Raw genomic sequence first — 123,343 nt, forward strand, 5'->3', positions numbered from 1 at the left:
TTTCCCAGGCCGAATGGCAGCAGGGCTGTGACAAACACACAAAGGGTGGCCATCCGTACCTCGTTGGATACGGTGGACTGTGGCGGGGGCTGGCTTCTGCTCCCGGAGACCTGGAAGGCGGGGCCCGAGCCAGGCGGGAGCCCCTGGGCCTGGAGTGCTCCGACGGGACCTCTGGGCGTGCAGGCCGCGTTTCCTGTGGCTGCCGCGGGCGGGCGGGGAGGAAGGCGCAGCCTGGGCAGCTAATCTGGAGAAGTGATTTTCCTCCTCGGCCAGCCCTTCCCTGGGCAGGGCTCCGCGGCAGGCGTGAAGGTGGCCCACCAGGGCTCCGCAGGGAGGGGCCAGCTTATCAGGCAGGAAACACTGGGCTCCGGCCACATCCTCCTGCTCCTGGTCACAGCAGCTCCCATGGGCAGGAAAAGGCTCAGCAGCAGACGGCTCCTGGCCCTCCCGGCCCCTCCTGCGCTGGCCCTGCATTCCACCCTCCCCCGCTGTAGGGGCATGGGGCAGGGCCTGTGACCGGCTCTGCCCTGCGCTGGGGACCCTGGCTTCTGGGTGCCTTTCCAATCCTGCTTCCTGGTTACAGCAAGGCGGGGGGGGTGGGGCAGATGGATGGCAAAAATACAACCAAGGGTCACTGGTGCCAGGGCGTCAAGGTTGGGAGACACCACTGCTCCAAGGTGGGCCTGAGGTACCCAATGGGACTCGGCTGCTTGGAGTGCTGCTCCCGACCTTGGTCTCCTGAGCCACCCACACAAACTGGACTTCAAGAGGCTCAAGAAGACACTTGTTGGGAAGCACCTAAGACACTCGGGTCCCGTCTCCCTCCACCTGCACCTCCAGCCTCCTTCTTCCCACTCCCCCTCCCTGTGCCTGAGCCCAACACTGCCCACAGCCATCAGGCGAGACCCCTGAGGCAGCTGAGCTTGCAAAGAGGGCATCCATGGGCACCTCTCTCCACAGCGCTGACCCCAGCCTCAGCCCTGAGGGGACCTGCCCCACACCCACCAAGATCTCCACCCACAACCCTACACAGTGATGGGCGGCTCGCTCGGGGCAGCTAAATCCTTTTGCCACTCTGAACTTCCATTTCCTTTTTCAACAAATCTGAAGGTTGGCAGGGTGATAACAATGATTCCTTCCACCTCAGCCAGTCAGGGGCTCTTTCTTTTCATAGTTACAGAGCTGGAAGGAGAATCACCTGGTTCCAAGCCACACATTCTATTCAATAAAAATGTGACCAGCACACACCGTAATCCCAGCAGCCCAGGAGGCTGGGACAGGAGGATGGCAAGTTCAAAGCCAGCCTCAGCAAGTGAGGCACTAAGCAGCTCAGTGAGACCCTGTCTCTCAATAAAATACAAAATAGGGCTGGAGATGTGGCTCAGTGGTTGAGTGCCCCTGAGTTCAATCCCTGGTACCAAGGAGAGAGAGAGAGAGAGAGAGAGAGAGAGAGAGAGAGAGAGAGAGAGAGTTAGGCCCAGGCCCGGAGTCTGCAATGAACATGCATGGGCTTTGGTCTTGTCATTATCCTCCAGTGACACAGTTTAACAGCTATTGACATAGCATTTGTGTTGCATTAGGTATTTTAAGTCATCTAGACACAATTTAAAACATATGGAGGATGTACATAGGTTCTATGCAGATCCTGGGCCATTTTATAAAAGGGACTTCAGCATCCAGGGATCTGGGGCCACAGGGGTTCTGGAAGCAACCATCCCAGGATGTCACGAGGGGACGCGCTCTGTCTACATTAGGACGCCTCTGGCTGGACTGAGGAGGTGGCGGGCGAGCACCTCCCTCTTTCTCTCCCCTGAGTGTCTTGAGATGGGCACACATTCCCCAACCTGCAGGCTTGGAGGTGTGGGGTTGGTAGGGAAAGGAAGAAAGGAAAAGAAAGTCCTCCGACTCCCTGGGGTTGGGACGAGGAACCTCAAGATGCTCTGGGTTTCTCCAGGGTGAAGAGACGCAGTCGGGAACCCTCAGACGCCTTGGCCACTTGCCCTCGGCACAGCCTTGAGCCTTGGATGTCCCAGTCTTATCACAGTCTCATCATGGGCGCCTCGAAGACCCGTGGCCAGGCTCCCTGAGGCCCTGGAGGCTGCAAAGACCATTCATGCTCAGGAAGCAGCTCCTTCCAGGAGGAATCTCTCCAGGTGTTAAGGTCCTCCATTTATCTCAGCCCCGTTGCCCCAATGCCCTTGGGACGGGTGGAGATGAGTGACCTATGGAAGGACAGTTAGCAGGGCTGAGGAAAGCTTAAATCTGACCCAATATTGTGGACCTCTGAGAAACGAATACACCCAGTGCCACTCTGGAATGGAAGAGCCCACCCTGGGGAAGCCCTGCCTTGTCCCCCGTGAAACCTTTCCCTCCCTCCTGCTCCCCGTATCCACACAGCGTCCTGAGTCTGGAGGAGACCCCTTCCAGCCCCCAACATGGTCCCCAAAGGGGGAGGAGGGGACCACCAGCTAAGACGGGGGCACTTGGCTCTAAGTAGACTGAAAAGGGAAAGATTTAGATGAGGCAGAAGAAAGGAGTCTCTGATGATGGAAACTGTTAGAGCAGCTTGCAGATAGAAAGATCCCTCCTCCTGGGGAATTCAGAAATTGAACAAAAACCCATCTGCCAAGAATGAAGAGGCTGTCCTTCACAGAGGAAGAGAATGGCCTAGAAAGGGACCCCAATGGTCTCTTCCAATCCCAGCTCAATCCTCTCGAAGAGGGAGAGTAGCACAGACCCTCCACAAGGTCCTCTCCCCTACAGTCAGCCCCATCCTGAACCACTGAACTGCCTCCAGGGTCTCTGCACTAGTGCAGCCGCCAGGCCTAGCAGAACTTGAAGTTGCCTGAAGAAATCCAGAATAGACAAGAGCTCTTCTGCACGTGTGCATGAAGCTTTGCAGTTTTTGAAAGACCCATGAATCACTAACTACCTCCTCAGGGGTAGAAATCAGGTGCAGGGATTTATCCAAGCCCCCACCAAACTCCAGCAATAGGTAAGGCCTGTCCCCTGATGTTGTCCCTTCCAGATGCTGTCCCCAAGACAGAGAGAGAGCTCCTCGGGGCCTGCAGTGGCTGGAGAACCCACTGGCTGTCCTGCTGATTGACAGGGTGATCCCTCCCACACGGGGAGTTGATACTAGGATTCCAGGTCAGAGTCACTTTCACAGGTGTCCTGCTGCAAGTGGCCCTCACAGGCCAGGCACCAAGGCAGGTGCATCCTCCTCGGTGGGATTTGGGAAAAGGTCACCCTTGATGGCCCAGTGAAAGGCACACAGAGCAGGTGAGTCCTCGAGCAGAAAAGGGCACTGAGAAGGGGAGGCTTTCAGCCCTGGTCCAGCTTAGTCAGAAGCAAATGGCCTTCAGCAACTCAAGTCCTTCCCAGCAAGAGCGAGGTAGTTCACCCTGGGGACGGGATAGTCCTTTTGTGCCCTGGCCACCAGTTGAGACCCCCTGGGAAAGCTGAGTGCACTGGGAAAAGGCTCATGCTGATGTGCTTGGGCCCAGGGTTGCCCCATCTGGAACCCAGCCAGGGACACAAACCAGGAAAAGACCACTGCACGGTGACTTATAATTGCAAGGAAAAAAACAAAAACAAAACATTCAGTTACCCAATAGCCAGAGAGTGGTCAAGTTGAATAAGCTACGTCAATTCACCAAAGTACCCTGTGGTCACCAGAAAGGGAGAATATAAAAAGAGACATCGTCATGGTAAACTTTCATCCTAGGACATGGAGTGGATCAAGTGTGGCATCAATGTCCACACTCCAGCTGCAGCGCTGTGTTGTGAGCGTGTGGATGTGGGACACGAGCCCAGTGTTATAAAAACGAGTGGGTAATTTTTCTTTTTCAAAAGAAATTCACATTGTTTTTTCAAGTAGAAAGAAAATAATTTTTGCAGAAAAATAAAATTTAATGACATAAATAAAATGTTAATTTACTATTAATGAATAAAATATCTATCATAAAAGACACTTGCAAATGTATAGATAGTCCAAAAAATTAGATCAACAGACTAGGGGTGCAGCTCAGTGGTAGAGCATGTGCTGAGCATGCACACCGCCTGGTTCTGATCCCTAGCATCAAAAACAAACAAAAAGTCAAGTCAGGATGGGCACGGTGCCATATGCCTATAATCTGAGCGGCTCAGGAGGCTGAGGCAGGAGGATGGCGAGTTCAAAGCCAGCCCCAGCAAAAGCAAGGACCTAAGCAACTCAGTGAGACCCTGTCTCTAAATAAAATATGGCTCAGTGTTTGAGTGCCCCTGAGTTCAATCCCCAGTACCAAAAAGAAAAAAAAAGAACAGCAGTGTGTCCAAAAATTACCAATAATATCTCTTAAGTTGTGGACAATAGATTACTTATTCTTTGTTTTATGTTATTTTCCCTAAACTTTCTCCAAAGAGTATGTCTATATTGAGAATTAAAATACAGATACATAGATACAGAGATGGGGGATGGATGGATGGATGGTTGGATGAATGGATGGATGGATGTGGGGTACATGAGTGGATGGATGGATGGACAGATGAAGAAAGAAAAAGAGAGAAAGGGAGGGAGGAGGGAAAAAAAAGGAAGGAAAGAAGATGGTTGGACGGATGGATGGAAGGATGGTTGATAGATATGTCTCCTTCCCTCCCTCCCTCCCTCCCTCCCGTCCTTCCTTCCATCCCTCCCTTCTTCATGGGGATGAAACCAGGAGCACAGCTTCAGCCACCCCAGACCCTGCCTCAGAGCCTGTGAAGGACGCAGACAAAGGCTCTGGGGTCTTGGTCTCCAGAGAGATGGGAGGTGAATTGGGGGCCCAGAAAGGTTCAGGTCTTCACTAGCAAGCGGAACCAGAACACCCATGGGACTCTAGGGGCTCAGTCATTGGTTCCTTCACTGACTTGTGGCTCCTTGGCTGGGAGGGTGCACACGCTGGATGATCCCAACGCTGGACAATCACTGCAGTCACCAAGGAGCACCCAAGTCCTGTGGGAGCTCAGGGAAGAGAGTGGCCAGGCCACCGCCAGGCAGGGTGGGAGATGTCTGAGGCCCACTTGGGCAGTAGGCAGGGTGTAACCAGACAGAATGGGAATAAGGGTCACCCGGTCAGGAAGCAGCATTGGTGCAGATGCTAAAGTAAGGAAAAGAGGGGCATCTCCAGAGGCCAGAAGGCTTCCTTGTGGTGAGATGCACTAGGGGGATCTATGCCAAACTTCTGGAAAGAAGAGGGTCAGCCATGGGAGCCAGTCATATGGGGACCAAACCAGGTATTATCATCCTGAAGCTTGTATAGGACTTAAAAGAAAAAACAAAAAAGTATCTTTCTTTTTGCAAAGTTTATAAAAACAAGTTGCACAGGTGAGTCCCCAGAGGGGAGCCTCTTCACCTTGAGGAGAGTCCACCTCTGCACCGTGTGCTGTGGGGAACATGTAATTGCTGAGGGGTCTTAAGGTAAGGAGTGAAACAGTGCCATCTGCGTTTTAGAAAAATAGCGTCACTGTGCATTGCCATCAGATCTCATCAGCCAAAGCAAAACAGTGCTCTGGTCACCAGAGGCACACCCTCCTGGGGTATGCAGCAGGGGCAGCTGAAAGTCTCAGAGACCCTGGCTTCTGGGTACAGCTGTTTCACTGACAGCCGAGCACCCACTGTCTGCCCGCTTCCTGTCCTTTCAGGAGGCAGGGATGACGCCCACCCAATGGTGTGTCCTGGAATGCAATGTGTCATTTGGCAGTGCCAAGCCAGCACTCCAGGCAGCCAATCAACCTACAGACTGCCACCGTCAGCCAGCTGCAGTGACAGGCCTTCAGTTTCATCTTAGCCCCCAATTTCCTCTTGGTTCTTTCTCTGGGCTGGGATAGGTAGAGACTGGATAGCATATCATCCCACGCCCTGGTGAAGTGCTAAAATAAAGGCACCAAGCCTTCAGCTTGAAGGCTCTTTGGTTAAAATGCTGCCAACTAACATATGCGACAGATGCTGAAAACCTGGAGAGCACAGGGAGCCTCACATCAGCTCCCACCCTGGGCCTCGGTGTCCCTGGCCGTGCCACGGGGTGGGTGGATGACAAGCCCCACCTGGGGCTGTGGATGAGAAGTAGCCTATAAAACTTTCTGTAAAGCTCTGTACACCTATAAAGTGCTATTAAAGTAATGACTATAGCTTATGAGGACGAACAGGGGCCCATTGGGCCCTCCCAAGACCCACTCCTTGGCCCAGGGGGCCTGGGAAAGCACAAGGCTACCCTTGACTCAAACAAGTCTCAACTGCTTTGCCATGGAGAGAGGCCAGGCAGAGGTGACCTGCACGGGCTGAGTAATCACCAGTGTTCCCAGGTACTTTTTGGCTGCAAGCGTAGCCCTAACCTCACCAAGTGCCACACATGTGCTGAGCTCCCGGCCTCTCCACAGAGTGCCATGAGTCTCCAAGAGCCCAGGGCGAGTTCTAGGCAGCACCCACAAACACAGAGGCCAGGACAAGTGAGGTGTTTTCAAGATTATTTCATAAAGAAGAAAATAGTGTGGGAGACTCAAGTAAGCACATAATTGGAGAAAACTCACTTTGTATCTTCAGGTGGCCCATAAAGTGCGGAAAGTCCTCTCAAGGAGAAAATTCTCCTTCCTGTGGGCTGTGAATCGATATTTGCTGTCAGTGTCGCTGACAGAGCCACTGTTACCAGTGTGTGAATTAGGATTTCTCCCTTTGGTATGATTTATAAAATAAAATAAACCACTCTGACAAGATATCAACTTTTAAAAATAAAACGTTGACGCAGAAAACTTTTTGAGACCCAGGCCTCACTCAAAACCTTGATCTTTTTGCAAACCTGTATTTCAAATGACAGAATGATCATGGTACAAAAACGTTTATTTAAATTAAATATTTTCAACAAATCAATATTCCAACTGTTGCAAGCATGCGTAGTTCTTATAAAAAGTGGAACACTTGAGCTTAATGTCTGTGGTGCTATTTTACAAGATTATCAATACACATTCTCGACTGGACTCCAGTCAATCATATCACCAATGATTTACTATTTATTACCAAATGGCATATACAGTAACAATGTAAAGATTAACCTTATTTTATAGGTGATTTTACAAGAAGACGTCTCAGGAGAAACATAGGTCAACAATACAAAATATAAGGTGAAATAATAGAAGAATATATAAAACACACTTCATACAGGCAATATGCTGCTGTCAGAAGACAGCACGTGTCTGTCAGCTGACTGTTGGGTTTGTTCCTTCAAAGGAGGTTTAGGGAGGGTGGGGATATTGGGGTGGCCAGGGCTCAGAAACACTTTCAGTCACAGTGAGTTTCTGGTTTGGGACGTGAACCTCGGGAAGGTGCATCAAGGAAGCTGCTCCAGAAATCAGCTGAGGAGGGGCCTGACCGGCGTGTGAGGCAAACCAGTCCCTCATGGCCAGAGGAATCACACCTGGGCTTTTAAGTCAGGGCTCTTTGAGTTAGGAACCAATTCAGGGTGCAGGAAGAGAGAAAGAAAAGCCAGGAAAGAGAGAGAGGGAGCCGAGAGAGTGGGAAGTCATGTCCAGAGGGGAAAGTGTGCTGAAATCCTGCTCAAGAAATCAACACATCAGATGCGCTGCTTTGTTGCAACACTCTTTTAGGTCCCTGGCTCTCTGGGTCACTCAGAGCCAACAGTGGGCGGAAGTTGCCATTGCTGAGAATGTTGGATTGAGGCTGCACGTGTGTGTCTAGGAGCATGCATGGGCGAGCCTCTCAGACTGTACCCGCTCTTGAAGTGTGTATAATAAAAAAGAAGAATTTATCTAAAACATATATTTTTTAAAAAGTTTGAATTCAGTCTCATTTCCAGTGATGCAGTCAACCATACTGGTTAATTTCCCAAGTCAGGATGAGTGTCTTTGTCAAACTGGAAGACCCTTTGGGAATTCTAGGGCGAGGGAGGAAGGGAGCACAGAAAGCAGAAGGCCTGTGTCCTTAGGCTGGGCGCACGAAGCGCTCCCCAGGCTGCCGTTAATGGGCTCATCAATGAGAAGCTCCCTGCTTTCCTTTTGTAAGCCTGGAGAAAGCCCTGACTCAGAGGGACTCAGCTACTGCGTCCATCCTTCACTCTGCAGGGGCAGAGCAGAGGGAAGAGAAGGGGGGCAGGCTTGGGTTTCACTTTGCGGCAGAACCAAGACAGGACCTTAGGGCTAGGGTCCAGACCCAGGGCTCTTCTCACCCTCATTTGGAGCATCCAGAGATCAGGCTGTGTAGAAAAACAGAAGAGGGTCCGGTGCCGCCTGAATTCCCATCACTGGTTGTAAAGACGGGGACAGGAAGAGAGGGCAGGGGAAATCCTACTGGGAGACAGTCTTGGCAACTGGAGGCCATGCTCCTGGGATGTAGCCAAGGACGCTCATCTGAAGGAACAGAAGAGGCACTGGGCCAACAGAGCCTGCCTCCTGCCAGCCGAGGGTCCAGAGGAAAGCCAGCGGCACTGTGTGGTCTCTGCTCCACTCAGCGCACAGGAAGGACAGGGTGGCCAGGGCTGGCCCAGACTCCTTGCCTCTGACTCTAGGACACACTGTAGCTGTTGTAGTAAGTGGCAGTCGCATCAGCCAGGACGGAGATGAGGCTGGTCTCTGTGGGGCCCGATGGGGTCACCTGGGAGAGTGGGCCATGGCCACTGAGGGCGCCAGCCCCAGCAGCAGAGTCTGGGTGACCAGGAGTGTTCAAATACTGGTCGAACTCATTGCGATCCATGTCCCCTAGAAGTTCCACCTGGCTCAGTTGATCCAGAGCATCGAAGCCAGGGGGCTCGGGAGGTGGGGAGAGCTGGCCCAGGTGGGCCTGGAGGTTGGAGTGGAGAGGGTGGTAGGTGGCAGGAGAGTAATAGGCAGGAGATGGCGGGCAGCCAGGTACAGTGGACATCATAGAGACCCCCGGGGTCTGGCCAAGGGTCAGAGATCCCAGGGTGTGGCTGCAGTGGAGGGGGCTGGGGGCCAACTCCGGGGAGTAAGGGGGCCCTGGCAGGTGGGGCAGGTGGTGGGGGTGGGCGTGCTCCTCCTGGCAGGGGGAGGAGAAGAAGGTCTGCTCCGGCTCCAGCACGTCCAGGGGAGACATCTCCGGGGGCGTGGGCAGCCCATACGGATACGTGTCCACGCTGCCCGCGGCGCCGCCACCAGCTGGGCCCTCGTGGTAGCAGCCCCGGAGGCCGGGCAGGGCAGCGCCCGGGGAGTACTCACCCCTGCCCTCCTTCTCCCCCAGCGCCCCGCGGCCGCCGCTCTTCTCCGGCAGCGCGTTCTGGTCTCGCGAGAGCGAGCTCAGGAGGAAGCCGGGGTCCACGCGCTTGCAGAGGCGCTTGGCCTGCTTCTTCCTGCGAGGCCGGTACTTGTAGTTGGGGTAGTCCTGCATGTGCTGCAGCCGCAGCCGCTCCGCCTCGTCCACGTAGGGCCTCTTCTGCGACAGCGTCAGTGCCTTCCACGACTTTCCTGCTCGCACAAGCCAGAGAGGGCCACGCTCAGCAACTGCGCTACTGGCCTGCGGGTGCACCTGCTCCGCTCGCGCCTCCTCGCCCCGCACACGCACCGCACCTCACTCACGCCCTCCTCCCGCACGCCACCGCCTTCTCTCGGCCTCACATCCTCTTCCTAGCCCAGATCCCGCATAGAGAAGCCCAACGAAACCCTCCTGCCTGAACCCTGCACAGCCACGTCATGCGAACGCGCACAAAGACCATGCCTCTCCTCCAAGACCAAACAGATGACCTGACAACTAGAAACTGGGATCAGATGTCCGCGACAGGGGGAAAAAAAAGATCTAACAACCACTATGACATTTATTGGGGGATATTTTTCCTCCTTAAGAGTCGATTCTAATATTTTTTGCATTTTGATGAAAATTCCCGGTCTCTTAGGAAATGAGACCATAATATTTACTTATGACATAAATGTCACAGCCCATATGTGAGGGAACCCAGGCTCAGTCAATAGTTTCACAGATGCCGATAAAGTCCAGGGTCTCACTTAGGTGAACACATGGCACTTCTTTACCTCTGAAGGTCCAACAGGACTCTGCTGTATGAAGACCTGAGTGTGGCCAAAATGCTAGCATCTGTAGGCAACCCCAGAACACACAAGAGAGCCTCCCAGTCACCCTTAACTCCCCTAGGGCTCTCACTACAGTAAAAATACTATGTGTACCCAACTTAAAACTGTGGTACCCAAACACTCTGAACTGCCCAACACAGAGCTCTCTCTTTAAGAAACATCCCCCTCACATAACCCACTTATGCTAAAATGCTGCCTGAACTTGTTCCATTTGTTGTTCCTTGTCTGTTGTTTTGCAAGTCACTTTGTGTCTCTTCTCCATTTCTCAATGTACATTGTACACCCCTCTGGCTCCAACCTTTTCTGAGGGTCTCTTCTAGACCCCTTGGATCCATTCCTCCAAGGGTTGGTTCAGAATTCTACAACTTTAACATGTTCCCCCGCAACTCTAATGTATTCTGAAGTTTGAGACCCATTAGCTGAGAGGTCAAGGCCTCTGGCTAAGCCCTGTAAGGAAAGGGACCTCATCTTTCACCAGGCACAGTCAGCACAGGGTCAACTGCAGAGTCATGTGAATGGTAATCACCAGTGCCCAGATTGGCTGGCTCCATGGGCCAGGCCCTCAAAGATTTTAGGCTGGGGGCTAAGGGTTCAAGGAGGGCAATTATTAAAGGGATTCTCCCCCTTGGGTGAAAGTTTATAACTGTTACAGGGAATTGTTAATTGCTACAATTAGCTATCACTTTAAAAAGTGACTTGAAGAGTGTTATGAATTCAAGATTCAGATCTACACATTGGTTTCCAGCCTGCAGCTAAGACCACAAAGCTCTTGCAAGAGGCCCATTGGTCCGGACACAATGTACACTGTATGATCCGAATATAAAATGTGACTCTAGTATCTAAATGTACTTGGATGATGTGATATTAACAAAATACAGATTTGTTTTTAAATGCTACCAAGTATCTAATTGTCTTGATGTACTTTCTCATTCATAATACACTGAAAATACTAGTGTAACCAGGTGATATTTTGAAGTTTGGAAAGCCTATATTGGAAAAAGTTGAAACTCACATTCAGGTCAGAAAAGGAAGGGCTGAGAAAGACCATAGGGTGGAAATACTCATCCTGCTGCCCCTGGTTAACAGGTGCACAAAGTCCCTATTTTAGAAAGCAACACTGTGTGGGTTTCCCTCACCCAGTTACACAGGCTGTGACGCTAAACAGGAAGGAATTAGTGTCTTTCCTGCAAAATGAACTGTAACCTCTTGGAGTCTAGGTGCCAATCTAGACAGAGATCAGCTCACAGGAGGACTTCACCTCTTGAGTCCCTTTGCTTGACCCTTCCAGGGAGCAGGCTGTCTCAATCTGTAGGGCAGGTCTCCCTAGCCTTTCCTCTCCTCCCATCTCTGCCTGCACCTGCAACAGAAACCTGGGTACAACTAGAGGCTTCCTGTTGTGCTTGGTCAATGGGACCCACAGGAGAAAAAAAAAATGCTTTCATTTATTTAAAAAATATTTTAAAATCTGAAGAAAATATAAACTTTTAGGTGGAAGAAAAATATTATTGTATATATTAGCATATTTTTATTTATGCTAACAGTACAAAATATACATTTTGCTATCTTGTACAGAGGAAAGTGCACAGGAAGGCACCAACCCACCAACACAATGTGGGCACATCTATACCACAAGACCAGCGGGGTGGGCAAGGGGCTCCTGGAACCCAGCATTCCCCCAGCTGCTTCTCTGGGTCTCTAACTTGCGGAGTGCTGAGTTTTGCTGGCCTGCAGCTTTAGCCAGCATAAATCGGGGAGTCAGTTTTCACTCCATGGTTCTGCCAAAGGAAGGAGCCCTGTGCTCATATACGGAAAAAGGAAGGGCTACATTCCCCGTGGGTGGGGTCGGGTGACCACTCATGTCCCTTCTCACAGGGCCTGGCGCACACTGTGAGCACAATGTACTTTGAAACACTTTCATTGGTTAAAATGAATAAAAACCAAGTCAAAGGGCAAAGAGATCTGAGTAAGGCAGAGTTGGAAATTGTTCAGCTTTAGGCATAGGAGAGAACATGAACCCCAGCGCCAGCCCGGGTTTGTTCTGAAATGCTCACTCCCTCTTGATACCCTCACGTCCTGATATCCCCACTCTCTGCCTCAGGCTTGGCCGGTCCCAGGCCCCAGCCTCTGCGGTGGCAGCATCGCAGCAAGAAAATGTAGGGCTCCAGAACAGACCCTGACTAGATGCCCTAACCATCTGCATCAAGTGACCTACACTCCTAAGCCAGAAAGAGTAATGAATCAAGTCTATTTAGGTAGACTATTTTCCCTGCTGTTTAATAATTAAGTTAACGCAAAGATTCGACCCGCAAGGCCTTCCTTTGCGTATATTCGTTTTAGCTTTATCTGTGACGATCTCCCTCTGATTGTCCCAGTCGTACAGCGCAGGGAATGATGGATCTTCCCGCTTCAGTCTTCCCAGCAAAGGCCGGTTCCACCCAGCCTCGACGTTTCCGTTCTGGCTCTCTATGTGCGCGGGTCCCGGTCGTCAGACTGCCCGGGCTTGGCCACTGCTGTGTCGCTCCCGCCCAATGGGGCCCCTCTCTAGGCTCCAGTCCCGAGGAGGGGCTTCCCCGGAAACCTGGGCTGGTCGCACGGTTTCGCTTTGGACCTCGCCGGCCAAGATGTCCAGGCTCTGATTCCCGGCACTGCACGCACCCACGCTCGCACAGATGCCCAACCTCGCCCTCACAGCTAGCGCTGAGTCCCCACCCGTCGGGTGGTACCCACCCTCCACGAGCCCGCACCGGCTAGACTCAGGTCCGCCGCGCCCCTGGCCCGCTGACCTCCGGGTGCGCCCAGCCCGCCGCGGGGCCGCACGATCACTCACCCAGCATCTTGCTGAGCTCGGCGTTGTGCAGGTCCGGGTTCTGCACCGCCAGCCGTTTCCTTTCGTCCTTGGCCCACACCATGAAGGCGTTCATGGGCCGCCGGATACGGCTTTCCGAGCCCTTGTCCCCCGGGGGGCGGGGGGCTGCTGGCGGCGACAGACCATCAGACAGCTCAGCTTCCAGGGCGGGACACTCGAGCCCCTCGGGCCACGGGTAGGCTCCCAGCAGAGAGGCCATGGCTGCACGGGGGTTGCTTGACTTCGCCTTGCCGGGCCTGCGCTGACCTGGCCCTCGATCGGGTCGGGGCGTCCAACTTGGCCCGCAGCCTCGGCCCGGCCCCTTATTTATCAGCTTCGGACGGCCGGGTCCTCCAATGACTCTCGAAGGCGGCGCGGCCCCTCCCTCGGTCGCAGCGTAGCCCCCTCCCTGCGTCCCCGGCGGCTGCCGCGTCCCGGCTCCGACCTGCCGGGAGGGGTGTGGAGGAGGGAGGACCTCTCCCGCGCCCGCCCCCGGCCCGCCCCTCGGCCTCCCAGGCCCGCCTGGGGATCCTCGCCCCTCCCGCTCCAGGCCGCAGGTGCCGCAGAGCGGCCAGGCGGGCGCAGCAGGCGGTCACCGCGGCTGGGCTCCGGAGAGGTCTGGTCCAGCCCCCAATCCCAACGGACCGCGGCCTCAGAGGGCCGAACTCCACCAACTCCGCCCGCAACGGAAAACCGAACCCAAACAGCTTCACTAGGATCGTCCGGGCGCGGGAGACGCTGACCATGAAGCCCCCCGACCCCCAGATCAGCCAGTGAGCCGTTCTTAAGCTTTTCTAAAATGACCGGGCTTTCAGCCACCTCTCCCCAGTGAGCTTGGGCCGCCACAGACGCTGGCCTGGGCTGGTGGGTGCACCGGGTCTCGCCCTTTGTGCAGTGACCTCGGAAGCCTCCCCACGCTGCCCATGCCCACTAGCTCTCGGGCGGGCATATCTGTAGCCTCGGTTCTCTGCCATCTGATTTTTCCTCTTCTTGTGCCCCACCTCAACCCCAACCTGGTCTCGGGGTGCGAGTCTCCAGCTCCCTCGCCTCTTCCTTCGCGGAATTCCGTTCTTGTATTTTTTCCGACTGAGTGGAGTTGGTCCCGCATGATGCGTCCCCTACCCTTCGGTGTAACCCGTGAGCTCCCCCTGTTCCCCACATCCCTTCCTCCCAGGGTAGAAGGGTTGCGCGTTGGAGCCCATGGCGGTCTCTCTCTGGCAAGGGCCACTAATCTCATGTCACCCTGTTGGATTTGATAGGGCCATTCCCACACTCTTACACCAGCGCTGGCACACAGTAGGCATTCAAGAACTGCTGGATAAGCGAATGAGTAAATGAGCGAGCAAATATGGCTTACACACACCTTACTGCATAAAAAACCAGGGCAGGCTGAACTAGATCCTGGAATTCAATCCACAAATGTTTACGGAGCACCACCCCTGTGCTGAATCTGCCGAGGTGACCCTGGAAGGAGGCAGCATTATGGTGGGAGGGTCGTGGAGTCCGGAGTCAGAACCTGCCTTGGTGTGTGGGTTACTGAAGCCTGAGGCATCTCCGAGGCCTCCTTTCCTAATATTGAAATGGGGATGATAAGACTGACCTCATGGGACTAGTGGTGAGGATTCGCTGAGATAAATACAGTGAAAGCTCACACTCCCTGCATGAGAAGTGACGTCAACACAAGTCTGGACTGAAGTCCTTAAGTCCCAGCGTACAGTGACCGAGTTCACAGACGCCTTGAATGCAACATGACCGCTCAAGGAGGTGGGGCGTTTTTCGTTTTTTCCGTCCTGATTTTAACCTCTAGAGCACCAGATAATTCTGATCCTGGCACGCATTTAATAACATAAAATAAAAAAGATTCCTGGGGCTGCCCCTAACCTGAGCCAGGATCCAGTGGCAGCGCCATAGGCTCTCATGCCCCACCCTCTGCTCTCCAAGGCCTGGGCAGCCTAGACAAGGACTTGGGGCCAGGCGCGGCACCGTGTCGCATTGGCCTGGAAAGGGCTGTCCCCAACAGGGAGAGCATCTTAAAACCTGAATCCCCGCAGCGGGTCAGCCCGGCGCCAAGCGGGAAGGCTGTTTGCAGGGGTATCTGCCATGTAAGCCGACTTCTCTATCCCAGGAAGCCTAGGCCTTATCAGCGATGGACCCCCAGGCTGCAAATTCTTCCAAGAAAACAACTTTAGGCCAGAATGCTTCTTGGCCAGGGTCATGGGCTGCGCCCTGCCAAGCAAGTTAGTACTTTGAGAAGCGGGACTACGTGTCCCACAGGAGAACCGGAGCACCTCTCCCTGACTCTACTGCCACGCTAGGATGCTGTCCCGCAGAGTCAGAGAACTCGAGGGAACAGCGCTGCCTTTCCAGCCGCCGGCATCCTCACTCAGGCCCTGGTCCCTGCCGCCCTCCCGGAGCAGCCCCGGAGCCGAGCGCGCACGCCCAGGGGTGCGCCCAGACGCCAGGTTAGGAAGACGCGCGCCCAGGGAGCGCAGAACATTCAAGCTGGACTCCAGAGACTAATGGCAAAGATACAGAAAACAACCGGCGAGGAAAAATCCCCACGTGTTGTGAATGTAGTTTCCGGTTGTTTAAGGTTTTGCATTGAAGTCTGGAGAGCGTTCCTGAGCCCGGGCTGTCCAGGAGCTGAGCTTTTGCCGCTCCCTCCCTCGTGCGGGCCGGCTACCTGCACACCCGAACCCCGTTGGTTCGCTCGCTCCATTCCTTCATCTTTTGCATCAATGCATTTATTCATCTGAGCAACTGTGTCCAAGCGCGCCTTGCTGCGGGCGGCGCCGAGGGACTCAAGGTCGCTGTAACCCCGCCGCCTCTCCAATCAGCCTTTACAGAGCCTCGCAAAGCCAGGGCTCGGAGGGCAGAGTTAGAGCACCTGAGCTCCTCGCGCCTGCCAAGTCATCCCGATGCCTGTTCTCGTCGGCGCTGGCCCAGGACGTCAGACTCTCCAGTCTGTTCTCGCCCGCGGTTCCCCAGTCGAGGTTGTGCTGGAATCTTCAAGAGCGGATCAGGGGGAACCAAACGCAGAAAAGTCAAGGCGCAGGGACTGCAGCGCCAGGTCCTGCGGGGATCGGATAGCGGCGAGATGGGATGAGACCCACTGGGCCCAGTGTCCCACCGCGCAGCGGTGTCTCATAAATGGCTTTCTTTTCTTTCCCTTCCCTTCATCCTTGTTCCTCTCTCCCTTCCTTATTCACTCTCCCCTCACTCCCTCTTCTTTTTCTTCCTCTTGTCTCCCTCCCTCCTCCCTCCACCCTTCTTTGTTTCTTTTTAGCTCTATAGTTCTCTGAACTCTGGTTTACAGGAATGCAGGACCTGAAATCAGAAACTCCTAGGTCCAAGTTGGTTGTAACTTGCAGTGTAAGAATTCAGCCTCTCTTGGTTCACTCTAAAATGAGCATAACACGGGTCACTGATAAGCCATCTGTGAAAACTCCTCACAAATGTTAATATTCGGTGGAATATAAAAAGTGTGAGTGGGTGAATTTTAAAAGTTAAAAGGGTCAGGCCTTCAAAGCTTGCCCCTCCAGGAGCTTCCCTTATTCTGTTCCAAACAGTCTTTTAGTGAAGCGGGGCAAGAAGAAAGGGAGAGGGAGGGGGAATCTGTGGTACATTCCTTGCACTGCCCGATAACCCTGGCGTCCACTCCAGATGGCTACAGACTTGGCACTTTCAGCTTGCATACAGTGTGGCCCTGGTGTGGCTGTGGCACCACTGGCCAGGCCAAGGGTAGGGCCACAGTGTCTGCTTTGGAGGACTGCCACAGCCCCCACGATGGGCTGGAGCAAGTTGTTTCTTGCCCCTCGACCCAGGCTGGCGGTAGAAATCATGCTCATCACCATCTTTGTTCACACTGATTTGTCTGGACTGGATTGACAGTCTTCACAAAGCAAGTTCCTGCCTCCACACAACCATCTGTGAAGTGGGTGAAGCAGAGACCTCAACTCATATCTCTGACCCTCCAGCCTTTGGAACTGGTTCCTGTGTGCCCAAGGGAAGGGAAGGGACACTCACCAGTCACTGCATTCCTTTGCTCTTTGCCCTGTCCAGTCTGACCTCTGGAAATTCTAGCAGACCTTTTCTCATCCTCATAACTCAAGTTAGAGGCATGTTCTGGACAAAGTAAGTGAAAAGCAAGTATTAACCCAGTTGGCCACAGGTGCAGTGTAGCTGGAGAACTGGAGACCTGGCCTCTCTCTTGTCTCCTCCGTGGCTATTCTAGAATCAGCAGCCCTAATTTCCTTAAGTCACTGCACTTGGAGTTCCTTATTTTAACCTACAGACATCTCTTAAGTCATTTAGGAGAATCCATCAAAGCTCCTAATTTAGAATGACTTCTGGGGTGAAAATACAGAGCAGGGATTTGATGTGCGCCTGAGGCTTAGCTGAACCTACAGAAGCAGGCAGAACCCGGACAGAGTTTCTCAGGCTCTTGGGGTCAATATCTCTTCCATATGGACCTAGCGGGGAAAGGGGAAAGGAAGAGAGCTTCCATACTAGATTGCTTCTGCACATGGGTAGTGTAGACTCCTTATAACATCAAAATCTTTTGTAAGAGTTGATTAATAGTAGCAAAATACTAAGTACAGAAACCCATGTTTTCTTGGGGTTCCCCAAATCAAGACATCTGTGTTCCTATAGCACCCCCACCCCACAGACCTGTCAGTTCTCCTGCCAGACAAATCACGCCTCCCAGGGAGTGTCTGGAGACTCCTTGGTGGGAAGAACCCTGATTGGGAGCCAGAATCCATGACTGCAGGTTGACCTGCCACTACTGGTGCAAACGCTAGTAAGTCACTTACCTGGTTAATTCCCAGGACCGGAGCCTCACCGAGGCCCTATGAGGTGAAGGACGTGGCCAATTCTGTGCACTCTCCAGGGCAGACAAGCCGATAATGCTTGTTGTGTTGCTAGTGTCTGCTTCTCCCTAGCACTGAGGGGCAGGAGAGTTCCAAGTGAGGAACAAATTTTTTCTACCCTAATTGTCTTCCTTTGCACCTAGAATGATGATCAGGTTTCCTCGAAGGGGGCATGTGCCCAGATTACTGCACACCTATGATCTTTATTTAATTGACCTGAAGCTAAACTTTCAAATTCAGTGGCAACATCAACAAATGACAAGAAGACACCATGGCTGGTTCAAAGGAAATTTTTCTTTCTCTTGACCCTACTGTTTCCTTCCCAGTGCCCAGAGGAAGAAGAGCAAGCGAGCAGGAAACACCTATAATAATCCGAGTGGAAAAGAAGGCTTTGCCTCGGCAGTCTGCAGCCATCCAACCTGTGGGTGAGGAGTGTCAGGTGGGTGACAGGCCAGGAGACACCCTGCTGGAGTTTCATCTCCAGAATCCTGTCTCCACTCAACAATTCTCCTGTGAAAGGCGAGGGCACTTCCTGTTTGTATAGCTCATGAGATTGCTTTGATGTGAAGTACTAGAACACTGGCGTCATGGTAAGGCCTACAGATCGGAAGCCAATGGCCACTGAAAAGACAGCTGGTCCCTCGCTGGGAAGGAGGCATGCTATTTCAAGGGGTCAGGAGGAGGCACTGGGGTCAGGCAGGAGGTCACGGGAGAAGGCCAGTGGTGGGCAGGGGCCTTTGCAGTGAAGGAATGGTCAGGTTCTGTACAATGACTTTAGCAGGCCCTGGGGCACAGAGGATATCCTTGGTGATCTGGCACCTGGCCCTGAGATGGTCAGGACAGGGGCACAGTGACCTGGAGTGGGAGAGCCCAATATAGAAGGTGGCTGAGGTTGGACTTGGGATCAGCTGGTTTGCATAAAAAAGGCATGCTCATAGGTGAGTTCTTTCTTATCTTTAGAAGTTGGCCAACTCTGGAGGGACAGTCTGCCAGGGTCTGCAAGTTCCCAGGGGTCAAAGCACCAGGATGTGGAAAATAGCAAAATACGCCTTCATCTTTTACCTAAGATAGTGACTTCACATCAAGGGCACTCTGAGAAAGGGGAAAGAAGGAAGCTACGTGGGTGGCCAGTTGGGCAACAGGAGGGTGGCCTTGGATAGCCTCACCTCCCACATGTGCTGTGGTGAGGTGCCTAGTGCCAATTAAGGAGTCAGAGAAATGGCTTTTTTTTTGCTTTTGCAGTGCTGCGGGTCAAACCTAGGGCCTCCTGCATGCTAGGTAAGTGCTCTACGATGGAGTTGCTATGACCTCAGCCCAGATAAATGGCCTATTGCAGCCCCACCTGCTAGTGTGAAGAGATTGCCCACAGCTCCAGGATTAGGGAAGTTAGGAAGTCTCTGCTGTCTTTGATGGATGGAGTTTCACCCAGACTCCACACTGAGAAACATGCCCCTCATGCCCACATCCACCTAGACCACCTACCTAACTTGGTCCTTGAGCTGTGTGCTTCAAAGTCCTCTGCACCTGACAGTGCTTTGGGAACAGGAATGTCCCAGTTACCTACTGCTGGGCACCCCAGTGCTGCAATCAGCTATTATGTCCACTGGCTCCATGGGTCAGGAATTTGCATAGTGCACATTGAGGGTGCCTCGTGGCTGCTTCCTGACATCAGAGTCTCAGCTGGAAAGACATGAATGACTAGAATCATCTGGAGGCGTCTTCACCTACACATCTTGCACCAGGGCTTGGTGACTCCAAGGTTGAGCTGAGCTGAACTGAACTGCAGGCTGCAGTGTCCATGGCCTACACAGTAACCTTCCCCATGGGGTTTGGCTTTTCTTTTAGCATTATGGCTTCAGAGTACATGGACTTCTTACATGTCACCTTGGGGCTCCAAGAATGTCCCCAAAGACAAGGCAAAAGTTGCATGGCCTTTCATGAGGGCTCAGAAGGTGCATAACAGCACCTAGGGCCAGCATTTCATGGGCCAAAGCAGCCCCAGATGGCTGGATTTAGGGGAGAGAACACAGACCCCAAATCTAAGACAGGGAGTGTCCAGGAGCTGTAGACATGTTTTAAACCCCCCTGTGGGGTGTGTGTGTGTGTGTGTGTGTGTGTGTGTGTGATGGTGGAAGTGAGAAAACCAGGGGTATTTGCTGCAAAGCATCTCAGGAACCCAAAGTGCTCTTTCCCACCCAAGACCAGTTCAAGACAAAGACGAATGTCGCCCTTCTTTGTCCTCCTTCCACGCACACTTAAAAGAAATGTCCTTTAAAAGGGTTCTCAAAGTTCTTCTAAAACAAAAACCAAAAACACTAATTAAGTGAGTTCATTTTAAGATGGAGGATGTAAGGCACAAGATGTCTTCAGAGCCAAAAAGCAACTTAAAGAACAGGCTGGGTCTGAACACTGTGCTGGGAGAAACACTGAATGAGTTAAGAGTCTATGCTGAGTGCTAGAATTTATGAGCTTTTTGGAGGGGGGTGTCAAGGGCATTTTACAGACAATTTAAGTGCAGGTAGAGGAACTGTTCCTAAGCCTTCCTCAGCTGTCTTCCCAACAGGAGTCACCCCTGTGGTCTGGCTCTGGATCCAGCAACACGCTGCTCGCTGCTCGGGGAGGGCTAGTCAGCCTTGTTGACCTGTGCAGATACGATTTTAAGGTGCTCCTAACCATCCCGCCTTTCCTTGTCTAAAGTGAGCAGGAAGGTGGACTCTGACTGCCCTACTCATGTAGATGAGAACGGGGGCATGGAGATTAGAGGACAGCTGGCACAGCACCTCAGCCAGGCCCCTCTCCTGGGCATCGTTCATGGTTCACTCCTTGCAGGACGTAGGCCTGAATGAATAAGGCCTGAATGAATGTTCCAACAGAACACTATCACACGTAAGGAAGTAGTACTTAAATTAGGATGTGTTCCTTATGCCCGTGACCAGCAAAGTATTTACCATCCTGCCTTAAATAACTACGAAACTGGACAGGATACATGAACCAGGAGTTTTCAGATGCTGGACACCAGCCAGTGCCAACAGGGCAGGACAGTGAATCTGGAAGAGAAATGAACGAGTGCCTCTGCAGCGGTTTCCGGACCTCCAGCACAGAGACCAGGGGCTGAGCTACAGAGTTCTGAGTCCAGGGCGGACAGAGCAAGAAGACAAGATGCCCAGGGGGACAGCGTAGGGGATCTGGAGCGGGTACCCTGGAAATTTTGGCTGAGCTCTGATCTACACACACCGTAGAGAGAACCACTGGACAAGGGCAGGTGGGACAGCTCCCGGGCTCACGCAGGGCAGGGTTTCTGTCCCCACCAGCCAGGGTGGAAAGGCCTCCTAATGCATGGGACATCAGGTAGGATCCTTGGAAGGCCACTGCCTGATGGAAAAAGCAGTAATACAACCCAGAACCAGGAAAAATCCATCACTAGAAACAACCCAAAATGAAAGGGGTGATGGGACCAGCAGATACATTAACAGAATTATTTCAAATACACTCCACATGTTCCGGAAGGTATAGAAGAGCAAGAATATGATAAAAGAGGAGGATCTAAAAAAGACCCAAGTAAAACTCTAAAAGACAGAACATACCATGCTGGGAATACAAACGCGGGAGACAGATTAACAGTGGGTTAGAAGTTGAGGAGAAAGTATCAGTGAGCCTGAGACGTGCCAGCGTGACCTCTCCTGAGTGGCCCAGCGTTAAAGCAGTTAGTCTCAGGAAAAGCAAGGAGAAGGCCCACTTGAAGGAGATGGATGGTGATTTTCCAAACTTAATGAGAACCATGAGCTCATAGACTACCTACCGCTGGGCACCCCCCACCTATCCCAGTGCCCAACCGGCTTCATCCAGAAGGACCCAGGGAGCCACACTAGGCACACCATCACCAAATGTGCCTGAAAAGAAACCAGGAGAAGGAAACATCGAACACAAAGAAACAGAGATGAGAGTCATAGTAGAGCTTGCGCTCGAAACAATGTAATTCAGACGCCAGTGGAATAAGATTTTTTAAGTCCTGAAAAGGAAAACAAAAAACCTCTTAACATAGAATTACACCTGCAGTATCTCTGTCTCCTGGATACAGGCATTTCTTCACAGAAGAAATATACACTGACATTTCATCTCACTCCAGTCAGAATGGCGAGGATGTGGGGGGAAAGGCACTCATACATTGCTGGTGGGACTGCAAATTGGTACAACCACTATGGAAAGCAATGTGGAGATTCCTAGAAAACCTGGAATGGAAGCACCATTTGACCCACTTATCCCACTCCTTAGTATATACCCAAAGGACTTAATCAGCAGACTAGAGTGACGTATCCACATCAATGTTCATAGCAGCTCAATTCACAATAGCTAAGCAATGAAACCAACCTAGGTGCCCTTCAACAGAGGAATGGATAAAGAAAATCTGGTACATATACCCAACAGAATATTACCATATATACCAACGGAATATAGCCATAAAGAAGAAAGAAATTATGGCATTTGCTGGTAAATGGATGGAACTGAAGACTAGCACACTAAGTGAAATAGGCTAATCCCAAAGAACCAGTCGGACTGTTCCCACTGATACATGGATGCTAACTCACAATAAGGGGCATAGGGAAGAACAGAAGTACTTTAGACAAAAGGGAATGAAGGGAAGGGAACAGGAATGGGAACAGGAAAGACGGTAGAATGAATTGGATATCACTTTCCTGTGTTCATTGTGAATACACAACCAATGTAATTCCACATCATGTACAAGCAGAAGAACGGGAAGCTGTGCTCCATGTATGCATAATATGTCAACATACACTCTACTGTCATGTCTAACTAAAAAAAGAAAAAAGAAAAGAGGTCTATTTTGGCTCATAGTTTTGAAGGCTGATGAGTCCGAGTTCCGGTAGCTACCTCTGGGAGGACCCCATGCTGTGTCCTAACATGGCAGGTAGCATCATTACACAGTAGGGGTGTGTGTGAGAGTCATGAGCAGCAGGTACAGAAGAGGCCAAATGCCTGGCACCTAAATCTACACCAGTTAATTCTTGCATGCACTGACCCATTCCCACCGAGGAGCGTGGGTGCCACGATCTGATCACCTCCTGAAGGTCCCACCCCCTCTCAATACCTTCACACTGGGGACTGAGCTGCCCGCACATGAACCTTTGGGGACAAACCCTATCTGAACCATAGTACCAGCAAAATGACCCTTTAAAATGGAGCTCAGAGACACGAGAGGGACAGAGGAGGGAGAGGCAGACAGACTTTGAAACCTTGAAGCTGAGTGCATGGGCATATCAGCATTATGTGAAATGCTGAAGGGAGTCCTTCAGAGAAGGCACTGTGATCTGTGGAAGTGGACTTGAAGTAGTTGTGAAACGTATATCACGATCTCTAGGGAAAGCACTCGGTAAAAAAGAAGGAATCCATATGCTAAGAAAGGAGGAAAAAACAAATAAAAGTGTTCAACCAAACCCACACGAGGTAGAAAAAGTGTGGAAGATAAAAACAAAAAAGAAAAAGGCAACAATTAGGAAGTGATGAACATGGTGGAGATGAACCCACCGTGACGATACCCACCTGCCCCCACACACGGGGCTGCCCCCGGGCACTGTGAACAGCGCTGCTGTAGACACGGTCTGCGGAACCTGTTCAGGTCGCTGCACTCACGGTTCTTCTCCCCCTTTATACTTAGGAGTGGAACTGGTAGGTCATATGGTAATTTCATGTAATTTATTAGGGAATTTTCTTACAGTTTCACAGTCGCTCTGCCACGTTACTGTCCCACCAAAATACACCAGGGAAACAATTTTTTAAAAAAGCAATAGCCAACCTACTGAGTATGAGATGGTACCTCTTGGCGTGGATTGCATTTCTCCAGTAAGTACTGATTTGAACATATTTCATGTGCTTACTGGCCATCTGTTTAGACTCTTTGGAGAAATGTCTCTTAAGCATTTGTCTATTTTTCAGTTTTCAGTGGTTGTTGTTTAAAAGTTCTTTATATTCTAGATATCATTCCTTTATCAGTAGATGATTTATACATACTTTCTCCTACTCCATGGTTATTTTTTCAATTTAGTGATCACGCTCTTTGATCACAAAGGTGCTTTAATTTTGATGAGTCCAACTTATTTTTTCCTTTGTTATCTGTGCTTTTGGTGTCCTATCCAAGAAATCAGTCCCAAATCCAATGTCAAGAATCTTCCTGTTTTTATCTAAGAACCATATAGTTTCAGAGGTTACATTTAGATATTTCAACCATTTTAATTTTTAATATGGTTTAAGGCCAAAGTCAAACTTTTCTTCCCATATGGATATCCAGTTTCCCCAGCACTATTTGTCCCGAAGACTGTCCTTTTCTCGTAGTGTGGTATTGGCACCCTTGTTGAACTTCATTTAACCACAGGTGTGAGGGTTTTTATTTGTGGACCCTGTCTGATTCCACTGGTATCTCTTTAAGCGGGTAGCACATTATTTTGATTACCATAGCTTTGCAGTAAGTTTTGAAAAGAGGTATTGTGAGACCTCAAACCTTGTTCTTCTTTTAAGATTATTTTGGCTATTCAAGGACCGTTGAAATTCCATACAAATTTTAGGGTGGATTTTTCTATTTCTGAAAAAAAAAAAATATTGTCATTGGGATTTTTTTGGAGGAGGTACTGCTGGATTGAACTCAGGGGCACTCAACACTGAGCACATCCCCAGCCCTTTGTTTTGTTTTGTATTTTATTTAGAGACAGGGTCTTGCTGAGTTGCTTAGGGCCTCGCTAAGTTACTGAGGCTGGCTTTGAATTCGCAATCCTCCTGCCTCAGCCTCTCCAGTTGCTGGGATCACAGATGTGCACCACTGCACTTGGCTGTCACTGGGATTTTAATAGGGCTTACACAGCATCTATAGATCACTTTGGATAGTATGGCCATACTAAAAATATTTTCTTCCAATTCATGAACATGTCTATTTATTTGCCTTTAATTTTTTTTAGGAATGCTTTGTAGTTTTCAGGATATAATTCCTTCATCTTCATGGTTAAATCTATCCCTATGTATCTTATTCTTTTGATGCTACTATAAGTGGAATTATTTTCTTAATTTCCTTCTAGGATTGTTCATTGTTAGTGAACAGAAACATAACTGATTTTTGTGTGACTTTGTATCCTGAAACTTTGCTAATTGTGGTTTTCCTATTGTATGTATAAAATTTTTATAGTCTTACATACATAAGATTATTCACCTGTGACAGAGATAGCTTTTCTTCTTCCTTTCCTATGTGGATGCCTTTTCTTTTTCTGACTTAATTGCTTTGGCTGCAAACTTGCAGTAGTAGTATAGTGAAGTGGATAGCCTTGTCTTATTTCTCATCTTAGAGGGAAACCTTTCATTCTTTTGCCATTTAATATGATGCTGGCTGTGAGGTTTTCATATATGGCCTATAGTAGTATGCCTATAGAAGGCAGTTTCCTTCTGTTACTATTTACCAAGTGCTTTATCATAAAAGGATATTAAATTTTATCAAATGCTTTTCTTTTTTTATTTAGTTTCTAGTTGTAGTTGGACACAATACCTTCATTTATTTTTTTTTTACGTGGTGCTGAGGATCGAACGTGCTAGGTGAGTGCTCTACCACTGAGCCACAACACCAGTTTAAATGCTTTTCTGTATAAATTGAGATGATGTTTTCCTCCCTTCATTGTGTTTATGTATTACATTGATTTTTACATGCTGGTCTTTCCTTGTATTTCAGGAATAAATTCCATGTGGTCTTGGCATTTAATCCTTTTAACAGTCAATTAAATTCAGTTTTAAATTCAGTAGTTGAGGATTCTGGCATCAGTATTCATGAGAGATACTAGTCTGTAGTTTCCTTTGTCTGCTTTGGTATTGGGGTAGTGTCAAACTCACAGGATGAGTTGGAAATTTCTCTTCCATTTTTTTTGATTAATTTTTTTTTTTTTTTAGTTATAGATGGACACAATATCTTTTACTGATTTATTGATTGATTGATTATTTTTTTGGTGCTGGGGATCGAACCCAGGGCCTGTGCATACAAAACAAGCACTCTACCAACTGAGCTATATCCCAGCCCATATTTATTTATTTTTAGGTGGTGCTGAGGATCGAACCCAGCGCCTCACTTGTACTAGGCAAGTGCTCTACCACTGAGCCACAACTCCAGCCTTCTCTTTTCAATTTTTAGAAGAGTTTGAGGAGGGGTGGTGTTAATTCTTTAAATGTTTGGTAATTCAATTTTCTTACCAGTAATGGCTTCATTCAGATTTTCTATTTCTTCATGATTAAGTCCTGGTAGGGTGTGTTTCTAGGAATTTCTTCAGTTCATCTAGGTTATCCAATTTTTTGGTATACAATTATTCACAGTACTGTCTTATATTCTTCTATTTCTGTAAAGTTGGCAGTGATATCCCCTCTTTCATTTCTAATCATCTGAGCTTTTTTTCCTAGTCAATCTAGCTAAAAGGCATATTAATGTTGTTGATCTTTTCTAAGAACCAATAATTAGTTTTTATTTTTCTACTGTTTTCCCTTATTTGTGTTTTGAGGCTTTTATTTCCTTCCCTCTGCTTTCTTTGGGTTCAGTTTGTTCTTTTTTTAAGTTCCTAAGATATAGAATTAGATTACTGATTTGAGATTTTTCTTTTTTTAATGTAACTGTTCACAGCTATTAATTTTCATTTTAAAGCTGTTTTTACTACACTAGATAAGCTTCAGCATGTTTTCATTTTCATTTGTCTCAGGATCTTATAATTTCCCTTGTGATTTCTTCTTTCATCTACCAATTGTTTAAGAAAGTGCTAATTTTCATATATATCTGAATTTTCTAGTCTTCCTTTTGTTGTTGATTCATTCTATTACAATAAAAAGCTTGGCATTTTTAATAAATCATTTATTTATTCAAATTTGTTATAAATGATGGCAGAATGCAATTCATTTCATATTATACATATAGAATTTTTTTCCAAGTCTCTGGTTGTACACAAAGTATTTTCACACTATTTGTGTCTTCATACATGTACTTAGGGTAATGATGTCTAACTCATTCCACCATCTTTCCTACCTGCAAGCCCCCTCCCTTCCACTCCCTCCCTCTGCCCTATCTAAAGTTCCTCCATACCTCCCATGGTCCCCCCTCCCCCAGCATTGCCGTTATGAGTCAGCATCCTCATATTAAAGAAAACATTTGGCCTTTGGGTTTTTGGAATTGGCTTAGTTAGCTTAGCATTATATTCTCCAACTCCATCCATTTACCTACAAATGCCATGAGTTTATTCTCTTTTAATGCTGAGTAATATTTTATTGAGTATATTTACCAAAGTTGCCCTATCCATTCATCTACTGAAGGGCATCTGGGTTGGTTCCACAATTTAGCTATTGTGAATTGTGCTGCTATAAACAGTGATGTGGCTGTGTCCCTGTAGTATGCTGTTTTTAAGTCCTTTGGGTATAAACCAAGAAGTAGGATAGCTGGGTCAGATGGTGGTTTCATTCCAAGTTTTCCAAGGAATCTCCATACTGCTTTCCAGATTGGCTGCACCAATTTGCAGTCCCACCAGCAATGTATGAGTGTGCCTTTTCCCCCACTTCCTTGCCAACACTTCGTATTCTTTTTTTTTTTTTTTTTTTTTTAATATATTTTAGTTGTAGATGGACACAATACCTTTATTTCATTTGTTTGTTTTTATGTGGTGCCAGGGATCGAACCCAGTGCCTCATGCATGCTAGGCAAGCACTCTACCACTGAGCCACAACCCTGGCCCAACACTTTGTATTCTTGACAGCTGCAATTCTGACTGGAATGTGATGAAATCTTAGAGTATTTTGATTTGCATTTCTCTAACTGCTCAAGATGTTGAACATTTTTTCATATATTTTTTGATTGATTGTATATCCTCTTCTGAAAAGTGTCTGTTCAGTTTCTTGGCCCATTTATTGACTGGATTATTTGGTTTTTTTGATGTTAAGGTTTTTGAGTGCTTTATATATCCTAGAGATTAGTCCTCTGTCTGGTGCTTATGGGGGAAAGGAGAACTGGGGGGGCTTGGCTGAGATGTTTATGAGGTAGGATGTGAGAATATGGAGACATTACATTATATGACTAGTGAGAGGGTGATCATAAGAAGCTGGCTGTTAGTAGGAGAAATAAGAGAGAGGCCACCCCATGCAAGACTCCCTGTCACCTCAGCAACAGCATAACTGTTAGCATCCCTAGTAGAGATACCTCTGGTGCAGCCAGGCCCACAGGGACCTTGGTGACATACTACCAGGTCCTTATTATTGTCCCTTGATAGAAGCAGCAATATCCCAGTTTCATGGCGGCAGCCTGCATGTACCCTGATGTTGGTCTGTGGAGCCAGGCTTTGGTGAATAAGGAACCCCTACGTGGGCTGCCTCTCCATGTGGGCAGGGGCTGAGCCTCTCTCCAGATCACCAGGCCACTGGTGTGGGCCTCTCTCTGGGTCGCGGGGAGCTCTTGCCATGATTTTAATCATTTAAGATTTATTAATAATTATCATGTGACCTGAAACGTGGTCTTTCTTGGAGAATGTTCTATGTGAATCTGAGAACAATGCTCACTCTGCTATTGTTGGTTGAATGATCTGTACATGTCTGTTAGGAGCACTTTGTCTAGAGTGTTGTTCAAGTTGTTTCCTTATCAACCTTCTGATCTAGTTGTTTCATCCATTATTAAAACTGGGGCACAGAAATCTACTGTCTACAGAGCTGTCCACTTCTTCCTAATACTCCGTGTTTGGGGGCTCTGACATTTGGTACATATATTATTGTTGTGTCTTCTTGGTGAACCGACCTTTTGTTATTCTATACCGTCCTTCTCTGTCTCTTGTAAGTTTTTCACATAGGTCTATTCCATTGGATATTATTATCACCCCCTACTCTTTTTCTACTATCTGCATCATGGGATATCTTTTTCTAGCCCTTGACTTTCAATTTGTGTGCCCAGATCTAAACCCTGTCTCTTGCAGATAGCATAGAACTGGATTTTTTCTTTTAAAATCCATTTTGCCATTTTGTCTTTGAATTTACTCCATTTATAAGCATTACTGATAAAGAACACTTACTTCTGCCATTTTGTCATTTGTTTTCTGTATGCCCCTCGTTTTTTCATTACTGGTTTCTTTTGTGTGTAGTTGACTTTTTGTAGGGACATGTACTGATTATCTTCCCACTTCCTTTTGTGTATCCTACGGATATTTTCTTTGTAGTTATCCAAGGGAGATTAAATATAACATCCTAAAGCCAAGAAAATCAATCTTAAATTGTCACCTACTGGACTTTAATCATACAAAACAATTCCTTCAGCCCACATTGTTTTTGGTGTCATAACTCACATCTGTATGAAACGACATATCCATAAACATAGATTTATATATATTTTAATGAATTTCTCTTTTAAATTCTGCTGAAAATTAAAAGCGGAGTTACAAACCAAAATTAAAACAACACTCCTTTACACTGTCCATGAACTTACCTTTAAAAGAGAACTTTATGGGCTGGGGATGTGGCTCAAGCGGTAGCGCCCTCGCTTGGCATGCGTGCGGCCTGGGTTTGATCCTCAGCACCACATACAAACAAAGATGTTGTGTCTGCCAAAAACTAAAAAATAAATATTAAAAAATTCTCTCTCTCTCTAAAAAAAAACAAAACAAAACAAAAAAAGAGAGAACTTTACATTACCGGGTTGAAGTGATTGCACCTCAAGGTGGATTTGAGGGATCTGGGCTCTTCCAGCTCTCTCCTGGCTCTATTGACTTCATTTGTTCAGCTCAGAGGGGCAGTGCTTTGCCTCAGCACAGCAGGGTTTTGCAATCTCTCCAGGCTAAATTGCAACAACTTGCTTGACTTGGGGCTGCCCAGGAGTCCCAGGCAAGGGCAGGATCTGAAGCCTGTCACCTGAGAAGTCTGAGTCAAAGTAAGCAAGCCCCAGCCCTGCCCCAGGGCCTGCTCACAGGTTACCACCTCTTGTGGCCAGCCCTAAACCTTCCTGGGACTCTGCTGCCTTCAGGATGACCTGGCCACACCTTCCTGTGGCTCATCCTGAGCTTGTCAGTCCTGAGAGTCATTGGCACATGGAAGGAGGCTTCGGAGCCCTGGCAATGGCTCTGCAGCACCCAGGATGGCACTCCAGGCCATCCTTACCCGAGAGGATGATGGAGGCCTCCTGTGTTTGGTTTCTCAGCTTCATGTCAGGAGCACTTTTTTTTTTGCTTTCTTATAAAGACTTCTCTTAGAGAAGTTTTAGCTTTACAGCAAAAACCAGGAAGGCACAGAAATTCCCCGCATACTGCCTGCACCCACAATACCTGTCTGGATGAAGGTAGAAGGTGCTCACAAAAGCGCCCCGCTGTAGAGCATCCGGATAGCTCACAACTCACTTCTCCAAGATCTGGTGGCTGGAGTGGGCCTTTTAACAAACGTTTTAATACCTGTTTTTGTCCCACCTAGATTCAAGGGGGAATCCCTGGCAGGGGGTGGAGTAAGGCCACTTCCCCACTCCTTCCACGCCCCACCCCTTGTCAGATGCTAGGTGGGAGGCCTGGGAGGAACACTCTCTCAGACTGATCCCCACTCAGGCATAAGCCATTCCTCTTGCAGTATGTGTGGTGGAATGCACACGGCACATTCTGCCCATTCGTACCAGTCAGGGATGCTGCTGATATGGGGGATTTTAGTGGAAAGTGCTTCTCAGGTTGAAGTCAAATCAAGAGTTAGCAAAGAATTTCTCCCAGCTCACAGCACAGATTGATGCCAAGGGAGAGGAGCGAGGTCCTGGGTAAGTCATGCTGAGGCTATTTCGGGTGGTTCATTCTAAATGACGTGAATTATAGGACTTGGATATGGTTAAATTCTGCAAAGGGTGAATCACTCTACCTTGGATTAGCCTATAACCCAAAGTTGACGCTCAATGAATTTTTTTTTTTTTTTAGAAGAAACAACCAGTTTCAGTATGCGTGTAGCTTTCTCAAAGGAAACTAAATAGAGGAAATACAGAAAACTTCAGATTTAATTACAAGATCCTTCCCTCAGCTAAAGAATTCAGTTCAGTCTTCCTGAAAGTTCATTACTAATGCTTACACAAAAATTCAACTGAGGGAGGAAACAGCTGCCAGCCCTCTGCACTGGCCGACAACACTGCAGTAGCCTAGAATCTTTGTCCCCACCCACCCACCTACAAATGCTGTACCTCTCTCTCTGGCTTTCCCCACTCTCACTGGTTCCATGAGGCGTTGTGTGCGTTCTTTGAGTTTACTAGGTATTTCCTAAACAGAATGTGTATGTTTATGCAAGGGGTTTAGTCACCCTCTTTATTACGACTTTGTACTAATTTGCTCATTAATAATTGAGCACCATAAAATCACACACCAGAGCACCCGATCTGACCTCCGCTCCACACGCCAGCACAACAGGCTCCAAATTGCAGTGGCTGCAGAAGCCATGAGATAACAGGGTGGCGGGTAGTGAGGAGGTTCTTACTCAAATCTAAATACAGCCGCTGCATGCTGATCCAAGAGCTGAGCTCACTCAGAGACTGTGCTGTAACTCTTCTGTGATGCTGTTTCTTTAGAAAAAACAGGTCTCAGCCTGCTTCTGCCACTCAGGGAGCAGAGGAGGAGGGGAGAAATAGGGGAATGGCCTGTGCTAGGAAACAAACGCTCACTTGGGTCTTATCTTCCCAGGGCATCAATACTTCCTACAAACCAGAAGAGGTTCTTTCTTTCACAGACTAGCAAACAGGTTTTAAGAAGCTGACTTGCCTGATTTCCCACTAACCACCTGACCACCTTAGGAAGGAGAATCCACTGAGAATTTCTAATGTATACAGCATCCAAAAACATTTTCCACCACATATGAATAATACCTGTAACACACATGAAGGACACAGCAACAGGAAAACTTGCCCAGGTGGGAGCAACTGACATGGCAAGAGCAAGGCCAAGAGCACAGAGGTGGGGGCTATGATTGCAAGCAGAGGGGACAGGGTCAGGGTCTAAGGATCAGCCCAAATCTAGTTACAGAAATTGCAAGAGGTGCTTCTGTAAAGGGGATGAAAATAATGGTTGCCCACGGGGTTGTCTGGATTAAATGAGTTGACTTACTCAAGTGTCTGGAGTAGGGCCAGGCACGGACAACCTCATCTAATAATTATAATCTATTAAAACAAATAGCAAAGAAAAGAAGTTTGCTGCAAGACAACATGGAAGAACCTTTTTTCCTGGGAACCTACCTACTTTTCCTCTTAAGAGTGAAGGATGCCAAGGAAAGCATTGAAGAATATAAAAATAGGTGAAATTTTTACCTAGAGAGATGTTTCAAGGTAAAAATATATGTACTGACAATTTTTAAAAAGTACTGGGGCTAAGAAATGCAATTCTCAGGGTGTTTATTTCATTGGTCTAATTCCCACTTAGATCCAGAAAACTAAGTGGCTTGAAAGACACATGGAAAAAACAAAGCTGGGGATTTCTAGGGAACACAGTCTCTGTCTCTGCACATCAAATGATCACACTGTCCACTCCTTGCTAAGCATGGGCTCATCCTCAGGACACCATCGATTTTTAAGTCATCCAGGAGTACTTTCTGCACCTGTTAAGGTAATAACAACCTGTTTACATCCCCTCTGCAGAGCCACATTCGAGGAAGTAACCTTGACTGTATGGACTTCCTAACCCCAAAAAACAGGGCCTTTGCTCCAGCTCCTCCCAGCCCCTGCTGACAGGTAGACCAAGTGCCCCTCACCTGCCTCCTACACACTCCCACACACAATTCCCAGGTTGTATTCTCATTTGTATTGATGAAATTAACACAAGGCAAAATAAATCATTCCTGTGTATTTGTCAGAACAGTGCCTTTGGGTCCCCAATACCTCCACTCCCTCCTGGATCTACAGTTTCATGTACAAGACGGGACAAAGGACAAGCAATCTGTAACTTGTGAAGGAAAGCGGGACTTGGCTGGCCTGGGAGACTCGATCAAACACATGAGTCCTCATGCTGAGTCCTTAGGAATCTGCTCCATGTGGCGGGGCGGGGGTGTCTTTTTAATGGTAGGCGCTGTATGGTGTTCTTAGAGACCACACCCGAACACTCTCCATGCATTTTGTCTATTTCAGGGACATGCTTCCTATATAACATTTGACCTTGAGAGTTAAAGTCAAGGGCAAAAGGTCAGAAGAGCATGAGTGTTGGTTCTGCCACCAGCAGTGATCTATAGATCAAGTGGAGAAGAAAGTGAGCCCAGGCCTCCCTGCCACACCCCATCAGAAGCAGGGCCAGTGGCACAAGACTGCCCCAGCAGGACAGGAAGCAGGGCATGGGAAGGGACCAGGATAACCTAGAACCAAAAACAAGAAAGCAAGAAACAAGAGCTCACGAGGATGAGGAGGAAGAGATGAGTGAGACTAGCAGGGGAGGACCCGGCTGGGGGGACAGGGCTACACTACACAGCCCACACCTGCGTTTGTTTTTCGAGCCTGCATAGGCAGGGATGGGCCAGGCACAGGAGTGCAGGCCAGCCCGTGGCAGGAAGAAGTGCAGACATCACGGGGCATCACCACCTGGTTTGAGCAGGGCTGACAGTGTCTGATTACGTACATAATGTTTACACTTTGAAGAACTTCCATTTGGCGGTCCCAGCCTGGAGATGCTGCAGGGACATCAATTTCATGGTCCTCGCTTCTCAGTTCTCTGAATCTTATGAGGACCTCCTGATCACTACACACGGAGCAGAGCCCACCATGGGTGATTTGTGCTCAAGGACACTGAGACAGACTCACATCTGACTCTGCACTCGGTGTAGGAACTGCCAGAGGCCTCTAATGAAAGCTGAAAATCAACTGTCTCCAGAGTCAGTCTGTGGGTGAAAGACCGCAGCACACACGGCTGCCACTGCTCACAAGAGAGGAACCAAAGCACAACACAACAAAAGCCCTCTCGCTCGGGAATGCAGTCATGTAATTCCTCCTTGGCAGAAATGTATGGCTGGCTACAGAACAGAAGGAGCTATCTGACTCTAAACCTCTGCTCTTAATCCCTTAATTAGACCAGGTCCTTCAGAAGGAGCACGGTCGTGGTTGCTGGAGGAAATCAGAGCAAATGCAGACAGGACATCGATGTGCACACACATGCACTCATACACAACTGTGTGTGCATATGAATACACACAAACACTCATGTGAAGGGCTCAGAGTTTAAAAAGACATTTATTTGTTTATATAAAGAGCCATGATCTGGAATGCTAAAACTGCTCCCCCGGGACAATGACTTGGGGAAATGTGGCGAGAGGGCGAGACTCGGCAATCCACGGGCACGTTGAAGGATATGCCCGAGCTGCGTGGGGCTGACAGCTCTGACTCCAGGCCAAAGAGTTTGCCCGGCAGCACAACAGCGGAGTGGTCGGAAGGCCCGGGCTGGCGGGAGTTCATGTGGAAGCTGCCGCTTCCTCCTCCTCCTTTTTCTTCTTCTTCTTCTTTTTCCTTTTTTTCACCGTGGGACCTTCGTTGTCCAGTGTGGCATCTGCAGCCACCTCTGCTGGCCTCTGTGGCTTGTCCTTTGCTCTCCTCTTTTTGGGCTTTAGGGTACAATCCTGGCCACCAGGAGGTTGCACACAGCCCTCAGCAGGGACCTCTGAGTGCTCATCCCCACGGGGCCCTCTGGGCTGCCACTCGGCTGGCCCTCTCTTCTTGGCCACACAGCCCTGGCTCTCGTCCTTTTTAGACCGCTTGGCCTTGGGCTGGGAGTAATTTTCGTCATGGTTGTCTGCCGCCTCTTTGTTTTTCTTCTTTCTGCTTTTCCGTTCCACCTGGGTCTCCGAGAGGCCAGGCTGGGGAGCTGGGAGCCGGGGCCTGCTCTGGAGCTGGGCCATCCGGAGGGCAAAGTACTCCTGGATGGTGAAGGCGCTGGTGGTCGTCGTGGAGGTCTCGCTCCCGTCTGCAGTGGAGGGGCTGGGACCGTCCTGCTGGGGAAGAGTTAAGAGGTGGTTAAGCTCAGCTGTTCATTCTGCGCAGCAGCCAGAACCCCGCATGGAGCCAGCACGCCTGCACCTGGGGGTGAGGCTCAGCAGGCTGCCGTCCCCATGCTGCCCGGCTGGACAGTGGAGCACAGTGCACGGTGGCCACACTAAGGGCAGGAGCTAGAACAGACACCCGCACATAGGAAGCCAGCTGCACGCTGCTTGGGAGAACCTGTGAGCACACACTTCCCCAGCAACCATGCCATAAATGGTGACTCAGTCCCCAGTCTCATAAATAAACCAGGGAAACTGCAATGCTGGAGCTCTGGGTCTTTGTTTGGTGTGGATTTTGGCTCCATCCTGGAATACACAGATCCATGCATGCTGATGCAGCGATCTAGCTGTGCCATGTGCAGATTAACCCCCCTGTGAGGACAGGAGCCAATCTCAACCTGGACCTGGCTTGTTGGGAACACCTTTTTTCTCCAGCCAAATGGAGAGCATGGCCATGTGGCAGCTGCTCCCGGGGAGACGGCACAGTTTGAAGCTCTTGTGTCATCCTCCTCCCTGAACGAGCAGGTCAGCCTGGGGGTCCCCTTCCCTTGGTGGGGATGGGGAGAAGGGAGACGCCCCGTCCCTCTCTGCCACCCATGGCTGTGGTCGCCTTGCTTTTAAACTCGAGGAACTACTCACTCGTAAGCAGCAGCTGAGATGAGGTGAGGTTTGCCTTTTAATTTTAAATAAATCCATGTAGCAGGAAAGCTTGAGAAAGGAGACAAAATGCCTAGCACAAGAATTTGGGATAAACAATGAACTCCACACCATGTGGCTTGTGGCTGGCTGGCTGCTGGTGGTGGACATGAATGTGTGAAAAAGGTCACTTTCTTCAAGTTGAAGACTTCAAGGAATATGCTTTAAGAAAAGCCAACGTCTAGAAAAATTCTGCCCACAGACACAATTACAATAATCAAGTCACTAAACTATAACCTTAAAGTCAGGCTCTCCCACTGACCTGGTCCCTTCCTTCGTACTCATTTAGTCTTAGCAAAAGAGGCTGCTGAGCTACCCTTGTGTGCTGGGGCCTGGGGAGGAGTTTCTGAATAAAGGAAGTAATTTCTAAGTCAGGACTCTACTGACTATTCTGACTGGCTGGCAATGCTCTGCTTGTGCAGCTGACTTAATTCTAAACCAACGACACAAACAGACCCTGTATTTTCTTGTCATAGTGGCTCTCAAAAACCAGCTCAGTGGAATCAAAAGTAATTGTCCTGTTTGACACTCCAGCAGAATCAATATTACGTCAAGGGAAACTGGGGCTCAAGTGGCCACTGCCCCAAAATGTCCTTACCAAGGGGTACCTTTATTCTCATGACTACTTATCAAATCAACAGTAACCTCATTTTGTATTGCCTCTGAGCTAAAAAAATAAAATCATGTATTCAGTTTTAAAATTTCAAAAACAAAATGTAGAACAGTGGGATAAATACCAAAATTTTGGGAAGAAGTGTCAATGATCTATCAGCATTCAATTTTTCCTAGAAACACACTAAGTAATTTTGAGAATAAAAAAATAGCTGCTCCAGGAGACAAAATGAGGTCACCTGGCCTTTCCATCCCTGCAGTGCTGACTAGGTGCTGAAGTTCTGCATGGCGGCATGGGGCACCTTCTCCAGGCTCTTGGTGCTGCCCCATCATGCTGATGGACAAGAAGGACCTCGCTGCCCATGTAAGTGCACCCTTCATGACCATCCGGAGCATGGGTGCTGGGAGTGCGGTCCACCCAGGCAGCAGAGGTCTCAGGATGGTTGCTCTGCCACATCAGACCCTCCTCTCCTCATCCTGACTAGCCATCACTGCCTCCTTAATCCCTGCTTTTAATAGTTTAGTTGGGGGAGCTGACTGTTGGTAGCAATCACACCAAGAACATTTTTGAGTCAATTGCTGAATTCAGAGGCTCTTTGTAATCCCAGAAGATAGGTTTGTTCCTAAGCAGCTCTTTTGGTGACAGAACTCAGGAGCCCCAGGCCACTCACATCAAGCTCAGCAGGTCACAAGACAAGCTACCGTAGTGCCAGCACACAAGTCTTACTTGTCCCTATGTGTAGACAAACAACCTGCCGGGGAGTGCTGGTCAGTGATGGGCCGCACCTGCTCCTCCACAGGAGCAGGTGTGGCCTTTAAAAACCCATGGACACAAGTGAGGAGAATGCAGAGCTCCGGTCCTGCAGGAGCGGTACCCAGGACTCACACTACTCACCTGAAGCGGGAAACCCAATTTCACTAGACTTTATACACTACAGTGAATGGGGACTGAGAAAAGCATCAGTTACTTTTTGAGTATTCTGAAACAGACAACTGGCAGCTTCACAAATGTCCAGTAAACACAAAACACATCCTCAAAAAACAGTCTACTATTTTAACATGACTTTCACAATTTTGTCAAAGAATGTTCCAGTTTGCTAACGGTGTTCTAAAAACTAGTAAAATACACTTACAAAACGTGAAAACCTCTGGTTCCATATAAAATACCACCAAGGGAGATGCATCTCACCAATCACCTTGCCAAACACTGACTTCAGCTGAGGGATCCAGGAAAAATCTTTTTAAAAATCCCAATTCCTGCTGTCAATTAATGAAAGTCCTTAGACAAATCCCATAACCTCTTTGGGCCTCAAATACTTCAAGTAAGGTTCAAAATAAGGTTAAATTAGTGACTTCTGAGGTCCCTTGGGCGATCTTGTGGAGCACAGCAGGGAAGGCCTGGAGAGGCAGCACAGGCAGGCAGCAGAGACAGCTCAGTCACAGAGACCCCACCTGGGCCTCAGGCCACGAAGAGGAGCAGGAACAACTGATGGCTGCACTGACACCTGAACAAATGTGTTCACCACCAGAAAGGGAGTGCTGGTCCACACACCACACCCAGTACTAGTGTTCCCAAGAGCTCAGAGAGCCAGATGCTGCTCAGTACCAAATCCCATGTAAGAATGCATTTGAAAGAACTGACGCAAAGTAGAGCTTCATTTAAAATATGAATTTATTTTAAACCTAAGTCCCAAGTCACAGACCCCTGACCATTTAAAGCCAGAAGACCCTCATGGGACTTCAAGCTGAGTCATGTGAGGAAACTGCACTGAAGTGACCATCCCCAGGAGCACTGAAGAAGGCGGCCAGGCACTTAGTCATGTGGCTCTTGAACAGCTCACAGCCACCCGGGAGAGGCACTCTCTCCACCTTACAGGGGAGGAAGCAGGATTCAAGGCACATCATTTGCAGGTCTCACGGCCAGGGAGTGACAGGAGGGGGACTAGCCACCAGGCTGCCATGTGCAGTGTGCCTGCTCCTTCCCCACCCTACCCTGACTTTTAGCCCACATTGTCACCTTTCCTTCCTTCAGAAGCCATCCCAACACTGAAACACATGACCCAGGGACCAGAGTCCATGCCCAGATGAGAGGGACAGAGGCTAAGAAAAAAGTCAACAGAGACACCACTTTTGAAGGAGACCAAAAAAAAAAAAAAAAAACAAAACAAAAAAACCTTCTCTGTTTGTAATTCATAAAAATAAAAAATATCCTCAAGTCAAGGTTAAGAGTGTCATAATTTGCTGGGCACGGTGGCGCACGCCTGTAGTTATAGCAGCTCGGGAGTCTAAAGCAGGAGGACAGAGAGTTCAAAGCCAGCTTCAGCCAAAGCAAGTCCCTAAGCAACTCAGCGAGACCGTGTCTCTAAATGAAATAAAAAATAGGGCTGGGGGTGTGGCTCAGTGGTCAAGTGTCCCTCAGTTCAATCCCTGGTACCAAAAAAAAAAAAAAAAAGAGAGAGTCATAATTTGTCAAATTAGCATGTAAATTTATCTGACAAAGTCTGTTTTAAATCAGGAAGTAAAACCCAAGTCCCGCCTTCTACCTGCAGCAAGAATTTCTCTTGAGCAACTGCCATTTGGGAACTCCCAATGCAGGGGCTGGCTATTGTGGTCCATTCCAATACTAGCTCTCTCTGACTCAGTATCCTCATTGCAAATAGGCAGATTCAAGTGGTTCATGGGTATATAGTGTGAGCCATGTTGAGAGCAGAAGAATCAGAATGCCTGAGTCCGTCTCTGGCAACCTGGGATTGACAACGACAAAATGAAAGCAAGCGGATGGAAGCAAGGGAAAGATGCCCTGCAGAGTGGGACCACTGAGAGTGAACGTCACACCCTCTGAGGTCCATGGAGGATATCGGAACCATGGATGCCAACTTTTCTCCAACATCTACAGAATTATGAGTTTCTTCTTTGCTTCTTTTAAGTGCTCTATATGGAGGCATGGAAGCTAGAAGCGTTGTCCATAAAGGCTCCTCTGGGCGTTGGAGAACTCTGCTCTTGTGACATTCAGACAGGTATGCTGAGATGGATCACCAATAAATGGCCAAATGGAGGGGATTCTTCTTATTCTCAGAAAAATGCTGTCAGTCTCTTCTGGGGCAAGGAAAGGAACCAATTTGCAGTGAGGTGTTTGGAGCAGACGCACCACATGTGTAAAGTCAGACTGTTCACGACAGACACACCTGTCCAGGGACAGGATTTCAGAGGCAAAGCCTTTCAACGCACAGGTCTTCCTCGGATGTTACTACTGATCTGAAGTGGCACGATGATTCAAGCTTTCTGATTTGCACATTGAGACCCAGAGGTCACTGCACAGTCATCCTTTCAATGAACTTTTCTCATTGAAAGAAAAGAGTAGACACCCAGAACTCAAGGGTACTGGGTTTAGCAACTGGGTCATTAGCTCTGCTGGCTACTGCCTGTGATGAGCACACGCCTGCTTCCACTGCAGCCTGTCATCACCATGTGCTGGATTAGTCTGTGAAAAGTTAAGAAAGCTCGGCAAGGGAGTAATCTGAAAAAATGTTCCGTACATCTCCCAGCAGAACAGTTCTGACAAATTACATCTGGAAGGCAGAAATGGCACCCATCCATTTCAGGCAGATAAATCCAAATCCAGGCATGAGGTGACCTTGTGGCTCACCAGGATGAAGGTAATGCTGAGACCACTGAGCACCCAGTGTGTGCTCCACACCCTCTCTAACTGATTGGGCAGCTGTACTGACTTAACCACTCACTGTGCTGGCCTAAATGTTCTTTTAGGTTCCTCGTTTGAACTTCTTGAAGCTAAGTGTAAGACCATTTCTTTCAACAAGTCAGACCCCTTGTGGAACCATCTCTCATTACTTCCTATGACTGGCAGTTAGTTGCTTCCATCTTCTGTTTTCACATAATTTGCTTTGCAAGCATCTTCTAAAGGAAATAAGTTTCATTGAGCCGGGACCATTTATATTTCATTTGTATTCTATTTCACTCTCTAATGGTGAGATTTAAGGAAAGCACCAAACATCAAACCTGACTGGATCAGGGTTGGAAGAGCTCCTGCCACCACCCACTGAACCATATGCTTTGTATTTGTCATCAGGGATCTGTCTTCACGTTAGGCAGGGCCAATGTCAGGAAGGGGTGGGGAGGGTAGGAAGCAAAGAGAAATCAGCAATTTGTAGTACCGTCTTCCGAATCAGAGAAAACCATTTACTTCTAATTGGATGCAAAATGCTTCTCTCACTCTGCAAGGAATGCACGCGTTCCAGTTGGTGTGTCTGCGGCTTACTCCCTGTGGCCCTTAGCCACACACAGGAACTGGGCCAAATATCCCTGTCTCCCTCTGGTCAATTATTCTACAAGTTACCATGGTCACCCTCCTGGGAACAAGCTAACCGGGAAACTGTAAGGTGGTACGGGAACTGTCACCCTCCTGTGGGGCGGGCTGAGTACAGCCATTCTTGCCAGACTGGAGAGCAAGAGAGCTCTCGAGCAGATGGCGCAGAAGGTGGCAGCGCACCTGAAGATGGCCAGCAGTGGGGAGGAAGCTCCACGGAAGCCCAGACAGCAATCTGCGAAGGGCACCTACTTTGTGTCTTGGTCTGACAACATGAGCTCCAGCTGTGGGGAGTCATCACAGAAGGTCGGCCGCCGAAAGGCAGGCGGGCAACAGGTCAAAGCTGTTGGTGGGAAGCAGGGATTGTGCCCTGCACGACCACTTCTTTTCCTGCTCTCCGTGTCACCTTCCTGGTTTCATGTATTTCCTTCCTGGTTTCTAAATCAGTGAAAACAGTGTTTTACTGAAAGAGAGCTCCTTTCGTACTCCAGGTGTGAAAGCATGTACTCTTATCAAGACACCCATCACTCACATTTGGAATTAGGTTAAAAATACCAAGTCTTGGTAATAACTACCTCAGGGAATCTGCCTGGGAGACATAATCACTTTTAGCATTAGCAAGTGCACAGAGCCTAAACAAATAAATAAACCCCCAACACTGAAGAGCAGTTTTGATTTAAAGCCATATTAAAGTCAAACTCTAACAACAGAATGAGAACTATGCCCCAACTGAACTGGGAAATGCAGGGAGGACTGCTTGTGCCCCCACGTGTGCACAGGTACAGGAGCACAGCACAGGCAGTCAGGAAGGCTCTCCCTAGAACACGGACTAACAAACTATGGCTATGGGCTTTTCTCTGTATACCCCAAGAGCTAAGAATCAGAGTTATTTTTACATTTCTAAATAGTTCGGGGAGGGATCAAAAGAATATTTCATGACATGTGAAAATAATATAAATTTCAAGTTACCAGGGTCCACAAAATTCTGAATTTCATCAGTAAAAAAATTTGTGAAAATATGTTTTCTAATGCAAGTACACATAACAGGTACTAAGTAAATATTTGCTAAATAAATACATGTATTATAAAATTAAACAAATTTGTTCTACAACCAGTTGGCTAAATAGCCACTACACTGAAAAAAAAATTCCAAATCATTTTAAAACAGTCATTTATACACACCCAAAAGGATGTGTATAAAAGAACTGGCTCCCTAATATACTGAATCCATTTTTTTCATAATCAGGTTAATGATATTTCTGTGACTACTTGTATATAATGGGAAATAGGCAAGTTTATTATAAAATATGATCTGCTTTTGTGAGAACTGTTCAGCTGGCTTTGAATAGTGATGCTGGCAATTCAGATATGTCAAAAAGAAGCTGTAAAGTGCTTCTTTTAAGTGAAAAGGTAAAGGTTCTTAACTTAATAAGGAAAACAAATTAGATGCTGAGGTTACAAAGATCTATAGTAAAAATAAATCTTGTATTGATGAATTGTGCAGAAGGAAAAAGAAATTCATGCTAGTTTAACTACAGCACCTGAAATCGCACAGACACAGTATGCGATAAGTACTTAGGTTAGGAAAGGGTTCAGGCATCCCCTGGGGGTCCTGAGACATTCTTGCCCCTGATGAGGGGGCTACAGAGCCACAGGGAACAGAAGGGCTTCAGGCCTGGACCAAGTCCTCCACCTGCGCCTCCGGCAGTGATAGAACGCCTCCTTGCTGAATTACGCCTCTCAACAGCAGAGAGGCTGCTGACTGTGCTGGTTTTCAAGAAGCAAGGGACAGGAGTCAAGGAAAGTGTCACACATGAAGTGAAGTGACCCCAATCGATGATCTCCTTTTAATAACTGGAATCAGAACTCTGCTAGGAATTCAGACTCCAAGAAAGAAACTGGACATATCTCAGGGAAGAGAATGGGGAACTAGGAAGCACAGAGTATCTTGCTTCTCGCTGGCCTTTGGGAGAGAAATCAACAATGCCAATTCCTCACAAGAACGCCAATGTTAACAAAGCTGATCATTTATTTCTTCTTTTTCTTTCCCTATTTGCTAGTCAGCTGCTCCGATGACCACTCATTAAGAAAAGCCAACACAGACGTGTTTTACAGGGACGGTTCTGCATGGCAACCCCCTCTCAAGGCACTGGCCTCAGAACACTGCCTCCCCGAGATCCCAGGCCTGGAAAGCTGCCGCCACTCACTGGATGACATCTCACAAGGCCCTGGCCATCAGAAGACAAATGAGGTCCTCCAGAGCTAGAGAAGATCAATGTCACACAGGCACAACCTCGCGGATGGAGTCTAAAAATACTCCAAATCGACTGTATTTTGTGATTCTAGGTCAGCTGGTTCTCTCCACCAGCTCTCCAGAGGCGGACAAACAGCTGCAGGAGGGCCCTCCTCCATCTCACCACAGAAGGCTCAGCAGCTTAAAAGATCCTGGATTCTTTAGAGAGCAAGATCATTTAGATCACAGGAAAAAGAATGTATGTTTATGGAATAATCTGTCAAAATTATTTTTAAGAAAAAGGCAAATTAATTTAGACTAATATAGTTGACAAGAAAAACAGGTCCCCCCTCTCATTTTTAAAAATTTTCCTTTTTTTCCCCCTCTCTCAATTCTTACATATTACATGAGGCTATTATTTCTACAGACTCTGTAACTTACAAGAAATCAATGTAACAAGTAAAAATATTTAAAAAAGGGCTGGGGATGTGGCTCAAGCGGTAGCGCGCTCGCCTGGCATGCGTGCGGCCCGGGTTCGATCCTCAGCACCACATACAAACAAAGATGTTATGTCTGCCGAAAACTAAAAAATAAATATTAAAAAAAAATTCTCTCTCTCTCTTTAAAAAAATCTGTTAAAAAATATTTAAAAAATAGTTTTAGAAGTAAATTTGGTAGAGGAGTTTATTCTTAAAAGGCATTAAAGTTAGTAAGAGTAAATTAATTCTGAATTCAATGAGTTGAGTTCAATGAGTCATGTTTAAATAGTACAAAAATAATATACCATTTCATGTTAAATATCCTCATCACAACCAAAAATACACTGGAACAATTCATTTTAGAATAAACAAACAACAACAAAACCAACTATAAAACACTTCTATTAAAGAAAAACCCTAATCCATTAAATCAAGATTACAGTTCAAAGGAGATCAAGAAAAACAAAGTTACTACTATTAAATATACAATCCCGGAATTACTGCTTCTCTTGATTTTACACAGCTATGATTTTTAAAATTTTATAAGCAGGAAAGACATTAAAACTTGAAAAAGAACAGGAAATACTATCCCCCCACCTGCTCAGAATCCAAAAAGATTCCTTAAAGCCGTGAGTGGTCTTTTGAATGTGACAAAGTGTGTCTGCCTTCCCTAAACGGCCAGCCCTGTGGAATACAGTGTCCTAATCAGAGTCTCAAACCATGAGGGGTGCAGGGCTAATAGTTTTTTTTTTTTAAATCTGCCTTTTTACATCTCCAATCCACCATAGGCCAAGACTTTTGTAAAATACAAGGGGAAAAAAATCAGAAAGATTGGGAAAATAAACCTTTCCAAATACAAAACACAAATTCCAATTTATAAAAATGACTATCAGACACCTCCAAAAGCTCTTAAATGCTTACTCTTAACTTCTGCCCTCACCCTGTCCTGGACTGGTCTACACACCTGCTCTGAGCGGGTGCTGCTCCTCACTAGGAAGGCAAGCAGGTGTGCATGTCCACCTGGCCATCAAAAGACCCAACCATGGCTAACAGAACGTGTGACCGTGGACAGGTCCCTGGTCTCCCTGGGCCTCAGAAAGAACCACTAGCCAGCCGTGGACGCACAGCTACTCTTACTGTGTCAAAGGCAGATTGAGTGCCATGTGCCCTTCTTCAGAAGAAATCTTACACAGAAGTCCACGTGCACAACGCACTGGGAGCTCTGATGTGGCCAGGCTGGTGGGATCCAGAGCTCATGTCCTAGCACGCAGACTTCCCCTGAGTCCCCTCATGAAGGCTCCTGAGGACCTGGAACTGGATGGAACACAATACAGCTGTACTTTTTTTTTCTTTTGATTTTGGTGGGGCTGGGGATTGAACATAGGGGCAACTCGACACTGAGCTACATCTCAAGTGAAATCTTTTATTTTGAGACAGGATCTTGCTACAACACTAAGGCTGGCCTTGAACTTGTGGTCCTCCTACCTCAGCCTCCCAATTGCTGGGATTCCAGGAGCCCACCACCTGGCACAACAGCTATACTTTTTAAGGTCTGCTGCAATTCTGCCCTTCGTGACAGTTTGGGTGATTTCACAGCACTCAGTGGCAAGAGACTAAGAACCTTTTGAGTAAACTGGGCCTTTAATATTATAAAACACATGTGATTCTTAAACTTGTCATTAACTTTTGGACTTTGGACAATTTTCTGTCAGAATTCTCCAGCCAATGAATTTCTTCAAACTGACAACAAACATCAGCCCTGGGCTCCCCGATACTGTAAGTCTGAAGTTGCAAACCAGGACCTCCTGAGATGCCCAGTGACCGACAAGGGAGAATCCCAATGCTGGCCCATGGTGGGGGACAGCGGTGCCCAGATGCTTCACCTGAGCCCCCCTCCATGCTCCTTCCGATGCAGGCAAAAAGCAAGGCTCCTTCACCAGCCCTGCCCACTCTCCACACTCTCCAAGGAAGGTTCCTTTCACCCTATTTTCATGACATCATGGGCTGAAAATCTGGGAGAGAATGTTATTTCCACTTTCCTGGCAGAAGGGAAGGACAGAAGGAAATGAGCTAGTATTTCACTCTTCTGCATGAGGCCATCTGGGTGTCCATTCCTTATTATCACAAAAGCTCTTAAAACCAGTTGCCTGATCTGTCAACAAACAAAAAGCCAAATCTAATCCTTTCAGGCCAAACCTGTGTCTTGGCAAAACTCTAAGCAAACACAGCAGCCTGCCCTGCCCAGCCCTGGATGGCCGCAGCCCTCCCTCGGCCCCGACCCTCGCCGCCTGTCCTCTCCTCTCCTCTTCCTCACCAGGGCCTCCTTGCGAAGCTCATCTAGAGGACGACGTGCACTTTCAGTGGTGCTACCCAACTTTCCAAACACCAACGACCCACTTTCTCCTGTTCTGGCTCCTCTGGAAAGTGAGGCGGGCCCAGCCCTGTCTCAAGTCCCTGTTGCCAGGAGGTGGCTCGTTTATGTCTCTGGTCCTGGACAGGAAAAGGATGCACTCTCGGCACTGTGTGCTGGGGAGAGATAAGACCTGAGATTTCTGTCCTCAGCCCCTTATCAGCTCTTCCTGCAACCTTCCAGAGCAGACAGCGCCATGACTGCAATAAACTCAGCCAGCTGGGGGGGGGGGGGGGGGCGCTGGGCTGGGAGTGGCTGGGGGCCGAGAGGTAGGGAGGGTATAGGATGGGAAGAGAGAAGGGTTTTTGCAAATCTTAAAATGGCATGGCCCAGCGAGAACTGCTATTTTCTTTTTCTAAGCACAGAGTGTTCATCTGTTGTTAAAGCTGCTGCAAAAGGGATGGACATTCTGTGTCTTCTGTCCTGGCGGGAATGAGCTACCACATTGCTTGCTCTGAACCCTGCCCCAAAGCCCTGTGCTACCCGCTCCTGGGCACACAGCGCAGGTGGTCTGCAGCTCGGTCCTCCAGCAGGTGTCTAATAAAGCCCAGCAGCGCAGGGCAAACCTTCTACCGGGATAGGCCCTCCATTCAGACAACCTGTGTTTTCTGGGGCCAGGACACGCTTGCTTGCCGGGACAACTCCAGCCCCATACAGCCCAGGAACAAGTGAGGCTAAGTGCCACTCCTGCAAATGCCGACCTGATGCAGGGCACAGCAGGTCACTCCCTTGGCGCCAAGCATCATCCTCTAGAAACCCCGCCTCTCTGGGGGGAGGGAGGAGAGGCCGACACAGCTGCTGTAGAAGGATCTAGACTAAGCAGGAAATCTGGGTAAACTGAGTAGTTCTCGGGGCCAAACTGAGACACTAAACCTTAGATTTATTCTGGTTTAAGAGGGTAGGGCTTTTGCACATCGATGTATCATACATTTTATATAAAAATGGCAGAAGTGGAGTGGGGAAGGACTGGGTGAGCAGCCCACTACCAACAACAGCTGCTGGGGACTCGGGAGAGGCCACACTTCCCGGGTGTCTCATTATTAAAATGGGAATATCTGTTCCCAGGCTGATATCATTCTATTCAGGAATGGAAGGTGGCAGAGAAACAGCACGCCAAGTCTGAAGGCCCCCCACAACCTAAGCGATCTTTAGGACCAGTGCAAGCAGCAGGGCTGCTCTGTCTCAGCAGGAGGATGACTACTGTGAAGATGAAAAATCTGGGAGTTGGGTTCCACTTGAAGTTGGCCTCAAGTTCAAGCTAAAGAGCAGCAAATAAATAACAAATATAATCAAGAGAATTAAAATGGAGAACACAATCAGGAGTCAACAGGTATATGATAAAATCAAATTAAAAAAAAGCAATTCCTAAAAATAAAATGAAAATGAAAATAACTTGTTTCTATAACCAATTGGTTGAAGAGCCACACACAAAGGAATCACAGTTTTAAAAGTTATTTCTACATACCCAAAAGGATATGCCTTAAAAACAAAAAGAGCTGTACCCCAATCTTCTCAACCCATTTTCTTTCTTTTGCGTATAATCAATTTATTGGCATTATTTCTGAGACTAGTGTATATACAATGGGAAATACACAAATGAATAATGTGATACAATATCTCAAAATTTGTTATTTTTAGATATACATAGTAGTGGAGTGTATTTTGACATGTTATACATACATAGGGTATGACTTGTTCTAATTAGGATCCCACTCCTGTGGTTGTGCATGATGTGGAGTTTCATTCGCAGTGTATTCATATATGAACATAGGAAAGTTATGTCCAAACATTCTGTTATTCCTATTCCCATCTCCCTCACTTCCCTTCATTCCCCTTTCTCTAATCCACTTAACTTCTATTCTTCACTCCATCCTATTGTGTTAGCATCCCCATATCAGGGAGAACATTTGGACTTTGTTTTTTTGGGATTAGTTTATTTCACTTAGCATGATAGTCTCCAGATCCATCCATCTACTTGCAAGTCAGAAAGTCATTGTTTTTTATGGCTGAGTAATACTCAATTGTGTATATATACCACATTTTCTTTATCCATTCATCTGTTGAAGGGCACCTAGGTTAATTTTATAGCTTGGATATTGGGAATTGAGCTGCTATAAACAATGATGTGGCTGCATCACTACAGTATGCCGATTTTAAGTGCTTTGGATATATACCAAGGAGTGAGATAAGTGGGTCAAAATGGTGGTTCCATTTCAAGTTTTCTGAGGAATCTCCACACTGCTTTCCATAGTGATTTTACCAATTTGCAGTCCCACCAGCAATATAAGTGTACCTTTCCCCCCACATCCTTGACAACATTGTTACCTTGTATTCTTGATAACTGCTATTCTGACTGGAGTGAGACGAAATCTCAGTGTAGTTTTAATTTGCATTTCTCTGTTAGAGATGTTGAACATTTTTCATATATTTGTTGACCATTTGTATTTCTTCTGTGAAGTACTTATTCAGTTCCTTTGCCCATTAATTGGGTTATCTATCTATCTATCTATCTATCTATTTTTGAGTTCTTTATATAACCTGGAGGTTAATGCTCTGAGGTGCAGGTGGCAAAGATTTTCTCCCATCCTGTAGGCTCTCCATGTTCTTGGTTTCCTTTGCTGTGAAGAAGCTTTTTAGTTTGATATCATCCCATTTATTGATTCTTGATTTTACTTCCTATGCTTTAGGAGTCTTGCTGAGGATGTCGGTTTATAGGCTGACATGATGAAGATCTGGGTCTACATTTTCTTCTATTAGGCACAGGGTCTCTGGTCTAATGCCCCAGTCACTGACCCACTGTGAGTCTGAGTTTTGTGCAGGGTGGTATCTCATTCTTAGTGTGGGTAAAGATAAAAGATAATGCTGTGTGGTTCTGAATTTGAACTGGCATTGTAAGTATAACCCCCACCCCATTTCATCTATATAACGAGGTGTAGGAACAAGAATAACTAGAAACAAATGAACAATCCTAATGCCTATATTGTGGTCTCCAAATATAATTCATCACAAAAGAGGAATCAGGGAGAAATGGGTAACTCTAGTTCTGGAAAGCGAATATATGGAGCAGGCCTGGAAACAGACCAGACTGAAAGGAAGTGACCAAATACCACTTGGGGTCATGCCAACAGGATCCGGGTTGTTATTTTCATATAGAAACACCACCAGATTTTGTATATTGATTTTGTAGCCTGGAATGTTATTGAATTTACTTATAAATCTAACCATTTTTTTTTTTGGTAAAATCTTTGTAGTTTTCTACATATAGGACTATGTCATCTTCTAAAAGAAATAATTTTACTTCTCCTTTCCAATTTGGAGGCCTTCTCTTTCTTTACTGGTTTGAAGGCTCTTGGTAGAACTTCCAGTACTATGTGGAACAGAAGTGGCAAAGAGGGCATCCTGGCCTTGAACCAGGTCTCAGAGGAAAGCCTTCCAGCCTCTCCCACCAGCTGTTTGGTTAGCTGTGGGGTTTTCTACAAATGTTTTTGTTTCAAACACCTTTTATTCTGTGTACTTACTGTGTGCAATGTGAGAGACAGTGAGGTGATTAACCACAGTGAAACAGATGAGCATTTCTGTTGCCTCCCGTGGCAACACATTCTCCCCATGGCAGGAGCAGCTGTATTGTCATTTAGCAAAAACCCTGAATATGATGCGCTACCCCCAGGTTGCACATTAGATCTTTAAACTTGTTCACCACACTTTGTGTCTTTTGACCTACCTCTCCCAACCTTGCCCTGGGTAACTAGTACTTTACTAGTATTTACTAGTATCACTCCTTTTTATGTTGAGGAACTTGGCTTGATACCTACACCCTATCGAGAGGATGTTAAACTGCTGAATGCCTCTTGTGCACCGACTGAGACAGTCGTGTGGCTTAGTTTCCACTAGGTCCATGTGACACATGTATCATCTGGTTGATGTATATATGCTCAATCAAAGGAGCTGGTAAACTGGATTTCTGCATGCAAAATAATAAAACTAAACCCTTATTTTACTCCATATACAAAAACTAACTCATAATGGAAGACCTGAAACCATAAAACTCTTAGAAGAAAACACAGGGAGAAAGCTCCTTGATTTTGGCTTTGGCAATGACTTCTTGGATATCACACCAAAAGCTAAGACTACAAAAGCAGAAGTAAATAAATGCAATTATATCAAACTGAAGGCTTCTGCACAGAAAAGGACACAATGAAGAAAATAAAACAGCAACATGTGGATTGGGAGATAATACCTGCAAACCATACATCTTATAAATTAATATTAAAAACGCATAAAGAATGCGTACAATAAGAAGAAAACATAACCTGATTAAAAATGGGCAAAGGATGTGAACAGAGATCTCTTAAAAGAAGACACAAGTAGTCAACACGTGCATAAAGATGGTTAACATCACTAATCATGAGGGAAATGCAAATCAAAGATCACTTTTTTGTAATAGCTATCAGAGATCACCCCTCATCAGTTAGGATAGCTAGTACAAAAAGATAACAACGGCTAGCAAAGGCGTAGAAAAATCTGTATCCCCAATCATGAGAGCACAGACTGGCACAGCCAGTATGGAAAACAATATGAAGGTTTCCAACAAAATTTAAAATAATTACCATGTGAACCAGCAACCCTCCTTGGGGTACAGAGCCAAAGGAGACGAAATCACCACCACATAAAGATATCTTCTTGCTCTTTCTTCACGCAGCAGTGTTTACGACAGCCAGGATACAGAAGCAGCTTGAGTGTCCGCTGACAGATAAATGGAGAAAGAAACACACACACACACACACACACACACACACACACACACACAGTATTATTCACCCAAGAGAAGAACCCGTTATTTGGCACATGGATGAACTTGGAAGAAATTATGCTAAATGAAATAAGACACAGAAAGAAAACTATTGTATCATCTCACTTATTTGTGAAATTTTTTAAAAAAGCCAATAGACAGTAAAATACTAGCTACCCAGGGCAAGGTGGGGAGAGGATGTGGGGAGAGGTAGGTCAAAAGACACAAAGTGGGGGCTGGGGATGTGGCTCAAGCGGTATCACATTCGCTTGGCATGCGTGTGGCCTGGATTCGATCCTCAGCACCACATACAAATAAAGATGTTGTGTCCGCCGAAAACTAAAAAATAAATATTAAAAATTCTCTCTCTAAAAAATAAAAAGACACAAAGTGTGGTGAACAACCTGGGGGTAGTAGTGCATCATATTCAGGGTTTTTGCTAAATAAGAATACAGCTCTCCTGCCATGGGGAGAATGTGTTGCCAAGGGAGGTGACAGAGATGCTCATCTGTTTCATTGTGGTTAATCACCTCACTGTCTCTACCTTATAACATCACACTGCACCCAGTAAGCACACAGAATAAAACGTGTTTGAAACAAAAGAAAGTACTCAGGAAATGACTGAAGAGGCTTGCATTGGCCAAAGATGGAAAATTGATCATCAATACTGATAATGACTGCAATGCACTGAAACAATTCAGATGTATTTCAAACCATGAGTGAAACAAAAAAGAAGTCCTGGGCCACCTTTGGAGAATACTAGAGAACTTCCACATCATTTTGAAAATTGTTAAGAAAATGAATAAAATATTCATTCTGTCTTTCCTATATGAACAGTACCTCTAAATTATTTAATAGTAGATGTGGAAAATTTCTAGTCCAAATTTCATTCTAAAAAATGAAAAAGATATGAAGGGGGAACTCAAAAATTGAAAACACACTAATTAGACAAATTTATTAAAATACACTGATTAGACAACAAGCTGTTCTGGCTCACTTGAAATTTCAGCTCACAGCCAGCTGATTTTCTTCATTAATTTTAAGAAAGTGTCCCCAAGGTATCAGCCTGACAGTCATGGATCCTTTTAAGAATTGCTAAAATGGAGTCTAGAATAAAGGGTGGCCAATGATGACAACGTGTCCTGCATCATGAAAATCCAATTCTAAGTTACCAAGATCCACTAAAAAACAAACCGACAGGAAGACTCACTCTGACCAGTCAATTACTCAACAGGGAGGGTGGGGTGGGACCAGAGTGAGGGTGCTCATCTGAAACTAAATGACTGACTTTTACTTTATAAAGCACATGTAATTTTTTAAAAAAGATCACAAAGTAAGCAGGCACACACGTTCCAATGTGAAACTTTTAATAATTCTGGAGTAAGAATCTGATTGCTGTTTTACAGCTCATACTCTGACTACAAGTTTCAGTGATGCACAGAAATAACACTAATTGATTTCCATAGTCTATACAATTTCCTGTGAAAGTCGCCTTTTCAGAAGGGCGCTAACGATTTAAATAGGCAAGGTGGCCACCCCAGGGCAGCTCTTCTGCCCATGGAAAAAGAGACCCACAACAACTCCACTGAATACAGGATCCCAGTTCAGGCTCACAAAATGCTTCAAAGCTGGTCCAGGAGAGCCCAGAACCTCCAGGATGCTGAGAGTCTGAATGAGAATGACAAAAAGAGCCCGGGTGCACATCAGGAAGAGGCACCAGCAGGCTGGATGCCACCACCGCTGCTGCTTTGCTTGGAACGACTCTGCTGGAGCAGGAAAGATGAAAATGCCAAGACCAGATGACCAATCAAAGAAGCCCAGACCTTTTCAGCCTGGGGCTCCGTGGCAGAGACCGGCCCTGCTCCAAGAAAGAAGGACTCTGAGTGAACTTCCTGGAGGCGCAGGCTGCCTCGATAAGCAGGAGGGGGGCCGCCACAAACGGAGAACCCACCAGCACTCTGCCCTAGTAAACAGAGAGGGCTGAGAATTCAAAACAGGAGGGGGGAAACAAACCTCAAAACTCCTCCAAAGTCCTAGGCTAAAGACTGAATTTTAAACAGAAATTCAAGGTTCTTATTTAAATAAGTTTCAATGGAAGCACATAATTATAAAGACTGCTGAGAATCAAAAAATATTAATTTACACTTAAACCTATTAGTAAGAGCCTCCTAATTTATTGTTCAATTTAAGCTGCTTCTTGCATTATATTTTGCAGAAGTTCATTAACAAGACAGAATCCTCTTTATTTTAATACTTTGAGAACCAAAGTGTGTAACAGACAGGATTCTTAGATGCCATCCAATAGTGTCTGGTGATAAATTATCCAGATGACTTAATTACAGTTTGAATCACAAAGAACTCCTAAGACAGAGGTTTATTTGAATTACTTAAAAGCCATGTTTTCAGGTAGTGTCAAGCAATCTAGTGGCTCACTTATGTACAAACATTTGCTGTACTAATTACAATCAGTTCTTATAATAGCAATCCCTTTGGGACAGGTTAAACAATGAGCTGGGGTTGAAGCTGTTTTTTCCTCTAGAACAAAGGTTTTTAAACCCCAAACCCAAACAAGAAAGAAAACCTTGAATACAAATACTTTTCCTAACAGTGAACTAACTAGTGTTGCAAGATCAATTTCAAGTCCTCAGTGTGTGAATGTGGTTGCTTGTGTCTGTGTAGGTGTGTGCACAACACCCTCCCCTGTGTGAGGAAGGAGTCAAACATCAGTGACCCCCTGAGAATAGTTCTTTCCTCCTTAGGCAGGTGACGGTTTAGGCCTGTTGACATCAAAATAAAATTAGAGATTAATTATTTCAGGACTGAAAAAGTTCTGGGCTGGGTGTGTTGTCCCCAGACTGAGAGGTTTCCCAAGGCGACAGGGCAGACCCAGGGCATGTATATGAGCAGCGAGAAGAGGCGTCCATCACTGCTGAAGGTACCAGGCTACATTGGCACCACTGGTGCCTGTGGCTCACAGTCCTGTCAGTTTTTCACATTTTTATTGATCCAAATGTCTTTAACCCTGCAGAACTATCCTAAATCATTTGCCTGTTTCTTTGTCAATATATTTAAAGAGCTGTTGAGTTTTCTGATGGCCAGAGAAATTTACTTATTGTATTAGCTTCCATTTTGGTTTTTCTTTTTGTAGCAACTAATCATTTAAGTCTGTCACAGTCAGGTGGGAGAGGACGAATAAATTAGACACAATTTATCACTTGCCACCAGAAGAGGAGCTTTAACCTTGAGGTAAACTTTTGGACAATTAAGCCTCATAACTGAGTTTCAAGGCCAAACCCACAAACAGCATGAACGTGGTCTGAAGCCAATGGAGATGGGAGAGGACTTGCCGCTGCTCCTGACTCTCCTGCCGTAGGGAAGTTCTTTGACATTCTTTCTAAAATACCACGCAGCTCAGACTTCTTGGTACACAGGGAATGGTGCCGATAAGAGGTGGGGAGCTGTGCAGTTCCCACGTGATCTTCCCTAGCAAGTGGGCCTGGGCCAGTAGGAGCAGAATGATAACCCTCAGAAGGCGTGGCTGCTGGCCAGGCAGCCTCCACCAACCTGTCCAGAGAAACTTAAGACTAAGCCCTGCTGGCCTGCTCCCCAGGTGGAATCTCTCAGATGGCACATCTTTTTGGGAGCAGCTACCTGACCTAAGGTCAGTCCCCATTCCTGGGGGCACTAAGGGCATGGACCAAGTGACTCGTCATTGCAGGGGCACAAAGGCCCAGCCCTTCCAAAGACCTGGACAGTTCTGAAGAGCTCCCTGGAGACGATAAGGACCCTCTACTGCAAGTCTCCTCTCCCTGCCCCAGCAGTGCCAACATCACCTCCTGCAAGCTTCCTACACACTAGTTGCAGGGAACCAGCTGCAACAGCACTTGGACCCAAGGCCCCCACAAGGTGCTCTCATTAGTCATGGGTGGCACCTCGGTGCCCCCTGCAGTGGCAAACCCTGATGTGTGGCTCTATGCCCCACATCTCTGCTACTATCTCAGCAACTACAGCTCAGTGTCCCCTTTCTACTGTCTTTGATCATTTTTAAGACCCTCTAAGTCATCTCCCTCATCTGAGTGAATTATCTCAGGAGGGAGCACTTACATGATAAAGCCACATAGATTTTAAACAGACTAACTCTTCGCCAATTTTTCCCACAAGCTCTGTTATTTTTAATATGGAACTTTGAAGAAACAACATTTTAATGAATATATAAATTCTGTTGTAACAGAAACATCTATATTTGACATATTACATTTGTCTTCTATATGCCATATTACTTCAGAAGAAATTATGATATTAACTATTACCTTTAGATTACGTTCTAAATTATAAGACAGCAGAAACCATCTACCTGGTAAAGAGACACATGAGGGAAGTCAGTGATAAAAGCAGATCCAATAGAGATGGTAACTGAAGGATCTGGTGTCGGGCTGGGTACACAGTCAGAGGAGAGAGCTGCCTAGCAGGTGTAAGGCCCTGGCTCTGAGCTCCAGCACAGCCATGGCGAGGAGGAGGAAGAGCAAGAGGAAGAGAGAAGGAAGAGAAGGAGGAAGAGCAAGGGGAAGGAGAGGGAAAGGGGGACGAGCAAGAGGAGAGGAGGAAGAGGAGGAAGAGGAAGAAGATTCATTGTAGGGTTTCTTTAAAGGATACTATGAAGAGAAAAATCTGTAAAATTCAGAATATGGGAAACTCTGTAGGACAACAAACCCAAAGAATCTTTATCAATTCACTCCAAAGAAAAGAGAGAAGAAATGCAAACACACAGGCTCAGTTCACTACAGTGTACAGACCGTGTTAGGATCCTGGTTCTCTACATGCACAAACTGAAAAATTATGAGGCCGCTGGGCCAACCTGACTACTTGAACAAACTGGAACATTATTTGATGACACTGAGGAATTTACTGCTCTAGGCTCTGTGGTTGTGCTTAAGAGTCCTTACCTTTTAGAGATATATAATAAATACAGGTCAAAGGATGTGATGTCTAGGAACTGCTTCCATAATGAGAGAGACAAGGAGCTGGAAGAAGACCAGCCGCTAGCTGCCACTGTGAAGCTGGGGAGGCACATGACTCATTATTCCTCCACCTCTACACCCACTGAACTTCCCATAATAAGAAGTGGTACAAAGTGAACGTCCATCTGCTGGACAGCACAAGGGCAGTTTCTCCTGGAGTGCAGTAGGTAGCCCAAGTGAAAGTGGTCACTCACTGAGTGGCCTACACGAAGCCTGGAAGGCTCCTTTATCATGGAGAAATCAAGAACCCTGAGCTCACAGAAGAAACCAGGCTGGGGGAAGCCAGCCCAGCAGAAAGGTGACCCATCTGTGCGCTGACTCAGACAGGAACAGAGAGGCAGCAGAGTGCGCTTCCCTTATGAGGTCACACTGGCCACCACGCCACTCTAATGTTAGAACAGGGTTTTTCCCTGAAAGAGTCACAATTCCTCTCCCAGGCAAAACAGGAACTGATTCTAACAGGAATATTATGTAATACCAGGGAACTGAGGAGACTGGGAAAAGCAGGATGGGGGAGAGAAGTGCCGCAGGATGGAGGCGGAGGTGGGGATGGAAAAGCAGAGCCACTCGGGAGCACTGGGGGCCAGCCCAGCACCCACTTCCTCTCAGCCCCCTCCAACCTGCTCCACCTCGCCCTCTCCACAGACCAGAGCAACTGGGGAAGCCCTGGGCATGAGAGGTCAGAAACGGGCCAACGAGGGGGCTGGCCTGCTGCGTGACCTCCCTTCCTTTCTCCCCAACCTGTTTTGATGAGGAATGTGACAGATAAAACATGCACATTTAAGGTGACAAGAATCTTTTGATACATGTATACATTGTGAAGCAAGTCAGTACACTCACCACCTTATGGAGGGAGGTGGGCGTGGTGACACGTAACATCTACTCTCAGCAAATTTTGAGATAATGCATTTTACTAATGACAGGGACAGGCTATACAGTAGGCCTCCAGCAATTACTTGCCTGGTTGCTACAAGTCTGTATGCTCTGACCACAGGGAAGCTCCTTTCACTGCAGAGGGTGCACTGGGCAAATGAGGAGCGTTTAGGGGTATTCCAAAAGCATGTGACACAAGCAGCACCCGTCACAGGCTCAGTGGCAGAGCTTTGAACAGAATGCGTGCAACACAGCCTGTCCGCTATGACCCTGCTCTTGGACAGACAGGAAGACACCACTGCCCCTCACCCACACCCCTCCACAGGCCAGGCTTCTCCTTGGAAGCACCTCCAGCTGTGCCCAGGATGGGTTTGTTCCTTTTTCCTAATGCATACATACACATAGCTCATAATTTTTCTAGAGAGAATGTTTATGTTTTCATAATAACAAAATTAACTGAATTAAAATAGACAAAAAAATCCCCTACAAGCTCGGGGTAGAGCATTCTTTCTCCTAGAGCAGCCATTTAGGAGGTCAGCCTGTTGCCTTGCCCAACTGGCGGGTGCTGGCTGTCCCTGGTCTAGCCACAGGTGGCAGCTCCTTCTGTCACACCACGCTCTCCCCTCAACTCTTTCAGTTCCAGAAGGTCTCAAGGCCTCCCCTGATATTCCTCCTGGGTTGAGACAGTCTTTGTCTGCAGGAGCCTGGCAAAGTTGAGCCAAAGAGCCTTCCCAGCAAGGACAGCCAAGCACAGGGCAGAGCAGCCCAGTGAGAGAGGAGGCTCCTCAGGAAGATGGGGGACAGGCTTCTGTCGTTGTGGGTGGGTATGCAAGAAAACATAAGGAAGAACCTCAGCATCAGCTGAACTGTGGGAAAAACGAGGTAACAGGAGATGCGATGAAGAGCAGCACAGGCACAGGGAGGCAGTGAGGCCAGGGGTGGCTGTAGGTGGGCCTCTCACAGCCACACCCCTGCCTGGCTTTGCAGGCTCTCCCAGGCCCAGGGCCACCTACCAGGTGGTGGGGCCTCCACCCAGCATACACCACAGCACCAACATGGCCGTCTGCTCTCCTCTCTACTCTGCACCAAACCCGGGCTCAGACTCCCCTGCCCTGGAACCGTCCTCTGCTTCCTCACTGGACCGCCCACCTTAGTCTTACCTTCTCATTCTCTTTCTTACTTTCCTATCTCCTGCAGTCAAAATGATCTCCCTAAAATGTACAATCTCCCTTCCTGTGCTTCAACCCCTCTGTAGCTCTCAACTACATGCAAAGAACAAGGTCGAACTCCTGGTGTGTGTTTAACGGGGTTCTCTGGGAGAAACCCCCCTTTTGGAGCCTAAGCTCATTTTGTACCACTCACCCCAAAAGTCAAAACTAATTTGTCAAGACTTTCTTTTCCTTGATCACCAAAATGCCCTTGAAGAGCAGATGCTGGCAGTGGCCGCCTGCCCTCCTCAGTGAAAGCACACAAAGCAGATACTATGTGCAGCCTCCAAGGGTAGCTACAGGCAGCTGGTCCCTGTTGGGGTGGGAGGTGACCAGCCAAGGGCACCAGAGGCTCTCAGGCCCAGCCAGTCATCCCAAGGGCTGGGCGAGTCAATTTCCAGCACACTTACAACCCTCTCATGATGCACGAGCTGGTAAACTCGGCCCAGGAAATGCAGGAGACTGGAGAAACGTGCTTGCAAAGCTACAGTTAGAATTTAGGCTTCAGTGAAAGTAGGAAGCCTAACTATGCTCTCTGAAAAGGCCCGGCAGGTGACTGTTGTCTGGGGAGCCCTAGTCTCTACCTCTGCAGCTGCCACTGAAATGCCCACAGGTCTGCTGGCCCCATGTGACTTCATGTGCATCAGTGTCAGCCCTGCAAGAAAGGTAAGGGTGGGAGGGCGGCGGTCCCTCTCCAGTACTGCCCAGGCAAAGAATGCACACTTGGCCTGAGGTGCTGCGACTTCTGTGGGAATCCCATCCTCCCTCTGGGCTGACCTGAAGAACACAGCATTTGGAAGCCCTGTGGCTTTCAGGACCACCACTCCCTCCTCCACTTTGCCACAGAAAGCCCTTTACACCCTGCTGTGGCAAGAAACTCTGAACTCCCTGCTCTGGCCATGACCGCCTCTTCCTTCCACTGGCACTAGAAGAGCAAGGGGCAGTGGGGACTTGTTTATATCTACTCTTGCTGCAACAGTCCAAGCCTCTGCCAAAGGTCTGCTTACTTAAAAGGCCTAGAAATCAGGCGCAATCTGATGAGATGTGCTGGGCACTGCAGGCCACTGGGTCCCCCCACTCCTGATGCCCTCTCCCGGCGCTCTGCACCCTACAGCTGCCTACAGGTTCCTCTCAGGATCTTTCCACTCCCTGTGTGCACAGTTTTTACTTCATTCACTTGAACACCTTCCCGGTGCTTCTCTCCTGACCAACTGTCCTTTCCAGATCACCTAGGATGATGTTCCTGTGAGGGCAAGTGGCCCCAAGGCCACCGCACAGCTCCAGTACAGCAGCTACCAAACTGCATCCAGATGACCCATCTCTTTCCCCTCCATGGCACTAAGACCCTGGCAGTGAACCCTACCTGTCCTCACAGTCAGAGCTCAAGAGTTCTTGGCACTCCTTGCTCAGGAGTGGGTTCCAGGATAAGTGGATGAGGGAAGTAGATTCACCATAAGGAGAAATACCCTGAGTGATAATTCCTGAGACTTCAAATGGCATGCCACACAGACCCCACAGGGACTCCAGTAAGGTTTATTAGTGATATTTTTAGGATCTTGAGACTATCCGTTTATCTACCAGTCAAGAAAGGATACCCATGTCCACTGGAATGAAACATTTGTTTTCATTTTAATTAGGAAAGGTCATCAATTTCAGAGCCCAATAAAAACTCAATTTTTAAAAATAAAAAGTATAATGAGTGTACAAGTCATTTAGTCTCAGGATCGCTGTCAAAGCAGCACCATGAACACAGTTAATGTTGTTATAATAAATCATGGCAGGAGTCACTCAGGAGTGTTTTGGTATATTTCTTATTACCTGTACAGATTTGACTTAAGATAAACCTAAAACAAATATTATTGCAATGAATATCTATTAACAGATCCAGACAAGAGGCAAATGAATTCAGCTGCGGATGTAGAGAATAGCTACATCCAAAGATTTAAGAATGGGTTTAAACCTGAACAAACATAAAAGTTTAAAAACAAACTTGCTTTGCTTAGCAGTTGTCTATCATTGGTGTAGTAACTCTTCCCTGATTTTTACCTTCAAAAATGAGAAGGTAGCTGGGCATGGTGGCATATACCTGTAATCCCAAGCAGCTCGGGAGGCCCTAAGTAACTTGGTGAGACCTTGTCTCTAAATAAAACACAAACAGGGCTGGGGATGTGGCTCAGCAGTCAAGTGGTCCTGAGTTCAATTCCGGGTACCCCCACCTCCTACCCAACCCCCCCCAAAGAGAGAAGGTTATAGAATGGCGATGAGAGACATTTTTAGGAATGGGCTGCTAACAACCAAAGTGTAAATGCTCAATTCTTGATAATTTATCATAATTAAAAACTTTAATCACAACTTTATTTTAAAATATATAGATCCTATAAATATTCCCACAAACATCTCCTTTAACATAGACAAAAAAAAAATTTCTATTTACAAAAAGTAGCTTTGTAGGCTGGGGTGGCAGCTCAGTGGTAGAGCACTTGCCTAGAATATGTGAGGAACTGGGTTTGACCTCCAGCATCACATAAAAATAAATAAATAAAACACAGGCATTGTGTTTATCTACAACTAAAAGAACATTTTTAAAAAGCAGCTTTGTTAGGTGCTGCCTTATGGCTACCACCGTATTTATTTCACGGTAGAAAGGGAACAGGTCCTTTGCTTGTCATTAGTTCTAAATGGGAAGATGCCTTCAGAGTGGACTTTTAAGATTTAAAACCAATGACAATATATGAACATTTATAAGATGACATTTTGCTTAAGTGCTCTGAAGTCCTCCCAAGAACAGAAAGACCATTCATCTACTGTATTTATTCAGCACAAGTTTCCTGTTCATGTCACATTGGAAACTTGAGCATCACTGAAGAAGAGAGATGGTGATAAAGGAAGGAGAGGCTAGGAATGAGCACATTCTGTGTTTCCAAATACTTAAGAGGGTATATATTATGGCCACCTAGAAAGTGAATAATAGAGAACCAAAATAAATTCAAAAGCTTTTTGACTTTATAAATGCAAAATTCTAAGATTCATACACTAAATATAAAAGTTTCTTGGGCAGGTGAAAATGCTAACATTGAAATGAGAAAATTCATCAAGTCTGTAGGGCTAAAGGCTATCAGACCTTCACCTCAGCTCATAAGTTCACAGAAATTTCTCTGGCCTGGCTACAAACAGAACTTGGCTCAGCCCTGGACTGTCTTTCTTTTCTTTGATTTTTTTGGTGCTGGGGATTAAAATCAGGGCGCTCAACCACTAAGCCACATCCCAAGCCCTTTTATTTTGTATTTTATTTAGAGACAGGTTCTTACTGAGTTGCTTAGGGCCTCACTAAGTTGCTGAGGCTAGCTTTGGACTTGTGATCCTCCTGCCTCAGCCTCCTAAGCCGTTGGGATCACAGGCGTGTGCCACCACGCCTGGCACACCAGGCTGTCTTTCTTAGCTCCCACAATCAATGAAGCAGAAAGGGTCCAGCAAAAATCAAAGGAACCGGGGCTGGGGTTGTGGCTCAGTGGTACAGCACTTGTCAGCATATGTGAGGCATTGGGTTCAATTTTCAGCACCATATAAAAATAAATAAATGAAATAAAAGTATTGTGTTCATCTACAACTAAAAAAGTATTTTTTTAAAAATCTAAGAAACCAGCAAAAATCCCCAACTCTACCTCATGTCTTTCACTTGTAACTTCATGACTTACTTTTTATACCCAATTGCTTATTAAAAAAAAAAAATCTTTTAAGAGTACACTGTCTTGCCTAAATAGGTAGAATTAATAAAATAATCTCACTTTTTAAGTTGAAATCTACTCTATGTTAGAGAATGCCATAGGACAACCACCAAAACAACAAAAAGCAAAAGTCCTTATTCACAAATATCACTTGAATTTTTTTCATTATGCCTAAGTTTCTGTCCCATTTACCTAAACAAAGGATTTGTATAGATGAACAAAACAAAAGCACCTATTTTAACTGCAGACAGTTTAAGAGGAACTATTACAGTCACAGAGGAGATTACAGGTGTCCATAAGGAGACTGGCTTGTGACTCTGATGCCAAGGGGTAGCAGTGTAGAGATTTGGAGAACCAGCAGGTTCAAATAAGAAATGATAGAAGATTTCCAAGGGGCAGATACTGAGGTCAGAGCAGCTCACTCCCTGGCTGCAGGATGCATGGAGGTAGCGCAGGGAGAAGAACCTCAAGGTGGAGTCAAAGACCTTAGACACACCTTTAAGAGGCATAGATCCCTTTGGGCCAAATGATGTGTAAAGAAATTTTCATTTGGTCAATTTTAACCAGAGCGGAGATAAGCTGCAAAAATCTTCTGAGAGTTCTGTATTTTCTATCACGTATTCCAGGCTTTATCATAATATACACTTGGCCCTCAGTCCACCTTCCAGAGAACAGAATGAGAAAAGGAATGATAGTAATTCTTTGTTGTATAATGACCTAAATAGGTAGGCATGCCTTCCAGGAGCTGTTCTGAGCTGTTCTAAAACACATTTTCCTTAAAACATCTACAATAGTCCCCTTTTCTGTGGCTTCAGTTTCCATGGTTTCTGGGGTCAACCATGGTCCAAAAATAGCAGATGGAAAATTCCAGAGCTAAACAATTCATGTTTTAAACGGCACACGGTTCTGGGTAGTATGATGAGATTTTGCACCATCCTGCCTGAAACATGAATCATCCCTTTGTCCAGAGTATCCACATTGTATATGCCACCTACCTGCAATCACTTAGTAGCTATCTCGTTTACTACATCAACTGTTTACCAGATCAACTGGAGTGCTTACTTTCAAGTAGCCCTCATTTTACTTAATAATGGCCCTAAAGCACACAAGCAGTGATGCAAAGGAGGAACCAGGGCACAAAACATGGACAGACAGATTAACTCTAGAATACTAACAACACTGGAGGGCACTTAGGAAACAACAGTATATTCTATATAGGTCTTGGTACTACCCCTGGTTTTAGGCATCCACTGGAGGTCCTCAGATCTGGGAGGCTACTGAAACGGTAGGACACACAAGTCCTAGAAAACCAACTAGTTCACTCTAGACAGGTTAGGAAATCCCATTATTCAGCCTACCTTTTTAAAACGGGTAGTACATGGAAGTCCTAGGAAACGAACTAGTTCACTCTATAGGCAGGTTTAGGAAAACCCATTATTCTGCCAACATTTTTAATCAATGATTTAGTCCCTTAATAACCCAGAACATCTTTCCCCAATTTATATCTAGGAACCATAAAATGAGGGTTCCACAGTCAAACAAGTAACAGAAGTTTGAAAAGGTGACATGCTCAATACCATAAAAAAGGCTCTAAGAAGGAGACAAAGAAACCTTATTAAATAATTACATTTTTAATATGGAGTTTCCCAGATAAATTTAAGCATGTGACATGACAACTGTCAGTCCCCCAGACCATCTATTAGCAACATCCAATGTTCCAGAGAACACACTTTGGGAAACCCTGACATAGCAACGCTTACAGTAAGAATCAACCAAAAGAAAAGAACCACAGTTGCACTGAAGCTCCTCTGGTCCAGGTCTCCTCTACCCAAAGCAGAACAGTCTGAAGACTAGTGAAGCAGTGGCAGGACACTGCTGCTGACTGGAGTGAGTTCGAGCGCGGCTCTGGGCACTTGCTGGTCCGAGTCTTTAATCAAGTTACTTTAACCCACGTTGGCTTCCTCCTATTTAATCCCACCTTTTAGGGTTGCAGTATCTAATGGACCTGGGAGGAGACAATGTTGGAACTGTATTCTCCAAACTAAAAGCTCCATGAGTTACAAGATTTCTCATTACCACTAAGCCAATCACTAATGAGGGTAGGTAGCCCACTCTCCACTTGTGCTGGGCAGAGCCTGAGTCAGTCGATGCTCTTCTCAACTGATCAAACTGAACAAATTCAGTGTTAAACCAACCAACTAGCCAACACAACAACTTTCTAAAGACAGTCTATGTCATGTAGATTACTGCAATTTGAGGAGCATTAGTACACTATTATTTTATTCAAAATAAAAAGAGAAAGCCCAAATTACAGACTTAGAAGAAACCTAAACATAGATCACTAGGAGCACTGGCAATCTACTTTCATTTCCAGGGCTTAATAATTATGACCAAAGCTCCCCACACCATCTTTGCACATTTTCAAATAACTTGAAGACAATGAAAGCTAACAACATATTTTCAGTCACAGAAATATAATTATTATTTCTTTCAACATCTATTAATTGGGAATGATATAAAAGGAACCAATATCCTCTCTGCATCTGATGCAGAGACACATGTACTGACGTCAAGGTCAGAAAATCTAGGCCACCCTAAGGCAGCCAAGTGCTAAATTATAAATGGTGAGTGTAACAACTACTACTTTAATAGAAACTAAAAGCAAATACTCTTAATATAAGGTATTTCTGGGCATGTTGGCACACACCTATAATCCTAGTGGCTCAAGAGGCTGAGATGGGAGGATTGCAAGTTCAAAGCCAGACTTAGCAACTTAGCAAGACCCTGTCTCAAAATAAAAAAAACAAAAACAGGCTGGTGATGTAGCTCAGTGATTAAGTGTCCTGAGTTCAATCCCTGGTACAAAAAGAAAATATAAGGTATGGAACTGATTTTTTTAGGACTAAGAGCTACTCTAGAAGCGAGGAGAAGAAGGCGAGGCAGAGCCATCCCACCTGTGCCCTATCAACACATGTGTTTCTGGGCGTGTATGACAGAAGTAGGCTTTCTTTGGGTAAACTGGTCAAAATTTGGGAAAACATAACTAATTTCTCCTGGAGCACATTTGACCTGGATAAAGTTTGTTAAATGCCAAGTGAAGAGAGAGAGAGACCGTGCATGTGCACAGTACTAGACTTCCACCCCAGCTAAATCCATTTTCCCCAAGCATAACTGGAAACAAATCAGAATGAGGCACTGTGAGCGCAAGTCACGTTTATCAGTTTTAAACCAGCATCACATTAAAAAAGAAAAAGTCAATATGAAGGCATATTTTCACTCACTACATATACAATGTTATAATGGAAATTATTAAAAAGAAAAAATAGAATTCGGCTAGGACTCCTGAGTAAAGAGAGTTACAAGGCAACTCAAAAGCGCACTGGTAGGTATCTGGGAGCAGTCCCTTAGCAGTGACCTGGGTGAACCTAAATCCTTCCACTTCCCCATCATCAACCGCTCTTGAAACTTTCTAAAAGGGGAAGTCACCTTTTCTAAATCCAGGAGAGGTGAATTCTTTTGAGTCTAATGGTCTAATCCATGATTTTGAAATCAGCATCACAATTACTTGGGAGTTAATTAAAGAAGCCAACTTCTGGAGTCTACAGCCAGAGCCCATAGAAGCAGAAGGAGAAAGGCCACCAGCTGATTCTTCAGCAACTGGGAACTGCAGGCAGAGGCTCCACCCTTGCTCAGGAGCACCTCCTGGTGCCAGCTATTCAGAAGCATTTTCCCCCAAATAGTATTCAGAAGAAACAATCTGATGGTCTACGATCATCACCCAAATCATCCGTGAAAATGGTCAGAGGAAAGGCCATCCGCTGTCCTCTGGAGGAAAATCCTTTCCCATTTTATTGCCTATATGGTCACGGATCACTCACGAGCTGAAGTCACCCATTTTGCCAACACACTCTTCTGCTATCTGTAAGGAAAGTTGCCTCTCATCACATGAATTCTAAGAAAGTCTGTGCTAAAATACACTTCTACAGAAAAGAAATTAGAAATGAGGATTCTCTGCTTTCTTAAAAACTGATTATTAAAATCTTATTTCAATAAAACACTTAGAGAAAGATTTCCTACTTTTTTTTAGTTTGGAATCTATTCTGCTATCTTTAGACAGAAGAAATAACTGCAAAAATGGTAGGTAGACTCAGTTAAATGTTTTCTCACGGCCCCCTTTTGTTTTATGCTATTCACTCTACAGAATGTGACATCGTGTGAGTCCTTGAAGACTGATAAGACTTCACGGGTGTTTGTACCTGAAGACTTCTGGTGCTGCCACTTTCATGGTACAAGTACAAGGTCCCCTGGAGGCCCAGAGGCCTGGCAATTGCAGGGGAGGTGAAGACATATCTGCTCCCATGTCCACCTTTTCTCTGCCTGGTTGTGCTCTGCACCTTACTCTGCATTCTGTACCTGCCATAAATGACTACAGTTCAACCTTTCCCCCAATACCTGGTTGGCTCTGACAGGTCTGACAGGAGAAAGCATTCAGACCAACCCAAGTAAATGACAATCCACATCTGGCAGATCCCACCACAGTCTCTCTCAACTGGGATCCAGCAGATAAGACTGTGACCCCCACGTGTGGCATCTAAGGATGTACATCCAGATCTATTAGACAAGAGTTAGCTGGCAGGAAGTCACGGGAGGGGAGTGTGTATATCTTAGGTATGTCATTGGGCAAAGGAGGTTTCCCAGTCAGGACAACTTCCCATAAGCTGAGCTGGGTTCAATGCTTGTTCTGGATCAGCCACTGCCGGGCTGTCACTATCTGATGATTGAGACTCGAAGAATTAAGGTCATACAATTGGACGGGCAGAACCAAACACAACCAGGTCTGGATCATGAGCCTCTGCTTTCCCACTACATGGCACCATTTCTGTATGTGTCACTTTGATCTATAGAGTCCTCTTCCCTTCGCAGATTTGATTTAAATCGCATTGTTCTACCTCCACTGTCACTTCCACAGTACCTAGCAAGGACTGATGTACAGAGTCTAGGGCTCTTCCTAGGTGTTAGTGAATGCAAACACTGCAACAAATGAGTAAGCCGGTCCGACTTAAGAGCCACCCTGCTGCTACACCACACTGATGAGATCAGAAGTCACCACAGGGTTGATACAATGTCAGTGATAATGATTCTGTGAGTTAACATGGTTAACTAAAACATCAGAAAGGAATTAAGGGGCTGGGGTTGTGGCTCAAGAGGTAGAGTGCTTGCCTAGCATGCATGAGGCCCTGGGTTCAATCCTCAGCACCACATAAAAATAAAATAAAGATGTTGTGTCCATCTATAACTAAAAAATGAATATTAAAAAAAAAAAAAAGAAAGGAATTAATCTACATGATCTGAGACTAAAGCACAAGTTCTTCATGCCATGCCAGCCTCAAGAGAAAGAGCACCACACTCTTCTCCTTCCTTTCCTGAAGCCTCAAGACATGGCACTGGAGCAAGGCGCTCAGCTCTGCAAGGCCCTCAGAATCAAGTGTGGGGGAAACCGGCCCAAGCTGAGGTCAGCGTAAGATGGCTGCTCCCGGTGGAGTCCCCGGCATGGTCTCTCCCACTCCAGGTTTTACCATCACAAGCTCAGCAAGACTGAGATGAACATATTCTATGCATACACTGCAGCTAGACGACGGCATCCTAGAACACACACTTTGGCCACTTCTTCCTAGTATCGTGGATGAGTCAAGCCTTGCCCTGCAGAAGGCAGTCAGGTGGGAATAAGCCAAGGAACAGGATGGTCTCCAGGGAGGGCTTCATCAGTCAGACCTCAAACTCCATTCCTCATCTTCTAAAGGAGAAGGCTGTGAACATGACCCATGTATGTGCTTACACTGGCTTCCTCAAAGGTAAAGTGACTCTTTACTTTGACATTATGCCTTCAAGTATCACAAAGTCCTTTCATACATTTCAGCAATTATGACGTCAGCTTGGGTCTTCATCCTTCTTTTCCCAAGTGAAAAAGAAGTTCAGAGAAGGTAAGTGGCCTTGTAAGTACCCTCACCAGAAGCTAGCCTGGGATTTTCTGAGCCCAGGGGCACTTTACCATTGAGCCACAGCCCCCACCCTTTTTATATTTTTCACCTTGAGACAAGGTCTTGCTAAGCTGCTGAGGCTGGTCTAGAACTTGCCATCCTCCTGAGTCACAGGTTAAAGGCATACACTGCTATGCCTGGAAACAATCAGTCCTCACAGAAAAGGCCAAACCACCTCCAATGAAAAAGAAATTCTGGTGTCTGTGTAACTTGACTCCTGAAAGTTTTGAACTTGTGATTAACAGCTCAAGATTCCTGACTGCCGGAGGAACAAGTCTGTCTAATGATAAGCCTCCTCTGTCACTGGCCATGGATATGCTGGTCACAGAGAGTGACAAAGAAAAAGTCGCAGACACAAGAGCACCAAGATGTGACAAACTGAGCGTATCGTATTGTTCCTTCGACATGAAAGGGAAGTAAAAGACATGTAGACTCACAACTACATCCTATGGACAAACTGAAAAATGCACCCAAAAGCAAAGAGCACAAGACTTCAAAGAAACAAACAAACAAAAAGGCACCAGGGGAAAGAGGTGGCGAGAGACCCCCTGGAGCAGTCAAGGCCTGCGGCACACATCTCCAGGAACCCCCTCCTCGGGAGCAGGCCAAGGAGTCCAGGATGAGGCTCACGGGGCTGGCCATACATGGGTCACACAGGCCCAGCAGACAAGTTCTGTGAGCGACACATACACTAAAGACTCTAGGGCAACCCCCTCCATCCCCTGAGACTTGTTCCCAATTGAGACTTCTATCTCTGCCATAACTCAATGATGACAAAACTCCCTTAGATACCCTGCAGTCCTGAGCCTTCCGAGCTGCGATGCTCCCCAGCCTTGCCTTCCTGAGTAGCCATGAGAAGAGAGACGATAGCAGGACCAGGTGCCAGGAAGGCCAGTTCCCACACCTCCCTCTGTCCCATGTGGCCCAGGGATGATGGTATGGCCAGGCTGTGCACACCTCTAGGATGGGAGGTGCTCAAGGCACTAGGGCCCGATGCTCCACCAAAGAACCCAAACGGCTCTCTCTCCTCCACCCCTACTCTTCCTCTGCTGGCTTCCACCCTGAAGTTCTCTTAATGTCATCACACATGACAAGAAGACGTACTGCGGAGTAAACCAGGACAAAAACTAGCTGGGCACTAGTAACTCTGCACCTGAAGAATGATCATGACATTCTGAACTTATCACACAAAATAATTAAACCATCCTCTGGTGGAGCTAAATAAGTGTTAAATAATATGTCATTCATTAGTAGATACTTTTAAAAGAAACTCACTGTGAAAAATTGCAAATAAAAAAATTTGTGAACTCCAAAATTTCTAACTATTAAAGTTCTGCCACAGTGTTATGTCCTTTCCTGGTTCTATGCTTTAATATTTTAAAACCAACGCCAGACTTAATCCTCACTCCTTCCCTATATGTCATTTTTTAAAAAGCATGGAAATGTCCTTACTTAATCACAGTGCCATTAGCATACCTCACAAAATTCCTTGGTATCATCTGATACACGCCATCAGATTTCAGCAGTCTCTGGTTCAAACAGGTCCCAAACAAGGCCCCACGTCGTGTCTGGCTGCTCACATCACGTAGGTCTAGCACAGCATTCCCTCTGCCCCACTACTCCTTTTCTTCACGCCACTAACTTCCTGTAGAAACGGGGTCAGCTGTCTCCCCCCCCGCCCCCCCCCCGTGCCCCACATGTTGGACTTTTTGCTTCTTTGTGCGTTTGTTAAGCTCTGAGTCCACACCATGTCTTCTGGGACTGAAGACCATTTTGAGAGACTTGATTGTATTTAGGTTCAACTTTCTGGCAAGAACACTTCATGAATTTATTTATACTGCACACGAGGCCTGAGCGCTCCACGGCACTAACGCTGATCTGCAAGATACGAGGTTCTTCTCTAGTATTGAAGAATCCTTTCTTCTTTTTCTGATGAAAACAGATTTACTATGGAAGTGAATTTTGAATAACTCATTATAATAGATAATATATATGGCTTTTAGTAGTAAGTAGAAAACTCTTTTATAGGATTATCAATTAAAGAGCAGAGTAACGAATACACTTCATTCCCATGAGTATTAAAGAAGTTAAATCTGTCAATTTAATTTTACCACCTAACTCCCAGTTACCTGGTCGCCTAGTGAGCAACCTACAGTGAGGACCCATAAGGACCTATGAGCCCAATGTTGCCTGGGTGCAACAGTAAGCCATGTGTTATTAAAAGGCCAATGAGAAGTAAGGAACACCTGCAGGAACAGAGGATGGCAGTCAACTGGATACAACAGTCAGAAGAAAAAAAAAAAAAAAAGATCATATTCAAAATCTAAAGATCATACTCAAGTTTACTGTCTATCCATTCTAGGTAAATAAGACAGCCAATGACAAAAATGTGATGTACTGGTCTGCATTTGCTGATGGCTGTGTGCTGCCTCGGTTACAGCATGACTGGTGTGGCCAGCCCTCAGGAACAGTGAGCAGGAAGGGGAGGTAAAGAGTGGAGGTCTTCCAGGGCAGCCGGTCCAGATCCCAACACTGATACTGTGAACACCCTGCCTGGTGTCACAGTAAGGACCTACTGGCAGGTGTATGAAAAGGCACATGGGTTCTTAGAAGCCTTTGCGTCTCACCAGAAAACAACCCAAAAATGTAAAGGAAATAGCCTCACAGCACACCATTAGGCTTAGCGGAGAATAATATTTTTGTAGTTATAAAAATATAAGTGCCAAGTAACAAATTAATAAATAATTAAGTACATCAGTAGTTTGGTACTCTTTACCCAAAATCCTAAACTAGGAAAAGAGAAGTCCAGATGTTAACAGTTCAGATGTTAACAATTAACACATCAAGAAATGTTAATGTAAAGCTGGGCACAGTGACACACACCTGCAATCCCAGCGGCTTGGGAGCCTGAAACAGGAGGATCCATGTTCAAGCAAAAGAAGGTGCTAAGCAACTCAGTGAGACCCTGTCTCTAAATAAAATACAAAATAGGGCTGGGGATGATGGCTCAGAGGTCAAATGCACTGAGTTCAATCCTTGGTACCCACCTTTTAAAAAAAATGTTAATGTGAAATATTATATTAAAATATCAAGGCAAATATCACAAAATATCATGATTTTAAAAAAACTGCCGGAGCCTGGGAAGTGAAGCATTGAGGGGCAGCAGCTTAATGCAGCACCGTTCTCACATCTGTGCATATATTTCTTTGATTACAAAAGAACAGCATGCATTTGGGATCCTACCCCGTGTGCAGTCACTGCTGAATACTTTAGATGATCCCCTATTCCTCCCACGATCCTGGAAGGTGACAATCTCATCGTCCCTCCCCCTAGTTTAAAGACCAGGCATTCCAACTCAGCCAGCGTGACCAGAACCAGGAGGTCTTTAACTCCGACAGAAGCCAGGAAAGGAGAATTTCATAAATTATTCTGGAGAAAGACCTGATTTTCACATACTGATAAGCCCAGACAGTCAAAACCAATCTGTCTAACAGACATGAAAAAGTAGAAAGCATTTATTTTCTCATATCTAAAATCCTATATTTTTCTATCAACAACACAAAATGCAGCCTAAACAGCAAGAGCAGCAGAAAAAAAAAAAGTTAGAAAAAAAATTGCAGTCACACAAACTGTAGTTAAAAAATGACTAAGTTTCCTTGATATATGAATTTGTTGGAAAACCATTTATCAACAGCCTGTTTCTCTCTAGCAGAGTCCCTCAAGCCGAGAGCCATGTCATTCCCCTTTGACTGATTAATTAGCCAATCAGGGGACATTTTTCATTGTGAGGCATGATGGTTTATTTCAGCTAATGTTTGGTCTCTAATGGCGACATATTAAAGCCAACTCGGCTATTTTAGCCCTGTGGAGTGACCAAAAAGAAAGGATAGAAGATAAATCAAAAGAGCTCCCTTCAGTTTCCCTTCAGTACTTAACAAAACCCCTAAGGAGCAAGTAGTTGGAGGAAAGATCCTCTCCTGATAAAAGAGGAAGAGCAAACAGAAGAAAGGTAGAATGCCTTCAAGTCAAAGGGTGTCCTCTCCTGTTTCTGAAGAGCAATAATTTATCCTGTTGATTAGCAGAGCACTGATAGAACAGGCCCTGGAAAGTCAATATCTTGCCCTTCTTCCTTTTATCAAGTGCTGTGCTCACTAGGAAACCAGCTCTGTGACACTTCTTACTCAGGGGAGCGGCTTTGCCTACATGGGTAACTGGACGAGGCCGGCGAGCACCCTGCTTCCCCGCGCCCCACACACCATATCACTCTAGTCAAACTCCCGAGGCTCCAACTGAAATGGGGAGGAGGACAGATGTGGACGCTCACATGCCCAGGACGCTTACTGCACTTCTAGCACATGCGACAGATGGATCTGGTTGGCTGCTCCTCGCTGTGCAGTTCTGGCCCCACTGAACCAGTAGGCTTACTCACCTCCAAATAAGCCAGGGTGTCAGAATAGATCACGGGCACATTCTGCTGCCCTGAGGGGTACTTACTACCATCATCACAATCACTGATGTCACTTCATGAGTCCTGGAAGCCTTCAGATAGGACACCACTGTCTCCTTTCCTCACTGGCAGGGATCCGCTGACATCTGAGTCGCAGACCAGGATGCGTCCTGTTCAAGTTGCTTCCCCCCCACCCACCCCACCCTCCAGGCCCAGCTCAGCTTCTCCTTGCCGGCGCTCCCACACTGTTTAAAGCACATTCCAAGGCCTGGACTCAGTTCAGCAAAACCAGGCCAGGCGTGGTCCCAGAAGCTGGGAAATACAAAAGCTCCTGCCCTCAGAGGAGCTGCAGTCCACCAGGGCAGAGTGAGGAGTAAATGAGCCCATCTGAGGGCTGCAGCTGCCACGGAGAAAACAAGCCAGGACAGGGTGCCCCAGCATCAGGGGTATGACGTTTGTTTTTCAATTACAAATAGGGTAACTAAGGAAGGCTGACAGAGATGACATTTGATCAAAACTGTGAAGGAGGCAAAGGAAGCCATTCCACGTGGAACCAAGTACTCGGACCTAAAGCAGAAATAGCAACGGCAAGAAGGCAATGACAGGGACAGGGACAGGGGCAGGGCAGAGCAGTAACTGTGTGGGCTGGGAAGAGACTGGGATCACTAGGGCTTTAGGCCATTTCAGGAGGTGGCTTTTACTGAGTGTGATAGGGAGACTCAGGAGGGTTTGGGGTAAAGTAATGACACGTCCCAATCACATTCTCAAGAGATCACTCAAGCTGCTGTGGGGAACATACACAAGAAGATCCTGTCAGACTCCAGTAGAGACGCCCTGCAGCACGCTGTGAAGACATCTGTGCACCCACCTCCTCTAGCAGAGGACCCATGGGGCCCTCGGGGGCCGACTCTTCCTGTCTTTGCTTCAGAGTAGTTATAACTGGCACACACAGGGCACTCAATCACACTGCCTTCAGATGAACAGAAAACAGGGAAATTTCCTGTGACCTCTCTGGGTCATCTGAAGTCGGCTCGCTCTATAAATGAGAATAATCTTATATAACCTACTCTCAGAAATGTACATTAAAGGTGTGTTTTCTGTGTCTATTGTCAACAGACAGACGATGCACTTCTTTCCAGCGTGATGACAGGAGAAGTACTTCTTGGTACAGGGCACACACTCCAGGAGACTGTCCTTGGGATCCTGCTACTTTACACAAACAAACCCTAAGGACACTAAGACATTGTACCTCGTTGGTGGGGGGGATCTGATCACCTTGAAAACTGCACTCAGTGTTGTCCCCTCTAGGACACTCAGTGAAAATTTTTAAAAAGCTCCACGACACTTAATATAACGCTGCTGATGATAAAGAATTTCTGCCTCAGTTTTCTTTCACTTTTAAAGCAATAAGTCTAAATGTCTATCCTGCCGCAAATTGAGGAGCACATCATATTAGAAGGCAGGCTGGCCTTGGGCATTACTTATCTTAAATGTTAACTGGAACAAAGAATGTGTCTTCCCTGCTATAATGGACATGTGGCACCCAGAAGCCAGTTTGCCAGGGAACTAAGAACGGAGGACCTGCCAGCCACGAGCACGCTCCCTCGCTGCTCGGCATGCGACCACACACCCGAGCGTGGACTAGTTGTCTCATTTCTAAACCTTGTTTCAGTGGGAGTCACCACCCACCACCTGAAATGTGGGTGTGAGCAGTAGCTTACAAAGACAGAGACCAAGATGCACTGGGCACTGAGTGCGTGGGGGCCCTTTGCAGAGAGCTTCCCGTGGCACATCACTCATCACCACTTACTGCCCCATAAACAAGAAGCCGAGGCTCACAGAGGCTGACCACTTTCTCCAGATCAGTCTTGAAACCACTCAAGGGCTCAAGTGCAGCCATGTAAGACTCTGCAGTGCTACTCACAATCCCCCTGTCCACGGAATGGAACAGAAGAGAAGACCTCATTAGGTGACATGCCTTCTTCAATGTACTCATTAAGATGGTTCTGCAAGGCTCACCATCAATGCACAGTCACAAAACCATGGATGATGAATCCTGGGAGAGCCATTAGAGCTGTCTATGTAAGAACTCCCCTCAAGAGCCAGGCACAGTGACACACGCCTGTGAGGTCAGCCACTCAGGAGGCTGAGGCAGAAGGATCACAAGTTGGAGGCCAGCCTCAGCAACTTAGGAGACCCTGTCTCAAAATAAAAGATAAAAAGGACTGAGGATGTATGTAGCTCAGTGGTAAAGCACCCCTGGGTTCAATCTGAGCACCAAACAAAACAAAACAAAACAAAACCCAACAACAGAAACAAAACAGCACCCCAAAACTCAAAAGGTCACACTGATTTCACCTTCTTACCCCATTTCTGAGGAAAGTTTGGCCATCCAGGTCTCATGGAGTTCTTGTCTAAAGGTGGTCACAGCTGACAGAGGAGAGGCTGGCCTGGAACCCCTCTCTCAATGGGGCCTCTGGGCACCTGCATACCCCACACAATAATGGTCTCTCCTGTAGGTTAGTCTGGGTGTTGAGCTTTCTCACAGCCTGGGGGTGCAGGCAGCTCGACTACCACCTTGAGGCCTCATAAGCCCCACAGTGTCTCCATGGCCAGATTCTAGCAGGTACAAGCAGGTAGGGGGAGGGGCATGGGGATGGGAGGTGTCGCCAAGGTCATCTGTGAGAACAGAGTCTGCTACCAGAACACACAATTCAGCACTCTCACTGCACAGGAAAGGAAAGTGAGCTGACAGATCACACAGGAACATCCAAGAAGTACCTTCCCCTCCACCTTCCGATAACTCACTTGAGGCTTAAACCTGCTAAGACAGATGGCTCGCTCTTATACCCCAGGATCTCTCAGTACCAGGTTGAACACACCAAAGACCTTGCACACTCATTTCCTGGATAAACAACATAAGTAGAAAAAGCCAAAATTGACCTGGAGCGGAGAATCAAGAAGAATCCAAGTAATGTTCTCTTCCTGCAGTCAGGGAAAACATGGGACTTCAAGGTAGCGCCGGATCACCAGCAGCCTTCACCAGGGCCTTCTCTTACTCTGGAATCATACAGGCAGCGCCAGAGGGGCTCAGAGGCCTACCTGTCCACAGGCATCCACGAGTGGGCCCTCTAGCTGACCGCGTGACCAACCCGGGCTACTTTCTTTCCAGAGAGGACATCCTTCTGTGAGTTTCATCTGTCAGTATCGGCCTTCCTTTTTCCTAACCACTCATCTGCTAGACACATTGAACTCCTTTATCTGTTCCAGTGCATGACATGCTTTCCAGAAACCTTTGTTCCTGAACGTCTCTGAACACACTCCTTTAAAAAAGGGTGACCGGGACTGAACAGAACAGGTCAAACCCTGTTCCAGCCCAGAACAGGTGAAAAGCCTGCTGCTTTCACGTAGGCGCCACCTGTCCAGGGCGGCCCAGCCTGTGTTCAGGCAGGTGCCACACTACATGCTTTGGCTTCAGTTAAATCTGTGGTCAGGTTACTGGTCCTACACCCAAGTTAATCTTCATTTAACAGGTACCAAATTAGACATTTCCAGGATTAAACAAAACATCACACAACTTCATAAAATTTCACTTCAAAGAGATACACAAGTTTTGACCAAATGTCCCAGCTTAGAAAGATATATTTAAAAAAAAAATCTCGATTCTGTCTTCAATGGTCAAATGATGACAAGAATTACAGAAGTCAACACTGCTAGAAAAAAATATTTTAGAACTCAGGTGCACCACGCGGCATGCTTAAAGCTAAGTTTAAATTGGTCTCTACCTAAAAGGCTCTTCACAAGAAGGTCATTTGAACAATGACTGGGCTGGGAAAGCCACCTGTCCTTGGAATGCGGGTGCCCAGCCCTGCAGTGGGGACAGAAGGGCAGTGACTAGCTGCAGGAAGGGAAAACACCTATGAAGCTTCACTGAGCCCACTGATGTAGGCGATGAGCATGAAAATCCAGAACAACAGGAAAAACAGCCTTCAATTCAAAGATAATTCAGGTAAAAATTAATTTTAAAAAGGGACTCTTCTTTATACAATGACCTTCCCTAAGAGGTACTTGCGACATTGACTCCAACCAAAAGGAAGAATGGTCCAAAATACCCCTGAATCCAACCAAACAGAAGATCAGGGTCTGCTTGGAGGTAGTTTTCAGATCAAATAATCAGTCAGAAATAGGAAAAAGGGGACTCGGGATAAAAGATGAGAAAGGAACACAGACTGCAAAGAAGCCACGCTCCGGTGAAAAAAGCAACAACCACCAGAAGAATGCACGGAAGGTGATCAGTAATTGGGCACCCTGGAGGAGAATACGAAGCACTCAAAGTTCCTGCCTCCACCGGGTCACAGAGGTGAAGAAGTGGACAATTACTCTGCCAGCAGCCTAGGCCACAGGCTCACCGTTCAGAGAAACAAAGTGAGATGGTTGGTAACACGTCCTCAATCCTCGATGTGGCGTAGGGGTATTTTCTCTAGTGATAACACAGTATCAGGAAACAGAGTGGACAGAGGAAGGAAACTGGAAGGTGGGGGAGAGAAAAAATGAGAGAGGGAAAAAAATAGGAGTATCAGGAAGTTCAACCAGATAGGATCTACTGGAATTTGTTTTTCTGTGTCTCTAACTTCAACTTGTAAACCAAGTGAGACACACACACACACACACACACACTGTACACAACTCCTGGAAGGTACTAGCTAGCACAAGAACCTGCTGCAGGTCTTGGGGGGTCTGAATAATTTCAATTCAATATATTGGATCACGTCTTTCTCTCACAGAAAGTGCAGACAGCTCCAATTTATGGGCCCTCCACTCCAAAGCACTGTCTTCCAATTAACACAGCAAAAAGATGGTGGGGAAAGGAAGGACTTGGAAACAAACATGCACAGCCAGCCACTTCCTCTCAGCACGTTTATTAGATTCCTGAGTAAGTGTCAATTTGCAATGACCCTCTGCTCTTTAAGTAAGGAAGTCTGAACAGCCAGGCTCCACTAAGAACCAGTGTCTCCCAACAGTTCGTGGCCGCAGGAAGCTCTAAGCACCAATAAAGTCAGAGCAGAGCCCCGAGTGTGTTCGAGGGCCTTCACTCCTATAGCAGTGACAAACGTTCGAATCTGTGAAAGACTATTCTGGCCTGAGAAACAACGCATGGAGTCAACTTCAGGCCAGTTGGATTAGTGCTTTAAAACATAAAACAGCACGAGCCCACACGCAGGATCCTCCGGAAAGAACCTACTATCGGCACTGTGATCTAGAGTGGGAAGTAGACTGACCAATGTTTCCCGCTCTTGGAACAAAGCTGTTTATGCATATTGATCAAAACCTTTCAAAAGGAAAAGATTTTTGAATACTAACTCTGAAGCTATATAAGCCATGATTTTTAAAATACTAATCAATGAAGTCCATTTTTTTTTTTTTTTTAAAAAAGAAGCACAATAAGGTTTTGTTTCCTCGAGTCCCTGTATGTGCCACACACTGGGTCAAGCAATGCCTGGGATCCAGCACTGGGAGCACACCAGGAGCACACCAGGCCTCTCTTGAAGCTGTGTGCTGCCCAGCGTACATGACTGAAGAACAGTCCACATGTAAAACATAGTGGGTCCATTTCTCAATTAGACGCATAAAGTCAGAAACAAGATGAAAGGTGTGATTTAAACTCCATCAACCTATCCTACACCTCCTGTTTTAGCTTGAACTGTTGTTTTGATGTCATTTTCTTTTATTTCTACATATCATATTCAAAATAATTAAGATCAGATTCTTGACCTGGCCTAGTTTATAAATTCTCATGCAGAGAATTTATGTTTGAAGTGGTTTCATTCAGGTGCAAGGATGCATAAGTGACATTTTTATGCAGTCCTAGATTTGAAGCTTCATTTGGGATCAAGGATTCCTTTAAAAACCCAGTGAAAGCTCCAAACCTTATATACCCATACAAACTTGCTCCAAACCCTATATACCCATACAAACTTGTTTGTTTGCCCACAAACAAACCAATCCTGAATGACATTTAAAGGTCTCCTTGCTCCCTGTGATAAAGGTACCCTGAGACACAGCCCAGAGAAGTCTCCCACATCAACACAGTGTAGACGACCAACGTGCATCCTGGATATGCACATCACTTTATAGTGTGGAATGCTCCTGAACTTACTAAAGTAAACAGCTTAACTGACATGCCCAGACTTGAACAATGTCACATGATCTGAGTTCTACAACAAGTTCTCTAAAGACCCAAAAGACAGAAGGCAGAAGATGTAGGGATGGACAGGCAGAGGAGGCAGGTCACTAAGAGCACAATCACTCTTGACCCCTTCACTAACCACAGCCAACTGAGCATATTCAGGTCCAAGCTGTGAGAGCAGAGGTTGATGCATGTGAGGCTCTATTTCTGATTAGTCAATTCTGCTGGCAACAGTGGGTACCTGAGGTTAGGGTAGGTGATGGAGGGGCGCATGACTACAATCAGAGGTAGTGAGAGGGAGACGTCTTAGGGTGAGGACAGTTCAGAACCCTGGCTGAGACAGTGGATACAGTCCCCACTCGGTCTCCAGAGGGCTATACACCCAGCTGCACCAATGCCCACTGCCTGGTTCTAGCCTACCACCATTATTTTAATGGTTAATTTGAATGGTCAAGTTGATTGGATGGAGACATGCAGAAGGTCGAGGCTTCTGGGTGTGTCAGTGAGGGTGTCTAGAAATGACTGGCACGTGGGATAGCAAATTGAAGTGGGCAGCCCCATCCAATACGATGCTGGCTTGTATGGAATAAAAGTTGGAAGAACAAGGAAGCAGCAAGCTGATTCTTCCTGAACAGGTTCTTGATTGCTGCGAATCATTGCTTCTGCGATTTCCTAAGGATATCAGATTCTAGCTCCTTCACTCTTCCAAAGTGAACTCTGCCAGTGATTCTCCAAGAAGTTTCCAGAAGCCTTCCGTCTCAGACTTGGATAGCACTGTTGATTCCCTCTTGTTCTGAGGTATCAGCATCTTGGATGCACAGCTACTGGTTCTTCCAGCTCTCCAGCCTGCAGATGACCACGGTGGACTATCCAGCTTTTGGTTGTGTAAGCCAACCTAATAAGTCCCCTTTTCATAATCATACCTCCTGAAGATTCTGTTCCTCTAGAGAACCCTAATAAAATTATACAAGGTGCAGCAACCAGGGACATGGGGAAAGGGTGCCTAAGGCCCCTCTATACTGGATTTGCAATGTCCTGTGAAGCGGTACTGCTTCAAAATGAAAACTTTCAAAAAGCAAACCCCTTATGACCACTAGTCAAGGTTTTTTTTTTTTTTTGGATATAAATATTACCAGATCCATCAACCTATTTGAGAGACCAGAAAAGACACCAGTAACCCAGCACGTGTGCTCCAGAAGCTCGAGTCAGCTCTTTCCTCAATCAGTCTCCAGCTTCCAAGGCCAGGCATTTGGTCACGTGCTTCTGAACTCTTAGAGTTCACCACTGCACTTCGCAGCCAGCAAAGTTCTGAAATTTAAACCATTTTTCACAAAATGGGAACAGCCAACCATTTTCCCTCAAAGTTATGATATAGTAACTAGTGGCCTCTCTGACAAAAATCTTAAAGAAAACTGCTAAAACATCTTAATCAGTTAAAGGTGAATTTTTTTTTTTTTTAATGCAAAAATGTTCATTAACAGTGTGACAGGAGAACACTGAGTGTGGAGTTGGAGGGACCAGTATTAAAATCCCACTTGTGTCACTCTGGAGCACTGTGACATTTCTGAGTCCCAGTTTCTTCATTGCTAAAAACAGGGTGCAAATGCTTACTTCATAAGATTGTTGTGAGGACTAAACAAGATAGCATTTAGGTGTCTAGCACAGTGCTTGCACACAGATGCTAAATAAAATTATAATTTCTATGAGACTCGGGGGCTATGGAAATTAACAACAGTAGGCCTGGCCAGCTGTGAGAGACGACGTGCCCGGGCTGGAACTGCTCCTGCCAAGGTCTTGCATGTCTAGGTGTCGAAGACAGATCAGGGCTAACAGATCAGGGCTGGCCCTTTCCCAGAGGGCCTTGACTCTTCACATTCCGCATGACCACAGGATCCCAGGCTATTGAGGTGTCTGACCTCTGGCAGCACCATGGCCTTCACCATGCCAAATACACATTCTAGCTGATGCGTCAGGGAGGAAAAATAGCAGTATTCCTTCCAACAGCAAACAGGAGCCAAGAGGCTGTATTTTCAAACAAATCTCATCAAAAGCTTCTTGCCCTTCTCTGTCAGGGCTGCTGTAACTAACATGGTAGGGTTTCCCAGCAACAATTTACCCAAAAAAAGACAGTGTACCTCAATAAAAGCAAACTTAACATATGAAAACCCACATGTATTTAAAGATAAACTGACCCTGCTTTATGGACTTTTTACTTATTGCCTTAAAAGCGATCACATTCAACTAGACTCTGTTTTTAGTATCCATGCAGGTGCCAGCTCCTCGGCACGCTGCACAGGCCGGCAGCACCTGTGGCGCCAGAGGGCAGGCTCTCAGGCCCCAGCCAGACCTGCAACCAGGATCCTCCGCTCAGCAAGCCCCTCTGCAGCCACACTGGTGACACCAGAGGCCAAGGCGGTACACCTGCACTTCAGGCTGGCATTCTCAACCCTCTCCTCTACCACACACTGGTCCTCACCAGGATTAGCAGGGAACACTTTAAAAATGTTTTCTTTCCTTTAAAAATACTGGTGGCTGGCCCCTAACCCATGGCTTGGACTTAACTGGTCTGGAGGGGGAGCCTGGCATCAGCATTTGTTCAAAGCTCCCTGTGAGAACCAGGAACACACTAACAGCTGCACCGGACAGAAGACCAGGCAGTCAGCAGCCACACACACATCAACAGGGAACACAGCCCAGAGTGCCAGGGACAGCACTGCTCAGAAACCCTGCTCAAAACACAGCCAAACACCAAGGGTGACCACATCTACACCAACTGGAAAAAAGTGACTTTTCTCTGGCCAGCGCTAGAGAACACTGAAGCCCTCCAAGGGAACTTCTTGCTTTGTCCCGACTACGAGACCACCACCACTAAGTCCAGTAACACCAGGGAGCGTGGACAAACCTTCTGGCACCTGATACCAGCAAGTCCTCCAACTGGAGCCCAACAGAGGACGAGGGAGCTCTGCTCTCCTGCAGAGAAGCTTCTGCACTTAGCACATGAGCTGTGGGCTACCAATGCCACAGCAAGATGTCCTTTCCTGATCAGCTAAGCTGGAGACTGCAAAGGCTGCCGGAGAAGGTGAGGGTTAGGTGACAGGGAGAGAGAGAGAGGAGCAAGGCAGGGAGGACAAGGGGCTGCTGCAAAGCTGCAAGTGTGACCGTGGGGGCGGGGGCGCCTGTGTGGCAGAATGGTGACAGGGCATGAGAGCACAGGGCCAGGTTCTCCAAAGGATACGGACACTGCTGGGGACAGCCAGAGAGACTCAGAGAAAGTGAGGCAAGGCAGATGCAAAGTCCTCAGTGAACGAGGGAGCACAGCCTGACCCAGGCCTCAAGACAACCACATTCAGGCAGAGATATGACCACAGTGAGCCTGTAAGATGGCCACTGCGCTTCCCAGCAGCCCTTGTGAGGGAACATCCAGTGTGGTTGGATGTCAGAGCACCTCCTACCTGAGGAGCAGCTGCCTTCCCTGAACCTGGCACAGACCCTGCAGCCCCGGCCGCAGCAGGCCACCAGGAGCCAGGTCTCCCCTCTGCTGAAGGTAGGGGGTGGGGGTGCAAAAAGATGCTGAAAGACCTAGGCATTCAATACCAGCCCTAGAAGGAGTCTCCTAACAAAATGCTGGTCATGGGTAATCCAAGAGTTTCTAAGAATCTTAAGTAACTAATCTACTACCCTGGGAAAGACATCTGTGAGTCTGGGAAAACGCCAGGAATAAATCAAACAAGACTTCTTTCTCTTCCTACAGGAACCAATCAGGACACAGCAGATCAGCTGATCAATAGCTGCAGCAACCAAATATTCCAGGCTTTCTTAGACCCCCCCGCCAAAAAAAAAATATTTTATCCCAGTATCTCTAGAATAATCTATAGTTCAAAAATTCTATTTTGAAATGAAAACTACATACATAGCTGGCTCTTCTACTGGGAAAAGGTGCAACAAATATGTCTTTACAGCCCAGTTTCATCATTAGGACAACGGACCATGTGGGTAGTGAGGTCACCCATCCTCCCGTTCCAGTTTTGAAACAAGTATTAATGTACGAGGGAGGCCACACCCATGGATCCTCCAGATGATGCCCTGTCCACATGCTCTCCAGATGGAAAGGCAGTAGTAGAGCACGTGAGGAACGCTCTTCCTCCCCATGGCAAACTCCAAATACAAGGTGCAGTCTGGACAGAGCGGCAAACCTCTCAGCACACGCCTCCCTGCTCTTGGTGGCAGGAGGTACCTTCCCCTTTGACTACATCAGCAATAGGCATTCTTCCCCGAGTTTAACCTAGTCTTCACCCCTCAGAACAAAAAACAAAAGCAAAGACCAGAGAGCACATATCCTCTTAGGAGATTCCTTACAAAACTTAGCTACCAGCTACTATCATTAAAGGGATCACACTGAACTTTTGTATGAAGTTGCTAAAAGTGGTTCCTGTTTTTGTTTTTTTGCAGGGGAACTGTGTCTAAAAAGTACTACTAGTAACAGACACAGAATAGCCCCACACCCACTTGAAAACCAAGCTGCATGGAAACACGCCATCTCCACTGGGCTACTCAGTACCTCAGCAGTCTTCTTGCTTTGCCTTTTCCCAAAAATGCAGTCAAGATCTGTGCTGCTCCTCGACGACAGATCCTTCCCTAGGAAAATAACACGCGGCTGTTCAGTAAGGCCATTCGCTATAACATGAGGAGCACAAGCACAAATTATGCAAATCCTGAAAGGAAAAGAGTTTCTGGAAAACACATAATTTTGTTAACTATGAAATTCTGTCCCACTTCACAGATCACAACTCTTCAATAACATTAATTAAATGTAAAGCCAGGTAAACGTCTTGGAACCAGGACCCTTATAGGAACAACCTGGAGCATACAGGCCATAAGACCCAAGTTCCAAGGCTGGCCCCACAATCTGTATGCCTTCAAGGTGCCACTTCTGGGTCACTTTACAAAGACACTGCTACTTACACAGGATTATGAAATGAATAACTAAAATATTGTTCCATATATAGCTTCAAACATTTTAAATTTACACTGTTCAGTTAATAATTGACACAGGATCTCAAGCTATTAACTGAATGAATGAAAATTTTAAAGATTAAATGAAAATTAAAATTCAAACTTTTAAAAATGTTCTTAACCATAATAGTTATTATCATCTTTAAATACAAGATTATTTAAACAAGAGCAGAAATTAAATGGCTCTGGTAAAAACAGTGCCCTAAAGATCTATGATTCTTATTTGTTTTTTAATTTTTTTAATTAGTTATGCATGACAGTAGAATGCATTTATGCACTTTGACCTATCATACATAGATGGGATATAATTTCTCATTTTCTAAGGGTACATGTTGCAGAATCATATTGGTCATGCAGTCACATATATACATACAGTAATAACGTCTGTTTCCTTCTACTGTCTTTCCTATCCCCACATCCCCTCCCCTCCCTCCCATCACTTCCCTCTACCTAATCTAAGGTAAAGTTATTCTTCCCTAGTGAGCCCTGCCTTATTGGGAATTAATATCTACATATTAGAGAAAACATTTGGCCTTAGGTTTTGTGGGGTTGGCTTATTTCGCTTCCAACTCCAATCATTTACTGGCAAATGCCATACTTTCACTCTTCTTTAAAGCTGAGTAATATTCCATTGAGTATATATACCACATTTTCTTTATTCATTCATCTATTGAGGGACATCTAGATTGGTTCCATTGTCTAGCTATTGTGAATTGAGCTGCTATAAGCATTGATGTGGCCACATCACTAGAGTATGCCGATTTTAAGTCTTTGGGTATAAACCAAGGAGTGGGATAGCTGGGTCAAATGGTGGTTCCATTCCCAATTTTCTGAGGAATCTCCATACTGCTTTCCACAGTGGTTGCACCAATATACAGTCCCACCAGCAGTGTATGATTCTTATTTTCAAAACTAAACTTGAACTTAATTTTAAACCTACAAGCCAACTAACTTAAAACTCACTACTTTGGCCTTTCCACTCCTAACCAATAACACCCTGTGAGCAGTGGGCCAATCCGTTCCCATGTGTCAACTTCATGGCAAGTGCACTTTAAAACGCACTACACTGTCAAGTCTGGTGGCTGTGGGGAGGGGGTGGCCCAGGACAGCCGTAGGTCTGCATTTCAAGTGGGAAGCCAAGTTCAACTGTCAGGGATGCACTAATCCTCTTGGCTTCCTGTAGCAAACCAATTTGGCAAAGTAATGACATGACCTGGAAGGTTCTGGTTCACTGACCATGGCTGGGGCTATGGTCACTCAGTGACTCCCTGAAACAAACAAAACTCCTTTCCAGAACCACTTTCAGAGACAGCAGCACCCGACGAAAGGGTGCATGCAGCCAGTACAACCTGTTCTTGTCAGGAGACCCCCGTCCCCCCGCCAAGGCTCTGAGCACTGCTCTCCTCCCACCTGAGCTAACTAGCACTCCACCTGAGCTAACTAGCACTCCACCTGAGCTAACTAGCACTCCTGGTTCTGACAGTTAAAAAGACCCCAAGGAAAGCCCAACCCAAAACAGAATGAAACCTCTCACAGCAGGAACTCAGGAAACAAACCAGCGAAGTGGAGAAGTCAATTGGTCAAGACAATTGGCCGTGGGGCCTCAAGGTGGACAAACTCTGAGGAGGCGCAGAGATCTACCTCAGCTGTCCCAGCAAGACCCATTTTCCACTGCAAAGCACACAGGGTGGCAGTTTCTACTTCAGAAAAGGGAGCCCGCACTTGGTTCAAAACACATTGTCCCGCTATCCTAACCTCTCTCCCTGAATGGAAGAGATACCCTAAAAGGAAATGCAAATTAAGATCTCTTCTACAAAGAAAAGCTGGAGGGAGCCAAGAAGGGAGGGCACATGGGAAAGCATAAGCCTAAAACAAGGTGTCAAGATAGGAACACAGAGAATGAAAACAAATCTAAACCTCAGAGGGAAACTGCCAAGACAGTGGGCGGTGCCAAGGCAGGTGCAGGTGTTCCTAAAGTTCTGGTCACGGGTTCTGCATCAGAGCCTTCTACCCTCTAGCAAAGTTCTCTTAAGTAAATGCAGAAACCAGGACTAGGACTACTACAGGCTTTGCTCTGAATTTGATCTGGAAAACAAGAACACAGAGAAGAAATGAGTGTCAGAGACGACTGGAAGAAACCTAAGGTGGGTGAAAATGGATGTGATTGAGATCATTATTAATTAATGGTCCTGGTTGAATATTTTGTAAGCATTATAAAATCATGATCACTTGTGAATAAAATATGCACATTAAAAGTGAATTTTGAAAGCTTATTAGCCTCAGTTCTGAACTATGGTGAAGTCACAGCAAATAGTGTTGACAACTTTAGATCTTAGACAAAACAGTAACTACAAACAAACTGAATAGACTAGGAAACACATGCTGTCCATCTGGGTTTGGTTCATCTATTGGTTAGCCTTCAACCGGCCACAGCACTTTGCGAACTGGGAAGAAAGGTTTCTTAAGAATGTATAAACTGAGTAACAACATCCATGCATGCATGGTCAGCGTGACAGAGGAGCACTGCACCTAGGCTCTCTTCAGCTGTTTGCCTAATAATCACAGTCATCAGGCTGTCCAAACACGCAGGATGGTGAATGGAAGGAGGGACATTACTACATAGCCAAACACGTGAGCCCTATCAAGATGTCCGAGGGAAGCAAAGGCAGCTCCAACAGAAAACAGGACGGAGGCATCATGATGACTCGGAACCAGTTAGTTTAAGAGCAAAAGCAATAACTCAGTAGCTGTGGACAAAAGTGAATTATAATTGAGGCTCAAAAAATGTACAGAAAAGTAGAGTTTGTTCAGAGTGAAAAGGCACAAGGGCAAACAAACATAGGTTTTAGAAATGTTTTTATTTTAAATAAAAAAAAATTTAAGGCTTCTGTAGTAGCTTAAATTATTTAAAAACTCATTTGCATTCTTAAACCAAGAACACATTATACTTGGTTTTCTTTCTGATGCAACATAGGGGACTGACAGCCCAGGGCAAAAAACAAGGGCAACTTCCATAAAGGAAAAGTTAGGAAGCCAGGGGTCTGAAAGAACCAGTGTGGGGTGGAACACCAAGCCCTAATAAGCCATCAGGAGACAGCGCCTTCTTAACAAGGTCAAAGTGGGGCTGCTTGGTATTCAAATTCTAAAGAGTAAGAGGAGAGAACAAGGGGCCTCACTATCAGCATCCGCCTTAGGAAGAGTCTGCCAGCTTGCATCTGCCAACTACCTGGAATGCGTGTCCCACAGAGAGAAGTGTCTAAAGCGGGTGAGAAGGTCGCCCAGGTTGTAGTGCTGAGTGCACCACTTCAGCTAATGCAGCCCTTCACACGCCGTGTTGACCGAGGGGGAGAGCAATGCTCTCCTGACAGCTTCCCACCACAGAGAGAAAAAGCCTTCAAAATAGTTTTACATAAATTGATATTTTCCCTTTGGCAGATGTGGCCTCACTAAATATTTTTCACTGGAATTGGGTTTTAAACAAATATGGATGAAAGTAACTTAAAACTATATAACAAATTCTTTCAAGTCAAAATTATATATTTGGAGCTTGAAAAAGAATTATGTAAAAGAACTTAAATGATATCATTGATGTTTAGGCAGTAGCAAATTTTCCAACACCACCTGCTATGGCAAAATGTTTACGCCCAGTCTTCAGCAAGCTATATAAAATGCCTGTCATCCCAGCTATGTAAGAGGCTGAGTTCAAGGCCTGAGACTTAAAAAAATAAAAAAGTCATCTTCCTGGTCCATACATGGAATCACGATGTGAGCACTCCAACTCAGTGAATCAGTCACTTTCATCATGAGCACAGCTGTGGGTATTTTACTCCCTCTTACTCACGACGTAAAGAGCACAAGTTCCATAAAAGAGGTCATCACCCACAAATCATGAAACACAACCTAGGCGACAGACTCATAAGCACTTATGCATGTTTCCTTGCTTTACAAGAAGAAAATGAGTCTGAAAGAAGGAAAACGGTCAATGACGAGTCTGAGAGAGTAATGGACAAAGGAGGCCTGAAGCTTATCGCTCACACCAGTGACAACACGACTCTGAGGGAGATCCAAAGACCTTTAAAATAAGCTTTCACTGTGGATGGTGCAGACGGAGGGTAAATAATCACTTTCTTCACTACCTGGATTTCTGCTTCCTTCTCATCTTTTCTACTTATTCCCAGATTGCATGACCTCCATTTCTCAACTCAATCTCTTCTTCTACCTCTCTAACATTTCTTGAACTCTTTTCTTCTCTGCATACTAATGTCTCCCTTCTCCTCAAATGCGGCTAATGAATATGCAAGCCTCATTTTAAAAGAGAAAATGAAGGCATGATGTACGGAGCCCTTTGACAGGATCACCAGCACAGGAGTAGCTCAGCTACAAATAGAAGGCAGGACTCCCGGCACGGAGCAGATTAAAGCAGATCAGAGGCACACCCTCGCCTGGCAGTTGTTCAGATGAAGTCAGGCATGCGGCCAGGCAGTAGAGGACAAGGGAAGACTCCACCTGCAGGGTGACACGCTTAAAAGGCTGCCATGCCACAGAGCAGCTGCGGGGTGCTTTCCGTGTCATTCTCGTGCTGTGCAACAGTTTGTGCTCAACAACCGTTCCGCTGCATCTCTTATTTTTTTATATTGGATCTGATGAAAAAAAGAGGGCTAATAAGGGGTTGGGTGTGAAAGGACCATTACTGTCTCCTCAAAATGACAGAGGGGCCAACAAAGTCTATCTTCTGTCCTGCAATAGGCTGAAGGGGGGACAGAACCTGCTCAGAAGTCACAACCTCAAGTTAAGAACTAAGTTCTTGCCTGAGAGGAAAATGGGATGACACAAAAGTAACTCAAAAAAGACCTACTGGGAGAGAGGGAGAGGAAGTTTCAGTCTCTCCTGTTCACAGCTCTGAAGTTGTTCAGCTCCGAATCCCCTCAGCTCTGCCACAGCCTCTCAGTTAAACCAAACACAGTTCTATCCTTTGGGGTCCTCATCCCAAACAAGAAACACCATCAACAGTTTAGAGGAGTGGGAATTCCATATCCCACTGCTATTCAGGGTGGGTTCTGGGGGCAAACCCTCCCCAGTCCAGCCACCAAGTCTGAAGCAAGAAATGCTTTTCCTGGCACATCAAGATAGACACACACATTCAGTCTCACAGGGAAGAACAAGCCAATGGTGCCTGGATCAGGACACGATCTGCATCATTTTTGGTACATTTTAAGTATATTACATAAAAATAGGTGTTGTGGCTGTTCTAGGAGTAACCTGGGGAGTTGATTAGCGCAAGGTAAGTGGTTTCTCACCAGTACGAGATCACCACCTGGTGGCTACAGGGCGCAACTACACCCAAGGAGCTGCGAGGGGTGGGTGTATGGTGATGGCAAGGTAGGAATCACTGCCCTGTTCTCCAACACCAACTCCATGAAGGTCCTGAGATGCCTATATTAACACTCCATGGGATGGAGAGACTGGAATGTTGAAAGGGTCAACGTGGGCATGCAAATTTTCTTAGTCGAAATCTCCATGTGGAGCAGGATTCTCTGAACACGCTCATTAGGAAGCGTTTAACACCAACATTCAGCTCTGCAAACACTAAGATGTAGCTAAAAATGTTGAATGATAACATTATTTTCTGACCTAGCCACGTAACATCGTCCCCTTTCTCCTCAAAGCAGCACGCTGACTTCAGTTTTCAGCTTTGTCACAGGACCTGCCGAGTGTGGAGCCTCAACTGGGCCTTTTGCTCCACAAGCCAAGTCTGCATTTTAACAGGTCCAGACTTCCCCACTTGGCACACACAGCAAGTCACCTCTGCTGGTGAAACGCTGAGAATGCTTCCGGAAACTCAGCTTCCGCACAGACTACAACAGATAAAGGCTGCAGCTTACCTTTCGTGAATTTCATGTAATGGACCCGGTTTTTAGAGATCTTGGACTTTTCCTCAAGATTAAAAGATTTCTTTTCCTTATTTTCTGAGGAGTCTTTAAAAAAGAAGAAAAACATTACATTAAAATCTGTGTAGTCCATCCTCATATAATCAATGGTCATGTTTAAATATTAGTAGGAGCCCCATCATTTATTTTTGAGCTCTAATCAAATGATCTGGATTATTTTTTTCAACTGTGCACTATGGATCAGGCAAGGTTACACTCCAGAAATGTACAAAGTTCTGGGGATAAGAAATCAACACATAAAGATCTATACATGAGTGTTCATATTAACCTTATAAACACTGGCTATAACCCAAAAGTTCTTCAACAGGTTAACAAACAACTGAGCCAACTCTGGCACATCCTCACAGGGGAATGTTACTCTACAACAGAGAGGGCTGAGCTGTCAATGCACACATCAACCTAGATGAACCTCAGGGCAGTGAGGAAGGTCGATCTAAAAAGGGTACCTACTGTATTACATAACATTCTCAAATTGCAAAACTATACAGATGGAGAATAGATGATTCTGCATCTTGATCATGGTGGGGCTGCCTGGGTCTACACTTGGGATAAAACTGCACATGTAAATGGATGAAGCCTAAAAATATGGAAAGAAATGAAAAGGGTCTGTGGTCTAGATAACAGTAACACCAAGTGTCAATTCTCTGGTGGCAAAACACTAAAGCAATGTAAGATGCCATCTAGGAGAGGAAGAAAATTTGAAAGAATTTTTAGAAATGAAACTTAAAGAATAAGAGGACAGAACAAAATGTCTGCTTAGTAAAAAGGCAAATGGTATGAATTTGTGGTGATCTTAAGGGAATAAAAATATTATTATTGCAGAAAAACATATTATGAGATTACTGTCATTTATAACTTTAATATATGTAGTATGTAACTGTGACCAGAAAAAAATCACTGGGATGAAGACACTGTATTTACTGAAGACAACATGGCAAGAAAATATAACATGTCAGTTTTCCAGGTCAGCTCCTTGGGACAGGCTTCTCTGAAAGGAATATTGTAAAGGATCTTGTCAGCCCAGGGATGGTCAACAGGAAGGCCTGGTCTGGACTGTACTGAGCTAGAGAGAGATGGAAGCACCTCTGCTAACCGCAGGATCACTGCCATAAGGCTACAGCCCCCTCTAGCAGTCTGAAAGTGGAACTTACCTACGGATTAATAACTCAGCAGCTTTCAGATTATGTCAAATACTTTCAGGTTTCAGACAGAAAGGGAAAATAAACCCTATATAGATGAACCTGTGAAGGAGGCTGTGAGAGAATAAGACACCACTCTTGAAATCTGTGAGACATTCACAGCCTTCCTGACAATAACAAGGGGCTCCAGTGGGTCCCTTGAAAAGCCCCCCCATCTGCACTTCCTGGAACATGCCAGGAAGGGCCACTACAGCCACCACGCTGAGCCCCAGCCACCAGTGCAGGATAAGGAGGACCTAAGTCAGGGTTCCCAGAACTACTTCAATGGCATCCCTCTCTGAGAACGCAGTAATCTTGAAACCATCAGTAGAAAAACTCACTCACCAGCTATCACCATAAAAGTTCAAAAGCAAACTGCTGAAAAATCTGCTTTCTCTGCTCCCTTCCCATAAAACTGAACCTCATTGATCCTTTCTTTATGGGATCTTAGATGAGATAATTTCTTGGATTCCTTTGGCCTGAAAAGTTAGAGTATTCTCAAGTACTAAGAAAAAAAATTACAATACTAAAGTTCAAATATGACTCTTTCCCTGTTGAAGGATAGCATGTGGATGCCTCTGAGAAAAGAATCCCAGGCACAGAGGTCTCCACTTCTGTGGGTACGGTGATGGCAAGGACACTTCAAGTCCGACACCCAAGTCATAACACCAAACTTGTTTAGGAAAAGTGACTCTCATTTACACATAACTGGATATTCATTAAGGTAGAAGTTGATCCCTGATATTTAAACTGCTGGGCCTGTTAACTCTGGGTAACTCTCATTATAGCCTTGTAACATCAACTACACAGGCTACATCTCACCTGAAGTCTACCAAAAAGAGACCCAGAAATTTTATCATGGGTCTCAAGGTAACCAGATAACAAACAACAAAATGTAGATATACTTACCTGTATAGTCAAATAAAGCAAACCCTTTTGCAACTACTCAGCACTAGAAAGTATCCAGAAGCATCCAGCACCCATGTGCCTTCTCATTTTCTGGTTTTTCCTAGTTTAGAGTTTCAACCTCTGCACTACTGACATCTGAGCACAGAAATTGTCCGTCTATGGTGGGAAGGGACAGCTATCTCATGCTCTGTAAGATGTTTAGCTATAGCTACAGCCTTTTTCTAGGAGATGCCAATAACATCTTGTTGGTTGGGACATTCAAAAATGTCTCTATGAGAACACAGATACAACAAGCATATCGAAATCTCTGGGACACTATGAAAGCAGTTCTAAAAGGAAAGTTCATTGATTGAATGGAGTTCATTCCTTAAAAGAAGAAAAAGTCAACAAATAAATGACTACATCTCAAAAAAAAAAAAAAAAAAAAAAAGTCTCTAGACCCCGCCAGATGTCCTGTGGGTGGCTATATTGCTCCTAGGTGAGAAGCACCATCTAAGGGTCACCACTATCCCATTTTTTGTGTTAATCCTTGCTCCCACCCCTTTGTCATTTTTGTTTTAACCATCTTTTTTTAGAGGGGCTGCCAAAGGTTCATGATGTTCCCAAGTATCTGTAACTGCCAGCTAGGTCAAGCAGCAAGACACTGACCCTATTCCAGAAGGCAATGCCGCAGGAGCCCCTTCCCAGGGACATCATATTATGACCTCCACAGTGCAGTACTTATTCTGGTTTTTAAAATAATTTTGCCACCAAGTATGGCACCTTAATGTCAGAGTTTTGCCTGCTATTTGTGGTTATAGAAGTAGAATCATACTGGATAAACCTCTGTTCATCTTCTTTTGGTCAACATTAAGTGGATGAGTCTTCAACACCAGAGGACAAAACTATAGCTTGTGGGCCAAACCCAGCCAGCTACCTGTTTCTGTAAGTAAAGTTTTGTGGGAAAGCCACTTTCATTTACATATTATCTACTGTGCCTTTCACATTCCAATATCCTAGTGGAGTAGTTTTGACAGAGCAATTAATTTTTGTGGTCTGTAAAATTTCTCTGGCCCTGACAGAAAATGTTTGCCAACCCCTGTTCAACATGTTTGCATAAAACTCTAATAACTCTAATGTATTTCTTTGAATTTACAAAAGTGGCAATGTACTTATCCATTCTACTACTGGTGGGCATTTGAGCTCTTACGAGTTTGAGGATCCTTCAAATAATGTCATCAGAATTCTTGTGCATGTTTCCCAGGACAAGTGCACAGGCATCTGCTAGGCAGGCATGAAGAGGTCATGCATATCTTCAACTTTTGTAAATAATTCCCAACTGATCCGAATGCTCACAGCTGCCTACACACCATGGGAATCCCCACTACTCCACATTTTCAGCTACTTGCCATTGTCTTACTAGTTCCAGTGGGTATGCAATGGCATCATACTGTGGCTTTATTGTGCATTTTCCCGATGGCTATCGTGGCAGTATGCCCTGTGGTGTATTTACTGGCTATTGGATATCGTGTCTATAAGATGCCTGATGCTGACTCAAGCTCGGCCAGGCAGGTAGTGCACGCCTGCAGACCCAGCTACCCGAAAGACTGAGGTGAGGGGACTGCTTGAGCCTAGGAATTTGGTGGAAGAAGTTACTTACCTGAGCAATCGCACCTCTAACGTGAATTACAAGGTAAAACAAATGACCTAGGGCAGAACCAACATAGAAAAGGCTTTTCTATTAAGCCTCTGCCGGCTGCTGTTTATGGTCTCATTTGGTATTTTCTGCTTGTATTTTAAAAGCATCTTTTATGTGTATTCAAGCGTCTCCTTAAAGCTGACTTTACTATTTGAGATGTAAACTGAATGGATTTATCTTGCCATTCTCACACTCTGAAAGGGAAAAAGTGTTTGTGGATGGCTACAGGATCATTCAAGGAAAGCACCAGAACAACATAAGCAGAACCGAGTATCTATATCGCTTCACACAACTGACTTTGAGATGTATAATGCTTACATTAAAGAACCGACAAGAACCTTTCACACTGAGATGACACCTCCTATAAATCTGGAGGTCAAGGACCCTAAAGTTCCCTACCTGCTATTTCCTGCCCGTGGCAAGTGTTCAGTTCAGCCAGAAGCTGGTTAAAATCATCCTGATGAGCAATCCAGTTGTCCTGAAAATACCAAAAAGTTGTGTGAGAGGCAAATAAGAAATATTTTAGAAGCAAGGGAATCTGGCAATTAATACGAAATTTTAAATGTTTCATCAAAATATTATTTGACAAATTTCAATGGGTTCAAGAAATATATAAACTTGAAATGCTATTCATCTAGATCAATATTAAGAATTGTTTCTGGAAACTCAAGTCCTGATTTCCATGTGAATGATTTATCTAGTTGAATTATATCAAATACTTAATAGGCAACCTGTGTACTTAATACTAAAATAAAGCAAAATAAAATTACCGTTTTTTCCCCCAGTAGGGGAAATTATGTAGTTTACAAGAGCAGTGAGGAAAACAGAAGCCCTCCTCTTGACCCAACAGAACCTATAATATTTTGCCCAATTCTGATTACTTATACATGCAGACTTTGATTTTATAAAACTCTGGGAAAGGAGAAAGGAAGGACTTCAAGTCCCCTGAATCAATGAGTACCCATTTGTAATAAGAGAATGAAGAGCACCAAAAGAATATAAGCCACTGGGAAGCAGGGTTCCAATGTAGGATTTGCCTCCCATGCCTTCCTAAGCATTCCTTTTTAAGAATGCTTAAAGTTAAGGCATATTGACTGGGGTTACTGGGCAATGCTTCTCCTGAGAAAATAAGTAGACCATGTTATCTGTCTCTCAAAACTACATTCAGAATCAACCTTACAGCCAGGCGCGTGGCGCACGCCTATAAGCCCAGCAGCTTAGGAGGCTGAGACAGGAGGGCTATGAGCAACAATGAGTCCTAAGCAACTCAGTGAGACCCTGTCTCTAAATAAAATACAAAACAGGGCTGGGGATGTGCCTCAGTGCAGGAATGCCCCTGAGTTCAATCCCTGGTACTTCTCCCCCTACCAAAAAAACAAAATACAACCTTATACAGACTCACTCTTAAGTGGCTGAAAATTTTAGCTGTTCCAATCTACTACTCAGAGCTACTGAAGTAATCAAAATAATTGTTTACCTAATTAAAGTCATTCTCCTAATTTTCTCCCAGATTCTGTTGGCGACAAGAATTTAGGAAGAAAGTTTCCTTAAGATATTTTCTAAAGGAAACAAAGACACTGAGCGTGAAAGGCATGACAGCTGCTGGTTTTCGTCACAGTGCCAACGTAGGAAAATGAGAGTTCCCTTAGCTGCTGAGCACCAGCAGTCAGAAGACTGAGAAAGAAAAAGAACATGACTTTCTGGCACAACTTCCTAAACTAAATGCCAACTTTTAACAATATAAACTAATATTAGAACACAAGGGCAGACAGAAAATCTTCTTTCTCCTGAAAAGAAGATTTCTATAAAATGAAGACTTTCTACAAAGTTGATCAATACAACTCATTTGGATCTCTTAGCATAAGCAAGTAAATGACCCCACGAGGAGGAGGAAGCATGGTGGTGGAGGGCATGGCAAAGGATGGAAGGCCAAGCCAGCCAGCGGCCCTCCTCTTGCCCAAAACAGAGAGACTACACGCGAATAGCTGGAAGTGTTCAACCAACTGGACTGGATGAGAAGTTTCATGTTTAAAAAACTAAAGTCCATTATGCAAAAAGAACCCCAAAGGCACACCCCTGCTCACTTCATTATTGATGGTAGCTCCAAGTCCCAGGTGGTTATTTTTAACTTTAACTTTAATATGATCTGTGGCTCCTTGCTCCTGAGCCCCCAAACCCTGTGGAGATTAAACACAAGACAGAGTTAGCACTTTTTTTATATTTTTTTAATGTGGAGAGGTCGCCTCTTTCTTCCTGCACCAATTGTTCAACTAATGTGTCAACTCTAGGGTGAGACACTATCCTTGCCCTCAAAGACAACACAGCCCAGTGACTCTCAGGAGACAATGTCTGCCACACCAAGGATTCCCTCATAATAATGAATATCAATTCTTTTATCTGAGCCCAAATATAAAACCCACACAGACACTGGGTAACACTCCCCTTGCTGCTGCTCAAAAGCAGAGGGCTGCTACAAATAGAAGACCACAGGAGGCATTGGGAGTCTATGGCTCTATCATATAGCATTGCAAAATGACACCAGGAAAGGAGTGGGAGGTATACTCCAGGTCCTGCATCAATACGCTCGTGAGATTCAGGTAAGGAAAGCAAATGCAAAAACCTTTAGGTTGGCATGGCCTGGCTCTAGAGGACCTGAACAACACCCAGGTCAAGTAAGCCAAGAGAATGTAATGACAGCAAGGGGCTAGACCTTGCAGGATCTTCCAAGTCACAGTAGGAATTTGATTTTTAAAAACCCTTGGAAACCACTGAAATATCGAACAAGGGAATAACATGCTCTAAGGTGTAGATCTTAAAAGATCACGCCGGCTGCTGTAGGTCAAAATGGATCCCAAGAGGAAAAGGGAGGTGGGGAGGCATGGGAAGGGTGTTGAGGGGATCGGGATAGGCAATGACAATGGCTGGACCAGGGCGGTGGGCTGTAAACACAAAAATTTCCAGAGGATGTGGGAATTGAAGGTTTTAGGCTCAAGTGCAAGGGTAGATGGTACCATTTTCAAAAACCAAGACAACTTGGAAAGGAAAAGATAGAATGGAGGGGTCAAGAGGTTTACAATAAAAATAACACCCTTGAGGTGCTCACTCAAGCAGAAAAGCCAGCACACAAATGAATTTGCAAACCTAGAGCAGAGGACAGACCTGGACTAGAAACAACAAAGGCACTAGTTGTGGACTTTACGTAACTCAGAGTATGGCATGTCAATGACTGATATCACCCGAGAAGTACAGAAAAAGGGACTGGAGCTGGACCAGAGGAGCTCCAAAGTTCAAGTCTAGAAGAAGAAAAAGAGCAACAAATTTAGATGCGGCTGGTGATGCAAAAAAAAAAAAAAAAAAAAAGGCGGGGGGGCGGGTTGTACTGTGGACACCAAAATATGAGTGTTTCAAGGAGGGAACAGCTGTGCCCAATGCTGCTACAGGGTTACATAATATGAGAACAAAATGGAGCCCACTGGATTTGACAAGATTACCACAGATCTTGACAAGAACCAATAAGTGTGGAGATACACAGGAGCCCCACTGGAGTCAGGAATAAATGGAATGTGAGAAAACGTGTGTGTTCTAGCTACAGAGGGGAATTAAAAATGACTCAACATTATGAAGCTGTGAAGGTTAAGTATGATTCCAATGCAACTTATTAAAAGGTGATGTCTAAAAAAGATGCTTATCACAGCAGTTTAAATGAAAAAGAGAGCTGATCTATTTATGTTCTAATTTTATCAACATCTAGAAACACAATTTATCTCAAAAATCACTTATCTATCCAAAACATAAATTTCTCTCAGACTCCTAGTAGAAGGATGTTTTCTCCTCATTCATAATCTTTTGGCATGGCTCACGGTTTGGTTTGCTTTTCTCCAAAATACCTTTCCTTTAGACCACCCCATCTTCTCTAGCATCCTCTGGCCAAATTTGGAATCATCATTACTCCACGCAGTGTTTCTTGGATCCACAGCCCACTTCTGCTTCCGCCGACCTATAAATTAAAAAGTCTCATCAACAACTTAAGGTTCAAAACAGAGATACAAGGATACACACACCTGCACACAGGACCTGCATGGGCTTCAGTGAATACAGAGTAGATCCAATACCCAGTGGAATGCCAACAACTGGCTCACTTCCCCTGTCTGCATTAACATACAAATTGACCTCTAAGAGTAAGCTGTTCCCTCTAAATGTGACACACTACAAACAACACTTGATGTGCCATCAGTCGGGCCTTCACATTTACCTGTGGACAGAGACTAAAAACACCTGTCAAGGCCAGCATTATTACCACAGCAACAGGGGCCCTCGTCACAGCTCTCACTGCCATTTGGTATGTGCCAAATGCTATAATGTATTAGATCTTGTTTTCATGGTAATCCTGTGAAGGGAGATATTCTCATCTGTACCTTTCAGATGATAAAATCTGAGACAAAGAAATTGCCTAATGTCCCCAAGCAAAAACCAAATCCCTTATAAAACGTTAACATCCTACTGACTTCAAAGATTTTCTTAATCCACAATTTACCATTGGTGTTAAGATCTTAGGGACTGCCAACTGTACCTTCACACACATGACCTTAAGATAATAACCATACTCTTCCTTCTCATTCTGAACATCTGAAAGAAATTATGTTTCTCTTTTGGCACTGCATTGATATTCTACTGCATTATAGTTATTTATATCAGTCTTTTATGTTTCTTATCGCACCATAACCTTCTTAAGAGTGATATTCACTTCTTGTCTTTCTTATATCTCATTGCAAGAAGTAAAAATAGAAAAAAAGAACACTTTGCCCATATTGGGCACTCAATAAATATGTAAATAAATGCATGAATAAACAAAAAAGAAAGAAAAGGAGGAAAGAAAAGGCAAAAGGAAAAAGTAACATAACTGAATCAAGGGACCGCTTTGAGTCTCATTAAAGTATTCTTTTAGAAGCAAATAAATAACCAACCACCAGAAATTGTTCACCGCCTGCATCAGTCCAACACATTGACTCTCAACAGCCGCCTCTGACCTTCGCAGTTTAATAACATGATTTAAAACAACATTCAGTCAAAGGGGCACATTGTGCTGCACAAAAAATCAATTGAGACCTTTAACTACAGGCACCCTGGCAAAAGAAACCCATTAAAGCATGTAAGCAGAAAAAAGTTTACTTACAAAGCAAAATACGTTGGACTCAAATTTATAGTGTTCTACAAGAAAAAGATGACCAAAAAATGTTCCATGTGGCTAAGTTACCACTTGACTTATCTAGGTAAATATTCAGCATAGCACTGTCTCTGCTAATGAACAGCATACCAGAGATAAGCCTTATTAACCAGTATCCGCTATGCATGCTGGTTAGTGGTGTGTTGGAGTCCATATTTCTACACTGTGCTTGCCAGGGGTCTTGACTGAGGCCTGGACGAGGAGACAGTTCTGAGAAGATTAGCCCACTCTCTGTAGAGAAATGCCTCTAGTCCACGTTGCCTGTTTATGATATGTTCCCTATTTCCCTGCAACATTTCCTCATTCTAGTGTTGTACAAGTTTTCAAGTTTGAGAAATCCTATCAAGAAGACTATCTCTGTGCACAGTATGTGCACAAGACCCTAGGTTACATCCAGCACCACCAAAAGATAGCAACGGTGGGGGGGCTGTCTCTGGCCAGATCTGACTAACTCACCCCATCTGCTCTGTGCTCAGATGTCAGCCTTGTTAAGACTGTGTGCAAAAAAGAGCTAAGAGCAGGGTGAATGCTGCCCTCTGAAAGTCTTCCTGACAAGGTCAGCCTCTGGATGGAACCTAGATTTCAGGAGGATTCCCAACAGTCAGAACTTGTACAAGCGGCTCACGTTGAACACCACTTTCCTTCTGAGAGACTTCCTTGTTTTAAGAATTAAGCTTGTGAAAGCTTGTGCCTAGCCTCTCTAGGACTTTGCCCCATGTGTCTTTTCCCTTTCCTTCTTGGTTTAGTATCCTTTAGCTCTAACAAACCTGAATCATGTGACTATGTGCTGAGTCATCTACCTGAATTCCAGTGAATACTAATCTGCAGGTGGGCTTGAGGACCCTGAGACAACCTAGAACAGCAGTATATGGGACAGCACTAGGCCTCAGGTAGAGTGGACTGAATCTGCTAAATCATTATTTGGGATAATGTGTTCAATCATTCTCTAGCAGGGGCTCCTCCTATTTGGAGATCTAATTGTAAATGGCTCCACCACGATATGTTTCAGGTCACCCCAATAAACAACCCTCTCTACAAGAGATGCAATGGACTTCACTTTCAGTCACTCATGCCTGATAGCACACAGCTCTGCCAGCACCAAGCTTACTATGAATAGTGCACTGAGTCCCAACAGCCAGGATCAGAAGTTCTACCTTTTCTATTTTTCAAAAAACACTTTAAGATATTCAAGAGCTCAAAATACACTGCCCATGTATTTTTATTAAAAAGTTATTCAAGGGGCTGGGGTTGTGGCTCAGAGGTAGAGCGCTTGCCTAGCATGTCTGAGGCACTGGGTTCAATCCTCAGAACCACATAAAAATAAATAAATAAATATAAAAGTATTCTGTCCATCTACAACTAAAAAAAAATTTTAAAAAAGTTATAAGACATATTCAAGATTGAGAAAATTGCATATAAAATTTTAATGCAATGAACGTTAAAAGTCATTAACTATAGTATTATAATTATAAAATGTAATGACTACAGGTCAAAATTTGTTTTAGCCAGGCACAGTGACACATGCATGTAAACCCAGCAGCTTGGGAGGCTAAGATAGGAAGATCCTAAGTTTGAAGTTAGTCTCAGCAACTTAACAGGGTCCTATGCAATTTAACGAGACCCTTCCCAAATTAAAATATAAAAAAGGGCTGGGGATGTGGCTAGTGGTTAAGCACTCCTGGGTTCGAACTCAGGTACCATAAATAAATACATAAATAAATAAACAGGTCTTGGAAAGGAAACATCATGAAAAAAGTAATATCTTGATTAAAAAACAAACAAACAAAAAAAACAAACCTGGTCCTAAAACTGCAAACTATATAAGACTGAGAAGTGAGAGTAATAAAATATTTGTCTTACATGAGGAAGACTAACAGAATAGTATCTGATATTTAAACACAGGCTGAAGATTTTTTTCTTTTTTGGCAGTACTGGGGATTGAGCACCAGGAATTGAACCCAGAGGGAGTTAACCACATCCCTAGCCCTTTTATTTATTATTATTACTACCATTATTATTTTGAGACAGTTGCTTAGGGTCTCACTGAGACTGGCTTTGACTCATAATCCTCCTGCCTCTGCCTCCTGAGTCACTGGGATTACAGGCATGTGCCACTGCACCCAGCTGAAGAATGTTTTTGAGAAATAAAAAGCAAACCATTAGTAAATTTAAAAAGCAGAATAAATGAAATGTTGAAAAAAGTCTAAATACAGACCATTCAGCAAGAATAAAGGAAACATCATTTTATTAAAGTGAAAATATTCACTACCTTATGTTAAGTAGGGGTAAAAAGTAGTATACAAAACTGAACCTATAGGATGATCCCATTTTTATAAACTATCGGAAAAAAATCAATAGGTAGTCAAATTATGGGATTGGGACTTTTCTATGCTTCTACTTTCCAATTTCTAAAATGAAAACTCTAGTCCTAAGTATCTGACCACAGGGAATGACATAAATATTAACTCAGCAAATTTTGAAAAAAGATAACAAATGTTATATATTATCATGACAAACATTTGAAAATTTGTAATCCTGGAGGAGAGAGAACTGAAAACATTCTCTGAAATCATGCAGTTTGAATTACTGATACCTCCAGATAGCACTTTACACCTATATACCATATAACACTCCAAACTGTTGTCAGATAACCATCTCATGAGGTTTTAAACCAACATAGTGAAAAGAAATTTTTAAGACTCAGAACCTAATCAAGGAAATAGACATAAACAAATAGCAGAACCAGGGCCAGTGTTCCCGAGTGCATGCTGAATTAAGCACTCATCAAAGACTGAGAACCAGAAAAGATCTTAGCAGTCTAGGTTCCAATTTCCAGGTCATCTTTACAGGCTCATAAGAAAGAAATTTCTTTCTATGAATTTCTATTTAGAAATAATGGAAAATTCCTGTTCTTACTGGCAAAAATGTAAAGATGTAGAGATCACCGCATCAAATCAGAAGATTTGTAAAATAGAGACGGTGTAAAAATCGGGATGTCAAAAAGGGATTGTGAGATCCCTGTAAAACAGGGATGGTGCCTGACCCATTTCCTTTGGTGCTCCTAATCCTTCAATAGTCTCTTAGATAATAGGAAGTTGACAGCATTTATTGTGCAAAATCCCTGCAAAGCTGTTGTCGGTCTGTAAATAAGCTGCTTCTTTCTGCTCATTGCTCAGCCAGCACACAACTTCCAAGTTAAGGGCCGGCTGTTCATGACTATGGCACGACTGCCATCTGGTGGCAAGCAACCTTAGCTACATGTCCCATCCAGAAGTCGGTTTCTCCAGGAAAGAGGAATTAGTGGACTTCACAGAAGGTAAATGTCTAAAGCAGGGTAGGGCGCTGCGGCCAAGACTCCAAAGAAGAGTAACTCCAACTAACAAGGTCTGGGACACACTCGTTAGCCTCGCACCCCCACCCCAAGGGCTGACTGCCTGTGTTTGACGTTCTAACCCTTTTCTTTTCTTTTTCTGGGTCCAGTTCATCTTCGACAGTTGGATTTCACAGCCTGGAGAGACCCTGGGGCCCACTTCCTCTCTTTAACCTGGGGAAACTGAGGGCCTGGGAAGTGAAGGAACCAGCCGGAGTCCCGGGACGTCCTGCCTCCCTCTCCAACGCACTGCGTGCGTTCAGGTCCGAGGGTGAAGACCCGCCTCTCTCTAGCCGACCGGCCGCTAACTTTCGGCACAGGCAGGGCTGAGCCATCTCTATGGCCGACCGGGCGAGCTGAGCCCTGTTTCCCGGCCAGGACCCCGACCTCGGTCGTCCCCGCCCCACTGAGCGCCGGCCGGCACCTTCCCCCTGGCGCCGGGCTCGGGCCTCCACGTCTGACACTCACGCTCCGCCAGCATCGACATGTTGGGTGCAGCGCGCGGGCCTCCAGACTTGGGCGACTGCTGAACCTGGCGGCCGCGAGTCCACAGGCTGGAAGCGCGGGACCAGCACGCCAGCAGATGGCAGCGGCGGGGCGCGTGCTGGTGATGTCAGCAGCGCGCGACTCTCCCCGACCCAGGGCGGCGGGGCGGGGGAGGGGCCACCAGTACGGGGCGGGGCCATCGCGGAAGGGAGGGGCGCCAGGGCGGCGGGGCGGGGCGAGAGGCGCGGCCGCCCGCGGACTGGAGCGCGCGGAGTCGCGGACCCGCCGTCTGCCCGCACGCAGCTCGGTCTCGGGAGAGGGAGCTCTGTGAACACCGCCCTTAGGGTCGTGTTCTGTGAACGCTGAGCACCAGGAGTTGAGGGAAGACGCGGCCCCGCAGAGTCCGCCCCTCCACGTCCCACCTGTGCTCCCCGGGAGAGGTAGCCGGGAAGACGAGGGAGGGCCGGGTGGGAGCTAGCGGGCGTCTCCACCGTCTGCCAGTGGGTCCCAAGTTGAGCAGATTACTACCTCGGGGGAAACGTTCGTGTCCCGTAACGTGACACCTCAACAAGGCCAAGGTTTTAGTTTCTTTTCTCCACTACAGCACACGCCTTGGAGCTTCGCCTTTGTCCCATCCGCGTCTGCATCCATACCAGCGCTGAGCAGAACAATTCGAATATTGGCAGGGGCTTCGTGGATGGTCACAAAAGTGGATTCGTGTCTGTGTCCAGGAGTAAGCGATTAGAACTTCGGGCAGACAGTCAGGAAGTGGTTTTGGACAGGTGACTCTTCTGGGGATTTCAGGACAGTGCGGAAGGAAGCCTTCCCCAGGTGCCAGGAGACCCTGTGTGAAGCTTGTCTACATGAAACTCAGCTTTTAACTAGGATTCTAGACACCCAAAGTAAACTTCTCTAGCTTCACAAATGTTAGAAGAAACGCCAAAGAATATTTACAGCTTCATTGAGTACCCAGGAAGTGAGAGAGAAGACAGGGTGCATGGATTTTCACAGCCAAGTGAGGAGGCAGGTATCTTGTGAGGTGGAGGACAAGGTGCAAGTAGGCATTGAGACTTAGGAAGACAGGATCACGAAAGCCTTAGGATAATTAAGAGATCGTTTTAATTATAGGAAAGTACTTCTCCCCTCTGTGCTGCTATTCTTCATCTGTAAAATATGAAAAATAATGCCCACCATGTGCACTTGCTGCAGTCATGAAGTGCTGCGTCTCAAGTGCTAGCAATGGCATCTCCCACCTAGTAAGCACCCGATAGGTATAATATTAAGTAAAATGGAAATTAGGGTGATTATTTCAACAAATATTTATTGTTTCAGACATATGCTAACAGCTAGAGTTACAGAGACAGACAGAAACAAACATTCCTGGCCACTACCCTCATTGAGTTTGCTTTTGAGCAGGGAAGGTGGACGTGAATCAAATAACTACATACATGGGAGTAGAACTGTAAGTTTAATAAATGATACAAAGGAGAGTCACAGGATAGAAAAGAATATAGATAGACAAAAATTAGGACTCATATGAATCAGAGCCATGGGCCGTGATGATGTGTGCATACAGAAAGAGAGCATGTTACAGAAGCTCAGAGTGGGAAGGCACTCCCCAGCCAAGACCAGTGTGAAGAGAAAGCTCTGTGTGCATCCTGGTCCAGGGATGCCTTCTGGCTTCCTAGCAGCAATTCTTGCCTGAGGTTCCTCCTCTGTTCCTGTCAAAATTTTATGACATTAAGCTGTAAGGCATCACTAAAGGGCCCTGAAAATCCTCAAAGCTCAACCATCAAGACTCATGCCCAGAGATCCATATTAACATTATGATGTCAACAGAGAAATCCAGTTCCCTTATTGTCTTAAAGCTTTTGTTTACTGTCCTAACTTAGCCTCCCTTAACCTTTCATGGGATAGTGGCAATTTAGTTTCTTATATCCTAAGGTATATTCAGGGGCAGCTGGTGGGAGAGGGGAAGATGGTGGGGATGGGGACAGAGATGCTGCAAAGGAAAAGAGCAGAAGCAGGTGAAGGGCCAATGAGGACAGTAGAAATGGGTGGTAACTGATTGAGTTACACACTTTAAGTTTCAAGGCCTGTGCTGCTGGCAGAACCCCTGACCTGAGTGAGAAAGCATCATGTCAGGCAAGGAGGAGTGGACACTGGAGTCACCTGACGAAGTTGCCGGGCCGGGCCTCACTGTGGACTCCCCTGAGCCCCTCTGTTAGCCTTCTCTCCTGCGTCTGCTGCTTGCTGGGTAAGCATTCCACAGCCTGTGGAGCTCTGCTGCTGTGGTCTGTCCTCCCACAGTGGATTTCCTTAGTGTGGTAATTGACACATGAGCTACCAAGCTAAGTGTTCAGATCTTGCTGTGACACCTATGGCTGTATCACCTCTGGTCTGCTGTTCCAGGGCATTGCTGTAAGGATTCCCAGAGACAACTCATCCATGCCTTTAGAGCACTCTAATGGTGCATGTGGCCACTGCTTGGGACCTAATCCCCTCCACTCCTATTATCCACGTCGCACATCCATCTTCCTCTGCTACCTACCAACTCTTGATCCTAGGAACGTTACTAAATTTCCTCTGTCTTGTTTTCATCCACATGATAAATGGTACCTGCCTCAAAGTTATATACATGCTATAGATTGAATATTTGTGACCTTTCCCAAATTTGTCAGTTAAAACCCAACCCCAATATGAGGGTATTTGGAGGTAATTAAGTCATAGGGTAGTGCCTCCATGAGGAATTAGTGCCCTTATAAAAGAAACCTCAGAGAGCTCCCCCTGCTACTGCCATGTGAGGATGCAGCAAGAAGCTGGCTATGTGAACCAGGAAGTGGGCCCTCGCCAGACACAGGATCACCCAGCACCTTGATCTTAGATTTCCCCGCCTCCAGCACTGTAATACATTTCTGATGTTTATAAGATTGTTCATCCAGTCTAGGGCATTTTGTTATAGCAACTCACACTGACCAAGACAAGACACACACATTGCTGGCTGAATGAAGAGATATGTATGTTTAGGACAGTGCTTGGCATGGAGAAAGCCTCAGAGGATGGCTTTCCTGTATCTGAGTGCACACAGTTCTGTGTTGTTTACCTGTTCACCAGGGCCACTCTCTTGATCTGTCCACTGTTGATTTCAGTAGAATAATAGATGAGAGAAAGTCTTGAGGGTTATATTTAGATGTAGATAGAATTCTTCAGAATCATAACACTGTTAAGTCACTAGCTGGGGGATTTTGTTGATTGACAGGGTGGTAAGGAAGAGTCTGTGATTTTGGAGAACAATTACAGAGCACTAGGGACTACTTTAAGGAAATCCCAATAAGTAACATAGGATATTTATGATTTATAGGGTTAGTTTATTTATAGCCCCTTTAAAAAAACTTTATCATGAGAAATATTGTTAAGTAAATAAAACTTTGAAAAACTGTAGGTACCCCATTTTTTAAAAGGAGGCATGTATAATAATCTTCACATACATACAAATAGAGTTACTATATGCATACCAGTTTGCATGGAAAAGATACCATGTGGAGATACCATTCTAGACTGTTAATACTGGTCTTTTCAGCAGAGAAAGGAATTTTTACAACATGCATTTCTATATTGTCAGAACTTTTAATTAATAACAATACCTGCTTCTTTACTATGTCAGAATAATTTAAATATATTTATTTTACCTATTAATATGTGAAAATGTGTGGTCCCTTGGAAAGTGTGATCTGCCTCTGGGATGGACAGATGTAGTGTCTTGCCTGGAAAGTTAACTCCCTCTTATCCACGCAATCTGAGGCATGCTGGAAAGCGGTCCCAGACTCCAGTGACAGCAGCTTGTCAACATTTTCAAAATATGCAAATGCAGACCCATGGGAAATGGTATCTCCAAGGGTATCTTTTCCATACAAACTGGTATGCATATACTAACTCTATTTGTATGTATGTGAAGATTATTATACATGCCTCCTTTTAAAAAATGGGGTACCTAAAAAAAACATACAGTTTTGCTCCCAAGGGCAGGACCGCCTTAACTCTCTGTATGACCTGCAGATGTCGCGTTGCTGGCTCACGGAAGGTGTTCCCAGTTGCGTGCCCTCACCTGCCTCACCAGCCTTTGTCTGCCCAGCACCTTCCATGCGTGATCTGCCTTTCCTGTGTCCTCCCCACTTTCCCTTTCTATAGTTTCTCCTCTAGGCATGGCCAAGCTCTTACCGGCTCTCCTCAGGGCCCTGTCAGGGTCATGATTTCAGCCACCCTGGCCTCCATATGTCACCCAGGAGGGCTTCTGCCTCTGGACCTCAGCTTGCTCCACCCTTTGTGGTTGTGAGGCTGCCTCAGCACTGCCCAGGCCCTTGCGACCTCAGGGCTGCTCTTCCTAGCATCCTGTTCCAAGGCTGGCATCTCCACCCTTAACTGAACCCAACAGGATTCTGTGTAGACCCCACTATAGCCAGAGAGTCCCTTTTGGCTTCTAGGAGGGGGCATGCTGGGAGGGTGAAGCCAGGGGTCTGATGAGTTGACTCGCAGCAGTGGGGACCAAGTACAGGTCTGGGCCCGACAGCCCTGGGAACCAGGCACTGTTCCACTGTGCCACTCACCAGGCAAAGAGGTGGACTGGCCTCTCTGAGATGTCACTTCCCGGCCTATAAGACAGAGAGGCTGGTGGCTTCTGTCCCAGAGAACTGTGTGCTTGACTGAGCTGGTAAATGTCAAAGAAGAGGGAGCAGGCACAACAGTGTGCCTGGGAGTTGGGGTTACCCCAGCCACCTGAACTGAACCTCAGCACAGGAGGCCCTGGGCAAGCATGTCCTCAGCTGTGCCTGTCCAGAGCTGAAACGAGTGCAGGCAGTGAGGGGAACAAAGGGGCTTCCAGGTGGCCTCACAAGTCCTCCCTGGATGCTCGTTACAGAACAAAGATCCCAAGAGTCTCAGTGTGAACTTCTGCTCACGTCATGTGAAAATGTTGTGATGTTAAAATCTCAACTCCTGGTCTCAGCAGAACTCCTGACCAATTCCCAGGAGGACTACACCACCTGCCTGTCACTCTTAGTGCTGGCTGACGGTCCAGACCCCCCTGTGCAGCCTGAACTTGACTGGGCTAGGGGACGCCATTTGGTGCTGCTCCCAGGGAGAAAGACTTGCTGCCTTGTTGGCACCGAGCTGCTGGGTCAAGGTGCCTGTTCTTATTGCAAAGAAGAAGTAAAGCCATCGCACCCAAAAACAAAATGATTCAGGAAGAGAGAGAAGGGGGCACTGAGGAAGGAAAGGCTCAGCTTCTGCTTTTCTTGACGTCAGAAGAAGGTGTCCAAACAGGCCTTCTCTGGGGTGCTTGATTAGATGACTGGGCTAGGGGCTTCCTGAGAATAGTGTGTGTGTGTGTGTGCGTGTGTGCGTGTGTGCGTGTGTGTGTGTGTGTGTGCGTGTGTGAGTGAGAGAGAGAGAGCGAGAATAAGTCAAACATGACAGCGGTTCATCCAGAAATCCGTCACAGTCCTCCCTCCCCAACTCCAACTGGTGGGGACAAGGAAGTCCAAGCTGCACTTTATGTGTCACAGAGACAAGAAGCCTGCCATCTGCCAAATGCTCATGTCCCCTTCTAAATTTATGCACTGACATCCTAAACCCAGGTTGATGGTATTAGGAGTTGGGGCCTTGGGAGAGGAGGGGAGGAGGCATGAGAGTGGAGCCCTTGTGAAAGCAGCCTCTCTGTCTTATAGGCCGGGAAGTGACATCTCAGAGAGGCCAGTCCACCTCTTTGCCTGGTGAGTGGTACAGTGGAACAGTGCCTGGTTCCCAGGGCTGTCTCTCTCTGCTCCACCATGGGACGACACAGCAGCATCTCTGTCCCTGAACCAGGAAGCCCTCACCAGAACCCACATCTGGCAGCAATTTGATCTTGGACTCCCAAGTCCCCAGAACTGTGAGAAATAAATTCCTGTTTATAACACACACAGTCAAGGGTATTTTGTGGAGGCGTCCAGACTGGCCAAGACCAGGGACATTTGGCTCAGGGCAAGAATCAGAAATTCTAGGCCCTTACTCCCTAAGAGCCAAGGTTCACAGGAGGGCCTTCTAGAACTGCCTTTGATGGAAACATTTAGTGAATGGGCTTACTCACTGCAGGAAGGATTTTCGTTTAGGGTGATCAGTAGTAGTCTTCTACATCTTCTGTAAAGGACTGAGCTGCTGCACCCATCAGCTTAATAAGAGTTTTGGAAAAAGAGTTTGGGGAAAAAGTAGACCTAAGAGGGCTTTCTGTTTCTTTCCTGGGAATATGTCCCCAAAATTTCCCCTTCATAGGATTGAAGAGCCATTTATTTTATATAACTGGCAATTGATTCATTCCTAAAGAACAGGATCAGGACTGAAAATGAGCTAGTAATCAGTCTCCTAACAGGGTCACATGTTCCTGGAAGAAGAGACTGGAGATGGACAGGGGACTCAGGACGTGAAGGCAGGTGCGCTCTGTGTGTTCCTCCTGGTGCCGACAAACTTGCCCCAGAAGAGATGTGGGAAGCAGGGCAGGTGTAAAAAGTTATAATTTAAAAATTCTGTGGGGGAAGCATATGGGGAGAATGGACATTGAGGGAGATGGGTCAGATGTCCCACTTCTTCTTCCAGAGTCCTGGACACCTCCATCGAATAAAAGCTCTCTGCTGCCAAAGGAGTCCCATATTGAGGTATCCTTTCACAGAAGAGCATGTGCTTATGCCAGTATGAATTCCTTCCGAGTAGTTTCCCCTTTCTCCTGGACGGCACCGTTGGAGAATGAGACATGTTCAAGCGTACAGAAAACAGTTCAGAACAACATCCGTGACTGGCGAGTTCGCCTGTTTATCATGCGCACTTTGAAATGGGTCAGACTGAAGTACCTCCTTCGCCCTCCCAGCTGCCCACCCTGCCCCCACCTTCCACCCACCGCTGACAGACGTTCAAGTGAGTATGACTGTGTTCAGTTTTGCATTTCTCCTAACACGGCAAGAGGAAACAAGCTTAAGGAACATAAAGACCTTTCTTGCTAGATGTCCCTGGAGCTTGGTCTGAAGGCAGCTCGCTCCAGGGATTCATTTGCAGGATTTCTGTCATAAGGCACTGTGGGGAAAGCTGTTACATCCAGAAAACATGGCCCAGAGGTTTTCTGCCCCAACCCTCAGACCCCCGTTTTTAGTGCTGAGTCTTTCTCTCACATCTTGGCTTCCCCTCCCGGAGCTCTCTCTCCCCTTTGAGTGCCAGCCTGCATTGCGTCTTGTGAGTAAGCAGTTCCCTGGCAGGCGTGGTATGTCCTTCCTGGGTGGGGACCCTGTGTACATGCACTGTAGCAAGAAGGGTGATGCCTAGAGACCCACCCACTTACCTCCTCACTCCCCTTTACCATCTCCTCCTCTCCCAGGGCCAGCTGTGTCCAACTTCCAGGTGCAAGAAGCCTTGGGCCCAGCCAGAGGTCACCTGATGCCAGTTAGCACCCAGTTCTCCACCCTCAGTGTATTTGCCCCTCCCCCACACTGCACAAAGGAAAAGGCACACACACACATGTTATTAAAATGAACTGTTTATATTATCTCAGTTGAGTCAATACATTATAATGTATTAAAATGGAAAGGTACAAAATTGAAATAAATACTTTCTGATTCATGTATAAATCTTTTTTTGTTTTTTGTCAAGATGACTTTTATCGTCAGCACATGTCACAAGAAAACATTTAAAATGACACCGAAACAATCATTGAAATCATGGTGCATGGAGGAAAAAGGTAAAGAAAACAACCGTTGGCTTGTTTTGGCATGAGACCTTGATACAATTTGGGTTCCCCAAAACCATGTGAAGGGTGGTAAAATAGAAATGCTCAAAACTGACCTAAAAAAATAAACAGGCTTTACAAAAACCCTCTTTTTCTTAACCCAGCCGCTTCTCTACATGGTCTGCACTTACAATAGATACATTCATTATTGTCCAAGGGAAGATAGCAACTGCCTTTCGCTTAAAGAGCTTGGTGGAGAGGCTGAAGGATATGCTGCAGCTGAAGGTGAGTAGAATGTTCCAGAGAACAAAAAAGTCTAGATGGTCTTCAGGAACAGCACTGAGCATGATGGGGGTGGAGGGTCTCTGGGCGAGAGGTGAGGTGGAGGAGAGGGCGGAGTCCAGATCTGAAGCAGTGGAGACGGAAGGATGGAGTCGGGTTGTTCGTGGTCACAATGGGCCCGAGGGTCTCACCACCTGAGCAGCCCTGGGTTTTTCCTCAGCCTGGGAACACTGCTCTGTCAACAAGAGGCAAACTGTGGGCTTTGGAGACGGGGCTTGGACCCTTTTCTTGCACAGCCCTGGGGAGACGGCCAGGCTCCCACTGGGTGCTGCCAGAGGGGCTTCTGGTTCTGACTGCTTTTTAGGTGGTCATTAAGGCAGTAAGGACACTAGCAAACTAGAAGTTAAGGGCAGCTAGGTTCAGCCAGATGGAAGGTAAACAACAGGGGAGAAGGGGTTCCTTTGTCCTCGGCTCCCCTCCCCAAGCACAGGAGGCCTCAGCTCCTGAAGCGCTGAGATTACAGTACACAGTAGCAGGGGCTTGCCCTTTGGAAGGCTCCATGGAAAGAAGGCTCATCCCTGACTCGGGGCAACTTAATCCAAGTTTCCTCTCTCCAGAATCTCTTCCCTGCGGTCACCCTCAGCTGGCTGGACTGGAAGATGGAAGCACCAGGGGTCATGCAGAAATTAGGTCAAGACCTTTGCTAGAGATCCTGGGGCCCGTCCCTGTGGCCTTCAACTCCTTTGTCCAGAGAGCCAGGCTGGATGCTTGCCTGGCCCATGCTCAGCCGGAGAAGAGGACAAGCCTTTCAGGATTCAGGAATCCTCCCCCCAGCAGATGAAAGGACAGCTAGGGACCAGGGGAAGCAAGGCCTGGGCGGTCTCTAGGAAGGGAAAGGAGCGCCTTTGGTCTGAATCACTCACAGGGAAATGGGCAAAAGACAGCCCAGGACCGACAGAAGAACTAGGCCCTTCCTCGTGCTCTGCAGTGAAGACAATGGACGGTTACTTTGGAATGCTGTGGGAAGGGGAGTTCTGAGAGCTGTCTGTTGTTCTGAGCTAACTTTTGGCAAGAGGCTGGATGATTTAACTGCAATTGAAGAACTGTTTCTTGGGCCATTGCTGCCAAAGTGTACAATGACCTACTCCTACAAGTGACTTTGTAGACTTTGGTAAGCCAGATGGAAACCCCCTCCATCCTCCAGCATGAGACAGCAGGCTAGAAAGGATCTCTCCATGAGACACCCAGGGCTGTGGATGCATCAGCATGGAGACATTTCACTGTAACTACTCAGGACCACCTTAGGGGACACTCACAGGGACGAGGTGTATGCAAGGAAAAATGTCAGTAGAGATGGCGAGCCTGTCTGGGGACCAGCTCCCTGCCTGGCCTTTCTCTGGTGGAAGTGATCTAATTTTGGTCCTAAGAAAAATGGGCAACATTTTAACTAAGATTCTAAGAGCTATAATAATAAATCAGTAATAAAAATCAAGCTATGGGAATGTGACAAAACCAGATTGGCCATGAGTTAGTGGTCACTGTTAGAGTCAATTGATAGATCCATAGGACTTCCTTGTATAATTCTACTCTACTATGTGTTTAAATATATGTTCTAAGTTATCTACAATACTAAACAAGCCCTCTTAGAGAGTATTAAGCTTAATCCTAGATAGGGTCCAGAGTCACCCAGGGAGTCACTGTAGAGATGGTATTAGGAACCAGTTGTCTTTCTGCAGGGATCAAGATCTTGTGGTTGGACTTACATTCTTAAATCAGTGTCATGACTTCTTCAGCTCTGCTCTTACCATACTGAAAAGCAGGCAGTGATCTTTACCCCTCCTCCAGTGAGTCTCAGCAACACTTAACAATGGCAAATACACTTGATTGCTTGGCTGGGTTTACAGACACGTCTGGGGAGCCAGCAGAGCTCAGGAGCCAGTGGCCTTGGGTTTGTATATTTGTGTAGGCAGCAAGGTTTTGTGTTCATCTGTCCTGTCATTTGTACATAAGTTGAAGAATATGAGGGACACAGCACAGCCTTGCATCCAAGAGCGCTCATTCTGCTTAGGGGGAGTGGCACTCAAACTTCCTGACAGGTTCCCTGAGACTCCTGACCAATGTCAGCGCATTCCCACAGTGCCCTCTGAATTTTAGCATGGAAGAGCCAACAGGAAAGGAACCCTGTCCCTTTCAGTTAACCTTGACTCTAAAGAAAGTAGGAAGTGCAATCAAACCTCATGAAAATCTCAGCATGTTTTGAAAGATGTCCACCAGCATCAGGCAGAAACGTGATCAGTGCTCAGTCACATAAGTCACCAGGAGTGAATGCTCAAAAGAAGGTTCTTGTGAAGTGATTGAGCTCTGGTCTCTTAACCTTGTAGAGGGAGAAAGGCAATGACATCCAAGCACTGGTCTCCACTGGTGGCCCTCAGATGGACCGTTTGCTGCAGAGCCAGTAAGTCCAAGGACCTCAGAGGACTGGCTTAACCCCAGCTTGAAGAGGGAAAGACCCATTTGCTGGGAGGTGCACTGTTCTGCCAGAAGCCCTGTGTCTGAGAAACACAGATCCTGGAAATGTCTACCTAGCTGCTTCTAATCCCAACTGTACATGTTGGTTCCTAGCACTGGGGGGGAGGGGAGGGGCAATCTATCAGAGTTCAGGATGGGAAAATATAGAACTGCAAACTTCTGACAGTACACAGGGGGAAAGCAAGCACATGGATTCTGCCTCAGCTAGAGAAAAGATCAGATGCAGGGGCAGGGACTCGACTACATGGACTGGAGACATTGCCTACCAACTAGGCGCCACCTAGCTGAAGAAGCGACTGTGCATCCCTGGTCATCGTGTGTCTTTGGACAGGTCTCTACCCTGAGCAGGTTCTGATATTCAGAGGAGGACAGGGGCTACTCTGAGCACACAGCAGCTCCATCCCTTGGTCCTTAACATCGCCTTTACTCAAAGCACTCTGAAGATTGAAGAAATGTAGCTGCCTGTCTCCAGACACTGCCCTCCCTAATCTTATACACGATGAAACTGAGACACAAAGAAACCACTAATTTTTATGCAGTCCTTGTATGGATCTGGTGACACTCCTGGCAGAAAAGTCCGGGATCCCGCTTCCTGAATCCTTGAACATCTTCTATTACCTTTCTCTTGAATTCACATTTAAAGTCTGTCTGCCTGCCTATAACACATTAAGTGTACTAATACGTATAAAATATAAATAATTTGTAGATTCCTGCTTACCTTCCTGTCTTTTTCTTCTCCTTTATGTAACTAGGATTGGGGGGGGGGGCACCAACAACAACAAAGGGATGTTCCATGACAAGGGAAAAGCCCCAGTACTGCTCAGGGACTAGACCTCGGGAAGGAGAGGTGACAGCCCTGTCCGTGGGGCGGAGGTGCTTCAGATCTGGACTGTACAGCAATCAGATGAGACAGTTCAACAGAAATCAGCAATGGAGACGCCTGTGCCAGATGGAGCGAACGTACACAACCTGGTTTTAAGGAACAGTAAATACAATAGAGATAGAGAGATACACGCTATGTTGAATCTTGAGTACTGAAACAAGTCATAAATAGAGTTATGCTAAATCAAAGAAGACAGACGTTATTGGGAAGAGTCTGGTCAACAACCAATCACCATTAGAATTAAAAAGTAAACCGGCCTTTTCACTGAGTACCTCCACGACATTTCTCAATGCACTAAGTACATTTTAACCATGCAAAAATACACAAACATCTTAACTAGGTTGTTTTTTTTTGTTAAAAAAAATCAAACACCAACATTATGCATTTTTTTTTTTGTTAATTATATTGGTTAAAGTAACAGCCACTGGCTGCCAAATATCAGATACATCATATACATATTTTTATACAGAATCTGGACAACACAACATTACACATCAAAGAGAGAAAGAGAGAAAAAGAGAAAGAGATTATTTGTTCCTTTGTGGGTTTGTTGTTGTTGTTGTTGTTCAGTAAAAAAATAAAGTAAAATATGAGGAGCAATGCTAAGAAGGAAAACACTTCAACAGTTAGGAGTACATAGGGAGAACTGCTAATCAGAAATACAGGAGGAAAAGAGTTCATATTTCGGTCTGTTTCTAGAATTTTCTTCACTAAGAAACCAAGGAGCACAACAGGTGTATTGGTTTGGAAAAGCAGAAAGAGCAATAACATCATGCTGTCAGTTTCCCAGCACGTTTCCGCAAAAAGAAAAAATCATAATCACAAATTAATTTCACAAGTTTGTTTTCACAAATGTCCTCCCTTACCTAGGAAGCTGGACAATGCAGGGGCGGGGGACAGCTCAGTTGAGAGAGTCCTTGGCAAAGGTTTGGCCAAACCGTTGGCCTTAAATTAGTTGGAGATGTGATCTGTCACGCAATGGAATGCGAGGTCACCTTGCTCCCTCTAGGCAAGAGTTCCCGTTGCCAGCCAGCGACCTGGCCGGGAAACACCCCCATGACAAGTCCTGCTAGCAGGGCCCAGTCCTGCCCCTTAAACTTCTGGTGTCAACACAATCTTAAAAGTTCAACCTGGAAAGAAAACAAGACCTTGAACACAAGCTATGGAAGCACTACGGTCAGATACAAAAACGTGAAAATTCAGATGTAATCAAAAATACAAAATCAGTTTCAATAAGATTTGCTTTTTTTTTTTTAAACCATTACAGTGCAAGGTTTTTCAAATTACAGTAAAAGTAATGTGTCTGCTTACAGTAACTAGAGTAAGTCGCTGATTTTGTTCTCCTAGAATCAGAGGTCCCTGATAAGCGAGAATGCACCAGTCGGAAATCAACCCCACACCGTAATGGACAGCTTAACAGAGAAGTTCACCACACCTCTGCCCCTGCAAACACTAACAAAAGAAGGGAGTTGTTTGCCCAAGTCACCAGCGTGAGGCTCTCCCGCATTAAAAAAAAAAAAAAGAAAGAAATAGATGGTATTAAAATTCCAACAAGAAAATAACTAGAAAACCGGGCTGATGGTCTGAGGATCCAAAGGGAGTTCCCGCCTCACTGAGCTTGCCTCGCTGTGTTTTGTTTTTTAAGAATGCTTTAGCACGAGCCTCCAGGGCAAGGCTGCCTGGCCCTGCAGCTCCCCTTGCCAGGCTGTTGGGGGAGAGAGTGGCATCACAGCGGATGGAAGAAAAACATAATGGGGTCAGGCCCACTGCACCGTCAGGAACCGCCCCCCAAAAAGGAAAACAGAACAAAATTAGAGCTGGGATGAGGAGCCCCTGGCTGGCCAGTGGATGGCCCTTGCAAGGCCGTCTTGCCTCTCAGAGTCTCGTGTTCTGTAAAGAAGGAAAGGGGGAGACAAGTAGAGCCCCAAAGGGCATCTGAGAATAGGCCTTGGGGAGAGGCTGAAAGAGAACAAGTGGCTACAGGAAATGAAAACAGGCGACTGTCTCTGTGTTCATGGGTGGGACAAAAGGAGAATCCAGGTGCTGCGGAAGAGCTACTTCTAGGGATTTGTAGTGCTAGTCTGGGATGGGCTAGTGGGTGGGGATGCACTGCAGAGCCTCAGGAACCAAGAGGAGGGGACAGACACTTGGTACCTCGGGCACAGACAGCAGGCCAAAGGCCCCAGAAACCAGCTGGCGTGCTTGGCCTCCTCATGCAACCCCTCTCTGGCCTCTTCCTGGACCCACATCCAAGAAAAACCTCTCTTGACCCATCTGACCAGCCTCTTTCTAGCCCCCCTAAGACTCTTCTAACAGTGTCGGGTGAGCTCTTCCCAGGTTTGCTGCATTTTAAAAGCAGCAAGAGGCTGTTAATTAGGGTGGGGGACTGGCCAGTCCTATGTGGGACGGGGCTGCACCCTCGGGCATGTCCCCGGGGAAGCGGTGGCTGGTGGTTTGACTTGCTCCCTACCAGTGACCTGGGTACTTTGTGTGCAGGTGAGCAAACCCTTTATTCAAGCCTACAACCCGAGAAAGGAAAGAAATGCAATCTCCTCTACCACAGGAGGAATTGACCTTTAAAAAAGAACGTGGATTGGCGTTGTGAGCTCAGGAAGCACTCAATAATTTTGTTAAGACCTAGTCATGGGAGGAAATTTGAGCTTCCTCTAAAAACTTTGCTACATTCCTCAAGAAGGAAAGAAAGCTCCCTGAGACCCTGCAGACACAGTGCCCACCAGTATCCCCACTGCTCTGAGTCCCAGACCCCCAGGTGGAGGTGGACAGCCATACTTCCTACATCATGTGCACTGTAGTTTGTCCCGGGAGTTACAGGATCAGGCAGAACCTGCGAGCTGTCCTGGCTGTTTGTCTGAGCAGTTCTCACAAACTCTGCTCTGACCAGAAGAGGTCTTACCTTCCTAGGCGCCTGCATCCCCTTTCTTGCTAAGCTTGCCCAGCGTTCAGCATGCTCTGATGGCTATTTTAGCTGAAAACATAGTCTGTGCTGCTTTAGCTCTGACCCACAACCTGGTCCTCTGATCACTGCTCTGAGTGCTACCAAATGTTTGGTCCTCCCAAGCCAGCGGAGATCTACAGGGGCTGCTGGCCACAGTTCTCCCCTTGGATGGAGGATTTTCACAAGCAGGTTGGCCTGAACAGCCTCTATATATGCCCACCCGGACTCTTCTGATAAATCCTAGAGTTCTGCCTCATTAGATCCATCCCTTTGAAAGGTGTACTTCTTATCTGGTGGTCTGCTGTTGAAACAAAATTTAAGGATTTGTGATCACAGATGTATTTCCATAGACAAAGGGACAGAACAAAATTGGGGTTTGGGAGGATAAGGAGTGCTTAATTAATGAGTAAAGGAATGCTTTGAGTCTGGAAGATTCCCCAGGACTAGGTGTGTTGGATTATTTTGCATCATTTTCTTCGACTTGTGGAGCTTCCTTTAGTTGAAAGTGACTCCCAGGAATAGGGTTTGGAGAAGAGACACTGTCTGCACAGTGCTGAGGGGGAGGTGGCCTATGCTTTTCCATCTCTCAAGAGAAGGGCTTTGCACGTCACCCGCTGGGGCATGGGCTTCTTGCTTCTCAGTGGTATGTGACCTTGGGCAGATCATCTTCTCTGACCTTCAGATTCCTCATCTGCATGTTGGACAGGACGTCACTTTATCCACAGTTGGAGGACGGTGGGGGGTGGGGGGGAAGCACACCACAGGCCCAGCAGAGAGCCCCATTCACTCCACTCAAAGCACGGCACCTTCCCCTGAAGGGGGCTCAGAAATTTTCTGTATCCAAAGTACGTTCTTGGTGAGATGGTGATCAGTCATCAGCTCTAGGTGGACTTGTAAAGGACCGTGGTGGGGGGTTTATGGGATTATTTTTTGCTTGGTTGTGTTTGGTCAATAATCTTTGCAGATCCAATGTGGCCAATTCCTCTCCTATGACAAGTTAATGCTCTGGACTTCACCCAACGCTTTAAACTGCTTGAAGTCAACCACAAACTGGGGACTGGAGGAAGCAAAGTGTTTTTAATCTTCAAGATAGCAGTTTTGAGTATTTTTATTAGGGCAGTGAGCAGTTGACTTCACTTTTTTTTTTTTTAAATCAAGAGAAAAGTATAGTTGGATTGATGTAGGAGATACTTACCACTGACTTAAGGAGGCTGTGCCTGGGTTCCTATACTCAGACACATTGGGATGGGTTGGGAGGAAATAAACTCCTTTCTCATTTGCTGGGTGAGTGGGTGTGTTGAGAATGAATTCTAGGATGAGAAGGGACCTTAGGGAGTGTCATTGTCATCTTCAGAAGAGGAAACTGCTGGGCTGTATGTTAGCCCAGTGGTGAATTCCATCACCAGCTGCTGTGCTTGGATGTATGTAGAGTTGAGATCCTGCTTGGAGGAGAGGAATTTTAAGGAGGAATTGATGACATATTTCATTGGTCTAAAGGGGCAACATGGGATTGGCATAGGGCTGCTTATTTCAGGGGGAACCTTTGAAGGTAAGGTGACCGATACCAGGCCCGTGTTGAACCTTGTATTGGGTTATTGTATCTCTCTTGTCTGTTCCTAAGAGAATATCCTTTTTCTTTGTTCTCTTTAATCCATAAACCTATTCTTAGCATACTGCTTAACTCGATCTCTAAATCCACAGGGGTCGGGAGGGAGGCACATGGTCTGTGGACATGAAGACTTAATGGCTAGACTGACAGCTGCGATGGTGTAGCCACGTTGGGGTTTGGGTCTTTCATTTCTTCTGGAGGTGAGATGGTAAAGAGGCCAATTCTTCAGCCTCCAGGTTGAGGCTAACGGGATTGTGGGGGACACATCCCACTCTCTAGAGCAGTCTGTCTTGGGGAAAGAGGAATCTTATCTCACCCTCCCTTCTTTTTGCCTCTTATCTCTGGCTAAGCCATTTTCCCCAAGAGAGCACTGCTTTCGATGATCTTGCAAGAAGCATCCTCTATAAATGGTGGTCCATAGAGACCACATATTGTTGCACCATGGGGGCTACTTTTAAGGAAAGGAGGGGAAGATGAGGGGATACCTTGTGGACGTTGTTTCTTTATCAACTGTCCCTAATGTCCTGCTCAGTTGCCTTTCATCATGTGCCATGTCATCTCCTCTGTCTTTGAGCCCAGTGGTGCTAAGCTGTCTTTCTTCCTTTCCCTCAAACCCCATCACTTCTGGCCTCGCCCTTCAGTGCAGGAGCTCCCCACCACACGGCACTACTTGGCTGCAAGTTCTAGTCAGGTGCCTGGGATCTCTGCAGATGAATGATGAGGAAGTCAGATGACTGCTTAATGGAAAGAATCAGCTGTGCAGGAGCTCAGGGACCCTTGGCTCCCAAGAGAAGAAAGCTCTTCCATTAACCTCAGGGAAGATGGCTGCCAGTGTTAGCATCAGATAAAGCCAAGGTCTTGGCGAGCTTTCTGAAGCACGGTAAGAGCCCAGGTCCTCAGAATGGCCAATCTGGAAGCAGCAACTCTGGTTAAGTTCAGAGCTTTACTGTTCAATTTCTTTTTAGCAGCTTGGGCTCCAAAAGATAATGGTGCCACACACTCCATACACCACTTCTCTACCATATGGAGCTATCCTGCCAAAGGCCAAAGAAACCTCCTGAGATAATCAGAAGAATACCAATTGGCTTCAAATATAGGTTTGCAAAAGATCTATGGTAGGCAATTTTTCACAGAAGATTCTTGGAAATAAGGGAAAGGCATTCTTTTTCACATGTCAAACTCAGCTGATGCTCTACTCTCAGCCATCTCAAGGTGACTTGTTTCTTCATAGGTAAAGCCACCCTCAGCTGCTGCAAGCCCAGGTAAGATGTACCACAACAAACCTCCAAGTTCAACTCGATCATGGGAAGAAAAGAAAGGTAAGAGGCTGTCACAAAGAAGCAGGGAGAGTGTGGTCAGGGGTGTGGTGGAGGAGGCAAGGGCTCTCGGTCCAGACGCTGGGGCACACCAAGTGGCTTTGTCTCTTACTAATGGAAGATGGGAAGTCCATTCAGTCACCTAAGGCTCATTTTCCTCATCTGTAAAACAAAGCTGTAGATTATATCCCTGCAGAGAATAGGGTTGCTGCAGAGAATAACTTAGGTGAACTAAGAAAATAGAAAAACACTTAACAAATCGGCATGAAGCAGAGGCTCCGTCAATAAGAGCTGAGTATGAGATGAGTGACAGTTTGGGCAACACAGGCTTGGCAGAAGATAAGGTGTGCAAGGTACATGGGGGCCAGCGAGAGTCTGCGTGTCACCCTCAGTGGATGCACATGGGCTGTCAGGCTCACCGGAGCCCCAGTGGCGGGTAGTACAGGGAATTATCAACATTTAAACTCTTGAAGCTTGGAGTTAAAAATGACTTGTGCAAAGTAGAAGTCCACCTTTTTAGAACGGGTGTTGGGTTGACAGGGTTGATCAATCCGCTCTAGGGCCAGAAATGGGCCCCATCCCACTCTCGCTGGAAAGGTCCTAAGCCGTAGTTGACAATAATATTATTTTCTAAAGGTTAAAGAGAGAATGACTGTAAGGAGCCAAACTAAGAAAACTCAGGGAATTCTGAGGCTGTTTGTTCTGTTGATAAGTGCTAAAGTCCAAGAGCCAGGTGCAGTGGCGCACGCCTTGTAATCCCAGTGGCTCGGGAGGCTGAGGCAGGAAGATCGCAGCCAGCCTCAGCAATCTAGGGAGGCACTAAGCAGCTCAGTGAGACCCTGTCTCTAAATAAAATAATAATAATAATAATAATAGAATAAGGGCTAAGGTTCAGAACTGCCATTCCCTGCATCTCCACTTCAGTGTGCTGGGATCTGAGGTCCAGTCAGAGGCAAGGTTACATTGAATGGCAAAGACCAATGCTGAGAACAGGTCTGTATGGGAGGTTTTCCTGCTGCCCTGATTCTTTGTGCCTTCACATCTCCCATCCGATTTCTGAATCCTTTGTTTTTGCATTTTTCTAATCTTCAGAACATGAAATCATGTTGAACAAACTGTAAGAGAAACTATATGCCAGGGTGAGGAAATTGGGGGCCATTGAAGAAAGGGTCAGAAAAAAATCTTTTTCAGCCCCCTCTTCTAGATTCTTGTGGTATCTGGAAAGGCCCAGAACCATTGCACAAATTATAGGAAAAATGGGTCTTACTCCAAATTGCAAGGATCCAGTCCCTCATTAGGAGATACTGTGACCACTGTTACTACTGCTGTGACTGCTACATTGGGGGCTCATGGCTGATCATGGTCTGCATGGCTGGACTGGTTCTGGCAGGCTGCAGTGGTCTCAAATGTTCTGGAATGCTGGGCTGGCCAGGGTTGAACTGAAACCTTACTGGGAAACAGAAGCTGGCTCTTCTCTGTCTCCTGGGAGGCGTGGGCATTAGGAATTTCATTGACTGTTCAGATGCCTTCCCTTTGACCTTAGCAACTCAGTGGTCCCATAAAGCAAATGTAGAATGGTCGATTCAAACCTTCCAGTCTTCTGACATCCCCTCACAAGCAAGACTCCACTTCGGGCCTCATTCCTCCTGGCCTCTACCAAGCGTGGAGGACCAAAGGGATAGGTTTCAGACACACCAAGGCCACAGTGCACTGAACTTTGAGCCACAGCATGCATATATGAGCACCATGGGATGCACACTGGACACATGTGAGCACCACAGCATGCGCACTGGACACATGAGCACCTGCAAGCCCAGCTCTTGGGGTCGTCCTTGAAGCCTTTGAAGAGGGAATGTGGTTATCCACAAGGGGAGCCATTTCCTGAATCATGTTCCAACCCAGAGTCAACACAGCGGCAGCTAAAGGAGTGTTCTTTCCAAAGGTCGAGTGAACATGAACAGACAGTGAAAGACACAGTATGGCACGGACATGCAGTGCTGGGAATGGTCTTGCTTTCTCATCAGAAAGTGAACAGTGTCTTCCATGAGTGAGTGATGAACAGGCCTGTGGGCACGGCTGACCTATGCATCCTCCTCTGTGCAGCCCACCAATCCTTCCACCCTGACCTGATGCCAGGATTTTTGAGGCCTTCTCTTGTATACTGCTTGGAAGTATCTTCTTGTTTTGAATGCCCAGTGCACCTCTTCCCACTCTGTGGGCGCTATTTTTCATTGTATCATAGTTACTTAAACATATTTCTTATCTCTTCTATTATATTCCTTGAAGTTTGTTTCCCCCTTTAGACCCTCCAGGGTCCCAGCCCTGTGCTTGGCATAGCAAGTGTTCAATAAATACTTGGTAGTCAATTGACTGATACTGTCTGGCAGGGAAGTTCCTAGGAGGTAAAATTGATTTCTTATCTGTCACCTTGTCCTTGTGCAAGGAAAGTCAGTGCCCGGCAGACCCAGTGGCCAGGGAAGTCCACATGCAAAAAGTCTCTACCTGGTTGTGCAACACTTTGATTTCAGGGTAAAGAAATCTTGGCACCCGTTGCCACATGCCATTGAAACACACCTGCTCCCTCTGTTCCAGTGATCCAAGTTCCTCAGGCCTAGAAGTTATTCTTGTCCAAAAGCAGTGCACCCAAAAATCAGCTGGAGCATCAGAATTAGATTTCAAACTGGAACTTAAGAGCAACTAACAGCCATTAACAGCACCCAAAGCATCTTCATCCAGAAGGACAGCTTCCCAGGACAGTGCCTTCTCCCCATCTAGGGGCAAAGAGGCACCCAGACAAGCAACACGGAGAAACACTCAGCATTCTCAGCAGTGCAGGAAACTCGCTCAACAACCCAACAACAGGGGTCAAGCCCAAGGACCAACCTGACCTGCAGAGACGGGTCTGATGGAAAAGGCAGGGGGAGAAAGCAATCCTTCCTTAGAGAGAAAAAAGCTCACCTTCCTTTCCGCTTTCCCAGGCTGCTCCACCAGGCAGGGCTTCCCTCCAATCCAGGGAGCTTTGCCCACGAGGGGCACACGTCAATGCAGGAATGGAACTGGCTCAACTGGCTCATGTCCATGCATTCACCTCAGGTGAACATTTGGACCCCTCCTCTAAAAGAAATAGGTTACCTCTTATGCTTTGAGTCACCAATATATGGCTTTAAAGGTCTCTGCCACAGATGGAGAAAGATCCTCTGCCCCTAAGCCTGGCATTCCTATCATCTGTGACCTGGGTACAAAGGGTGTGGCCACAGGAAGGTGCTGCAAGAATGGAGGCAGCCCAGTGTTCAGACTCAGAACAGCCAGCAAGCCCTCCCTGAGGAGCAACCGGGTGAACAATGTCTTCCACGAGTGAGTGATGGACAGGCCCGTGGGCACGGGAGATGCATGGAGAGAGGTGGAGTCAAGAAGGGCAGGTGCGGGTGCGTCTGCCAATGACTTTCTCTTGACACTGCACAGGATGGAAGGAGAGGTACAGGAAAGAACCTAACAACAACAAAAAAAACCCACCTAAGAATAGGCTCCTCCAAATCCACCATAGCTATGTCACCAAAAGAGAAGGGACTAGTAAGAATTGTGCTTTCTAGTTAAAGAAAAATGGAAGTGGAAAAAAATAATCTATAGCAAACATTTCTCAAATATTTAATGATTTCAAAGGAAATCTTAAAATCTTGGGAAGCTCAGTGAGGTAGCAAATCCCTTAGAATCAAAAACCAGCTTTGGAAGCATATTGTCATCATGCCCGTGTGTGTGTATATGTCATGTGTGTGTGAATATATCATATATTCCCACTCACCTACTTACACATATGTATACATACATATAAATATATATTTATCATTATATTTTCCCTCCAAATCAACACCAGTGTGTTCCACCTTCTGTATACATTTTATCTGCATTTAAATTCTTTGACAGACCATTATACCATAAAAAGAGAGAAATAGGAAGAACAGGAAAAGTAGAACCAAGCCAGAGTTGTTTTAAATGCCAGTTCAGCATTGTTAAAGAACAGAGCAAACCCTCCAAATTACAAGTTAAAATGTCAATTATCAATGCACATCAGCAATTCTCTATGATTTAAAGAAGAAAAAACAACGTGTTATGAATTGAATCTCGTGTTCTCACTTTCTGTAGCATCGTATGTGCTTTATGGGAAGAGGATCCACTTGTGGAAATGATTCTCCTCCTTTCAATTACTATTTTGCCATAACTCCTTGGAGCTCAGAAATAATAAAACATCTAGAGAGTTCTACAGAAGGGTCATTTTTAAGGATATTTTACTCTCACTTACAGACCTTTCTTTATCCCATTTAAAACATATTAAGTGAAGTTGAGAAAAGCCTTACATATTTTTGGCCAAAGACACAGAAAAACAAGGA

The 123,343-nt window shown here is 46.1% G+C and overlaps 3 protein-coding genes across 5 annotated transcripts; 1 reads left to right on the forward strand and 2 right to left on the reverse strand.

The window, feature by feature from the left end:
• Positions 1 to 6,835: 6,835 nt before the first annotated feature.
• Sox7 (SRY-box transcription factor 7) lies at positions 6,836 to 13,219 on the reverse strand. The gene is made up of 2 exons (XM_027926820.2): positions 12,893 to 13,219; positions 6,836 to 9,447 (listed from the first exon to the last, which is right to left on the reverse strand). Exons 1-2 carry the CDS (start codon positions 13,128 to 13,130, stop codon positions 8,531 to 8,533), a joined length of 1,155 nt encoding a protein of 384 aa, XP_027782621.1. The 5' UTR covers positions 13,131 to 13,219; the 3' UTR covers positions 6,836 to 8,530.
• Positions 13,220 to 33,972: 20,753 nt separating this feature from the next.
• On the reverse strand, positions 33,973 to 101,758 carry Pinx1 (PIN2 (TERF1) interacting telomerase inhibitor 1). 3 transcript variants are annotated; one of them, XM_027927198.2, is made up of 7 exons: positions 101,622 to 101,758; positions 96,447 to 96,556; positions 94,644 to 94,736; positions 92,959 to 93,037; positions 88,729 to 88,821; positions 82,392 to 82,468; positions 33,973 to 34,743 (listed from the first exon to the last, which is right to left on the reverse strand). In XM_027927198.2, the coding sequence occupies exons 1-7, from the start codon at positions 101,638 to 101,640 to the stop codon at positions 34,210 to 34,212; spliced, it is 1,005 nt and encodes a 334-aa protein (XP_027782999.2). In that variant the 5' UTR covers positions 101,641 to 101,758; the 3' UTR covers positions 33,973 to 34,209. The 3 variants fall into 3 exon arrangements, with proteins under 3 accessions (XP_027782999.2, XP_027782998.2, XP_027783000.2); XM_027927197.2 differs by having other exon boundaries at positions 33,973 to 34,746; XM_027927199.2 differs by lacking the exon at positions 94,644 to 94,736 and having other exon boundaries at positions 33,973 to 34,746.
• LOC114085658 (uncharacterized) lies at positions 101,639 to 109,279 on the forward strand. Its single transcript, XM_071609325.1, has 6 exons — positions 101,639 to 101,645; positions 101,984 to 102,079; positions 102,244 to 102,421; positions 103,727 to 103,896; positions 108,267 to 108,581; positions 109,036 to 109,279. The coding sequence occupies exons 1-6, from the start codon at positions 101,639 to 101,641 to the stop codon at positions 109,188 to 109,190; spliced, it is 921 nt and encodes a 306-aa protein (XP_071465426.1). The 3' UTR covers positions 109,191 to 109,279.
• Positions 109,280 to 123,343: the final 14,064 nt, after the last annotated feature.

This window comes from Marmota flaviventris, chromosome 3 (assembly GCF_047511675.1).
Source record: "Marmota flaviventris isolate mMarFla1 chromosome 3, mMarFla1.hap1, whole genome shotgun sequence".
Classification (NCBI taxonomy): domain Eukaryota; kingdom Metazoa; phylum Chordata; class Mammalia; order Rodentia; family Sciuridae; genus Marmota; species Marmota flaviventris.

Coding starts and splice junctions, on each gene's coding strand:
- LOC114085658 (XM_071609325.1), top strand. Junction 103,897..108,266: donor CTGCGTCTGCTGCTTGCTGG/GTAAGCATTCCA, acceptor TTCTTCTTCCAG/AGTCCTGGACACCTCCATCG. Junction 108,582..109,035: donor CACCGCTGACAGACGTTCAA/GTGAGTATGACT, acceptor CTCCTCTCCCAG/GGCCAGCTGTGTCCAACTTC.
- Sox7 (XM_027926820.2), bottom strand. CDS start 13,130: ATGGCCTCTCTGCTGGGAGCCTACCCGTGGCCCGAGGGGCTCGAGTGT. Junction 9,448..12,892: donor CGAGCTCAGCAAGATGCTGG/GTGAGTGATCGT, acceptor TTGTGCGAGCAG/GAAAGTCGTGGAAGGCACTG.
- Pinx1 (XM_027927197.2), bottom strand. Junction 93,038..94,643: donor GAGCTACCATCAATAATGAA/GTGAGCAGGGGT, acceptor TGGTATTTTCAG/GACAACTGGATTGCTCATCA. Junction 34,747..82,391: donor AAAGCAAGAAGACTGCTGAG/GTACTGAGTAGC, acceptor ACTCTTCCCCAG/CAGGACGGTCCCAGCCCCTC.